Source organism: Adiantum capillus-veneris, chromosome 6 (assembly GCF_014529385.1).
Source record: "Adiantum capillus-veneris isolate H3 chromosome 6, ASM1452938v2, whole genome shotgun sequence".
NCBI lineage: Eukaryota > Viridiplantae > Streptophyta > Polypodiopsida > Polypodiales > Pteridaceae > Adiantum > Adiantum capillus-veneris.
In genome coordinates, this window is record NC_140936.1 from 87,206,437 (window position 1) to 87,346,495 (window position 140,059).

The 140,059-nt window shown below is 43.4% G+C and overlaps 2 protein-coding genes across 5 annotated transcripts; one reads left to right on the forward strand and one right to left on the reverse strand.

The window, feature by feature from the left end:
* Positions 1-8,011: 8,011 nt before the first annotated feature.
* LOC147455838 (Protein kinase superfamily protein) lies at positions 8,012-87,372 on the forward strand. 4 transcript variants are annotated; one of them, XM_086514491.1, is made up of 15 exons: positions 8,306-8,443; positions 8,533-9,738; positions 9,874-9,934; positions 10,007-10,069; positions 10,150-10,213; positions 10,287-10,380; positions 10,457-10,540; positions 10,618-10,707; positions 10,922-10,946; positions 49,597-50,060; positions 50,177-50,474; positions 50,601-50,662; positions 50,750-50,865; positions 50,978-51,065; positions 86,628-87,372. In XM_086514491.1, the coding sequence occupies exons 2-15, from the start codon at positions 8,554-8,556 to the stop codon at positions 86,847-86,849; spliced, it is 2,916 nt and encodes a 971-aa protein (XP_086370617.1). In that variant the 5' UTR covers positions 8,306-8,443; positions 8,533-8,553; the 3' UTR covers positions 86,850-87,372. The 4 variants fall into 4 exon arrangements, with proteins under 4 accessions (XP_086370615.1, XP_086370614.1, XP_086370617.1 ...); XM_086514492.1 differs by having other exon boundaries at positions 8,308-8,443; positions 8,538-9,738; XM_086514489.1 differs by having other exon boundaries at positions 8,012-9,738; positions 10,928-10,946.
* Positions 87,373-119,614: 32,242 nt separating this feature from the next.
* Positions 119,615-122,677, reverse strand: LOC147455839 (uncharacterized). The gene is made up of 2 exons (XM_086514493.1): positions 122,470-122,677; positions 119,615-122,258 (listed from the first exon to the last, which is right to left on the reverse strand). The coding sequence occupies exons 1-2, from the start codon at positions 122,524-122,526 to the stop codon at positions 120,324-120,326; spliced, it is 1,992 nt and encodes a 663-aa protein (XP_086370619.1). The 5' UTR covers positions 122,527-122,677; the 3' UTR covers positions 119,615-120,323.
* Positions 122,678-140,059: the final 17,382 nt, after the last annotated feature.

A 140,059-nucleotide genomic window follows, 5' to 3' on the forward strand; every position in this document is an offset into this window, starting at 1 on the left:
GCCAATGTGCTCCGACTGTCAATGTAGATAGTGTTGGCACTGTCCTGTCCAACACCCAAATCAGCCATAAGGCGTCTGAGCCATACACACTCAACCGTAGCTGCTATGAAGACTGCCCTATACTCAGCCTCACAACTAGAAGTGGCCATAGTAGGTTGCTTCTTGCTCAACCGTGATATACATGAACTACCGAGCATGAAACAAGAACCACTAGTGGACACTCGTGTGTCAAAACAACCAGCCCAATCAGAGTCCGAAAAAACATGTAAGTCTGGTGACAATGATCCCCCCTCATGTTGCATACATGAATGAGGCAGCCAACAACAGTTTGATAAAGAATGACATCACCAAGATCACCAGCATCATGTAGACTTAACTTCAAACGTGTTTCCATGGGAGTGGCAATATGTTTGTAATCCTCAAGTCCAAACTTACATAGCAATGTCTCTATGTAACTTTTATGACACAAGGCAATGCCACCATCACACTGCTTAAACTATATGCCCAAGTAATGATGCAGCAGCCCCAAATCTTTCATCTTGAGAGCAACATTCAAATCAACCTTAAATTCAGCAATATGTGCCTCATTGGGACGAGTGATCAACAAATCATCCACATAAAGAACAACAATGAGAAGTACATCGCCCTCATGCTTGACATACAACGTGCTTTCTGTTGACTGTTTACGAAAGCCTCGTTTGACCAAATGAGTGTCAGCCTTCTCATACCAAGCATGAGGAGATTCCTTCAACCATACAAAGCTTTGTTACATTTGCACACCTTATCCTCTTATCCTTTCTTGACCAAACCGCGAGGTTGCGTTGCATAAAATTCCTCAAATATCAGGAAAAATAGGACTAGACAGCATACAGTTGAACATGATTTTATGGCTGCTCAAAGAAAGGGTGGTAACAGCAATGCAGCCACTTCTTATGGTGCTTCTGCGAGTGGAAAATCACATGTTCCTAATGCTTCTGTTGGCAGCAATTTGTCTGGAAATTCTGGTGATAAGGGCAAAAAGAAGATGTGTTACCATTATTGTAAAGCTAATGATCACTTGATCAAGCAGTGTCCTAAGTTGAAGGCCAAAGAGGCTAAGAAGAAAGAGGGTGGTTCCACTGCAAATGCTGGTTCCACTACAAATGCAGCCATTGTTGAGTCGTCTGTGAAATGAGATTGTGATGCTGATGTTGATGCAGAATGGGCTTTTAGTGTAGAGTGCACTTACAATCCTGTTGTCCGTGATGCATGCATGTCAGTTGCTATAGATTCACATGTGTGGTATTTCGATAGTGGTGCTACAAAGCACATTACCTCACATCGTGAATTGTTCACCTCTCTCGAGTCTGTCCCTCATGGGAATTCACTCACTTGTGCCAACAATGCCTCTTATCAGATTCAGGGAGTTGGAAAGATTGTGCTTACTACTGCAAATGGTAGTTCTTTCACACTTGTTGATGCACTTTATGTACCTTGGATCAAGAAGAATCTTTTGTCTGTATCTGCACTTGGTAGACTTGGACTTGTAGTCAAATTTGTGGATGACAAATGTACAGTTCATGATCTTAGTTTTGGTGATGAAATTGTTGCATCTGCCCTTTGGTGTCGTGGGTTGCATAAACTCACTTTATATGACAAGTGTGGACAAAATTTTGCAAATGCATATGCAAATTTAAGGGCTGTTTCAGATGCAAAACTGTGAGTTGTACGTTTTGGGCATGTGAATTTTGCCAGTTACTGCGTTTGTAGAAATTTGATATGGTTGCTTCTTTGCCGCCTCTTGAAGCACCTATCAAACATGTTTGTGAAGGTTGTATTTTGGGTGAAATGTAGCATTCTAAGTTTCCAAAGGATGGTTCAGTTAGGGCCACATGCAGGTTACAGCTTGTGCATAGTGATGCTTGATGCACTTTATGTACCTTGGATCAAGAAGAATCTTTTGTCTGTATTTGCACTTGGTAGACTTGGACTTGTAGTCAAATTTGTGGATGACAAATGTACATTTCATGATCTTAGTTTTGGTGATGAAATTGTTGCATCTGGCCTTTTGTGTCGTGGGTTGCATAAGCTCACTTTATATGACAAGTGTGGACAAAATTTTGCAAATGCAGTTGCAGATTTAAGGGCTGTTTCAGATGCAAAACTGTGAGATGCACGTTTTGGGCATGTGAATTTTGCCAGTTACTGCGTTTGTAGAAATTTGATATGGTTGCTTCTTTGCCGCCTCTTGAAGCACCTATCAAACATGTTTGTGAAGGTTGTATTTTGGGTGAAATGTAGCATTCTAAGTTTCCAAAGGATGGTTCAGTTAGGGCCACATGCAGGTTACAGCTTGTGCATAGTGATGCTTGTGGGCCCATGCAAACTCCGTCCTTGGGAAATCACCTTTACTTCGTGACTTTCATTGATGATTACTCCAGGCATGCATGGGTATTTCCGCTTAAAGTGAAGCCCAAGAATTTTATGTGCTTCATACAATTTCTGGCTATGGCTGAAAATGTCTCGAAATGTACTATGGGGCACCCTCCGTTTCGATCGATGGGGGGAGTATATGTCTCATGAATTTAATGCTTTTGTGGCTAATCATGGGATAAAACACCAATGTACAATGCCTTATACACCTTAGCAAAATGGCATTGCTGAGAGGAAAAACAGGTCACTTAAAGAATTGGCATGATGTATGGTCAAAAGTCAAGCTTTGTCGCATTCTTTTTGGCTTGATGCCATCATGTGCGCCACTTATGTACTAAATAGGTGTCCAACGAAACCTTTGTAGTGCATTACTCCATATGAAGCATGGCATGACAGAAAGCCCTCTATTGAGCACATAGTGTTTTTGGTTGTTTGGCATATGCTTTGGTGCTACAAACACAACACATAAAACTCGATGATGATAAGGCTGTCAAATGTATTATTGTTGGCTATAGTACTGAAAGCAAAGGTTACAGGTTGTATCATCCACAAACAAAGCGTATTCTGGTTTCACAGGATGTTGTGTTTGTGGAAGATTCTGTTCAGCCCTTGCTGTCATGTACTGGAGACAATAATGTAAGCTCACATGACATTTATGACACTTTGTTGCCTCTTTTCAACGGTGGAAATACGAATGTAAATTCCAATGAGGCAAATGTACAACCTATGGGGGTTTCTGAAAATGTCACGAATCAGCCTATTACTGATGCAGATGTACATAATGTACTTGATGAGGAAAGGGCTGAAAATGAGCAGGCTGAAATAGCCTTTGCAGTACTGCTTGTAGTGGAAACAGAGGCCGAGATGAGCCCGAATTAGAAATCTAAGTAGACTAAGCTCAGTGAGCTTACCCGAATTTTTTATCGACCTTCGAACACTTGCCAAAGCTCTTTGAAATGGGAGAAAGTGAGTAGACGTGTGCTGGAGCTACTGGCGACTAAGCCCAGGAGGACGAAACCTGCTATGATACCAATTGTTGGAATTCGGGTTGCAAAGAAACACACACAGCTTGGAGAAGACCAAGGAAGCTCAAGGCACACAATTGAGAGTATATTATTTAGTATGCAATGGAAAGATAGATAGCCCTAGAATGAATGGATGTATATATAATGCTTTTAAGTTTTGTCAATGCTTCCTTACCTCAACTTGGCTTCTTAGATTGAACTTAATTAACACTTTGTAAGTTATTTCGTTCTTATTGGAACTAGTTTGGCCGGTGGCCTCTCTCTCTCTCTCTCTCTCTCTCTCTCTCTCACGCTGTGCAGTCGAAAAGCTTAGGGCAGACAACCGGATTCATCTGCTTTTGCCACATGTGGGGGGAGGGGGGGGATCCCTCCCCCTTTTATAAAGGTATAGATACTAGAACATTGGTGAAGTAATCTAAAATGTATCTAGGTTCTATAGCATAGTTCATCTACTCATCAATATACACACAAACTTCAAACTTAGTAATGTGCATAGAGATTTAACACAATGTGCATACACAAAAAGATATCACAAAATGATCAACATAAACGAAAAAAAAGAAGAAGGAATATTTAAGGTCTTCACTACACCATCTCAAATAAGTGCCCAAAACGTTTCTTTCATTTCTTTTCAAAGGAATCAACGAAGATGCTTGTGTAAGGGTTGGATGAAAACTAAACTAAGTGCAAAGGGGAGCAGAAGGGGGGTGTCACATGGGCACTGAGCATGGCATGTCGATCAGATAGAGAGAGGGAAAGAGAGAGATTTTCATTGTGTTGAACACCAAGGCAAAGCAGAAGACACAAATTTTTCTCAAAAATAGAGACCATCTCAAAGTCTTGCGTGGTGACAAATGGAGACCAAGGCAGTGCTAGAAAAAAATCCAAGGCCCAGTGTATTTTAACCGACGGAAATCGTGAAATCCTAGTTAGATTTGAGCTTGTCTTGAAGAAAACCAAAAAAATTTCACAACGGAAAAGCTTCAAAATTTCACTCAAAAATTGGGAAAATTTCAAGTTTGCTCTTGCTTTCTTCAGTTTTGAAATAGGAGCACTAGCCGTGAGTTTGAGGTGCTTCATTGAGTGGCATCTCACAAGATGCTTAAGATGCTTTTATCCCTTCCTTGTAGTGTTCGGGAAAAATGTGTCTCAGCTTAATATCGTGCCGTTTTCAATTTCAAAAATGGCGATTGAGGGCAAAGGGAAAAGGAGAAATTTCGATAGTGCAAAAATCTTTTAAAAACCTGGTTTTCTAGAATTTCCTATTGAAATAATTAAGGAAAGGAAGTTTGCATGTTTGGAGAAATGATTTTTTTCGGACGCTCCTTCCATCTGAGGATGGGAGATTGTGGCACGTGGAGGACAATGAGAAAGAAGAGAAATGGGCGGAGATTTTTTTTGGGCTGCAGCGATAATGCGACAGAGCTGGGCGCGCAGGATTGCCAGATCATGCTTGGGTTCCAGGTCGCGCTCAAGGGGCCGCTTTGCCTCCGCTTGTCACCCTTAGAGTGCTCCGCACGATTCGAGGGGAGGGAGGAAGGGAGGGAGGGAGGGAAAGGGCGAGCGCCCTGGCTGGCGGACTCAGATGCCGGTAGCACAGTGAGAAAAACAGAGGTCGAGAGGTGTTGCAGGGCAAGGCAAGGTAGGGCCAGGGCATTGCAAGCAACACGAGCTACAGGAGGGCAAGAAGTAGAGAGAGAGAGAGAGAGAGAGAGAGAGAGAGAGAGAGAGAGAGAGAGAGAGAGAGAGAGAGAGAGAGAGAGAGAGAGAGGAAGGGGGCTTTGCAGATACACGGAGATGGGGAGATCCCATGGCTGCGCAATGGATAAAGGGAGCGCACGATGTACGCATGAACGATCGCCATGACTGGCAGAAGAAAGAAGAAACTCGTTTTGCATTCGACTCAAAGATTCCACATGGAATCGAATCCAACAAATTAATTAATGAACGTAAGAGTGGACCGAGTAGTGTGGTTGCTTGAATTTGCAAAGGTTCACTACAAGAGTATGATGAGAAGCTTTGGTTTCCTTGATCAATTGAACATTGCTCAAGGGGGTCACTTTTGAAATCATGGCATTGAAGTTTAGCAAGGAAGCGTAAAATTTCACCAAAAAATCTACCATATACCACTTATAGAACAATGGACAAGCAAAAAGGCCTAATACTTAACATAGGACGAACTAATGCCAAGCCAGTGAACGAAGATGAATCCAGTGTTGCAAGAGCAAGAGGCTGAACAAGTGCTAGTTGTTGTCGACAACTTGTAATGAATTCTAGGCAATTCAGAGCATGGTTGGATTTGCTAATTCGTATAATGTTTTTACATACTAATTTTAAAATAGAAAGAGGTTTGTGATAAAGGGATTGTGATGTAAACAAGTAGATTTAGCGATCCAAAGATTGGATGTGCCAAGTATTAGCCTTGTAGGTTGTACACAAATTTTGATTTGGATCAAATTGAATTATCTATCGTGCTATTAAATTATCTGTCAGTGCTACTATCGCGACCCATGGTACAATAATCCTACCTGTTTGCTTTGCCATGAATTTCACAAGCACAAAAAAGTGCAGTCCCCATTTGTAAAATGGCTCGAAAGACTGACTGGAATTCTATATCTACAATTAGGACTTCCTTCCATAGCATTTCTTACCACCGTAAATCGGATTGTAGTATATTCCTCTGTATGATCTCTCTAGACAATCAAATGTCCTTTCACAATACAACACTGTATTGATAATCCCTTAGAGGTGGGGACTTTTTTCAATTGGAACATTTTTAAGAATCTCTCCCTTGAAGTATACATGACTTTTCTCTCTATATATTCGATACTCGTTCAACTCTGAACTTATTAGATGGAATTTTTGTAGATTTCGTTTTATCTACTCCCGGCAAGGGGCTTAGAAAGCAAAACAGCAGACGTAGCCACACAGCAGGATCGGACTGGGACCCCGATAAGCAGTATCTTGGAGATGAAATATGAGCTAACCATTTCGCCACTCCGGGCTTGGTGCCTTCCTGCTGAACAAATAATTATAAGATAAAACCGAATTTTTTGCCGTGTTTCCTCCTCGTGACATGCATCCCCCTCCCTTTTCTTTATCTTACGCCTTCTACGTGTCGGCCTCCTCGCCTCCTCCTTGCCTTGGATATCCGACTCACGAGTGCAACACACCAACGCCATCGCTAATCGTATGAATCCGTTAAGATTCTCCTCTCTATTTTTTTTTTGGAATGTGTACGACATACGCGCTTTGTAAGAAATGAGCACTTGATAATATTCCACAACCTAGAAATTATGAGCACCAAAAAAGGCCAACCAAATCTAAACTAATATAATATAGCGGAAGGGAGAGCCCTTTTACACGTGGCAAAATCTGCGACATGAAAGTTAAACTTCAAAACTGAGAGAAGCCCCTATGCACGTGATAATGAGGGAGAGAGAAAGAGAAGGAGAGACCGTCGAAGGCGACCGACCGTACTAGTTATTATAACTTTGACCAAGTTGCGTAAGGTAGTCAACATGCTTACATGCATGGAGAGCATGAGGGTGCGTGGAAGAATCTTCAAAAACACTAGGCTAAAAAGGGTTGGTGAATTCGTGTTTTTGTAGCATGTTAAACTTGTTTAACGGCAACCATTTTGTCTTGATACATTGAATAAGGTTTTGTGGGTGAAAGACAATTTTTCTACATTTAGCACTTTGCTTACATGATTTGTTTCATGATTTGTTGTCACTTATGGAATCCACTGCCAAGGTCAAAACCTTCCTAAGCCTCTACGAGCGAGTTCACGTTGCTTTGTGGTTGCGTACAAATGTGCAACCGGCAACTACCAACCGCTCAATTCTCAAGAAGGCCAACAAATCTAGAGATTGACTTAAAAAAGCCATTTCCTTCGTTGCGAACTTGAAACTTAAAAGTGCACATCAATCCAAGCTACTCTTTGTCATTTTTCTGTGGTTCACAGCCTCTTCAAACTCCTCACTTAGGAGCCCCATGGCAACCAATTGCGAACCTGGCCTCCACATGAAGTGGCTCTGTTTAAGGCTAGGTTCAGACTGAATTGGCGGAAGAAACAAGGTTTCCTAAATATGCCGCCGTCTAGTGTGAAACGTGCGGAGGAGGAAAAGTGAAAAAGTGAAGGGGGCCGAGAGAGGCCATCAACTCTTCCCGGGGGGGGGAGCGCGAGGGTTTCAGAAGAAAAATGGAGGGCTCGGCGGAAGATTGCCTCAACTCCAACCAATTAAATTTGGCCTTGGAGGAAGAACGCCCCTTTGCTTTTTTCTTCCGCCGCCTAGTCTGAACCCACCCTAACTCTTAACAATCTATATGTACTCTATAACAACAGTCCGAGTACCCTTTACAAGTGTCAACGTCTGCGAGTTGAAGGTTAAATGCCAAAAGTGAGAGAAGCTCACGTGCACGGGATAACGAGAGGGAGCGAAAGAGAGAGAGAGAGGCCGCCTTCGGCAGCCGGCCGAACTCATTGTCAATAATGTTAGTGGGCTAAGTGAGACATACAGCCAATTGGAACTGGCCACGTACTTATCTTGTAGAGCTGGAAAAATGTAATGGATCTAACGGCACAGGTGAACTCCCGCCAAGTTTTTCAATATTGCATCGCCATGTCTAGACAGCTCTTCTGAAGTTCTGATATATCTGCCGAAAGGCTAGCCCGCTAGACAGACCGTGAACATCAAGCATATAACTCATGAATCTCTGAGGCACATTCATGCCGCTGGACCTTTCAGCTGGTTCTAAATTCCACAATTCAGGAAAATTTCCATAGCCAACGCTTAGTACGCAGGGTTTGGCACGATCAGCTGGCTTGCCAAAAATTCAGTTGTACCGCATCATGGCCACGTCCGAGGACAGTCTGATGATCAGCGACAAGGTATGGATACTTGTTGGCATGCTGCTTCGACACGGTCAATCCTGCACACCGGCACAGCTGTCAGATCTTTGCCATATGCTGCGTTTTCCTTCTTCTGAGATTGATTGGCTCTGTAAGCTTCCTCTCTCCCCTCTCTGCCTCAGTGAGAGTGGCCAAGTTACCTTCTCACAATTTGTTTTCCACTTCTTTGATGTCGCGAAGGATAGATATGCAGCGCCTTCTATGAATCTGGCCTCATGGAAGTGCTCATACACGGACTCTGTCTGTACATCAAGAACTATAATGCCGCTCTTGGTCCCTCAGAAGTTGCATCAACCATCTCTGCTGCCGTTTTGTGACACTTCACTGGTAAATCTCTGCAGCGCTTATTCAGAACAGATTCCTGGTAGTGGAGGGGACCAGAAACCTTGCTGGTTATCTAACAGACAATCTTCCAGAAAGCGGCTCCAAAATACAACATTCGATCCTCCCAACAAGAAGCTAAACATGTCCACAATTATCTCCTGCGCACAAGCGACAGGTGCAAAGGAGACAGATCTCTCTTTTCCTGGAAGGCAGCCAATCACATTGTTGGGCTCAAAAGTAGGAGAGGCAGAGGAATCTTGCACATTGAGTATTTCACTAGATGCAGAACAGTTATTTGAAGTTCCTATAAAGCTCAAAGCCATGCAGCAAGCCCTTGCCTTTACTGAGTGTGCTAGCAGCTACTCTCAACAATCATGCACTGCCTCTGTAACTTGCCTTAGGGATTACACGGCAGACATTATTCATGACAAGTCTGTAAGCTTGCCACTTGACAGAGAGGGTGCCACGCTTGATATTGTGAAAAATAACGAGATCAAGCCTCTCAGTTCTGTTAATAGATCTGGGTGCACTGGTAGTCCTGGGAAGCTGGACACTCTTGTTAACAAGTCAGGTGCCCATCATGGTGCTCCAATGCAAAGAGAAGCCCCATCCTCACAGACAATTCATGAGGACGTGCCTGCTGGAGAAGGTAACCTAAAGGTCGAAGAATATCTGCCTTTACATAACACTCATCCTGAGATTGCAGAGAACATTGTAATGTATGTCCAAAACAGTTCAGATAATGCGGTCGAGGCTAACATTGGAGTCTCTAATGTGTCTCCTCATGAGAGTGATGCCATTACCTGCTCAAACAAGCAACATGGACCCACCCTCACGGCAAACCACAAGGGCGATACCGTCAATGATGATATGAATAAAAATATTGGTGTTGTCTGCAAACCGTCGAAACAAAACAAAGGAAAGGTTGTAAAGGATCTGCAGCACAAAAGCTTAAATGTCAAACAAGCAATGAAGGTGCGCAAGTTGAAGAAAGCAAGTGGTACAAAAAAGCCGCCGCCTACTGCTGGCTGCTCAGCAGTCGTAGAAACCTGCTCAAATCAGGTGCTTATCCTTATTCTAACATAATTTTTCTGGATCAAGTCAACTCCTCTTATACTTACAGAAATTGCCTTGGAGGAATGTAGAGATCTAAATTTTATCTTCACAAATACTGTTGCTCTATTTGTCTTCTTCTAGATGGCTGAAGATAAACATCCATCCTTTGATGGCTTTATTGTGGAGGCTGTTGAAGGTTCAGGTTAGCAGGCTAGAAATTGTGGAAAATGTATGAGTTGTTTGTGGCTAGTATTTTCACTGTGCTATCATGCAGGTGGCTATGGGACAGTTTATAAAGCTATGAAAAAAGACGGCGGAAAGCTTGTGGCAATTAAGTGTAAGCATCTCTGTCAATGCTTACTATAGTTGTCCAATTGTGATTGGCTATTTGAGCTATTCCATCTTTGATATATGCAGACCCATTTGAGAGAACCTCATTTAGACACGTGCAAAATGAGATTAGAGTACTACAAAAATATGGGTGAGTTGGTAATTTATCAAATGTGCATGCTACTTTGCTCAAAAGCTTAGTACACAGACGTTCTTGCATGCAGGGGTCACAGCTTTATACCCAAGTGTCTCGAAGTTATTGAAGAATCTGGGAAACAATGTCTTGTTTTAGACTATATCGAACATGAGAAGCCAGAGGTAAAGTAGAAGACCTAAATATAGTCCTTTACACTATGCTGTTGTACTTAGCATTGATGAACTCAAATCTTCGCAGATTTTGAAGAAAGAGATATCCATCTCAGAGCTTCGATTTTATGGATTTTCCCTCTTTAAAGCGCTTGAGTATCTTCATAGCAAGGTGCTATCACTGGGGTCTTATTTTAAACTTGTCAGTTACTTGGAAGTGTTTTTTTGAAACTTTTGAATGATATACAGGGAGTTATTCACAGGGATGTAAAGCCAGGCAACTTTCTCTTCTCAAGAAGTAAAAAATGTGGATGGCTTGTTGATTTTAACCTTGCTATGGTACGTGCTGTCATATTTGCCTTGTCTCAAAATTTTCTCTCTAAATGTTGAGTTTTAAAGACTGTAAATAGGTCCGCGCTTCATAATGTCTAGGAGATCTTTTGAGTAGGCATTGACAATCAACTATGATACATTTGTCAGATTGTTTCGTTTCTTAACCGTTGTGGCTTAGTTAAGGTTATTAATTTGGGTTCGCTTGTGTGGGCTGCTCTAGGTACAGACGAAGCATTCGAACTCGGGTGAGTCTTCATTTGTGATTTTGAATTTCAAGCTTATATGCTAGTACTAAGGAGGAACTCCTGTTGGAGTTTTCACCACAGGTGATGTGCGCATGGGTGACAAGAATACTGTTTATAAGCCCATCATGCATGCTTATTTGATTGCCATTTGGCCCATTGTGCTCAATTGTGTCATGTTGTAAAGGAGCTTGTTGAAGTCTTCCATTTTTTAATGTAAAATTGCTTGTATGTATTCACTTGGTACTTGTTCTTTAAACTTTTATGTGTCTTTACTGATTCTCTCAAGGAATTATATCAAAAGCCTTCTGGAATTTCACGAAGCAACAATATGAGCCTTTGCCTTTCAATCGACTCTCTTCCATGAAAATTTGAGGGTAGTAAGAACATGGATGGTGCTATGACCTTGACGGAAGGTGCTTGTCCACCCTCACATTTTCCATTTTCTTTAGCCCATGCATTTAATGTTTCTTGCTTGGAAGTTTTGAATCTATTGGCAATAAGATGGCCTTCATATAGGCCTTCCAAAATGGAGGGCCATCTAAATTGGAAGGCCCTCTATTTAAAAGTAAAGCAGTCTCATAGGGCAATGGTTAGCAAGTTGGGTGGCTAGCTTTTTATATTGTAGATAAGGAAAAAAAGTGAACTTGTGATTGTTGGTGGAAAGGTATAGCTGACTTGCACTAACAGGGGGCCTGCTAAAATTTAGAGGGTGGTTCTAAGGCCCTTCACAATGGAGGTGCTTAAATGTGTATCATATTTAATCGGATGTGGAAGGTGTATCAGAACGTATTTTTAATTTGGAAGGCCGTATAAAACCACCGATAGGTGTAACCATCTTAGAGATCCAACCGTCTAGAGTCCTATAGTTGTTTACGTTGTTCCTCTTTCATGTGGAGGCATCATGTTGTTCCTTTTATGCGGAGGCATTATCCCGTTAGTGCTCTAATCATCAGGCACACAGTCACACCCCATGCTGAAGTGCCAAGAGTAACCATATCACAAAGTTGGCGAAGATTTTGTGCCTTTTGCTAGTTGCCAATTTTATGATTTCTCCATGTACATCTTGGATGGTAAAGAGAACTCTCCACAGAAGAGAAGTGTATTGTAGAATCTCGCCTTCGTTTAGTTGAGCATAAGAGTTTTCTTACAATGCATACATATGTCTTTGAGAATCAGGCAAAACTCTCAGAACGATGCATGTTTACCTTTAGGATTTTCCAAAATTTGCCATAAGCATGCACTTTCTCTTGAGCTTAAGAAAATTGTATGTTTACGTCCCACAACCTTCGCTTGTACCCAAACTCATGAAGTACTTCGGAGCATTTTTACCTCGGATAATGTTTATTGGTACCTTTATTGAACTATGTATTTTATGGCAACATATTCTTCTATAGTTAACCAAATAAGATTCTTGAAAGCTTCCAATATCACTTCTAATGGTGTGTCATGGTGAAGACCTGTCTGATTGGAACCCATATGTTTAGAGTCTTGTCACCAATCAAGATGAATATATAATGTTACCTTGTCAAAACCCATGCTGGTTTTTGAAACTAGCATATGTCAACCACACTATATAAACTATCCATCCTACATCCATCAATGCCTTTCCATATTGATATCAATAAGTAAGTTTGCTGTTTGTATTAGATTGCAAGAATGCACACAAAGCTTACAGAGACGAGGAGGAAGTTGAAGGCTATAACACAATAACCAACATTACTTAGGAAACAATACAAAAAGAGATACCATAAAATTTTGGGCGCATATCTAAGCAAGGGCAAAAAACCTTCTAATAGTGTAAAAGGTGTTGTGGCAATTCAAAGTGTGATCACACATATCATACCAAAACATGGTAACAAACCCTCCTTGGGAGTGATGAGGTGAAGATGAGGTGAAGCTTGACACTCATGTATAGAGAAGTGCCACGCCTTGTGAATGTGATCTATTCTCAAGGAGAGTATGCCCAAAGCTATGCGAAAAGCTATTTGTTCACAAGACAAAACCTTTGTGAAAAGATATGCAGGTTTTTTGTTGACTCTTGGTCATGCTCAAAAAGCAATAAACTGGAAGGAGTTTGTGATTGACCTGAATTCTGATAAGAAAGCCTGTGGAGCCTCGGAATAGGATCCACATCGGAATAAGAGGATCAATGGTGGTTCTAGGTTAGTGTGTACAATTAGCTGGTGCGCGATATAGTGTTGTGCTTCAAGACTAAGAAAAAATGAAACATAGGCTTGGTTCACATCGTCTGGCAGAAGATCAGCCAATTCTCTGCGAGCCAATCAAAATCGCTCTCGCTTGTTGCCTTGTTCACATAAGGCGGTGGAAGGCGCTGACTGAGCTGCCACGTCGAGGAAGAATTACCCTTTTTCTCTTCCACCCTGCCCTCTTTTTCTTTTGACCCCCCCCCCGTGAGCACTTCCACCTTGATGCCTTTCTTCTCTAGCCAATGGAGCCGCGCTATGCAAGCAAAGGGACCCAAGGCAGCTATCGTCTTGTGTGAACGCTAGGCGGCCGGCAGAGCTGAGCATATCCGTGTTCCGCCTAGAAGTGGTGGAAAGAGCTGCCACGTCGAGGAAGAATTACCCTTTTTCTCTTCCACCTTGCCCTCTTCTTCTTTCGACACCCCCCCCCCCCCCCCCCCCCGGAGCACTTCCACCTTGATGCCTTTCTTCTCTAGCCAATGTAGCCGCACTATGCAAGCAAAGGGACCCAGGGCAGCTACCGTCTTGTGTGAACGCTAGGCGGCGGCAGAGCTGAGCATATCCGTGTTCCGCCCGGAAGTGGTGGAAAGGTGCGGCACTTCCACCTCTCCAATCTGAACCCACCCATAGAGTATGCCATGAAGCACTTAAGAGACAAGAGACAGAAATCAATGAGTGAGACCACGAAGACAATATTGTATTAGATTTTGCGACTACAAATGTCCACCGTCTTAGCATACAAGTGTTCTCTCTACATCTTATTTATGCAAGTACTAAAAGTAGACCTTCGCCCTCGGCCCCTTGTAATGAAGGGTTCCCACCTTATTGTTGTTCCACCGCATGGAGATATGGCTTACAAATTCCAATTACCAGAGACAAGTGGCATACATCCAATATTTCATGTTAGCGGATTCAAAAAGAAGTTGCGTCAATCTAATAATCTTATTCAAGATAATCAGATAGTGGAACTCATAAATACTCAATCTCTTTTGTATGAGCCAGAGAAAGTACTAGACAGCGGAGAAAAAAGGACTTGAGATACAATTAAAGAGTGTTTAGGTAATTGGAAAGATTGTGCTGAAGAGAGTTCAACATGGGAGTAAGCATTATTTAGAAAAGGTTCCCCAACTATAGGATTACTCCTTCCAATGAAATATTTGAGGATGAAAATTCTTCTTACAGGGAAGGGAATGTGACGCATCCTATAGTTGGGACACGCACATCCAACACTTGGAGCAAAGGGGTTATGGCTCGTGGGTGAACCGCCTCTTAGAGATTAAGATTAAGGGGGGGAGGGGGGGTGTAACAGGTGTTGAACTGTCGGGAAAAACCCCCATGCAATGGCGGCTCCCGAACAAGGCCATGAGAGAGGGCGTGGTGGTGCTCCATGTGTGTGCGTGTGCGCTTGTGCTAGCTTAAGGGCTTCCCTATACCCTGTTGCGAGTTTGTTCTTTCTTGCCATAGCACTATACCTAATATGTCTAGGCCCAAATCTATGGCCTCACTTTGTTCCATGATGCTGAGCTTTCGCTTGTTGATCCATCTTGGGGTGGATATAGCAATTTCGTGCATTTTCGTGTCTATGCGGATCCTGGCCATCTGGACACATCAATGAATAGTGGCAATCCATTCTTGAAGCAAAGGCTTTAAAATGAGCTGGACACTTTCTATCAGCTATTCCATGTTGGTAGTTAGAGTTAGTCAGATCAATCAAGATCTAAGATCAGACAAGATGAACCGAAAGACAAGACTGAAACTGGAAACAATGCTAAACATTGGAACTTGAAATGGAAATGGACACTGAAACTGGGAACTAAAACTAGGATTGTATATGTAGGTAAGAACAAGTACAATGTTGAGACTTAGTGTGTATATTGGATTACAAGAGCATACAACTCCAAGATGTAAGATACAAGGGATTAGGATTAGGAATGCACTCAATCTAGAATCAAAAGTCCAATCAAAAGTCTACCAAAAGTTCCTCAAAAATGATGTAGTGGCCCTTATTTATAGGCTTCCAACTGGGCTCTGACTGCTTGCGCATTGTATCAATAACTGTGGTAATTGTCCTGTTAGGTGCAGCGGAATGAATGTTTGCGCTTTGCTCAAGATGAGTGCTCCGAACTGTGCTCAAGGTTCCTTTTGTTCTTATGGAAGGTAGAGCCTTCCGTTCTTAATGAGAGAATGCTATGATCACAAACAAAGTGAATGGACACTGTGCGTGCAAGTGTCTGAGACTGAGAGATGAGAGATACGACACCAGAGACGTTGTAAAACCCTCCTCCGAAGGCCCCACTCTCGTCGGCGAGAGTGGTCTACTATTGATTGCACAATCTGGTACAAATGGTATGCATGAGACTGATGCAAGTCTAGGCTATGTCGGCGATGACGACGGTGATGACGGGGTCGACCTAAGGGTTGAAATCTGCAAATCTTCTATCTGCCGAATTCTGACTCTATGTCGATGACGATGTCGATGGCAATGATGCGACGATGACGCGCTGAAAACGCAGATGCTGAAATCTGCGTTTCCCGGGCTGAAACTGTAAACCTTGCGGAAATTGACCGTGCGGCGAGGAACTGCTGTGGGAAGGTGAGATCTGCGAGGTTCGGGACTTGATTTGCAGGTACTAACTGCTGAAAACTGAAAACGCTGATGTTCCTTGACTTTCCGTCGCGGTGAAGGTGCAAAACGCCGGGGTTGATCTGCAACCAAAAACGCTAGGGGCTAAAATTGGTTTTTCTGTCGCTGTGGTTCTGCAAATGCAAAAACTCTAGGCTGATCTGCTGTGGTGTCACGTGACACATCCCAACCCTATGTGTCCGTGGACAAGCTACACCACAACAGGGTTCGGTTAGTCCGATCAAGTTAGATTAGCAGTGATCTGGCGTTTTTGTGAGTCTATTCGTAGACCATGCATGCCCAGTCACTTAGCATAGATGCATATCCTCCGGTTGCACATAGCATGATTATCGGAATTCCCATCAGAATCCATTAGCATCAGTTAGGGGAATTTTTTAGTGCATTTAGTCTATTTTCCTATTTATTGGTTATTTTCACTTATTATTTATAAGTGACTTTCCTACAAAAGTAGGTAGGGCAATTTTGCTAAGTTAATATATAAGCAAATCAAAGTTCACACTTTCTGGCAGAAGAGGCAGCAGGAGCTTCTGCTCAACAGGCAACTTCTCAACAGTACCACCCAGCACCCCCAACGTTTTGGATCCCCATCCTCGCCGGGCAAGTTCCCATCCTCAGCGTTTTCTCAGCATCAGCCATCGCCATCAAGTCCAACCCTTTCTAGCGTTTGTTCCCCCTTCAGATAGCCCCCAAAGCCCAGCGTATTTGGGATTGCAAAGCATCAGCAGAATCAGCGTTTTGACATCAGCAATTTCAGCCAAGCTAGCGTTTTTTGCTGGTGTTTTTGCATTGCTGCAGCGTTTTGACTTTCAGCCCCAACCTGCCGCAGATACACAACATTTTCAGCCTTTAGCAAGGTAGCAGATACATCCCAGATTGGTTGCAGAAGTTCCCCCATCTTTAGCCCAAGAAAACGCAGCCAAAACAGTCATTTTCAGCCATCGAAACAGTCCCGAAATTCAGCGATTAGAAGATCTCAGATTTCAGCCATCAAGTCGTCGTCGTCACCACCGTCGTCGTCATCGGCATAGTCCCATTGCATCAGTCCATTGCATACGCATCGTACACCTTTGTGCAATCAAAGTAGACCACTCTCGTCGACGAGAGTGGGGCCTTCGGAGGAGGGTTTTACAACCTCTCGGGTGTCGTATCTCTTCTCTCTCCTTCTCTCAATCTCATTCACTTGCACGCACAATATCCACTCACTTTGTTCGTGATCATAGCACTCTCCATAAGACGGAAAGCTCTCTCTTTCCCTAAGAACTAAAAGGAACCTTGAGCAATAAAGATCACTAATCTTGAGAAAATACAACATTCATTCCGTTGCACCTTACATGTGGTCTTCGGCAGGGATCTGCAAGAGCAAAACGTTGGCTGATGTGCCGTGGGCTTGTCCAAAAACGCTAGCCAAGCTGTTGTGAAGCAAAAACACTAGAAGTCCTTGGGTTCTGCTGAGAAGTTTCCTGTTGAGCAAGGTGCTCCTGCTGCCTCTTTTGCCATTTAGTGCTAACTTTGGTTTGCTTATATATTTTCTTAGCAAAATTGCCCTACCTACTTTTGTTGGAAAGTCACTTAAATTTATAAGTGAAAAATGCCAAAAATAGGTAAAATAGGCTAAATGCACTGGAAAATTCCCTTAATGGAATCTAATGGATTCTGGTGGGAATACTGATGATCATGTTGTGTGCAACCAGAGGATATGCATCTACACTAAGTGATTGGGCATGCACGGTCTACGAAGACTCACGAAAGTGCCAGATCACTTCTAAATCTAGACTGACTGGACTGATTGAACCTTGATCATGCTGTAGCTTGTCCACGGACACATAGGGCTGGATGTGTCACGTGACATGTTCGTAGTTATTGTCTCCGAAAGCTTCCAATCTAGCCGCCTGCTAAGGGTCATTCCTGCCATCTATATCTACATCTTTCACCTTTTCTTGAATTTTGGTATAGACCAAAATTTATAGAAAAGTCTAAGCATTCATCCTTTATTAGTCCATCTGACCCGCTTCTTGCCTGGTGTCTTCTTCTTTGGAGGTTTGTGCAGAACTTTGAATGGTTTTGAGGCGCTTGGACCAGTGTTCTCCTTCTAAATAAGTCAATACAGGGCCTTTTGCTCTAACCGATCCTTTCTAACTGTCTTCATCTCGAACTCATATGAAGTCGGTGCATTCCATGTTTTTGTGTTAGGGTCATAGGGTGTTCTTTTTGTCAAAGGTCGCAGCGGAAGATGCAATGTAGACAAGAATTGGCTCGTGATCCGGTGGGTACCTCGACTCCGATCTAGAACAATTGCAATGCGAAAGACATGAACAAGGCACACCTGTGGAGATAGAACAAGGGTGGTCAGGCATAGAACTGACATGCCCAATGGATAGACTCGAGGCACACACAATTGCGACTACTATTGACATTGCCAATTGCTCTTACATATGAGAACATTGACTTGACCATCACCCCAAGAAGCTTTGGGAAGAGAGCAATGTGCAACTCCTCCTGGTTGGAAGGCGAAACTGAATGGAGGGAGAGAGATGGGCCTAAAGGCAACGGTCAACCATCAAAGCATGGCGGCCCTCTAGGGGATGTGGGATCTCTCCTCTCCAAGCCCTCCTGGTGTTGCCCTGAGGAAAAATGCTAGGGGTGGCAACTGTCTGCTTACCACCACAAGGCGTACAAAAGGCTGCCGATGATAAAGCTCTACAACACCTCCAAGGCTACCCAAAAAGCTGATGGGTGTGGTGCAAAAAAGCGTTGGTATGGCTGCTTTCCTTGCCATCTGATGGCCTCCTTTGCATGCCCTCAAGAACACCCAAGAGAGGGCGTCCCCCCCAAGTACTGGTGTGTACACTGACTGGAAGTAGTCCCCCCTTTGCATATACAGGGAAGATACTTGCCTGCCCGACCCAGCCCTATGGCTCCACGACCTTGGAAAAGGGGGAAAATAGGGGATGGGTACCAGATGCATGGGGGAAAAATAGGGGGAGCTTGGGATAAAATATCCAAGGCCTCTAGGAGCCTATGTGACCATGGAACAGAGCCAAAAACTCGAGCTAAACATGCCTAGACACGACCCGACATGAGAAAACAACCTCACATTGGCTGGGCACAATCACAAAACAAACCTCACTCCCTAATCTGCTCCTGAGAGATATCGGAGCTACCACCAAACAAGAAAATGAACTCTAACTCCCCCTCTCAAATCCTGGACGAAAAACGAGTCCAGACTCAAAGGAGCTGGAGTGATCAGTCTGCAAGTGTAAAGAGAGGGTTTTGTGGACGAGGATATTTGCTACAGAATTTTGGAATTTTGAGGTTGAATAGTACCTGGCAAGTATACCATCCAATCGCTACCCCCGAAAGAGACGTTCGGGGAGTATAATGCTGTCCTTTGTAAGTAAATCCAGCTCTATCAAGAATCTCCTCAAGCCAACCGACTCACAAGTCGCACAACCAACATTTGCAGAAGGTACTGTTGTTGACTGCTCCAAGGGTATGCATCAAAACTGAGAGTAAATGCATAAAAGACTGGTATCCAAATCATTTCCCAACTTTGAAGTACTCCAATCTACACCTCCGGTCATATACCACATGTCAGAAACTCCAAGCTGCTACGGAAGTCCAAGGAAAGGGACAACCAAGGCTACTAAGGAACTACATGTCCGATGACGAAGAACCAAAGAATTGCATCAACTATCATATAGAATGATGAACTGCAAACTGTATCTGAAGTAACTTCATCGGAATTGAGAGTGAGACTAGAATTGATCTGTCTTGAACAACACCTGAGAGAATGTCACCCCACTCTCAAAGTGAATCGAGAACAAACATCCAGCAGAAAGAAAACACACATCAATACTGAGATTGCAGCTAACACGGCAATATCAAGAGAAGATCTTGCTCCCAAGCTCTGCAAGAGAAGAACAAGGTGGTGTAGAAAGCCGCCAGATAGACTGTCAATCTTGTTATACATGGAACCACAAGAACTGTAAGGAAGTAGTTTGGGCAAACCGACTCCCAAGCTTGCTCCATATCCCCCTCTGAAGGGAAGAATACCCGAACCATGGATAACTGTCATAACTTTCCAACAGTCTCTACTCGTGTAACTCTATCACCAACGGTAGGTGAATCCTAAAGAAAAATATAATATACTTGTGGAACCTGGAACCAAAATTTGTGAGAACCAAGAAGATTGTCTGCCCATAATGAATGCTCAAGCTAGCTGAAACTGGTTCCTAGTCCGAGAAGGGCCACTATCCACGTGTACGAAAGAACATGCCTGTCTAAGCATAAGGGAAGTAGGTGTGTCCTATATGGTACAGTCTCCAGGGATCAAGCTGGAAGACGAGGCATAGGAACCATTGCTCGGATGCAGTGGGAAGAGCAACAATCACACCACAAATCTGAAAGACAAGGCTACCACTGAAATGGCTAAGGAAAACATCCTCTAAGATAATAACTGCTCTGTGGGCTAAAGCACACCATCCAAAACTGCAAGAAATGGGTAAGGAAACCAAGGACTGGAAGACACCGTGCATGGTACTCCGTTGAATGGAGCATTGGTAGTCAACTGAAGATAATAACTTGGAAGCCTCCTTTGAAAGAGAAGTATCCTCAAAAGTACGCTCGGAGGTAATAACTTTCTCATCCCATGTTGGAACAGAGCAAACATTGTCATTGAAAGCAACTAAAGCTGAGAACTCTCCCAAAAGATAGAAAGTCTCCCTCCGCTCAGTCTTGGGAAAAGAGAATGAGTACCACCAAAAAGAAGTCTGAGACAACCTGGAGTAAAACTGCTTCCTTTGTAAGTGAGTAGCAAGACCTGAATCTCATGGACTCGAGACTCAAAGAGAATCACACCATCGGTAAACTCGGATTGCTAAGAATAGGAAGACTTGAGAGGTCGTCACCTGAGGATCATGTTTGCCAAAGAAGCCGTCGGGGTCCAACAAGAACCTAGCTACTCAGTCAAACTCCTTGAGATCAAACCAAATGTCCGCCACATCTCTTAATGTGCCAAGATTAAACTTGTAGGTACAACGAATACAATATGTCAAACTGCATACAGACTCGGAAGAGCACATATACTCCCACTGTTGTAACTTGCTTCCTTAAAATCTTCATCAAAACTGTCCTTTGTACTTGTGTTGAAGAGGACATACCCACAACTGAATTGTGCAATCAATATCCAATACACAACGTAACTCTAATACTCAAAGGAGAGTAAAGGAACCGGCTCGGGGAACAAGCTCGTGAGGAACACTGGGGCTGATTTGTATCATGCTAGAAAGCTGGGCAAAACACTGCAAGGGAAAAGAGCTTGCTATACTAGCCAGCCATGGCCAAATCTGCACACTTGAAGAAGGGTTGCCCCCAAAGTTGGAGTTATCCAAAGGGATGTATGGAAGAAGCATCCAAATGTTGCTGACTGTGGGAGTAGGAACTGGATGTCCCCACTAATTGTCGACACTGCCTACAAACATTTCATCCAAGGGATCTCGACAAATCTGCTTTCGATCATCAAGAAAACTGCCCATAGAACCTGTCCCGGAACTGGTGTTGACAAACTCACAAGTGGTTGTAAGTTCTCACAATTGGTACTAACAAGCTCACAAAAGGGCAAGAAAGTGACCAATAGGGCCACATTACCACCAGGGAAAGGAGAGAACATGGAGAAAGGAAGGATTCACACTCCAACAAAACCTCCTCGAACTGTTGTCATTGTTGGCTAAGGGTCTGGCACCACATGCTCCACCTCATCCAAGAAAGTTGGATGATCAAACAAGAAGTGGTTTTGGAGACAAAAGTATTCCCCTTTGCCGTTCAGAGCCAACTCCAACACATGCACTGGAACATGCACTTGAGCTGTTGTATACCGGATGAGCTAGAGTCAATTGAAGCCGGAACTGGAACTTCCATCCTTAGATTAAAAATGAAAAATCATGAATCATCCTCTGCTTCAAGGTGGGAAGAAACCCCCCTCTCATCCTCAATCCGCAATTTGGTACAAAAGTGCAACTGAATCATCAACATGCTACTCATCGGATAGGTAGCTCTGTTGACAATTCCAAGAAAGATGTGCAGTTGCAAAAGGCACAACAAATGTGCCAATCCATCTCCTCGAAGAAAAGATAGCCATAGAAACCTCCTCCAGAAGTGAGGAAGAAGATCCTACTGCTGTCCACACACTTCTCTGTGAACAAGAAGGTGGAAATGAATAGATCCCCCTCTGGCGCTAACAACCACATACTTGCTTCCCTTGCGGGAAGGCACGGTAACATGACTCCATCTGGGAGGAAACCAAGGCACCTCTAGCATTGCTACACATCTTGAAACCTCCATCGGGTTCTCCTCGATGAAGAGAGGTCGAGGTAAGCAAGGGTAAAGGCAGGGAAGTCGGAGACGAGGATCCAAGGCCTCCACATACCGAAATCTGCCCCAAACTTGGAGAAAACCAAGAAAAAAAAGCAAGCTTCTTCTCTCTCAATCAATGTCCAAAACCGCACCGGAGCAGCCACATCCGAGCACTCAGGTGGTCGTATCACCATAGGGCTCCGATACCTTGTCAAAGGTGGCAACGGAAGATGCAATGAAGACAAGAATTGACTCATGATCCGGTGGGTACCTTGACTTCGATCTAGAACACTTGCAATGCCAAACACATGAACAAGGCACACTTGTGGGGAAGAGAGATCACTGAGGTAGAAAGAGACAAGACATCCGAGAGAGAGAGAGAGAGAGAGAGAGAGAGAGAGAGAGAGAGAGAGAGAGAGAGAGAGAGAGAGATGAAATGAAATGTTATATTAACGTCTTCAAAAGGCCAAAGTGACCTATGAGACCAGAAAGTTACAATGCGGTGTATCTGATACAAAGTTGGATTAACAAAATAAATTAATAAATAAATAGAGAGAGAGAGAGAGAGAGAGAGAGAGAGAGAGAGAGAGAGAGAGAGAGAGAGAGAGAAATGAAATGAAATGTTATATTAACGTCTTCAAAAGGCCAAAGTGACCTATGAGCCCAGGAAGTTACAATGCGGTGTATCTGATATCAAGTCAGATTAACAAAATAAATTAAACTAGACTAGGGATAACAAGATATAAATACTGCGGAATCCTAAACTAAGCGGATAGGTGTGAAAGGCGAGAGGCGTGAAATGTGTGAACTGAGCTATACAATGTGTAGACAATTTGGGAGGGAAGTAGAGATCTATCTGCATAGAGATCCATCTTCATCTGCACTTTGGATGACGAAAAAGTATGGCTCGAATCCTTTGCTGTAGCCTCCTTCGAAACTGTGTAGCTCCTCTTCTCCATCGGGGTCGTCTAGATCTCCCTAGCTCAAATGCACGGTCTATGAGAATGCCAGTAGTGCGGGTAGACCTCTCCACTGTTGGTTGCTCCTCTGTTTGTTCTTCTGGGTGTTCAGTATCTAGTGTAAAGAAATCTGTGATCTGTCTCTAGGGTTGTCTCTCTTCAGCTCTCCTCAGTAAAGTTTCTCTATGCCTGTGTAGCTCAAGTAGATAAAGCCCAAGACATCTTTGATCCTCATAACTCATGACCCTAGATAGTGGCCCGAAATCTTCTCTGAATATACAATGAAAACGGCCTCGTATCTCATAGTACACTGTGCAATGACATATGTAATGTACCTCTGTCTCTGGCTCTAGAAGGCATAAGCGGCATATCCTGCTATCTGCTGTTGTCCCTCTGAATCTGCCAGTCTCAATCTCGAGCTGATGTGAGGACGTGCGTATCTGGCCAATGGCACATCGGACACCATGAGAAAGATCCCTGTCCATATAACTAGGTCGAATCACAAACCCATCCCCTGTGAGGTGGAGAAAATGCTCTCTATAGAAAGCCGTCTTTGTGCCCAACTCCTGTATCGGCTCTATCCATGTCCTCCTCGTGTCCAACTGAATCAGATCCTGACGAATGAGTCTATTAATCTCTACCCGCGTCAAAGACCTCAAGGGTGCCTGTAGAGAGTATTGAAAAGGAGGCAACCTGTCCATGGTGAAACCATGTGTCTGAAACCATGATGCCATCTGTGCATACCAGCATTAAGAGCTAATTGTCTGGAGGACTCTAGAGCCACCCTGGCATATCTATCTTGGGTAGTATCCCACAAACTGTGTACAAAAGAAACTGATCTAGTAAGTGCCTCAATCACCATAGGGGGAGCAACTAATTCCGCTCGAATGATATCATGTGGTACGGAAGCCTTGGCTCTAATCAGCCGAGAGATCATAGATACCAGGGGCTTCTCCATACGCCTCCAACCCTCCTGGCCTACAAAAGGTCCCCAAACCTGCACCCCATATAACATAGTAGAGGCAACCAGAGTATCAAAGAGCCATAACTTTGTCCTAGGTTCCTGGAACTGAACCTGCGAACACATCCTCTCCATTCCTCCCAGAGCTGCACCAGCTCTGGTTAGTCTAGTCTCTGCCGCTCTTCTCAAGGAAAATCTCGGCCCAGTAAAGACTACCCCTAGGTAAGTGTATGCATCTGTATACTCCACAATCTCCTGACCATATTTGAAAGTAGGTACTGATCTTCTGACCCATTGCGGTGTGGTGTTAAACACCATAACCTTGGTTTTACCTAGGTTTACACACAATCCACTATCCTTTGCAAAACTGCGAAGTGCATCCAACTGTCGTTGCATACCTTTTGGTGAGTTGGATATCAGCACAATATCATCAGCATATAGCAACAATGGGATCCACGTCCCTGCCAGTTGTGCACCTCTGTCACCCTCTCTGTCGATGTAATCAGACACCTCATCAACATACATACCAAATAGAGTAGGAGACAATGGGCAGCCCTGTTTTACTCCAATAGTAGAGTGAACTAGTACAGATACCCCTTCCGGAGTGCGTACATGTCCCATCACTGATCTGTACAAAGCCATAATCCCCCAAATCACCTCTATGGGCACCCCCATCTCCTGTAATCTGCGCATCAATCGAGCTCTTGGTACCATGTCAAATGCTTTACGAAAATCCACAAAGCTACAGTAGATCCGTCTCCCATGTGCTCTGCCCTCAGAGAGAGAGGAAAGGCTCTCCATGCTGATAACAATCTACTCATACAAGTGATCAAGGGTGGTCTGGCATAGAACTGACATGCCAAGTGGATAGACCCGAGGCACACACAACTACGACTGCTATTGACTACCAACTGCTCGTGCACACGAGACCTCTGACTCGACCATCACACCGGCCATCACCCCAAGAAGCTCTGAGAAGAGAGCAATGTGCAACTCCTCCTGGTTGGAAGGCAAAACTGAATGGAGGAAGAGAGACGGGCCTCAAGGCAATGGTCAACTATCAAAGCATGGCTTCCCTCTAGGGGATGTGGGATCTCTCCTCTCCAAGCCCTCTTGGTACTGCCCCGAGGAAAAACGCTAGGGGTGGCAACCATCTGTTGACCACCAGGTATGGCTGCTTCCTTGCCATCGGATGGCCTCCTCTGCATGCCCTCAAGGGCACCCAAGAAAGGGTGCTCCCTTGGGGCTGGTGGTCTGTACACAAATTGGAGCTAGTCCCCCTTTGCATATACAGGCAGACACTAGCATACCCGACCCAGCCCTATGGCTCCACAACCTTGGAAAGGGGGGGGAAATAGGGGATGAATACCAGATGCATGGGAAAAGAATAGGGGGAGCTTGGGATAAAATATCCTAGGCCTCCGGGAGCCTATGTGACCATGGAACAAAGCCAAAACTTGAGTCAAACATGGCTAGATACGACCCAACATGAGAAAACAACCTCACACTGGCCAGGCGTAGCCACAAAGCAACCTTCACTCCTTTTTGGAGATACTGGAGCTACCACCGAACAGGAAAATGAACTCAAACACTTTTATCCTTGGTGAACCGGGCTTTGGCCAGCTTGTGACAATAGGATGCAGTGTGAATCCATCCCTGAGGTAGTGGCTGTTTGCATTTTACTCTGGCTTAAAACAATATTTCAGCCATCTCTTTGGATTGAGGTTCAGAGGATGCTTTGTTAGCTAGTTCCTTCTGAAGGATCTTGGAGGCTTCCACTATAAGCTGCAATATTTGATTTGTGATCTTTATCAACCTATGGATCTGCACTCTCCATTGGCCCATTTTCAGTTAAGAATTCTGAAGTCCTTTGATCAGGTCATCTAACTGATCTTTCGTCAGTGCTTCAGCGACCGTTTGATTCCAGGCTCTCCACTTAGTACTAGCGACCTCATACCAGTCACGGAGCTCATCCACTATTTTGATGTAGCTTTGTTGGTCTGCTTGTTCAGGATATTTGGGGTAAAGAGCTGGGAAAAATCTTGGGAAGCTGTGCGTCCTTAGCTGGAATGGCGTACACCAGCACCGAGGAATCTGGAATAAACTCCAGAAAGTTCAAGACCGTCTGGTTCTCCTGTTGCATCATCTTCCTTGTAATGGGGACCAGATGAAATAAACTATTCAGGTTCATATCTTGCTCCCTTAAGAGTTATATGTGTCTTTGGTCCTTTGCTGTTGGTTGTATTATTCTCAAGGAGGGCCTTGATCCTTTGATCTAATACTCCTCTGGCACTTTGCATTTGAATAAGTATCTCTTTAATTTGAATCTTGATATCCTTCATACATTGATAAGTGGGTTTGGTGCCGAGCAACATCTCTTAGTGTAATCTCAAGGACTTCATGTCATCAGTAGCAAAGTTGTTCATAGCAGGGTTAACCGCCACATCATCAGTGGTTATGCACCACTCTGGGACTCTTTCCAGCACTTGTATACGACTTGGATGTGGAGGTAATTTACAGACTTGTTGATTGTGGTAGCTCCTTGCCTTCCAATCCAGTACCATCCTCCTGGCTCCCACATACAACATTTGAAATCTCTCCAGATCAGAATAGACAGTCTCATCATGTAAAAATTCCTGAATCTGGACTGCTTTCTGCTTTCTCTCGCTCTTGTTGAGTGTTAGCAGTTCAGTGGAGTGCGTGCGATCACACTCAGAGTCAGAGTCAAGGATCATATGCTTATTCTTGACGTTTATCTGAGAACTCCTTGCCGTGTGATGTCCAGCCTGTTGCTGGTTAGATGGTGGATTCTGCTGCTACAGCTGGCGGTTGGCTTCCAGTGTTGCCCTTTTTGGCATGATCTGAACTTTGCCCTCCAGTGGATACCAAGCCTCCGACAGTTGAGCCTCGTGATGGGGTATTATCATCATCATCTCTTCCCTGGTGATGCTGCCTGCTGCTTCATATCCTTCTGCTCATCATCTTTATCATAATCCTCATCTTCATTTTTTTGATTATTCAAGTACTCAAAAAGTGCCTCGTTGACCAGTGCAATAGTATACTCCTTGGCCTTATCCTGCAGATCTGACTGGATGGATTCGATGATTGTTTCTAGATTATTTAGATTCAGAGTCCGCATCTACTATCTGGACTAGAGAATGGTAGATATAATTTTCGATAATGACCGTTTTCATGAGGTGATGCTTCTGATGAAGGGCCTTATAGTCATCCCTCTTTGCATTAAGCATGGTCTTGAAATGTTCAGCTGCCTGTTGAGCAATGTTCTTTCTTCTTGCATCACATAATTTTTAGCATTCAACTTATCTATTTTCTTTTGGAGAGTTGCTACCTCCCGATTATGTTTATGCTGCTCAATATGTAAACTCAAAATTTGCTTAGTCCATTCAGCTCTTTCCTTTCTGAGTGCTTCTATTTCAATTTTGGTGTGCTGTAGTTCTTCTTTTAGAGTGTCTAGCTCTGTGCTGGAAACTGAGGCTTGGGCCTTCATCATTTGCCCAATGGAGTTGACAATGGTGTTCGAGCCAGATTGAATTGCTGTTGCACACCCTTATGTGATGGTCTCGGGGTCGGTTTGATCAGTCTCATGTATCTCATTGGAAAAGCGTAAGGCAATAAAGCTCGATATTGTTTTCTCATTATCAGCTGTCCCTTCAGCTGTTGCCTCTGGAGGCATTGGAGTCTGTCCAATTTGATTATGGGCAGTTGTGCCTAAGCTGTGTCTGGAGCTTGCTCTGTAGCACTGTCCGATGCCTGATTTTTGCCATCGTCTTGTTTGGCACTGGTCTGAGTTTGATTAAACGTAGTTGTCTGAGATTTTTCAGCTGTCTCTTTAGGCGCGACAAATGCACTGGGTTGTCCTTTCCCAGGAGTAGCAGATATACTCGCTTGTTTCTTGTTTGTTCCTGGAATTGCTTCAACAGATCTGAGGTTTTGGGTTTCTTACTTGATGAGCCAGGTTCTGCATGAGGCGATGGGCATTTGATCCCCCCCTTGTACTGCTCCTTTTCCCTTGCCTTCCATTGGTGGTTCCGTGTCTTTCATTTCTCCACCGTTTCCTTTACCGGTCTCCTCTGTTTCAGTATCTTCAGAAGATGATAAAGTAATCTTAGCTGTTTTATCCTGCGTTGCTTTGTCCCAAGCTAACTTGCATTCGTCCTTCCATAGGCACACACCTTCGAAGTATACCATCAATGCCTAATGTGTACAAGGCTCTTTCAATCATGTAAGCTTCAGACTTTTTATGATTAGTGCTTTTTTCTTGTTCTGGGCCTGGTCTTCTGGAAATCTCTCTATGTGAAGGAAATTGTAGACATCTTGCCAGTCTGGATCTTGTCCATCATCAACCATATTATGGAGAAGTTTAGCATCTATTGGTTCATCTTGTAGTGATGCTTCAGAATGACCTTGTGTGCTTTTGGAAAGGAAATCAGCACCACATTGTGTTTTGCTTGGTTTGTGGAAGATTTTGAATTCAAACTCCATCAGAAATGTCATCCATCTAATGAGCCTTCCTTGAATGATCACTTTGTTAATTAAAAAGAGCAGTGCCTTGTGGTCTACATAGAAATGAAATAACGATCCCAGTAGATAATGCATGAACTTTGTAGCACTAAATACCATTCCCAATGCTTTTCTCTTAGTGGTTGAGTAACCTTGTTCAATGAGGCCAAAGTTGCGATTGGCGAAGTAGATTGAGTGGTCTGTCTTCCTCCATCAAGCTGAGTCAGTATAGTCTCCATCTCCATTCCAGACGCATTAACTTGCACATGAAAAATCACCTCCCAATTCTGTTGGCGAAGTATTGGTTTCTTGTTGGTCGTATTCTTTAATCACTGAAAGCTTTGCTCACATTGTACCACCCGGCCTCACCTCCTCGAGGTGACCTCGCGCACTCCTAGCCTCGCGGGCTAACCACTGGCACTCTGCCAGTGGGGGTCGATAACTGCAAATGAGGCCTTGGCCTCCCTTTTATAATAACGGCCGGCCACATTGGCCGTGTTCACACTACGTCCGCCCGGACATTGGACGCCCATCCCGACGGCATCTAGGCTAGATCCCCTCTCCTGTGAGCGGGACATAACATACTTCCCCCCTTAAGAGCCATTGATGTCCTCATCAATGAAGTGGGGATACTGAGCCTTCAGAGCTCTAATTGGTTCCCAAGTAGCAAACCTTTCAGATTGACCCTTCCATTTAATTAAGTACTCGCCATAAGCCTTTTGGCGTGAATGACGGGTACGATGATCTAAAACTTCTTCTGGTTCTCGAGGAATATACTCAGTTTGCATATCTTGCCATACATTTTGCTCGATAGGCACAACAACGTCGGCTTCGCCCAATTTCACTTTCAGGCGGTTGACATGAAACATTGGATGTACACTAACATCCGAAGGAAGAGCCAGTTTGTAGGCAACTTGGCCAATTTTCTTTGTGATCAAGAATGGACCACAATATCTAGCTGAAAGCTTATAATGCTTTCTTGTTCGCATAGTCTTGGAATCCTTGGGTATCTTCAGATAGACCCATTGTCCCACATCTAGATTCCTTGGAGATCTCTTTTGATCAGCTTAAGTAGTGACTCGGTCACGAGCCGTTCTTATACTATCCTTAGCCAATTCAAGCATTTCTTGCATGTCATACAAGAAATCACGAGCTTGGCGTTCCTTGACTTTCTTCAAGCCAATAGCAATCGGGGATTTAGGCTCGAATCCATACATCAGCATGAATGGGCTAAATCCAGTAGCAGAATGCTTGCTACTATTATAGGCAAACTCTAATTGTGGAAGATACCCTTCCCAGTCAGACTGTGTATGAGAGACATAGGCTCTCAACATGTCCTCTAACGTCTGATTCATCCTCTCAGTTTGTCCGTCGGACTCAGGATGGCCAGAAGACGACACTCAACTTCGTCTGAAGGTGAGCAAAGACATCTCGCCAAAATCGGCCAGTGAACTTAGTATCTCGATCACTAGGAGACCATACAGCTTATAAAGCTGATCGACAAATAAAACCGCCAACTCATGGCTTTTTACTGTCGACTTCGTTGGTATAAACTTCGGCATTTTTGTGAGTCTATCGACCACAACCCAAATAGCGTCATTGTCCCGACTAGTATTTGGCAAACCAACGATGAAGTCCATGGAAATACTCTCCCACTTGGCATCTGGGATTTCCAATGGATGTAGCAGGCCAACTTTCCTAAGGCGCTCTGTCTTATTGACCTGACACTGAGCGCATCTCTTCACATAGCTCTCTATGTAAGAGCGCATTCTTGGCCAATAGAAATATCGCTTGACCAAAGCTAAAGTTCTCTGGATGCATGGGTGCCCAGCGCTAGGAACATCGTGGCATTCGCACAAAATCCTTTGTCGAATCTCATTGATTTCAGGCACGCAGACTTTACCATTTCTGAACAATAGTCCACCTCTAATGGAATATTGCCGTTGTCTCGTCTCTCCAGTACGACTCACTTGGGTCTCCGGACCACCCAAGCCTGTATGCGAGTCATGCCCCGCTTCGACCTCATTCCATATCTTGCCAAAATGGCCATCGGAACGACATAGCCCTCGGAGAGAGAGATAGAAATCTGTCGAGATTTCAGCCATAGGCAAGGCATTGACCTCAAGAATCCTGCTGAGCGCATCGGCAACTCGATTGCTGATCCTTTTCTATAACGGATCTCAAAGTCAAACTCTTGCATAAGCTCAACCCATCTAGCCTTCTGGCCTCTGAGATCACCCTGATCACAGATATAGCGCAAGGAGTGATGATCTTCTGTCCTTGCAACAAACGTAGAGCCATACAAGTAGTGCCGCCATTTCCTCAAGGCGTGGACTACGACGTAAAGCTCCTTTTTATACGTTGGATAACGCATCTCAGCGTCAGAAAGTTTCTTACTTTCAAACGCAACAGGACGTCCATCTAGGTATAATGCCACACCAATAGCATAATCACTAGCATCCGTTTCAACCAGAAACTGTTTGCTAGGATCCACAATGTGTAAGATTGGCGCAGTAGTCACCAAGTGCCTTAGTGTCCGAACGCTCTCGTCGAGACACTCATTCCAAACAACAGGGGGATTACCTTTACGATGAGGACCCGAAGTCTTTGGCCCTTTCACCCCTCCTTTTAATAGTTGCGTAAGCGGAGCAACAACTTTAGAGTAATCCTTGATAAACTTGCGAAAGAATCCAGTAAAGCCTAAAAAGGACTTTACTTGGCGTACATTCTTCAGAATGGGCCAATTTCGCACTTTATCCAACTTTTTAGGGTCAACGTGAATTTCATCGCGAGTAATGATGTGACCCAGGTACAGAAGCTCTTTCCTAAAGAATTCACACTTAGAAGCCTTAGCGTAAAGCTTCTCAGTTCTCAGTACTTCGAGAACAGTGCGTATATGCGCTAGGTGCTCAGACAAACTTCGGTTGTAGATCAAGATATCATCGAGAAATACAACAACGAAGTTGCCTAAAAATGGTCTCAACAGATCATTCATCATCTGCTGAATCGTAGCTGGAGCATTGGTCAAACCAAAAGTCAAGACCAAAAACTTGTAGTGACCATAACGCGTATGGAAACCTGTCTTAGGAATATCTTCCAGTTTGATCCATATCTGATGATAGCCTGATCGTAGGTCTATCTTCGTAAAATATAACGCTCCGTGGAGCCGATCTATCAGACCGTCCATGCGTGGGAGCGGATATTTGTTCTTAACAGTGAGCTTATTCAACCCTTTGTAATTGATGCAGAAGCGTATAGTGTTATCCTTCTTTCGAGAAAGTAACATTGGCGCTTCCCACGGAGATTTACTTGGCCGAACAAAACCCCTGTCGAGATAATCTTTCAGCTGTCGTCAAATCTCGTCCTCCTCGGTTTTACTAAACCGATAAGGTTGCTTTGAGAAGGGTTGGCTACCAGCCACCAACTCAATGCCATGATCTACTCCTCTCAAAGGCGGCAAGCCAGGAGGTAGATCATCAGGAAAAACATCCTTGAACTTAGTCATGATTTCTCGGATAAGATTGGATTCGTCGGAATCCCCAAGTTTAACAGAAGAACATGAAACATTTTTACGAAATTCAATGACAGAAGTACCAAGCACTAATGAATCAAACCAAGCAGATGGTACACATTGATAAAAGTCAACATCAAAAGACTTTATTTCTGTATACATTTCCAAAGCAGTAAGAACTCGTATTGCAAAACCATCATTTACAGACTTCTGATTACAAAGCGACACAGATACATGAGGCATGTCCTGCTTAACAAAAACAAGAGAGTGATGTACATAGTCTATATACAATGAGTCGTGTTTATCATAAAACCATGGAATTCCTAAAATAACATCTGCTCTGTCCAGGTGCATGATGTGGAAATCTAGGTTCTTTTTGTAATCAGCTAGCTCAAGCGACAAGTTTGGAACCATCCCTTTCCATATATCCGTATCCTCGCCACGAGCCATCTTCACGCGATATTCATGGTCATTGTCCCGTGTCCGCAGGCTCCGTTTCTGCACCAATTTTGCATCCACAAAATTGTGTGAGCTGCCATTATCAAGGAGTACGGTCACGTCGTGACCATTGATCTTCCCGGGAAACCGGAGAAGATCGTGCTTACCAAACACTTTGGTGCTAAAAGTACAATTAGTGCATGAACTGTGCGCTAAATGATGGATTTCAACTTGAATGACATCAGAGTTACCTGAGATCTCGTGAATCTGCATCGAAGGACGGCCTTGTGGTTTCTTCGTCTTCTTCTTGGGGCAATCCTTGATTTGGTGACCTGTCCGGCCACATCCGAAGCAAGCTCCCTTCTTTACTGCATCAACAACTGAAGCATTTTTGGCTTTCTTCTTCTCCTGAGAAGATCTCGGCGGTGATTTGAACTTATGCTGGAATCGGGGTCGCTTCCTCAAAGCACCCTCACCGGATTGATGGTCTGCTGTTCTTTTCTTCTCATAATTGGCTCCATTTATAAAATGGAACGTCCTTGCCTTTGCCACTGCATCCTCGACGTCAATCAGGGCTTTGTTCTTGATTAAGGCCCAACGGTAAACCTCATGTAATCCCAGCAAGTACATGTGCACAGCGTATGTAGAATCTACCTTGCAGTAGGTGAGCGCCTCTGTGAAAGTTGTCGTATACTTATCAAAAGACAGAGTTTTCATCGAAAGACTGCAGTTTGGCATAAGCTTTCAAAGGGTCCATGTTGGCGAAATCCCTCTTGAATTTCACACAAAAATAAGCCCACGTCGTAGGCTTTTCTGTTATGTCGTGCCACCAGGTAAGCGCCTTACTGCGCAAATAGAGAGGAATCGTCTAAATCCTCCATTCATCATGCTCCCCATGGAGATCAAAATACGTGGTCCATTGATGCAACCAGTTATTTATAGCCAATTCCATACATTCTTTCTCCTCCCTTGTGAAATTTGTAGTTTTGTATGGAATTGTGGCGGTTGGACCACCCTATGAACGCCCAAAAGCAGCAATCTGCATCCGCAATTGCTGGAGATGGGTTTCGCTCTCAAAAATATGCGCAGTCGTCGATTGAGCCATATTTTCGAGGGTAGAAAGTCGGGAATTTAGCCCTTGCACGACTCCTTCGAGAGAGGCCAAGCGAATGTTCGTCTGAACATTTGCGTTTTCCAGAGCGGTAACATGTTGGTCGAAACTCTGGAAAGTACTTGTAATCCATGTGTAGAGAGCATGCGTGAATGGAATTTGAACATTACTTGGTGCGTCGTCACGCTGCACATCCGAGCTGGAGGAATCCATGGCAAAGTGCGTGAAAAACGTGAAGTTTCACGCGAAACTGGGCCTTTTTTGCACTTTTCGGTCGCGAAAAGTTGAACTCCAAAGAACGCTACGCGGCGGGGTACACGTCCGGAGGCAAGCAGGTGATGGCGGGAGCGCGGGAGTGCGAGTGGTTGGGAGAGGGAAGGCTCGGGAGAAAAGTAGAGAGCTTGAAAAATGAATTCTCTGCAAAAGAAACTCACTCTTTGTAGGTGAGTTAATAACTACAGGTTTCATACGTGTTTTTTTTTAAAATAATCTCAAAGTGTCCAGGCCACTTAAAATAATTAAAGTGGTCACTTATCAAAAGGGGGCAGCGTTAAAAAAAATCAACGCAACCAGAGAGTACTCAGCGAGCGCACGGCAATCCGCCTCTAGACGCGTGGAGAAAGAGGAGAAATAACGCCAGACATGTGCCTGCTCGTGGATTACACACGAAGGGTCCATGTTGGACTTCCACGCTGGAGATCACAATGACTCTCTCTCCTTGTTTTCGATCCACTCTCTCTCTTCCTACAGCGCAAGAGGTCAGGAGCTTTTCTCTCTTCTCTCTACTGCATACTGCTCCCCCCCCCCCCCCCCTCTCTCTCTCTCTCTCTCTCTCTCTTTTTCTTTCTGTGTGAACTTAGTCACTACACAGAGAGGAGTAGAGAAGGAGTTCAGTAGGAGCTGTAGTAAAGCATGCTGAATTTAACGCTCAACGAGCAGATTAAACAACAATAAAGTGATTTTCATCGAAAATCACCCAAAAAGAATCAACTAGTTAACAAGTACATTCTCAAAATCAGTAAAATTAATGAAAAGCCTCCGATTTTGGGCACTTCCCCTTGCTAATTTACTGATTTTTATAAAAAATCAGTAACCAAACGTCAATTTTCACATGCATACCTGCTTATAAGAAGGAAAAGAATTAGTTTAACAACCATTTCATCAAAAATTGCATGAAACAATGATTATCTGACTCTAAACAGCCCGTAGGTGTGCACACAGTCCTTCGTGCAGCCAAGCCGGCTCTGATACCATGAAACAAACGCGGAGAGTGGATCTCCCGGCTATATGGACCGCCTACAGACACGCGTCGGACAAACCACCCGACCATAGCCACCATTCGGCAGCTCTCCCGTACTGGGGCAAGCATCCGAGGACGTAGGCGTGCACCTGTAAGACCGAGCGTCCTATACCACCCGGCCTCACCTCCTCGAGGTGACCTCGCGTACTCCTAGCCTCGTGGGCTAACCACTGGCACTCTGCTAGTGGGGGTCGATAACTGCAAATGAGGCCTTGGCCTCCCTTTTATAATAACGGCCGGCCACACTGGCCGTGTTCACAGTATGTTCGCCCGGACACTGGACGCCCATCCCAACGGCGTCTAGGCTAGATCCCCTCTCCTGTGAGCGGGACATAACACAGACCATTTAAATACTGATTTGAAGAGATTCCGATAGGTCCTCTCTTCTTTGCATCTCTCGAAGTCCATCTCAAGAAATAATATGCATTTCTTTCGTGGAGAAAATAGTAACGCCATCACTAAATATGGCAAAAAACTTATGAAGGAACTTACTAAAAATTTCCATCATGCATCTTTGAAAGGTCTTTAGAGCATTACACAATCCAAATGGCATATCCAGATACATAAATGCTCCCCATTCAATGATGAATGTAGTTTTGGCCCGATCTTCAGGTGCTATCTTGAGTTGATTGTAGCTACTGTATCCATCCATAAAACTGTACATTTCGTGGCTTGCAATCTCATCTATCATCATATCTGTAAAGGATAGTGGAAAAGGGTCCTTAATTGCCCGAGCTTTTTGTAGTCCAGACATACTCTTAATTTCCTATTCTTTTTAGGAACTACCACTATTGAAAACAACCAGTCATTGCTTGCCACTTCTGTAATGAACTTTGCCTTGAGAAGATTATCTATCTCCTCCTTGACTTTTTTTGCATAATTGGGGTTCATCTTGTACCTCTGTAATTTGATTGGTATGGCATCTAGCTTTAGTGGTATCCTATGTTGTCACACTTTTGGATCTACTCCTTTCAGGTCACTATGTTCCCAGGTAATACGTCTTTGTATTTTTGAAACAATGTCTTCGCTTTTCTTTGATCTTTGGCTTTAGATGCTTATTGATTTTAATCATCCGAGGGTTTTCTTTTAAGGTGAGATTGAACTCTTCAACTTCTTGATCATCTTGGAGTAACCAATTTTGGGCCTTCTTGTCACCAGCGTGTGACTACTATCTATCCTTTTTGTTGATTTCTTTCTTATTATCTATTTACTTTCACTTTTTGGAAACACCCCTCGGGAAATCTAACTGCCCTGCATTGCATAGCTAGTGTGGAACTGTCCAGAGGGAGTCCAGGCCTGAGGGCAAGAGAGCACTAAGGTTGGACAAGGACTATGGTTAGCCAAGTGGGGTCATTGACTAGCCAAAGTGGAATCCTTTGCTACAGAGGCTACATTTCAGTTTTGGATGTGGCCGCAGTGTACAAAGAGGGTCGGATGACCTAGAAAGATACAATGGCAGCATCTCCTAAAATTTAGGGAACTGCTATTTTGGGACCTGAAAATGTCTTCGCGTCATTACGTGCAGTTTGACATGGGGATCATTTTGTTACTCTGTGGCCAAGTCAACAGAGGCTGCAGGTGAGATATTTTTAGACCCGAGGGTCTAAAGCGGGAAAATGCACAAATGAGTGACACTTGGCACTCTGAGGCCAGTTTACTACTTATAGAGAAGGCAAAAACGTGATTTATAGCTGGGAGGCTCATTTTGCAAGTCTCTGTCACAGGTTAAGAGCTATGGAGTGCTTGCTTTCCCTCTTATGCACAGTGCGGTGCCAGGAGTGATGCCCTGCACGCTACGCACTGCCCTCTCTCTCCCCTTTGGCAGTATGTTATGCCCCTCTAGTGGGCTCTTCATTTGACCAATGTACAGTTGTGTGGGTTCATGCGCGATTGCCGAGGCAAGAGCCTCTTGCACAGGTACTGGATTAGCTAGCGGCTAATCCCCCCGCAGGTACAGGTGAATTCGGAGAGGTTTCACGCCAGAAATCTCGTCCGATTCAAAGGGCAAGTAGCCCTACAGGTGCGGGAGCTCGAGGACTTGCTAGGGATGCGACCGGCACGCGGAACGGAGCCCGAAACAGTGAATTACAGCCTGCTGTGTATTTTTGCAGGTTTAGGGTTTTGGCCCTAAACGGACCCTAATACCCCCAGGAGGTTCGGGGACGCAAGGGGACCGCTGTACAGGCGATCTGGAGCATTTTCAGGGCTGAAAACAGAGAATTCAGCGTGCTGCAGATTCTCGCCAGGTTTTGCAAAGTGCCCGTATGCGTCGGGAAAGTCAGTCAATGCGTGGGAATACTGACCGTGAAGGGTTCTAGTACAGTTATGCTGCCGAAATCGGGCTGGAACAGAGGAAATTCAGCCGAGTTTGTGCGGGGCAGCTTGTAGGAACCACAGCGTTTATTCCCTCTTTTGAACAATAAAGAAATACCGAAAGGGGCGCCTAAGTTAGGGGCCAATATGGTGTCTGTCTACTCATACAGGTGCAATCTAGCAGCCTGTATCCCTCTCCCCTTTGTTGTGTCTTGAAAGTACAGGTAAAATAGACGACTAATAATGGGTGAAAGCTAAATCAAGGTTTAAAGTAAAGTCTACCGCCCTTTTTGGATTGAACAGGCCGGTTTCATGGTTCCATCGACGGGATTAAATCACTTTTTCCCATAGAAGTGAGCCTTGGGCAGTTTTGGGCTTGAAGACACAGGGGATCATAGACGAGACACAGGGAATTGTAATTATGGCTGACAGACCAGATGATGTGACTGAAGAGGTTTCCTCTTCACAGGGTCAACAGACACATGAAGTGGGTGAGTCCTCAAGACCACCACAGACTGATGATGATATATTCAGGACCCAGTTGGCTACTGCTGTGGCTATGTTCACACAAGTAATGCAGAACCCAAGGTTTTTAGCCTTTCTGCAACCTCCTGTTCCGTCTCAGCAAGTTGGGTCACTGGATCATATTCAAAAGCCTGTTAAGGCTCGAGCACAGGTGATTCATACCGCACAGTCAATGGAAACACCTGTACACTTGACGGAGAACATGCAGTCTCCACAACGTATGCCTAAGGTGCAAGAACAGGTGGCTGAGATGCCAGTTTTTCAAGCTGTACCAATTCAGCCCGCCACCTTTCAGCAGCCTATAGCTGGTTCTAATGGGCAGGGAAGCAACCTACAGGCTATGCAACAGGTCTTCCCACCACCTTCAGTACACCCTGGCTATTTTGGAGGTGGATCGGTATTTCAGAGCATGGCTGGTCATGCACCTGGAAATCAGTTTTATACGCCAGGAACAGTGTTTGCGGGTGCTCAAACGATGATGCCTAACCCCATGTACAGTGTCATGGGTATGCAATCAGGGTTTCAAAGCACTCAGGGACAATTTGGGATGCCACAAGCAAATTTTGGCATGGCTGGAATTACAAATCAGCAGCCAAATATGGCATTTCCAGGTCAAGTTAATAGCGGCCAAGGAACACAGATGAACCTTAATAGTGTTCCCATGTTTCAGTCACTTCCATATGACAATTTAACGCCGCTGGAGAGGCCAACTCCGTACAAAGAAGGTGGCAAAGGAGTGTCATTCACGACCTTTACAGGGTTTGATGACAGGAAGAAGGCTCTTTCATTCCTCCAGCAGTTTGATAAGGCCTATGCAGGGGGAAACTTTACAGAGGCTTCAAAGGTCCGCAAGGCAGCCACTTTCTTGACAGGGAATGCGGGACAATGGTGGACAACTTTATTGCTTCAAGGGCAAGCTCCGTCCACATGGATTTACTTCAAGCAGATTTTTGCAGCAGCATGGTTATCTGATGATTTCGAAGCAGATGTCATGACAGAATGGCACCAGCTAAATGCTGCCACTTGCAGAAATCTGGATGATTATAATCGGAAGTTTTGGAAAGCTCTACTTCCAGTAACTTCCTATAGGTTTGTGCCATTGACAGAACAGATAGAAAAATACTGTTGTGGCCTACCCAAAGGATTGAGAAAATACTGCACGAAGACCAAAGTCACTACTTTGACGCAGCTCATCGAGGTAGCAAACACTGGCAATGGTTTGCTCAAGGGAGAAGATTGTGAATTTAACACTGGCGTCAAGGCAGGATCAGGCAAGAAAAATTCAGCCAAGAAGCACGTTCCCAATGAGGCTCCTAAAGGGACTCAGGAGTCGGCCAACGCAGGGAAAGACAAAGCTACGGCTGAATCAGAAAAAGGACCAGCAAAGAAATGGAAAAGACGTTTTCCTCGCAAGTCAGAAGAGCAAAAGAAGGTCCTGAGGACAGAGAACAAATGCTTTATATGTGAGCAGCCTGGCCACATTGCTTACAACTGTCCTACAAAGAAAAGGCCAGCTGATTCTGAAGACAAGGAAGACAAGAAAGGAAAGAAGCCCATGGCTGGTCTAGTGCCAGATATGGTGGGCGACAAGCCAAATTCAGATGCAAGTGAGCTTTGCAGAGCATGGGGAAAGGTTAGGGATCAAACAGTGCTTATCTTCTTTGATCCAGGTGCCAAAGCCAACTTTATTTCCCCAGAATTGGCTTCAAAGTTGGGAATCAGACCTGAAGAGATGGGGTATACAGCAGAGGCAGGTTTGGCATGTCCTGGCCATACAGAGGCTGTGACACCCATCATTGGAAAGTTGCGTCTACATATCCAGTCCTATGTAGATGCTGAAGAATTTTACATCATGCCACTGGACGGATGTGATGCGTTGTTAGGTATTCCTTGGTTGTTTCGTGTACAGGGAATCATGGATGCCTACAACAAAAAGATCACTGTACAGAGCAGGGGAAAGACTCACATTCTGGATGTAAAGCTTAAAGGGGAGTCTATTCCTACTGTATCAGCTTCTGCTATTACTTCTGTAATGAAAAAGCATCTTTCTGCGTACTTGGTTTTTGCACGTGAAGTGTCAGATTGTGATGAATCAAATTTATCTGTGCTAGATAAAGAAAGGTCAATGTTTTTACAACAGTATAGTGACTGTTTTTCCGATTCATTACCGTCTCAATTACCGCCAGAGAGACCCGAGGACCATGCGATAGATTTGGTGCCAGGCTGTAGCCCACCAAATAAGCCTCCGTACAGGGTTAGTGCGGCTCAGCAGAAAGAGATAATGGGCCAAGTACAGGAGCTGTTAGAAAAAGGGGCTGATTCAGCCCAGTTCATCTCCATTCTGTTCTCCAGTGTTGTTGGTGCAGAAAAAGGATGGCTCATGGCGTATGTGCATCGACTACCGTGCACTGAACAAGAATACCATCAAGAATAGGTTCCCTATACCTAGAATTGATGATATTATGGACAAATTAGAAGGAGCAGCTATGTTTAGCAGGATAGATCTAAAGAGTGGGTATCATCAGATCCGCATTAGATCAGAGGATGTGCACAAGACTGCTTTTAGAACAACGTTTGGCCTTTACGAATTTTTAGTGATGCCCTTTGGTCTCACAAATGCTCCTGCTACGTTCAATAGGATGATGGACAGAATTTTCCGTCCACACCAGCAGTTTGTTGGTACATTCTTTGATGACATGATAGTCTACTCAAAGAATGAAGAGGAGCATAGGCATCACTTGGCCATTGTGTTCAAAGAGCTACGCAGTCATAGGTTGCTCATCAATGCAAAGAAAAGTGAGTTTTTTCTGGAAGAGATTCACTTTCTGGGACACATTGTCTCAAAGGATGGTGTCAGAATGGATCCTGCAAAAGTTGAAGCGATCAAGTCATGGCCAAATTTGAAGACGGTGCATGATGTCCGAAGCTTCTTGGGACTATGCTCCTATTACAGAAGGTTTATCCGAAATTTCGCTGAGATTGCTTCACCTTTACATGCTCTTCAAAAGAAGGCAGTCACCTTTAGATGGACACAAAAAGAGATTTCAGCTTTTAATCTCTTAAAGGAAAAGATGACTTCGGATCCAGTCATTGTGTTGCCAGATCTTAGGAAGTCATTTGTGGTCCAATGTGATGCCTGCGGTAGTAGCATTGGTGCTGTGCTAATGCAAGATGGCAGGGTAGTAGCCTATGAGAGCAGAATTTTGCAAGGGCCAGAGATGACCATGCAGGTCTATGAGAAAGAGTTACTGGCTGTGATTCATGCGCTCTTAAGTTGGAAACACTACCTGCTAGGTGCAGACTTTGTTGTCCAAACGGACCATCAGACCTTGCGATACTTCTTGACACAGACAAAGTTATCTGAGAAGCATATGCGATGGGCAAATATCTTGTCCATGTTCCATTTTCAGATTGTGCATGTGGAAGGCAAGAAGAACGTTGTGGCTGATGCCTTGTCTAGGAAGCCACAAATTTCAGCTGTGTCAATTCCTTATCATCATGAACTTGATGATATGAGAGAACAGTATGCAAATGATGAAGATTTTGCAAGGGTCTTCGAGCAACTAATGGATGGACAACGTCATGAACACTATCTTCTTAAAGACGGGTTCATGATGATGCATGGCAGATTGTGTGTCACAAAGCCATTGCGACACAAAGTTATGGAAGAGAGTCATGTCCCACCGTATGCAGGGCATCGTGGTATCGATGCTACAGTTAAAGCGGTAGAGACATTCTTCTATTGGCCTACATTGAGAAGGGATGTGGATGCCTTTGTGCGAGAATGCCTAATATGCCAAAAGGTCAAGTTTGACAGGCAAAAGGCACCAGGGTTATTGCAACCACTACCTATTCCAGATAAACCATGGGAAAGTATTGCTATGGATTTTATCTTTGATCTTCCGAGAACGCAGACAGGAAATGATGGTATTTGGACCATTATTTGCAGATTCAGCAAACAGGCTCATTTTATTCCTGTCAGGAAGAAGATAAAGCCAGATCAGATGGCACGCTTGTTTATGAGCAATATTTTCAAGTATCATGGCATGCCACAGTCGATTATTAGCGACCGTGATCCACGCATGACTAGTTTGTTCTGGAGAGGCTTGTTTGAGAATATGGGTACCACGCTCAAATTCTCTTCGTCATTTCATCCTCAAACAGATGGGCAGTCAGAAGAGGCAAATTCTACTGTCCTAGATCTGCTGAAGTGCTATGTGTCAGAGCATAAAGGAAGGTGGGAGCAGTATTTGCCATTGGTGGAGTATGCATACAATAATACAGTGCATTCATCAACTGGCAAGGCACCCTTTGAGATAGTTGAAGGTGGCAAGAAAGTTCCTCCCATACTGCATACAAAGGACAAGATATTTGAAGCAGATAAGTATGTTCAAGACATGGATGAAATGTACAAGAAGGTCAAAGTGGCCTTAGAAAGGACTCAGGCAAAGCAAAAGAAAGCAGCTGATCGTCACCGTCGTGAAGTGGTATATTCACTTGGTGATTGGGTGCTTTTACGCTTTGAAAAGGCAAGGTTAAAGAAGATGAAGGGCAAGGAAAGAGTGTTTCCAAAGCTCAGCATGCGTTACTATGGGCCTTTTCAAGTGTGCGACATAATCAGTGATGTTGCATATAGGCTGAAATTGCCTGACAGTTGGAAGATTCACAATGCGTTTCATGTGAGTCTTCTCAGACCCTATGTGGGTGATGTGCCAGAAGATATACCAGCTGAAGATCAGCCGGAAGTCGAGGAACTTGACGAAATCTTGGTCCCTGAACAGATTTTGGCACACAAAGAAAGGAAAGTGAAAGGCAAGGTTGCTAGGCGTTACTTGGTAAAGTTCAGAAACTATCCACCAATGGATGCTAAGTGGATGGAAGAAGGTGAACTTGCAGAGTCACCAACTGTGTTATCACTTTACCTGGAAGCCTTCCATTTGCAACCTACCTTGACCCCTTGAGTTTCAAAGCTACATGGATTGTCAGTGTGACAATGGCTTCTGAAACAAATGATGTACATGGTATTTAAAGTGAGCTCAAATCAAATACCTGTTACATGAATGTTAGAGCTGTACAGATTGTCAGTTTGGCAATTGCTCTTATGGAATGTCCAAAAGTTTGGTTAGTGCTATAGAAGTGAGTATTTCTTGTCAGTTTGTCAAGGATACAATGATTGCTTCTATTCAGGAGTACATGTGTAACTGCATTCTTAAACTGTCGGTTTGGGTATGCTCGAAAGTGTTACGGGATCCAACGTGTACTATAAGACAGTGGCAAAATGTGCAGCTACCATTTTGTCATTGGAAAGTTAGTGACTCAAAGCAATGGCAGAGTGCGAAGCTACCACTATGTCATTGGGACAGGGTTCACACGCAGGCAATACATGAGTCGACGAGGTGTTGAATACACCAGGGTTGACAATGAGCATGTATGTGTCGTATATGTGTCGACATGTGTTGAATACATCAGTGTTGACAGTAAGCATGGACGACATAGATGCAAACGAGGACGTTTGAGATTTCAAGAGGGGGGTATGTCACCAGCGTGTGACTACTATCTATCCTTTTTGTTGATTTCTTTCTTATTATCTATTTACTTTCACTTTTTGGAAACACCCCTCGGGAAATCTAACTGCCCTGCATTGCATAGCTAGTGTGGAACTGTCCAGAGGGAGTCCAGGCCTGAGGGCAAGAGAGCACTAAGGTTGGACAAGGACTATGGTTAGCCAAGTGGGGTCATTGACTAGCCAAAGTGGAATCCTTTGCTACAGAGGCTACATTTCAGTTTTGGATGTGGCCGCAGTGTACAAAGAGGGTCGGATGACCTAGAAAGATACAATGGCAGCATCTCCTAAAATTTAGGGAACTGCTATTTTGGGACCTGAAAATGTCTTCGCGTCATTACGTGCAGTTTGACATGGGGATCATTTTGTTACTCTGTGGCCAAGTCAACAGAGGCTGCAGGTGAGATATTTTTAGACCCGAGGGTCTAAAGCGGGAAAATGCACAAATGAGTGACACTTGGCACTCTGAGGCCAGTTTACTACTTATAGAGAAGGCAAAAACGTGATTTATAGCTGGGAGGCTCATTTTGCAAGTCTCTGTCACAGGTTAAGAGCTATGGAGTGCTTGCTTTCCCTCTTATGCACAGTGCGGTGCCAGGAGTGATGCCCTGCACGCTACGCACTGCCCTCTCTCTCCCCTTTGGCAGTATGTTATGCCCCTCTAGTGGGCTCTTCATTTGACCAATGTACAGTTGTGTGGGTTCATGCGCGATTGCCGAGGCAAGAGCCTCTTGCACAGGTACTGGATTAGCTAGCGGCTAATCCCCCCGCAGGTACAGGTGAATTCGGAGAGGTTTCACGCCAGAAATCTCGTCCGATTCAAAGGGCAAGTAGCCCTACAGGTGCGGGAGCTCGAGGACTTGCTAGGGATGCGACCGGCACGCGGAACGGAGCCCGAAACAGTGAATTACAGCCTGCTGTGTATTTTTGCAGGTTTAGGGTTTTGGCCCTAAACGGACCCTAATACCCCCAGGAGGTTCGGGGACGCAAGGGGACCGCTGTACAGGCGATCTGGAGCATTTTCAGGGCTGAAAACAGAGAATTCAGCGTGCTGCAGATTCTCGCCAGGTTTTGCAAAGTGCCCGTATGCGTCGGGAAAGTCAGTCAATGCGTGGGAATACTGACCGTGAAGGGTTCTAGTACAGTTATGCTGCCGAAATCGGGCTGGAACAGAGGAAATTCAGCCGAGTTTGTGCGGGGCAGCTTGTAGGAACCACAGCGTTTATTCCCTCTTTTGAACAATAAAGAAATACCGAAAGGGGCGCCTAAGTTAGGGGCCAATATGGTGTCTGTCTACTCATACAGGTGCAATCTAGCAGCCTGTATCCCTCTCCCCTTTGTTGTGTCTTGAAAGTACAGGTAAAATAGACGACTAATAATGGGTGAAAGCTAAATCAAGGTTTAAAGTAAAGTCTACCGCCCTTTTTGGATTGAACAGGCCGGTTTCACTTCTCCCTATCGTTTGGCCATAGATTCAACTTCTTTCTCAGTCCGATACCAGCAACAATATCATTGAAGGGATTATCTAATTCCAGTGCACCATTCTGAATCTCTGCTTCTTTGATTGCTGGGTTCCCTATCATCAAAATTTACTTGATTGTCATTCCCTATTGGTTTGAAATCCATTTTGTCTGGTGCTTGTAGTTTTGGTGTCCGATCATCCAATTGAAGTGACCTCTCCTCAAGTCTATCTCTGTCTCTTCAACGGTTGAGAATTTGGATATGCGATAGAAGGCAAAGTTGAACCTCTCAACAAGCTCTACGCATTGACACGAATAAATCTTATATCCAACAACTTTGGAAAATGAGGGTTTTTGCAAAAAATTTCAGTAAGTGTGGAATTAATGTTTTTGGAAGCTCTTGTTATCTGTGTGCACATAACTACTAGGAGCGAGATGCATGCATATGTAAGCATTTGGAAGCATGGAGTCGAGCATCGACTCTTTTGCAACCAGATGAACCATTTGCTTGAAATTCTACCTGTTTTGCAAGTGAAATCAAGGATGACATGGCAAGGAATTTGCATTTGAAAGCAACTGGGAGCAACAGCAGCTTAGGAACGAATCTGTCGATTCAAGATAAGAATGATAATTTTTTTTTTGAAATTTGAATGATGATGCATGAGGAATGACGAATGACGAATGACGAATGATGAAATAAGATTCTAGTACATCAAGATTCCCATATGAATGAGATGATTGGATATTGTGGTGAGCGCATCAAGAGTTCTTGTGGGATGAGATGGCCACACAGAGACTTCTGGATGGATGAGATGACTAGACTGAATGATTGAAACACTATGTCACAAACGGGAGCGCATAACAATATAAAATACATTCGAATAAATAAAATTTATCACTTAATATTGAAGCCAGAGGATATAGAGAGAAATAGATAGATAGAGAGAGATAAAGTGAGAAGATCGACACAGGACTGGGGACTAGAAGATGGGCTGGTCCCCCCCCGTAATAGTATCTTTATTACTGAGGAGAAGTCTATACAAGCACTTGAACCGAATGTATTACCACATTCGTTCTAGAATAAGACTTGATGGTTCCCGGAAGCCTCGGCTTTCGAATCCTAGGGTAAAACCCTATTCTAAGGAACTTCCGTTCCTTAGTCCAAATCCTTGAGAACCAAGGTTCTCGCCTCTGGATCTCACCTTCCAGACTCAGGGCATGACATCCCTGCAACTCTCTTTTAGAACTCTATTTCCAGAGTCCTCTTTCCGCAAAACAACTCTGCTTTCCCGGACACGAGGTCCTTACTTGGGAATCCCAACTTCCGGATCGCAACTTGAGAGACTACCTCTCTCCGACCCGTGGATCTACTTCCCAAACTCGGGTACGAAACCCCTGGGCTGATCTGGCTCTAGTTCCTCAGAGCGCTTTTCTCATGCAGAGGCTCATACCTTCCTCTGCTCCTACTCCCTGACTAAGAGGAAGTACACATGCAAACAAATACTCAGAGTTCATAACATGAAAATCATTACCTTCAAAGTCTCGACGCTCGAAACGCAACTCCGTTCTCGAAAAGCAATTCCCCGGAAGAGATCTCTCCATAGAAAATCCTCTCTTCCAATCCTACACACAAAGAGGTGTGTTCTTGGGTTCCTTCTCGTAAATCAGCCCTGTCTATGACGTTTATGGGCTGAAAACAGAGAAAAACAGTAACTTGTCGCGATGGAAACATGCTTCGTAGGCACTTCTTCGCGAGGGAACTCGCGCACTGGGTCTTGGCGACATCTGGTACACTCGGGGTAGCCATGGGCATCACCGGAAATCTGTAGCAGCATCTCCTCCTTGCAAAGATTGGTCCTCCCCTTTGAGTAAGGGCATGTGATGCTTTTATATCTCCTAGCCACGGGCACGAATAGCTGCTCATGTAGAGATCGCGACCGTTTTTTTTTTTCCCGTTGCTCTGCCAAAAAAAAAGAGAGAGAAAACGCTGGCTGATCTGTTGCCTTATTTATCTGATGGCTGCCCATTTATTAAGTGGGCGGTCGGTCGGTCACCTTTAAAAATGGTATGGATCTGTCCAAAAACTCAATAAAACCTTATAAGTTAAAAACAATGCTTTCACAACACTTCCCAAGCGTCCCTGGATGCAATCACATGCACAGTTAAAATGCAGACATAGACTTTCTCGCGAGAAAGCATCTGCTTTCCCGAAAAGGCAATCCTGCTTTCTCAAAAAGCATCTGTTTTTCCTCAAAGTTTCCGCTGAACCCATCTTCCTCTCGACTATGGATATTCCCTTTCTGATGCACCTGTCACCCACCCTGTGACGCATCAGGAATACCCATCACCTAGTCCTTTCCTACCGAACTTACGGTACAATCTCCTTCACGATGCTCTATGTCACCCATCCTATGACGCATCAGAGATGTCCGTTCCCGGATGGTCGGATACTTCTTTCCGATGCTCCCTCTCACCCATCCGATGTGACGCATCAGAAGTATCCGTTCCTGGTGGCCTTACAGATATTCCTGTTCTCAGTGTTCCCGTCATTACTTTAAATGACGCACTAGGAATACTCTGTACTCGGATGTCTCCAGTGAGAAAAGCCCTCTCACTTAAAATTCCAATAATTCATTTCTAAATGAATTATTTTTTCTTGGTGTTCCAAGCGAGAAAACCCTTTCACTTATAAATCCAATAACTCATTTAGAATTATTTTTTTGTAAGATAAAGCCAATTTAGCAACACACTGTGTTCAATATGAACTAAGTGTGATTTGTGAACTGCATGTTCGATAAATGAAGAAACTTTAGAAATAGGAATTTCCGAAGATGACTCTAATTTATGTATGACATTAATGTTTTCTGGAAGATCCTGCTATTTGTGAACAGATAACAGGTGAAATTGATGACGACGATAAAATGAGAGTAATGATAGCTCCAGATTGAACCCAATTACGATTCGAGATAAGAATCATGATGAATGATTAAATGGAAGTGTCGTGAGCGCATCAAGAGTTCCTGAGGGATGAGGTGGCCACACAGTGAAAAGATGGCTAGAATCGAATGATTGAAACACTCTGTTCAGTATGAACTCAGTGTTTGATAGCGACCCCCCCCCTGTTGCCCCTACCCACCCTCACCCTAGCCAGCTAGCACTCGCCCCAACCTACTTGCAGCCTCAACCCTACCTACCCTCTTCTTGCCCTACCCTACTCACTTACTATGTTGTGCACAAGATTGATCTTTAGATTACAGTTTATGGTTGTCGTCTTGGTTGACATGATTTGGAGAGTTTGGCTCAGCATTTATTGTAGATATGGAGTTCCTTTTAGTTATCTTGGTCTACATAGCAGTTTTCCAATGTTTCTCTCCAAGATGCTGAGTGGTTTTGTGGAAGGCAACTTGTAACAGGGTTACAACGTCACTTACACTGGACATGCAGTTACAGTTGGTCTTGGGTTCACATTGGGTGGACTCTCGCTTGGGCAGTGCCACGTGGTAGACACACGAGTGGTGGTCTAGTGGACAGTGGACACCGTGGCCAGTTCACCGCCATCATAGTTCGGAGATAGACATAGCTGGATTGTCAGGGATATTTGTTAGCTGTGTATATATGCTTAGTTGGTTCTAGTCGTGGTATGCATCATGCTTTGAACTTTCTATGAGTCTAGAGTCTTGTGTCTTGTGTCTAGCACTGCACATCTGCACTCCCCCTGCATAACAGAGCCTCGACACCCCCATTGTACCTGTGAGTCCTGGGCTTGGAGCTGAGTGTGCTGCCAGCCAGAGTCTATACTCGTTCCATGAGTTAGTCAAGTTCCAATGAGTTCTGAGTCTGCTATTGTGTCTTTTGAGTTTGCTTTGATCCATTGCTCCATAGTGTTTTCATTCTGTTAGAGCGAGGTTTCATGCATATTGCACTGAGGAGCACCCACAATAAAGATATCGGCACACTTTTCCTACTACACTTGGTAAATTTTGGAAATGCTTTGTGTTGGAAGATTCCCAAGAAAGCTATGATCTGGTCTTTTTTCCTTTGGCAGCTCCTGATGTAGCTAAGGAGTAGTGCTCTCTAGATGGAAGTGACTAGTAGTGTACCAATTTGATGCTCACTTGAGCTTTGTAGCTCATAGAGGAAGTACTTTAAAACATGCCCGTACATTTGAAAGTAATCAGAATTTACACACCCTTTTCTTAGCTTTGGAAAGTTAAATTGCAAATCGCAAGTTAATGTTGTCAGGAGCTTCTGGTGCATAGTTGAAGTGCTTCAAGAAGCTCTATTTATGCCCCATGATGTGGGTCTTTTCTCTTTTTTAGGCTACTGTGAAGGTACAAGAAAGGGGTATGCTTTTCTCTTTTTAAGGCTATTGCAAAGGTTCTCTGTGCGAGCGACAATATATACCATTTGAAGAGGCTTTGGTTTTTTCCTTTGTTTTTGGTATTCAGCATACAGCTTCACTCTCAATATCAAGTGGGACATTTATGATCAGAATCTGGAAACTCTGTGCATATGCCTTTTTGGCAGGTTCTTATGATCTAGGCTCAGGATTCTGCAGTAAATTTCTTGTATGTCGTTTGTCTCACCCTGCAGTTTAATGCAAGGGAGTGTTTGTCAACCACTTTAACCTCGTAGGTGTTTGCTTTAGTGAAACAGAATTCTAAAATTGATTTAAGGATCCCGTATGACCCATTGTGCTGTGTAGAAACTGCATTACTTATGGGTTTTGCCAGTATAAGGCTTTATAGAGATGCTTTGGACTAAGAATTCGCTTGTGTCAAACTTGAAGGTAAATACCGGAAACAAGCTGAGGGAAGGCTTTTGGACAAACTACAGAAAGATTGTCAAAGCCATCAAAGGACTGAAGCTACTCCCATTACTGCACACAAAAATTCATCTCCTCATCACCACTCATTGTCACTCAATCAGACGAATAAAGCTAAGATGAAGGTTGTTGATGCTATTCATCAAGAGAGGACAGCCACTCCATCTGGAACTCCGACAGGAGATCTGAGAGTGTGTAGTCTGGGAACTACAAGTCCAAATTTGGCTCAATCACGCAAGCATGCCGACTGTACATCACAGCATGATTGGTGCAAATTACAGAAGACTGAGTCTGGTCTAGATATTTCTGCACAAAATTTTGCGAGGCTCCCTGCTGGCAGATTGTCTCCTTCAAATGTGAAGGTTCCTGCCTTGAAAGAAACGGTGACAGTCACAAAAAAATCTAGGCCAAATTCTACTACACATAGGGTATGCCTCTTTCTATCCAATTAGGAACTTTGAGCAGCCCAATTTTCATGTTTCAAATCTTCTCTAATTGACAGCGAAACAAGATATGAAGGTTGTAGGTAACTTTTTGTTGGCAGTCTCCTCTGAAAGAACAAGGCAGGGTTCTGTACAATGGTGATATACTAAAAGGGGAGCAAGTGCTTCCAAGGTATGGAAGACGTGAACTTTGGGAGCTTGTACAAAAGTCACAGCACAGTGCGCAGCCGCCTGTTGCAGCAATACCCAGTTCTCACAAAAAGAGAGTTGCTGCTCCTCAAAAGAGAAGGCATCAAAGGTCCCTCTTAGACCAAAGTCTTCCTCAAAGCAGTGCCTTCCCTGTGTCAAAGATGACGTTCAGTAAGACGGCTACCACTGGCCATCTTCTCAAAGCTAGAGGTAAATATGTTGTGCTGTCATAAATTGAAGGACATTCACCATCTTACTTTTGTGCGAGTCTCAGTTTAAAGCAAGAGCTTTTGTTGGACCCAAAAAGCACTGAATAGCTAGCCTTTACTTTTGCAGGAATGCAAAAACTGAGGAAAGAAGGACCCTGTGTTGGTACAAAAGGATACCGAGCTCCAGAGGTCTTAGACTGCATCTTTATTTTGAAATTTAAATTTTATCTGCCACCTTCCTATTTGTTTGCCCACAGCTTTGCGTGTGCTTCCCAGGTTCTTCTGAAGTCTCTTTTTCAGACCGAGAAAATTGATATTTGGTCTGCTGGAGTTAGCTTGTTCCAGCTTATTCTTGGAAAATCACCATTTTCGTGCTCAAGCAGTCTTGATCAGTAAGGAACAATGCTGAAATCTGTACTCATCAGGGATAGGATTGTTAGTGCTGTATGCTCTTTTGTTCACTCAATGTTAGTGACATGGAGATGTTGGTTCTCCTTTTGTCAGGTCACTGCTGGATATAGCACAGTATTGTGGTGCTGATACAATTTGTACTCTAGCTAAGGCACACAATCGAGAGTCTAGCCTTTCAAAGGTATTGAATGCTAACACTTACCGTGTTTCATCCTTGTTCATAGGAGCCTATCTAAATGGAAACAGGAAGATTTTTTTCTTCAGTGCTTTCAATCAACTTAAATATTACTGCCACATCCTTTATTTTGCATTTGTTGTTCTAATTGAGAGGCTCAGGTTCTTTAATCCCCTCCCTCCCCCCCCCCCCCCCCCCCCCCCCCCCCAACCCGCGCGCCCCCGCCCCCCAACCCGGGTGTGTGTGATTTGCTGGCGGGGGGTAATGGAATCTTGCTCTATGTTGCTAGATGGCCAACTTTCTCTTGCTCCATGCTACTAAATGGCCAACTTTCTCTTTCTCCATGCTGCAAGATGGCCAGCTTTCTCGCAAATGTCTTCATGCTTGGTCGTCCGATTTTTCAAATGTCTGCAATCCTAATCTTCCTTATCTTTCCATCATCACAAATATCTGCAACTTGAGGTGGCCAGCAAGATAGGTAGTATAGGATAGCAAGAGGCTTCCTGGTTGATAAAAGAGAGACGAGAACTTCTCAGTGCATTATCCACCATAGCACAAACATAGAGAAGTCTGAAGGTCAAAACTACATAGAGAGCTTAGGAACTATATTGACGTCTCAAAGAGGCGAACATAGCCTTTTGGTGTTGGCCTCTTTGAGACCAAACTACACATACAATGAAAATGCGTTTCCTTGACAAGAGCCCTGCGAGTGAGGAGTGTTGGAGTAAGAGCTTAGATTGCTCTTCTATGAAAACCCCCTCCAAGAAAACTATCTAGGTGTCCAAGGCTCGTTTGGTAGCCAAAGGCTTTTCTCAGCGACCAGGAGCAGCCAAAGGATTATGACGAGACCTATGCAGTGACCGCACATATGGCTACCATTCGGACAGTTTTTGCTCTTGCAGCCCATGGTGGATTGCCCTACATCAGATTGATATCAAATCAGCCTTTTTCTACCGTGATTTGGAGGAGTTATATGTAGAGTAAGTAGCAACCTCCCAATTTCTTAGTTGGGTGACAAGGTTTACAGGTTGCGGAAGGCTCTCTATAGCCTGAAGCAAGCTCCTAGTTTGTGGTATCAGAAAATGCTTCTTCATTCGATACACCTTTCATTGTTCTACTACAGACCCTAACTTATACATTTTCAAAGAGAGAGGATTGGCAACACTTGTTATCCTCTATGTGGATGATCTTGTTATCACATGTAGCCATGTCAAGCATACCCATGAAACTATGAAGACCTTGGCCATGGAGTTTGCGATGACAGATCTTGTCTTAATTCATTATTTCCTTAACACTTGAGATTTAGCAGACAAAGGGAGCTATTTCCTCTGTCAGCAGAGCTATGTCCAAGAAGTGTTGGAGGCTTTTGGCATGACCAACTTTAAGTCCATCACTTTTAATATGGATCTCAATCAGAAATTGTCCTTGTATGAACCCTTTGATGTAGCTAATGGTAGAAAATATCAGCTCTTTTATTTGGTTGCTGAACACCAGTTTTGATCTTAGTTTCCTGATGCCTTCAATTAGAAGCTCATGCAATCACACCTTCAGCAAGCTCTTTGGATCTTGTGGTATTTGGAACAATCACAGCTGTTGGGCATTTGGTGTGCAGTTGGAGGTACAGACTCCACGATAACAGGGAGTGATTCAGATTGGGGTGGAGATCCAGATTCACGATGATGGACTAGATTTTACACCTTTTCATTTGGTTCAAGAGTGATTTCATGGGTCTGTAAGCTGAAGCCCATTGTTCCATTGTCTTCCACGTAGACCGCATATTGTGCTTGTGCTGCTTGTAATGCTACATGTGAGTCTATTTAGCTTCAGAGAGCCCTTTCCCCCACTTATTCCAGTTGGTGGTCGAGTTTCTAGGCTGGGTATGTCTATAGGGACCCCTCTACCCCCTCTCGTATTATGTTGTGTTATGAGATGCTGATTGCCAACATTTTGGGTTCTACCACTCTCCTAGCCTTCTCTCTCTCTTAGAGAATAGAGCGGCAAGGGAAAAGGGTAAGATTGCTTTTTACCGAGATGGCAGAGTGGTGATATTGGAGCCACGCCCCACATGACGATGTGAGGCCTATGGGACCACACTCAAAGTTGCTACCTGGAACTGTAATGGATCTATGCGTCTTGATGTGGGTGCTTTTGAGGAGAGTTTTACCGGGAGAGATATCATCTTCTACTCTGAGACACATCAGGCCTCTGGGCAATCTATGCCTCACATTAGTGGTTACAGATGGGAGACAGTTTGTAGACAGGAGACACGTTTAGAGCACAGAGGGCGGGGCTCAAGAGGAGTGGCAGTGTTATTCAGGGAGGAGTTGCAGTCATTGATACATATAGCTGGTAGGGATGCGGAAGATAGGTACATGTGGGTGAGATTGAGAGCAGAGACTGACAGATATCTTTACATTGCCATTTGCTACTTTCCCCCGAGTACGTCAGTATATGCACCACCCCGAGGACAATTCCCCTTCTCTATTTTGGATGATGACATATGGGAATTCAATAGAGATGGCGACATTATCATTCAAGGGGACTTCAATGCTAGGATTGCCCATCATCAGACGGTATTTTATGATACTTCAAGGGAGATGCTGAGAGAGCTCGATATTGCAGAGACATGCCTATCTAGAATATCACAGGATGGGGAACATACTGAGTATGGACGGCACTTGATAGACATGGGGACTGCACATGGATTGGCCATCTTGAATGGCCTACAGAGATTTCCCGTTGCGGGAGGCTTCACATGCTTTCCACACAGACATGGAGCCAGCACGGTAGATTATGTCATGGCACAATCGAGCCTCATATCTAGTATACAGGATCTCATAGTTGGGCCTAGACCTGTTGGGGTGGCAGTGGATCATGCTATTGTGTCGCTGACCATCTCTTTCCAATTCAATGTAGCACACATTCCACGGGTAGCAGCCCCTACTCGCTACACCTTCATGCAGGAGACGTATTCTATATACATAGACGGGATTTACAGGCGCCTATCCACTGATAAGCCGGGGCGACCTCTGGAGGAGCTTACTACTATGCTGACACAGACATTACACGATGCTGCAGTAGAGGCATACCCACACACACAGCCTGAGCAGAGACGTCGGTTCTGGGAGCATGCCTCAGAACAACTCGTATGATGAGGAATGTCGTTTGACTAGAGCTAGACTTCAGAGGGAAGTGCTTTCGGGGGACATCACTCACAGAAAGTCGCAGATTGACTTCCGACGCCTAGTACGGCGGAAGAAGAGGGCATTTTTGGCTCGACTAGAGCAAGATCTATACCAGCTATTCTTGAGTCAGGACTCACGTGAGGCATGGCGGCTCTTTCATGAGCAGCCCCCCCCGCCCTCCCCCCCCCCCGCCATTACTTCTACAGAGACTTGGGTCCAGTACGCATCATCTTTGTACACAGTTTCTGGACAGCAGCCCCTTTTCGACCCCCCCGATCCATGCACACACACATGTGCTTTTTTCACCGCTGAGATGGTGAAGAAGGCCATTCACAGGAAGAGGACTGGGAGAGCATATGATCATGATGGCTTAGAGGATGAGCATTTCATACTCGCCAGAGATCTATTAGCAGAGCTTCTAGTAGTTATGTTTAACCGTGCCATGTGTGAGGGCTTGCCTAATACCTGGAGCCTATCTACGATCGTACCTATCTTCAAGTCAGGAGACCCTATGGAGCCTAGGAATTATCGCACTATCATGATAGGACACACATTGGCACGGTTGTACGCATCCATTCTTGAGCAGCAGTTGAGTAGATAGGTAGAGAGGGAGGCAAGGTTGTTCTCGTCCGTCGGACGGAACGAGGCGTACGGTGGCGTCTCGTCCAGTCAAGGCGTCTGTTGCGTCCAGTGGTTTTTTAGTACGTTTGACCAGTTTTTAGTCCGTTGACTGTGCTTTTTTTTGGGAGGTTTTTGGGTTACCTTTTGGCATAGGATCCCTCCCACCTATCCCCCTCCCCCCACCTCCCACATGCCATGAGCCTCGTCTCTCTCTCTCTCTCTCTCTCACACACACACACACATTGCTTTGGATTCCATTAGACTCCTCTCTCTCTTCCTCTCCCTCTCCCTCTCTCTCATTGCTTTGGTCCTTCACCTTGGATTCCATTAGGCTCCTCTCTCTCTCTCTCATCCATCCTGTCATCTAACTCTCTCTTGTTCAAGGGCAAGTATCTACACTCTAAATCTATATATGGATGCCCTCTTTCTGTTCTTCTCCATTATGTTCCAACTCAAGGCTTAAGCTCATGAGTCATTCTCAAGCTCTCTCATGAGTCATGAGAGATTGCTCAATGGCTCAATGAATCCAGGATAAGCCCAGCTTCACCCTTAAAGGAAAGTGCAAGGTATAGACCCATGGTAGTCACCCACAAGACAATATAACCATCAGCTCCATCATGCATAGTATTGACTAAATACCACGACATCCCCACTGTGATAATCAATTGTCTAATTGTCCCAAGTGTAAAATCTAGGGTTAAGAATTACATGTTTTTATTTTTGAAAGTACGTAACCATGTCGTACGACATAAAATTTTCTAGTTCGATGAGTACCGTACGTCTTCGTACGTGGACAAAACGTACGTGACCGTACGAGACCACCCTGGAGGGAGGGCATGCATGTTGTTGGGCAGCCTTGCTTCACTCCAATAGTGGAGTGAACCGGTGTAGATAGACCCTCTGAGGTGCGTACATGCCCTACTACTGATCTGTACAACACCATGATTCCCCAAATGAGCTCTATGCATACTCCCATCTCCTGTATCTACGTATCAATCTAGCTCTAGATACTGTGTCAAATGCTTTGCGGAAGTCCACAAAGCTACAATAGATCCGTCTCCCATGGAATCTGCCCTCCTCGATGATGGGCCTAAGTGTCAAGATATGGTCAAGAGTAGAAAAACCTCTACTGAACCCTGTCTGCCCAACAGCACGCATGCCCTCATAGGTCACTTTGGCCTTTTGAAGACGTTAATATAACATTTCTTTTCATTTCATTTCTCCTACTCTATTTGGTATGTATGTGGATGAGGTTTCTGACTACATCGAGAGAGATGGTGATAGAAGTGCACCGTTGGCAGGGACATGGATTCCGCTATTGTTATATGTTGATGATATTGTGTTGATCTCCGACTCCTTGGAGGGGATGCAACGTCACTTGGATGCTTTGCATAGGTTTGCCTATGAAAGTGGCTTGTCTGTCAACCTTGGTAAAACCAAGGTCATGGTATTTAATACCACCCCACAGTGGATCAGGAGGTCATCACCCGCATTCACATATGGCCAGGAGATAGTGGAATATACAGATGCTTACACTTACCTTGGAGTGGTTTTTAGTGGACCAGCATTTTCTTTGAGGAGAGCAGCAGAGACTAGATTGACCAGAGCCCATTCGGCATTGGGGAGATTGGAGAGGATGTGTTCACATGTTCAGTTTCAGGAGCCTCGGAGAAAGCTCTGGCTCTTTGACACTCTGGTGGCTTCTGTATTGCTCTATGGAGCTGAGATATGGGGGCCTTCATTGGATCATCACGAGAGAACAGGTCGCACTGATGGATGGGGGGACATGGAGAAGCCTCTAGTCTCTATGATCTCGCGACTCATTAGAGACAAGGCTTCAGTACCACGTGCCATTATCCGAGCAGAGCTAGCTACCCCCCCACTAGTAGTTGAGGCGCTCACGAGATCTGTTTCCTTCATACACCGCTTGTGGGAACTTCCCAGAGACATATATAACCGGATCGTACAATGTAGAGGGCGGTACTATTTTAATTACCTGTTAACTTTACACAGAGCACTGAGAAGGGAAGAGAACAGAGTTGCGTCCAACGACTAGAATGTCACTGCGCACACGAGACCGACACCCTGTAGGCCCTAAAGACTGGCGCCCCTTTCGGTATTTCTTTATTCAAATTAAGGTAGACGATCCGACCACTTAGCACAAGCTTTCACAAAGCTGTCCAAACCTGGCGAGGGCTGAAAACGCAGGTTTTCGACCGGATTTCGACAGCATAATGGCGCAAAAACCCCTGTAGGTCAAAAACACCTGTCTAGGACGGATTCCCTCAATATCTGGAAGCTTTCTGGTGAGCTGTCACAGAAATTCAGCGGACTGTAATTCTCTGTTTTTCACTGCCGGGAGCCCAAAAGCCTGTACATGCATCCCAAGGCTCTCACGAGGCTCCCCTGATGTTCCCTTGTAGTTTAGGTGCGAAATCCTAAACCTGCAAAAAAACACAGCAGGCTGTAATTCCCTGTTTCGGATCGTTTTTAGCGGAGCGAACACGCCTATGTGTGTCCCAAGGGCTCCCGCACGCAATGGGACAATTCCCTTGTGAATTGGACGAGTTTTCACGCGAGAAAACTCTCCAAACTCGCAATCTTTCGTGATGGAACTGTCCGTACCTGTGGGGGATTAGCAATTAGCTAATCCGGTTCCTGTTCAGAAGGCTCTTGCCTTGGCAAACGCGCATAAACCCCTAGAAATGTACATAGGTCAAATGAGAAGCCCACTAGTGGGGCATAACATACTGTACGTAGGGGAGAAAGAGAGCAGTATGTAGCATGCGGGGCATCACTCCCGTCACCATACTGTGCATAGAGGGCAAGGTAAGCATTCCATAGCTTCTGTACCTGCTACAATCCACCTGAGGCTGAAAATGGCACCCCCTTTGTTGATATGCAGCTCGTTTTTGCCTCCCAGAGTGGCAGAATCGCTCACAGGCTGACACGTCGCCCAGTTTCCGAGTTTGGGCTTTCCCTGCTAAAAATATATGTACTGGTGCGTTAGTTGACTTGGCAGCAGAGCAATAAAATGTTCCCCTTGTCATTCCAGAGCTAATGACGCGAACACATTTTCCGGTCAAAAATAGCAGTTCCCTAAATTTTAGGAGATGCTTCCATGGCATCCCTATCGGTCTCCTGACCATCATTGAAGACTACCATTTGACCAACATCTACAATGTGGGTTAATTTACTGGCCCCTTTCAACTTATAAAGTTGCAGTGACTTGACAAGTGGCCCAAATTCCAGTTTGGCCCACACGAGCTTCCATACTCATCAGAATTCAGTGCTAACTGGCCCGGGCAGTCCCTGTCTGACCGACCTAGATCCTCGATGTGAGAAACCCATTTGGCTGCAGCCGTTTCACACTGGCCATGCAATGTCCACTTGCACCTTTTGAAGGGTTTTGGGACAAACAAGTAAAAATAAAATAAATATATCTAATACTTATTTACGGAAGGCAACAAGAAAAACACACCTCTTGGTGACACACCCCACCCTTGAAATACTGCAAGCGACCTCGCTTGCATGCCAATAATACATGCAGATATCTCCTGATATCACATATATTCTATGATGGGAATCCAAGATATACATGCTTCCAGAAATGTAGCGTTGGACGATTAAACAATCCCACCAACCTGGCTACGACACATATATCAAGCATAGAAGTCTTCTAGTGTACTGTTGAGCACAAACTTCTCTAGCTAAATTCTGTATGGAAAGAGTAGATACAATTGCTTAACTACTCTCTTGAGCATCATGAACCATGCTCTTGCCTTGCTCCAAAAAGGTTGCATCAAGTCATTGTGGGTTCCATTTGAAAGGCTTCAAGATACAATTGCAATAGCTGAGGTGAATCAAGCAATTTAGACTCTTCCATCCATTTGGCATCTAATGATGGATAGTTCTTGAACTTCACCAAATAGCGTCTTGCAACTTTTCCTCTAACCTTTCTTTCTTTATGTGCCAATATCTGTTCAGGAACAAGGATTTCATCCAATTCTTCCACTTCGCGTTGTTCCTCATCAAGCATATTCTCTGGCACATCACCAACAAAGGGCCTTAGAAGGCTGACATGAAAAGCATTATGTATTTTCCAGCCTTTTGGTAGCTTTAACTTGTAAGCTACATCGCTGATCTTTTCTGAAATCTGAAAAGGACCATAATATCGCATACTGAGCTTAGGAAACAAGCGTTCCTTGCCTTTCCTTTTCCTTAACCTGGCCTTTTCAAAGCGCAAAAGTACCCAATCACCAAGTGAAAATACAAGTTCACGACGGTGACGATCAGCAGCTTTCTTTTGCTTAGCCTGAGTCTTCTCAAGAGCAATCTTTATCTTCCTGTATGTTTCATCCATATCTTGCACATACTTGTCTGCCTCAAATATCTTGTCCTTAGTTTTCAAAATGGGCGGGACTTTCTTTCCTCCTTCTACTATCTCAAATGGTGCCTTACCTGTTGACGTATGCACAGTGTTATTGTAAGCATATTCAACCAATGGGAGATGGTGTTCCCAAGTTGCCTTGTGCTCTGAGACATAACATTTGAGCAAGTCCAAGACAGTAGAATTTGCCTCTTCTGATTGTCCATCAGTTTGCGGATGAAACGAAGAAGAGAACTTGAGCGTAGTGCCCATGTTCTCAAACAATGCCTTCCAGAAAAGAGTCGTCATACGTGGATCCCTGTCACTGACAATTGACTGAGGCATCCCATGATATTTAAAGATATTGCTCATGAATATCTTGACCATGTGTTTTGGCTTTATCTTCTTCCTAACAGGAATGAAATGGGCCTGCTTACTGAACTTACAAATGTTAGTCCAAATCCCATCATTTCTTATTTGCGTCCTTTGAAGATCAAAGATAAAGTCCATTGCTATACTTTCCCACGGCCTATCAAGGATCGGCAATGGCTGCAACAATCCCGATTGCTTTTGTCTGTCAAATTTGACTTTTTGGCATACTAAGCATGATCTTACAAATGTGTCAACATCTTGACGCAAAGCTGGCCAATAGAAGAATGCCTCAACCCCTTTCACTGTCGCATCAATTCCACAATGCCCAGCATAAGGTGGAGCATGACTTTCCATCAAAATCTTTGGCCATAACTACTTAGTAACGCATAACTTTCCATGCATCATGAGAAAGTCATTCTTAAGCATATAGTGCTCATGATGTTGCCCATCAACAAGCTGGTCATAGATCCTTGCAAAATCTGAATCTTCAGCATATTGTGTCTTCATTTCGTCTAGTTCACAATGGTACGGAATTGACACTGCTGAAATTTGGGGCTTTCGTGACAACGCATCAGCCACCACGTTCTTTTTTCCTTGCACATTCACAATCTGAAAATGGAACATTGACAAGATGTTTGCCCATCGCATGTGCTTCTCAGACAACTTCGTCTGTGTAAGAAAATATCGCAAGGTTTGATGATCCGTTTGGACAACAAAATCAGCCCCTAGCAAATAGTGTTTCCAACTAGTGAGAGCATGAATTACTGCGAGTAATTCTTTCTCATAGACTTGCAAGTTCCTTTCAGTCTTCAAAAGAATTCTTCTCTCATATACGACTACTCGGCCATTCTGCATCAGAACTGCACCAAGACTATGGCCACACGCATCACATTGAACCACAAAAGGTTTAGAAAGATCTGGTAAAATAATTACCGGATCTGAAGTCAGCTTCTCTCTCAAGTGTTTGAACGCTAAAATTTCCTTGGCTGTCCACTTGAAAGTAACTCCTTTTCCTTGTAGTGCATGGAGTGGAGAAGCAATCTCAGCAAAATTTCGGATGAACCTCCTGTAATAGGAACATAAGCCTAGAAAGCTTCGAATGTCATGTACGGACTTCAAGTCTGGCCATGACCTAATTGCTTCCACTTTAGCGGGATCCATGCGTACCCCATCCTTTGAAACAATGTGCCCAAGGAAGTGAATTTCTTGCAAAAAGAACTCACTTTTCTTCGCATTGATAAGTAGCCTATTCTTGCGTAGCTCATTGAAAAATGCGGTCAAGTGATCCCTATGCTCCTCTTCAGACTTTGAGTAGAAAATCATGTCATCAAAGAAGGTACCCACGAAGTTTCTATGTGGTCTAAAAGTTCTGTCCATCATTCTATTAAATGTGGCAGGAGCATTTGTGAGACCAAATGGCATGACAAGAAACTCATAGAGACCAAATGTTGTCCTGAACGCAGTCTTATGGACATCTTCTGGTCTAATGCGTATCTGATGATACCCGCTCTTTAGGTCTATTCTTGTAAACAATGACGCTCCCTCAAGCCGATCAAGAATGTCATCTATCTTCGGTATGGGGAACCTGTTCTTAATAGTATTCTTATTCAAGGCGCGATAGTCAATGCACATGCGCCATGAACCATCCTTCTTCCGCACTAAGAGTACAGGCAAACAAAAAGGGGATGAACTGGGCTGAATCAGCCCCTTCTCTAAAAGCTCGTTGACCTGACCCATAATCTCTTTCTGCTGGGCTGCACTAACCTTGTATGGTGGTCTATTCGTTGGACTAGAACCTCGCACAAGATCTATAGTATGATCCTCAGGTCTCTCAGGAGGTAACTCCCCTGGCAAAGAGTCCGAAAAACAATCAGACTGTGCTCTGCATAACCTGGCTTCATGTGGTTGAAGCAGCCATCTGCTGCACAGCGGATGGAAGCACCTACCCTGAAGTGAACTCCGGACGCCTAGTAACACAACCATGGCGGTGTGCACTAGCAACACTGTCACAACAAGGAACACTCTGGCTTTGCATGTGTGGCATCTGGACCTGAGACCCCTATTGAGTAAAGTACTTGAACTGGGGCTGTGGGTAGTGTCCCATGAACTGCTGAGAGGGCTGAGAGGGACCTGCTGGATTCTGGACCTGTATCCTTGGCCCAGTCCATCCATATCCCACAGGAGCCTGGGTAGGCCTGTTACCATACATAAGCATTTCTTGAAATCCTTGCACCTGTGCTTTTAGGTCATCAATAATCCTTGATTTTATCTTCAATGCTTGCTGTAGTGCAAAAATCGTTGCGTCTCGATCTGCGATGGCACTCTCGCCTGCAGAGATCCCTCCATAGCTGCGTATGTGGCGGAGTGACGCTGGTGCGTTGCAGCTAGCTGCTCTGCGCCTAGCTCGATGGTGGCAATAGCAGCTCTGGAGTCCTGAAGTAACTTCTCTGAAAGCTGAAACAGAGAAGTGGAGTCGGTCATACCTGAAGATCCCTCAGATGCATGTGATGCTGGAGAACGCACATGTGGCACAGCAGGCGAGCTAGAAGTAGGTATAGTTGGTGGAGTAGGTGCCTCTGAGATTGTTGTTGTAGGTGGAGAGAGAGATATGTTGACCGGTGTATGAGTGAAGATGGGAGAAGAAGGAAGAGGATCCTGTATGGGTGAAGTGACCATCCTGTCTTGAGGAGCGGCAGTAGACACTGGCGTCGGCACAACAGAACCAGGGGTAGAAGTAGATGTGTGACGCTGAAAATGTACCCTAGTCTGCTGGCTTTCAGAAACTGGCAAGGAGAGTAGAGACTTCATTGTATCCTTCACCACATTCGCCTTGATCTTCTTTTTCTTGGTGTTATTGGGTCAACCTGCATGCTCACGGATTTCCTTTTCCCTTTCGAGTTTTCTGCTCCTCATCCACTTCATTTGGGTTAATAGGTATGTTTATGACCCATGCCAAGAGAGGTGCCGCAAAACATTTAAAACTTAACTGCACAGACTGCACTTGGGCCCGAAATCTTTTAGTCCTAGTCTGCAAAGAGCTGAAGAGAATCTGGTGGAATCCACAAGGGATAGTGTGGATTAAACAGTAGAGCCCGTCATAGTGGGAGAAGGTAGTGACAAGATTAGTTTTTTCCTTGTCTTCTTTGGCATCTCGAGCCAGAAAGTAATACGTGAAGATTGCGAGAAGGCGTCTGTTTTGCTCATAATCCGGGTGATCCGAACTCAGTAGCTCTTGACATGCTTGAATTGTCGCATCCTTGGCCAACAAAGAGAAAGTGCGAGTAGTAGGCTTCACAGCTGGAAAGTTGGTCATACCCATGGCATGGCCAAGCCTTGTAGCTGTTAGCTTGTGGCCTCGGACCTTTGGAAAGTCTTTCAACAGTTGATGTATCATCTCTGCTGGAACTGTATCAGGTAAATCTGCATCAGCCAATGCTGTGAGACCCAGAGTCTGTAGCTGAGTAGTCGAAAGCACCTCACTGAGAGATGGTCGAGGTTGCTGCATATAAAAATTTAATGAAAATGCTGTACGATTTTTCGAAGAAGCAGGCCTCTTGATTTCATGAGTGATGATTGGTTGCTTTCCTTTCTTCTGAGCCACTTTTGAATGTTCCTCCTGATCACTGGAAGCACTTGACTCGGAATTTACATCTGAATCATCAGATGCTGTTGAGTCTGCTTTGTAGCTCTCATCACTTGGGTCACTGGAGGTAAAGTCATCTATGCCATGGCTGTTGCTTGCAGATACTTCCTCTGCTTCGCTCTCTGATTCTGCAACCAGAGCTTTCCTCTTCTTCAACTCTACCTTTCTCTTGCTACTTCCTTCTGGTTGTTTCTCCTGTTTCTTGCTACCTCCTGCCATGGTGAGGTCCTGGTGGATGACAAATCAGTGAGCAGATCAGTAGAGCAGGTGATGGAAAAGCACCACGGATCAGTCAGATGCAGACCAAGGCGGAGTATAGAAACTCTAGGACGAAAAACGCTAGTAGTTCTGATGGTAGGGACCTGCACAGGTAGGGGGCGAGGATTCTAGAAAAGCTAGTGTAGGGACGATTTGGGATTTGGCACGATTGGGGATTGGGCTAGGCAGATTGGTTAGGGCCTAGGTGCATTGGGTAAGGGCGGATCAATGGGGTAGGGGCGAGTTTAGGGTATAGGGGCGATTGGGTAGGTAGGGGTGAATAAGTGAGTCTGCGAATTTTCTTGGGTTGGGGCGTTTCCAATAGGGTTGGGGCGAATTGACAACATGGCTCGGGCGAATTGAGAGGAACTGGGTAGGGGCGAATTTGAATTGGGTAGGGGCGAATTGACAACAGGGCTGGGGCGAATTGAGATGAACTGGGTAGGGGCGAATTGAATTGGATAGGGGCGAATTGACAACAGGGCTGGGGCGAATTGAGAGGAACTGGGTAGGGGCGAATTGAATTGGGTAGGGGCGAATTTTACAAGGGTGGGCTGAGGCGAGGGGTCGATAGGGGGGTGGGGCGAGGGCGAGGGCTGGAGAGGGGGACGAGGGCGAGGGAAATTAGTGGTGAATGGTGAGGGGGCAGCCACATCGACAAAAATCAGTTATGAGATGAGGCTTATTGAAAATGTAAGGAACATGGTGGGAAGCAAACGGTATGAAGATGCCTTTTTGCTGTAAGAAGTGCCAATTCATCTAAAGAAGAGCTCGATGTGGATATCTACGAGGCATTGTTAGGTGATATAAAACTTGAGACATGGCAAAAAGACGCATTCAAGCATGTTGAGGATGGGAACTCTGTAGGAGGAGAGAATGTGGGACAGGTTAAGAGATGACAAGGGGCTTAGTAAGCAAGAACAGTGCGGGGGAAAAGTAAGAACAAGGCCTAGATAGAGAGCCAGATATAAATGCTGTCAAAGATAGTGAATAACGATTTAGGCCTTATCTTTTCGGCTATGGGGTTTCATTAACCAGAACGGGCTCCAATTGACAGGAGGAAACATCAGTGCTGAATCAATTTGAGGAGTCTTTTACAAGAGATAGTCACAGAAGGCAAAGAGAGATTTGATGGTGAGAGAGTGCTTGTAAAAATTAGAGACGGAAAAGAGAGATGCAGTTGAGTTGGTTTAATCGTCTAACAATATCCAATAATCAAAAGATCTATTCGATGAGACTTTCGGAAATTACAGAGGGGGAGCAGAGACAGAGACAGAACAACAGTAACTGATGCATGCATTGAAACAAGGGGGTTTTGAAAGATAAGAGCTGCCATGAGGAAGATTTGAGAAGAGGGGAAAATGGTAAGCCAGGGAGAAAGACCGAACTGAGGAGGGAATAATGATATGGTGTTGGGATAGCTATCATCAGTAGATGTGTATATAATTAGGGCGAGTGATAGCACTTAATCCTTGATCCGTTTACCAGTGGCAAGGGAACGCCTTCTAGAGTGACTAACTGGACTGCCCCCGCCCCCTGTGGTAAAATCTCTTCCACCACGAAGGGCCCTTGCCAAGCTGGAACCAGCTTCTTTGCTTTTTTCAAATATTTTGCCTGATAGAGTAGCACCAGTGTGCCTTGCGTTATTTTCGGCTTTCTGAGGTGGCGATCATGCCACGCTTTGCGACGAAGTTGCTTCGCTTGCAGAGCATGTGAAGCTAAACGGCGGCTTTCATCCAATAAGGTGAGACGGGATATAGAAGCAGATTCCATGCCTCAACTTGCACGCAGATTGCCCACCCTAGGGGATCCAGAGTTGAACTCAAATGGAGCTATGGCTTCCAATCCGAAAGCGAGTTGAAAAGGCGTGTGATTCGTTGTTGGTTTGAGAGATGTGCGGTATGCCCAAAAAGTGCCGTGCACAGCTTGAGCCCACGATGCTGGATGGAGATGACATGCTTTCCGCAGGAGGGCGATCAGAACCTTGTTGGTGCTCTCGGCCTGCCCATTGGCTCTAGGGTAATAAGAGCACGACTTGCGATGAAAAATCTTATAATTGGCCAACAAAGTTGAGATCATGTCATTGACAAAATGACTGCCCCTATCACTGGTGATCTCTAAGGGACATCCAAATTTGCATAAAATATTTTCATATAAAAATTTGGCTACTGTATTGCCAGTACAATCTGCTGTCGCTAGTACCTCTGCCCACTTTGTTGCATAGTCTGTAGCCACTAGCAGATATTTGCGATCACTTGGTTGAGCCGGGGGATATATTGGACCCACGAAGTCCAAGCCCCATCTCTCAAAAGGTAGCCACGCCATCGAGACCTGTAGAGCACAGTTGGATTGCTTACTTGGCTTCGGCCCAGAGCGCTGGCACACATCACAAACCTTAGAATATGCTATTGCATCCTTAAAAATGTAGGGCCACCATAGACCACTTTGTAGAATCTTCTGGCAAGTGATGTGACCAAGGTAATGGCCACCAGTGGGACCATTGTGGGCATCCTCCAGAATATGCTCCACGTCATGAGGCGAGACACAACGCTTCAGAACACCATCTGGTCCCGATTTGTAGAGCTGGCCCCCAATCAGAGTGAAAGGCATGGACTTCAACAACAATCTCCTCTTCTGCAGTGGAGATGCCTTCTCTGGGTACAGCGTAGTTCATAGAAAATGTAAGACCTCGCCGTACCATTCCGGTGTTGTATCGATTTTAAAAAGACTGCTATCTGGAAAGTCATCCGCAATCCCGGTAGCTTCTTCGCTTGTGTGAATGCGAGAGACGTGGTCAGCCATTACATGATGCTTACCATGACGAAGTACCACTTCAAAATCAAACTCTTGGAATAGGAGCAACCATCGCCATACTCGACCTGCGATCTGAGGCTTATTAAGCAGATAGCGCAAGGCATGGTGATCAGTAATAATTGTGAAGTGGACCCCTATCAAATAGTGACGAAATTTTTGTAGAGCATACACTATAGCCAAACCTTCCCTCTCTGTGGTGCTATAGTTGCGCTCTGCTTTGGTGAGCAGGCGACTTGCATAATGTACAGGGCAGTCCAAGTTGAACTCTTTGCTAGGCTGAGTCAACACAACACCCACAGCCAACAGACTGGCATCTGTATCCACATGAAAAGGTAAGGCCCAATCCGGGGCAACTAGAATAGGTGCTTCAGTGAGGCGTTTTTTTAGGTATGCAAATGCTTCAGCCTCACGTGTTGACCACTAGAAGGGAACAACAACACTGGTGAGCCGGGTCAATGGTTGAGCCACCTGTGCATACATGCGTATAAACCTGCGATGATAGCCGGTGTGGCCCACAAAGCTCTGAACACCTTTGGGATTTATGGGAGGAGGTAACTTCAAGATGGCCACTATCTTCTCTGGGTCAGGTGCTAAACCTTGAGCAGACACCACATGACCCAACAGTGTGCCCTCGATGACCAAAAAATGACACTTGTTCGGATTGAGCTGCCTCTCTGCACCTGAGGAAGACTGCAGAGAGCTGAGCAAGATGCTCCTTAGATTTTTTACTGGGGTCGAACATTGAGCACCCGAGAAGGTGGAAAAGTCGTCCATGAATATGCGAAGGTGATCAGTAAGCAGAGGACAAAAGATGAGATATACTATGCGATTGAAAGAAGGTGGTGCATTTTTAAGCCCAAAAGACATTCTAGTGTAGATGAAAATACCCGAGGGAGTCACAAAAGCTGTTTTGACTTGGTTGTCAAGATGTAATCCTAAATGATTGTAGCCGCTGAACCCGTCCATAAAACTATACAGTACATGGCGAGCGACATCTTCGAGGACTCTCTCAGTGAAAGGGGTCGGAAATCCATCCGGGATTGTGACCTTATTTAAAGCCCGGTAGTCGACGCAAACTCGAATTTTGTTGGACTGCTTCTTTGGGGCAATAACCATAGGGGACAACCATTCTGAGTGCTCTACTGGTACAATAATACCTGCTTCTTGCATTTTTTCCAACTCGATTTTGACTGCTTCTGCATACTTGGGATTCAGTTTGTAAGCCCGTCCTCTGACCGGCTTAGCCTCCTCAACCAGAGGAATTGTGTGGACTCCTAGCTCTGCTGGGATTCCTTCCAAATCGTGGTAAGACCAGGCAAACACATCCTTGAAAGAGCGCATGAAAGAGATAACCAGGTCGAGTAGAGCGGGGTGATCCCATAACCAAGCGGCTAACAAGATGGGATGATGGTTGTCAGGGCCGCCTAGGTTGACCTCTCTGACTGGGTTAGGTGGTGTAGTGGGCGAGGTTGCGTCAGGGAGAGAAGACCGTGCCGCCTCTGTGAGCTTCTGGACATTATGAGCTGGCGTCTGATCAATGTTGAAATCAACATACTCTTCTTGCCACCATCCTGATGGAAGCTCTGCGAATGGTAAATCCTCAGATACCTCAAAGTGCTCCGGCATGGGTGGAGAGTCAGATGGAGTAGAGGCTAAGGAAGGAGCTGGGGTGTTGGCCAACTCTTGCAAGGGAGATTTTCCCCCCCTTCTATGGTGTGTTATAGGCTCACCCAGGCCGACGGTTTCCATCAAGGGACCCTCTGAAGGATGGTGACCAGAGACCGGTCCACTTGGTTCTGGCGCACTTGGCTGACTGGGATTATTGGCTTCAGGTGTAGCTTCAGGTGTAGGATCAGGGGAAGAGGGTGAATCTATTGGCAAAGGTTGAAGAGAGACTACATAGCATGGCATCGAAGAGGTAGCTTCTAACCACTGCAGTAAGTCTTCATCGGACCCATCAGGAGGGACCGGCTGCTCCAAGTCAGGGTTGGACTCTACTGACAAAGAGCTATGCTGAACGACCGGATCCATACCTCCTTCGAGACGAATTTGTTGCATTGGAGAGCCAGGAGTATGTATCCACATGGCGTCGTTTCCCCAGTCGTGAAGTGCTTTCGTATGTCGCAACCATGGCCTACCAATCAGCAAGGGATAACCTCCCTCTACCTGGGAAAGATTAACTACCACAAAATCCAAGTTAAAAGTGAAATCTTGTACCTTCAGAGGCACCTTGTCTACTATGCCCACTGGGTAGACTGTTCTCTGATCGGCCAATGTAACAGTGAAAGGAGCAGGTCGGGTAGGCTGTAGACCTAAGGCCATCATAGTGAATTTGGGCATCAAATTGAATCCAGATCCACCATCAACGATGACGCCGGATAGCTAGTGCCCAAGAATAGATACAGTGAGACGAGGACTTTTATAATCGGTGAGGGGAACAGTTGGATAGGAAATCAAATAAGACTCTGAGGGCTGTACAGGGAGGTGCCCGCCACTAGGCCCAACCCCCGGGTACAGAGACTGAATGATTGAAGATGGCTTCTGCTGTGGGCTTGGCGCCTTCGAACTGGGCTCCCTTTGGGACCTTAATCTGTTCCAAGTCGGCCATTGCTTCCAAGAAGGCTCCATCAATGTCAGATAATAGGGAAGTTGGTTTGCTCTGAGCAATTTTGAAGGACTCGTCCTTTGGGTCAGGTAGACAAGATTGAGGAAGTGGGGACTGGCGAGGTGGACCTGTGGGCCGACTGAGACCAAGAGCTGCTCTTTGTGCCCGAGTAAGGACAACAGCAAGCTCCTTGTTGTTAATTGGACTATTTTCTTATTTTTAATGATTAATTTCTTTTTTAGGATATTTTAATGTGTACACTAAGAATTGTTAAAAGATTGTAGCTACAGGAAATGCCATCAAGAACGGACAACTCTGATGTGTCATTTGATGGGTGATGGTAAACATCGCGAAGGAGTTTTCGTAAGTTCGGTGGAAAGGGCCGGGTTATGGGTGCCCCTGATGCGTCACATGATGGGTGACGGGTGCATCAGAAAGGGGGCATTCCGTAGGTTAAGGAGGAAATCCGAACTGAGAAAGAAAATAAGCGTAAGAACGCAAGCACAAGAATAAAGATGGGTTCAATGAAGCTTTTTACGAAAAGCAGGAACAATCGCGGGAAGGCAAACACTTTCCCGCGAGGAATCTATGTTTGCATTGCATGCGTGCATGTGGTTGCATCCAAGGACGCTTGGGAATTGTTGTTAAATGCATTGGTTTTAACTTATAAGGTTTTATTGAGTTTTTGGGCAGGTTCAGACGAATTTTAAAATATGCCGGCCACCCACTTAATAAGTGGGCAGCCACTTAGTAGATAAAGCAACAAAACCAGCGAGCGAATTCTCTCTCCCTATTTCGGGTAGAACAGCATAAAAAAAAAAGAAAAAAAAAACCGGCCGCGATCTCTACGCGAGAAGTTATTCGTGCCGTGGCCAGGGAGCTATAAAAGCACCACATGCCCTCACTCACGGGAGGTACCAACATCAACAAGAGAAGACTCTGCCGCAAGAGATCGCGAGACTACGAAGCACGGAAGCTGCTTTTCCCGCGCAAGAGCGACAGGTATCTATTGTGGATTCGCCATACGAATTGTTTTCCCGTGTTTGTGTGGTTTGTTTTGAAGGAATCTCCCGTCTTACGGGAAGGCCCTTCACGGGAAGTACGACTTCACGCCTAAGTCCCTTACGGGAAAGTACGGCTTCGCGCCTAAGTCCTTTACGGGAAGGAACGGCCTTGTGCCCAAGCCCTTTACGGGAAAGCACGACCTTCGGGTCTAAGATTACAGAACGGAGGGGTTTCCTCGGGTTCTCGTGCTTGTATACGAATTCTCCCTGAATAAAAGAATACTCTTAACGGAGGGGGGACCAGCCCATCTTTTGGTCCCCAATACTGTGTCGATCTTCTCCCTTCTCTCACATTTGCAAAGTATTTTAATTTTCAGATTTTCAAGTGCTCGTGTACGCTCCCGTTTTGTGACAGTGGTATCAGAGCTCGGATTCCTCTCTTTCTCAGCAAAGAAGGACGATTCCGGGAAGAACGGGAAGAACCATGTCGAGCCAAGGGAGAAGCGTTGAAGAGGAGCTTCAACAAGTGCAAGCTCAGCTTGCGGAGTTGCAACAAATTTTACTGTTGCCAGACCTCCAAAAGCTTTTGAACGGAATGAAGAAAACGAATGAAACTGATGCAGTCAAGCATCCAGACAGCACTGTTGGCTAGAGACTACATGAGGCAAGAGAAGAAGAACGTGCCGAGGTGCACAAAGGATCTTTCGATCGTAATGAACGGCCTACTCCAAGGAAAGGCCAGGAAAAAGCGCTCTCTTTGCTAGACGAGAGCAAGGACATCTCTATCTCATCTCCATCTTACTGTCCTGATTATACTTCTACTTCTCGATCATCTCGTCAGAAGGAGGAAGCCGCTACTACTACTACTCTTCATCAACCTAAAGATAAGCCTCGATTCAAGAAGCATGGTCGCAAGTCTCAACATCGCATGAGAGTCTTCAAATCGGGCGGCAAGGACATCAAGTTCGAAACCTACAATGGATGGAGAGACATCTCCAAAGCATTGTCCTTCATCAGACAGTTTGAAGTCGCCTTTACCAATGGGCACTTCATAGAAAGATCCAAATTACGCCATGTGGGGATGCACCTCAAGGAAACGGCAAGTAATTGGTGGCTAGCCAAGATTCTGGAAGGTTCTCAGGCCAGAACTTGGGAGAGCTTCAAATCTGAATTTTATGAACAATTTCTTCCACCTGACTTCGAGCAGGACATACGGAAGGAATGGGACTGGCTTGCCCAGAAGGAACATGAAAGAGTAACGACTTATGTGGACAAGTATTGGTCGGTTCTTCTAAAGGTCACTCCCTTCATGAAGATTGCCGACGAAGGAAAGAAAAGAAAATTCGAAGCGGGTCTCTAACCGCAGCTTCGAAAGAGTATGAAGGTGTATCCGCACGATACTCTTCAAAGGATGATGGAGTCAGCAATAATTGCTGAGGATTTGCACTCAACTGGGACGCCCAGAAAGATGGAGCATAGCAATTACCGTGCAAGACAAAGAGGGGTCTACGATGACCAAGGGGGCCAAGGAAGAAAAACGTCCTCCATCTAGAGACGATGATCATTCTAAGAAGCCAGAGGGCACTGGCAAGCAAACTAAGTATCTTTCTCCTACTCAACTCCAAACTTTCAGAGAGAAAGGAAGATGCTTCTACTGTGGCGAGAAAGGACACATGAAACCGGACTGCACGCTAAAGCAGCAATGGCAAGAACAAGCCTGTACGAGGCAAGAGAAAGCAAGGAAGGAACCCACACCACCAAGCTCGAACTCAATTCCAGATGTTCAAGGAAACACTCATGATGAACTCCCTCCGGTATGCTCGGAAGATCACTGCATAGATGTCATACCGGGTAGCTCGCCCCCCAATCAAACCCCTTATCGGGTGAGTCTTGCTCAGCAAGAGGAAATTTTGAAGCAAGTGAACGAGCTTCTAGAGAAAGGGTTAGTACGGCCAAGTGCTTCACCCTACTGCTCTCCAGTTCTACTGGTGCAGAAGAAAGATGGCACGTTTCGAATGTGCATAGACTATAGGTCTTTAAACAAGATCACAATCAAGAATCGCTTTCCGATCCCTCGGATTGATGATATACTTGATAAGTTGCAGGGTGCAAGTGTCTTTAGTCGCATAGACTTAGAGAGTGGGTATCATCAGATACGGATCGCCCCTGAGGATGTCCATAAGACTGCTTTCCGCACAACCTTTGGACTATATGAATTTTTGGTAATGCCTTTCGGCTTGACCAATGCTCCTGCGACATTCAATCGCATGATGGACCGCATTTTCAGCCCGTATCAAGCTTTTACGGGAGTATTCTTTGACGACATACTCATCTTCTCTAAGTCAGAAGAGGAACATCGGAAGCACTTAGACTTAGTGTTTCAAGAATTGCGAAAGCATGAGTTGCATGTGAATGCAAAGAAGAGCGAGTTCTTTCTCTCAGAGATACACTATCTCGGCCATATAGTCTCTCACAATCAAGTGAGTATGGATCCTGCCAATATCCGAGTGGTAGAAGATTGGCCTATTCCCACTACGGTACGTGATGTACGTAGCTTTCTGGGATTATGTTCATATTATCGAAGGTTTGTCCGAGGATTTGCTCATGTAGCAGGACCACTTCATGATTTGACAAAGAAGAAGATTCCTTTCAGATGGTGATCGAGACAACAAGGAGCTTTTGATCGGCTCAAGTACTTGCTAAGCCATGGACCTATTTTGATAGTGCCTGACTTAAGGAAACCATTTGAGGTTCATTGCGATGCTTCAGGCGATTGCATCGGAGCAGTGTTAAACCAAGAAGGCCATGCAGTGGCCTACGAAAGCAGACGGCTTAAGGATGCAGAGTTGCATGCATCAATCTACGAAAAGGAACTCACGGCTGTGATTCACGCCTTATCCAACTGGAAGCACTATCTTCTAGGAGCGGATTTTGTGATCAAGACTGATCACCAGAGTTTGCGGTATTTTCTTACGCAACGGAAACTATCTGAGAAGCAGATGAGGTGGGCAAACTTTTTGTCTATGTTTCACTTCCAGATCCTTCACACGGCTGGGAGTAAGAATGTGGTCACAGACGCATTGTCTAGGCGGCCAAGGGTGAACGCTATCACTTCGGTGTATCACCAAGAATTGGAAGCACTACTGGATTTGTATCCGAATGATCCAGACTTCTCCACCATTTGGGAAAAGCTACATCGTGGAGAGAATGAGTTTCCCTATTCCATTCGGGACGGTTATCTCTACCACCATCAGGCCATATGTGTAGCGGAACCATTAAGAAAGAAGATCATGGATGAAGCACACGCTTCGCCTTATGCGGGTCATCGGGGTATTCTCTCTACGACCTTAGCAATGTAAAGATATTTTTTTTGGCCTAGCCTTAAAGCAGACATTGATAAGTATGTGAGGGAATGCTTGGTTTGCCAAAAAGTGAAGTATGATCGGCATAAGACGCCTGGGTTGCTGCAACCTTTGCCAATGCCTAATGAATCTTAGGAAAGTATTGCCATGGACTTCATCATGGACCTCCCTAGAACTCAAACTGGAAATGACGCGATCTGGACCATTGTGGACAGGTTTAGCAAGCAAGCACACTTTATATCAGTGGCTAGGGTCTTCTTGGCACAGATCTTTAAGCATCATGGAATGCCTAAGTCAATTGTGAGTGATCGAGATCCTAGCATGACAGGAAATTTTTGGCGTGCCTTGATGGATAATCTTGGTACAAAGCTGAATTTTTCATCTGCCTACCATCCTCAAACGGACACTCAAAGTGAGATAGCCAATTCCACAGTATTGGATATGTTAAAAGCTTATGTGTTAGACCGGCAATCTGACTGGGAGAAATATTTGCCTCTTGTCGAGTATGCGTATAACAATACCATACACTCATCGACGGGGAAAGCACCTTATGAGATTCTTTACGGTAAGCCTTTGCTTCCACCCATCCTTTTAACTAAGGATAAGATTTTTGCAGCAGATGAATTTGTTCGAGATTTGGACACCACCTACGGGCAAGTTAGGAGAACTATTCTACGCTCTCAGGAAAAGCATAAGAAAGCTGCAGACAAGCACAAAAGGAATCTAGACTTAACAATCGGACAGTTAGTCTTACTCAAGTTTGAGAAGGCAAGACTTAAGAAACAAGCGTCTCATAAGGGGAAAGTGGTAAAACTTTCTACCCGTTATTATGGGCTGTTTAAGATCACTGAGCGAGTGAATGATGTCGCTTTCCGATTAGAGCTACCGCCTAATTGGAAGATCCATAATGCTTTCCATGTCAGTTTACTCCGGCCGTATGTGGGACCGCCTCCAAGCCAGCGTAGTGCTGAGGAACCTCCTGAGGTTGAGGAAACAAAAGAAATATTCCAACCAGAGCAGATAGTAAGTCATCAGGAGCGGTCTCTCAAATCCGGAAAGATAACACGGAAGTATTTGGTTAAGTTTAAGAACTATTCGAATCTAGATGCTCAGTGGATGACGCAGGAGGAATAAGCAGCTTATCCCGAGATACTGGGGGTATATGTCCAAGCACTACAGTTGAGGTCAACTGTTTAGAAGCCGGAGGGATGTTGCTTATTGGACTATTTTCTTATTTTTAATGATCAATTTCTTTTTTAGGATATTTTAATGTGTACACTAAGAACTGTTAAAAGATTGTAGCTACAGGAAATGCCATCAGGAACGGACAACTCTCATGTGTCATTTGATGGGTGACGGTAAACATCGCGAAGGAGTTTCCGAAAGTTCGGTGGAAAGGGTTGGGTTACGGGTGCCCTTGATGCGTCACATGATGGGTGACGGGTGCATCAAAAAGGGGGCATTCCGTAGGCTAAGATGGAATCCGAACTGAGTAAGAAAATACGCGTAAGAACGCAAGCACAAGAATAAAGATGGGTTCAATGAAGCTTTTTACGAAAAGCAGGAACAATCGCGGGAAGGCAGATGCTTTCCCACGAGGAATCTATGTTTGCATTGCATTCGTGCATGTGGTTGCATCCAGGGACGCCTGGGAAGTGTTGTTAAATGCATTGTTTTAACTTATAAGGTTTTATTGAGTTTTTGGGCAGGTTCATACCAATTTTAAAATATGCCGGCCGCCCACTTAATAAGTGGGCAGCCACTTAGAAGATAAAGCAACAAAACCAGCCAGCGAATTCTCTCTTCCTATTTCGGGTAGAATAGCGCAAAAAAAAAAAAGAAAAAAAAACCCGGCCGTGATCTCTACGCGAGCAGTTATTCGTGCCGTGGCCAGGGAGCTATAAAAGCACCACATGCCCTCACTCACGGGAGGTACCAACATCAGCAAGAGAAGACTCTGCCGCAAGAGATCGCGAGACTACGAAGCACGGAAGCCGCTTTTCCCGCGCAAGAGCGACAGGTATCTATTGTGGATTCGCCATACGAATTGTTGTCGCGTGTTTCTGTGGTTTGTTTTGCAGGAATCTCCCGTCTTACGGGAAGGCCCTTTACGAGAAGTACGGCTTCATGCCTAAGTCCCTTACGGGAAAGTACGGCTTCGTGCCTAAGTCCCTTACGGGAAGGAACGGCCTTGTGCCCAAGCCCTTTACGGGAAAGCACGACCTTCGGGTCTAAGATTACAGAACGGAGGGGTTTCCTCGGGTTCTCCTGTTTGTATACGAATTCTCTCTGAATAAAAGAATACTCTTAATGGGGGGGGACCAGCCCATCTTCTGGTCCCGAATACTGTGTCGATCTTCTCCGTTCTCTCACATTTGCAAAGTATTTTAATTTTCAGATTTTCAAGTGCTCGTGTACGCTTCCGTTTTGTGACACTCCTCCACTTGCAGTGGCTTAACCACGTGAGTAGCAGGTGATGGTTGAGGCACGGTGTTCACAGTAATCAAGTTTATCTTCGGGAAGGTGAAATCTGGCTGGTTCTGAGTCGAGCCTGAAGACGGGGATGCCCTTTGTGTAGGACAATCCTTACTGTAGTGATCCTTCGAATCAGGGCAATGACGACAAGGAGGGGACCCCTCAGGTAAAGGACACTTGCTCTGACAATGCCCATATTCTCCGCATCTGTAGCAGAGTATGGGCCGATTGGAAGGACGAAACGGGGGACGAGGTGGTTGCTGCATGGAGTTGGAGGCTGAAGTGTAGAAGCTCTGAGGGGTTGAGGTGGCATTAGCATTATAAAAACTTTGAGTCGGAAAAGTACATGACATACCTTGGACAACAGGGGTATTGAGCAAAGGTGGCATGTAATTGGGATGGCCGTAGTGGGAAACCATGTTGGATGCTTGTGCTAACCCCTGTTGGAGAGGAGGACCAAGACTTTGCTGTATTTTGTGCAATCCCTTTATATAGTAGCAATCCTTATCTTCATGACCCGATTTTTGGCAGAAGTGGCAATAAGAGCGAGGGGGACAGTTCTGTGGAGGGTGTGCTGGAGAGCGGCATGAACTACACCATACCATAGCCTTAGTCTCGTGCTGAGACCTGAGCTCTTCTAACTCTCTTTTAAGTTGATCATAAGTCTCTTGATGTGGAGGCTTCTCCTGTCTGAGAGAGAAGGATCTCTCTTCTTGAAGGGCCCGCTGTAACTTTAGGGCTTCCAATTCCCTTCGTAAAGAAGTCAAGGGGTGTGATGGACTGTCCACGAGTACAGAGGCAGTATCTAACTGAGGAGAGTCAGTGAACTGCCTTCTTGCTCCCTCTATTCTAGTAGCAGTAGCAACAAAGTCCTCCAGACTGGCTTCAAGACGAAGACTTTCTCTGAGCTTTTGTTGAGAAGTCTTAGGCAGAGCCTTCTCTACCCACTTCTTCACCATGAATTCCCCTGGTTGCTGTGGCAGCTTGGCGACCAGGGACTTTGTTCTGGTCATGAGCTTTGCAAATGTCTCCTTGGGCTGGAGCAACAGGTTGGCCAACTCATCTAGAATCTTCTCTTGATAATCCTCTGGTGGGAAAGCTTCACAGAACTGTTGTCTTAACATAGTCCAAGTAGTAAAGTGGTTTTCAGCAAACTGACTGTACCATTTATCTGCAAGAGCATCCAAGGTGGACGGAAAGAGCACCAGGTATGCGTCTTCTCTGTTGAGGCCATGACCTCTGCAAAGAGAGACAAACCTCCGAGCATGGTCGTCTGCATCTTCTGTGGAGAGACCTTTAAAGGTAGGGAACTTGATGTTCACCTTTGCCAGAACACTTGTGAGCTCTTCCATGGCCTCTTGCTCCTGAGTCTGTTGCTCACTAGCTTGCTGCAACAAAATGGGGGAGAGCCTTACCGGAGAAGGTGACCTGGAGGAAGTAGAACCGGTCGAAGGAATGGAGCTAGCTGTATGAGTGGGTATGGGTGATGGGGTTAATATGCTTCTACTGGGCACCAAGGGTTGACGCCGTCTGTGGTAGTACTTGAGAGGACTTAGTAGTGCACTTTGACGCTCCAATGACAAGGAATGTGTCATGCAGTAACCGCCAACCCCACCAAGCTTTGGGCAAGAAGACCTTCACTTGGGCAAGACAACCTTCACTTGGCTGAACATTGGTCTAGACTCTACTAGACCAGGGCGAGTGACTAGACCATATGGCCTGGACCAGGACGAGGAAGGACTAGACCAAGGACGAGAAGGACTAGACCAGGATGAGGACTGGGTGGACTAGGGTGAGAGAGGACCAGACCAGCAAGGCGAGAGACTAGACCAGCTAGATTTAGCTGTCACGGATGAAACTCGACCAGACCAACAGGCTGTACAGGCGAAGCGAAGAAACGAGCTACTCAACAGAGTGAGACTTCAGTTGAGGTCCCACCGTGATCGCCAAAATGAGAGCACCTGTAGCGCGGATAATGTGTCGTGCTCTCTACAGTGTGGGTGCCCCTCAATGCAATGTGCGTGACAATCTCACTCAAACAAATGGAAACTCACTCAAACAGAATGAAACACAGAAACAATGGATAACAACAGAACAACAAAGACACAGCAGTGGACCAGAACATGTGGACTCGACTACCTCAAAGAACCATGTACAGACTCTGGCGTGGCAGCACACTCAGCTCCAGCCCAGGACTCACAGGTACAAAATGCGGGTGTCGAGGCTCAGATGTGCAGGGATGGTGAAGCAGTGCTCTGTGTAAGACTCGCTACCAAGACGACTATGTACCAGATGATGATAATGACCGAACGGCTACTACTCATAGATACAATCATAAAGAGCCACCAACGGCTCATAAATGTCAGCCTGCTAAGTGTGACCTGGCCACATGTCCACTAGGCCACCATCCGTATCCTTGCCACTTGTCACTGCCCAGAGTGTCCGTCCAGTGTGAACAGACCAGACCAACTGTACTAACTGTAACTCTGTACTGTGAAAGTGACACTGTAGCCTGCTACAAGTACTCATTGGATGGACCCTCTTTGACTCTTACATAGTCCGAGATCACCAGGCTCATCCAGCAGGACCTGACTCAACTAGACACTAAGAGGACATGGGTACAGCCAGCACAGGAGCTGGGCACGAAGATGGCTTTCTACAGAGAGCATCTTTCCTAGCTTACGGCGGACGGTTTGGTGACGAGGCCCAGATACATGGACACCCTCTTGTCTCATGGGATATGGTGTGTCATTGGCCAGATACGCACATCCTCACACCAGCTGCAGATCGAGACTTGGAGATACAGCGGAGTGCTAGCAGAGGCCAGGGCATGCATCCTGTGTGACATGGAGCCTGAGACAAAGTTACACTACACATGCCACTGCCCCGTCTACTACGAGATACGAGGCTGCTTCCACTGCTTGTTCAGAGAGGGCTTTGGACCAATCTCCAGATACGAGGATCAGAGATGCCTGGGTTTGTTCCTGCTCGAGTTGCGCAGACACAGAGAGAGCCTGATGAGAGGAGAGGCTAGCCAGTCTCAGAGACACATCACAGACTTCTTTAGAGTAGACACTGGACACCTAGAAGAGCTACTACCACAGAAGATCTTGTCGCCTCACACCAGAGGCACATTGATCGATCGAGCGACTGAGTTGGGGAGATCCAGACGTCCACGAGTGCAGAGGACTACACAGCATCGACGGAGGCCACATCAAAGGATTCGGATCACTTTGGCTCGACATGCACGACGCCCGGTCAGACTACTGTCCATGGAGGAGATTGATGAGATCGGCTAGCGATCGATGCTGGATTTCTTATGACTTGTGATTTAGCTATCCCAGCTAGCTGCTTAGTTCACACCTACCAGTTTAGGATCCCATAGTACTTTATTTTATCATTTTGTCATTTCATTTTGTTACTCTAACTTTGTATCAGATTCACCACATTGTAACGCTTTGGTCTCATAGGTCATTTTGGCCTTTTGAAGATGTTAATATAACATTTCATTTCATTTCATCTGTGTGTGTTTGTGTGGGTGTGCGTGCTGATTTTTGACTCTGTAGAGGGGATGCAGTGCAATTTGGATGCTCAACATACATTTGCTCGTGACAGTGGATTGTCTATCAACTTGGGGAAAGCCAAGGTTATGGTGCTCAACACCACATCATAGTGGGTTAGGAGGTCGGCACCCACAATTACGTATGGCTAGGAGATTGTGGGGTACCTAGATGCATATACTTATCTTGGGGTAGTCTTCGGTGGATCGGTGTTTTCACTAAGGAGAGCATCAGAGACTAGATTGACGAGAGCATATGCAACTTTGGGAGGACTGGAGAGGATGTGTTCGTAGATTCAGTTTCAGGAACCGCGAACAAAGCTCTGGCTTTTTGACACTCTAGTGACTCCAGCTATGCTCTATGGAGTTCAGGTATGGGTACCCTCAGTAGACCACCATGGGAGATCTGGCAACACAGATAGATGGAGATGTATGGAGACGCCTCTGGTCTCTATGATCGCTCGGATGATTCGGGCTATAAGGCTTCAGTGCCACATGAGATTATCCGAGCTGAGCTAGCTGCCCTCCCCCTCGTGGTGGAGGCATTGACTAGATTTGTATCATTTATGCACGGTCTATGGGATCTCCCCAGGGACAGATACGCTCGGCTTGTCCTGGAGTCATCTCGACAACTAGCTCTACAAGGCGATACAACATGTTGGTATGGACAGATGACAACATGGTTTCAGTCGCATGGTTTCAACATGGATAGATTGCCTCCATTTTTATACTCCTTGGATGCACCCTCCCTGTCTGAGGACATCAGGGGAAAGATAGTCTTAGAGACAAATCACAAATTGCTTTAGACCAGCCAGGGGAGAGCCAGAGGAGCAGTCATTACAATAGATCTCAGAGCCCACCCATACTAGAAGTATGCTGCTTGACCGAGCCATTGAGCTAGGCAGATCTAGACGCCCACGACCTCGGGGGGTCTCCCACCACCGATGAAGGTTGCAACAGAAGATATAGATCACTCTAGCTCGACGTGCAAGACGCCCAACCAGGGTATTGACCATGGAGGAGGTTGATGAGATCCGACAGCGACCGATGAGAGATTTCATCTGACCCCCCCCCCCCCCCCCCCCCCCCATCTCGTCTCAATCCCGAATCAACTTTAGATTTATTTCCTTTGTGCTTAGTGTTTTAGTGTAGAGGTTCAGGAGGAGTAGCATTGCTATTTAGAAAGGAGTTACAGCCACTACTACATATTGTTCGGAGAGATGATCATGCTAGATACATGTGGGTGAGGCTGAGAGCTGACATAGGCCGATTTCTATACATTGCCATATATTACTTCCCCCCCCCCCCCCCCCCCCCCCCCCCCCCCCCCCCCCCAATACGTCAGTATATGCTGCATCCAGAGGACATTAGCCTTTCTCTATACTAGATGATGATATATGGGAGTTTTCTAGGGATGGTGATATCATCCTCCTAGGGGACTTCAATCTCCGAACGGGCAACTCTCAGGCAGTCTTCTACGACACTCTAGATGAGATGCTTAGAGATCTAAATGTGGGTGAGTTGGGGCTTGACAGATGCTCACATGACAGAGAGCAGAGTATGGGAGATACCTCACGAAGAAGATGACTACACATGGGTTAGCCATACTTAATGGCTTACAACGATTTCCTGGAGCAGCCGGTTTCACGTGCTTTCCACACAGACACGGGGCCAGTACAGTGGACTATGTTATGGCACATCCGAGCTTTATTCATTGTATTCAAGATTTCATAGTGAGAGCGAGATCGGTGGGCGTAGCAGTGGATCATGCACTTTTGACATTGTTTGTTTCATTTCAGTATAGTACAACCCAGACATCAGGAGGCAAGTCACATACCCGTTATACATTTACACTATAGATCTCATGTGCATAGACGGTTATACACATGAGATCTATAACCGTCTATGCACAAGTGGTCTTGGCCTCTCAGTGGAGGAGTGCACCACTTTACTGACTGAGACATTGCGTGGTGCAGCATCAGAGGCATACCCACACACTCAGCCGGGTCGGAGGCGATATGCTGGGAGCATGCCCCAAAATAGTTGGTATGATGAGGAGTGCAGAGAGATGAGAGCCCAACTCTAGAGGGGTCTTTTAGGAGTCATCACTTACAAACAATCTCGGATTGCTTCTCGGCAAGAGGCATGGCGATTCTTTCATAAGCACTCCCCTCCCCCAGTGATTACTTCTCTTGATGTGTAGGGGCCAGTATGCCTCATCGTTATATACGGTTCCTGGACATGAACCCCTTCCAGATCCTATAGAGCCATGCCCATCTACCAACACCTTCTTTACCACTGAGATGGTAAAGAAAGCCATGGATAGGATGAGGACCAACGGGGCATATGATCATGATGGTCTAGTAGCAGAGCACTTTACACATGCTAGAGATATGCTGGTAGAGGTTCTTGCAGTGTTGTTCAATCGTACCATGTGTGAGGGGTTATCTGAGACTTGGAGGTTGTCTACTATTGTGCCCATCTTCAAAGTAGGTGATCCTATAGAGCGTGGGAATTACCGCACTATTATGGTTGGGCACACATTGGCACGGTTGTATGCATACATTCTTGAGCAGCAATTGAGTAATTGGGCAGAGGCAGAGGGTGAGGGTGTACGAGCAAAGGGCTAGGCCGGTTTCAAGAGGGGTTTCTCCACTCTTGATCATATCTGACACTTAGAGCCATCATTGAGGAGGGCAGGTCACATGGGAGACGGATTTATTGTAGCTTTGTGGATTTCTGCAAAGCATTTGACATGGTACTGAGAGCTCGATTGATGCGTAGATTGCAGGAGAGGGGGTGCCCATAGTGTTGATTTGGGGGATTATGGCTCTATACAGATCAATGATGGAACATGTACGCACTCTGGAGGGGATATCTGATTTAGTTCACCCCACCATTGGGCTGAAACAGGGTTGCCCATTCTCTCCTACTCTATTTGGTATATATGTTGACGAGGTGTCTGATTACATTGACAGAGAGGGTCATAGAGGTGCCCAGTTGGCAGGGACGTGGATCCCATTGTTGTTATATGTTGATGATATTGTGTTGATCTCTGACTCACCAGAGGGTGTGCAGCGACAGTTGGATGCATTACACAGTTTTGAAGAGGATAGTGGATTGTCTGTAAACCTTGGTAAAACCAAGGTTATAGTGTTTAACACCACACCACAGTGGATCAGAAGATCAGCAACGACTTTCACTTATGGTCAAGAGATTGTAGAGTATACAGATGCATACACTTACCTTGGGGTTGTCTTCAGTGGGCCGAGGTTTTCTTTGGGGAGAGCAGCAAAGACTAGATTGACTAGGGAGGCTTGGAGAGGATGTGTTCGCAGGTTCAGGAACCTCGGACAAAGTTATGGCTCTTTGATACTTTAGAAGCCTCAGCTATGTTGTATGGGGTGCAGATATGGGGACCTTCTGTAGAGCCAGGATGGTTGGAGACGTATGGAGAGGCCCTTGGTATCTATGATCTCTTGATTGATTAGAGCCGAGGCCTCCGTACCCCACGCTATCATTCGAGCAGAACTAGCTGCCCCTCCTATGGAGATTGAGGCGCTTACCAGATCAGTCTCCTTTGTGCTCATCTTGTGGGATACTCCTAGAGACAGATATGCTAGACTTGCCCTTGAGTCTTCCAGACAGTTAGCTCTTCAGGGGGACACCTCATGCTGGTATGCACAGATGACATCATGGTTTCAGACGCATGGCTTCACCATGGACAGGCTGCCCCCTTTCCAGTACTCTCTTTGGGCACCCTCGATGTCTCTTACAGGGGTGGAGTTTACGAGACTCATTCGTCAGGACCTGATCTAGCTAGATACCAGGAGGACATGGATAGAGCTGCCATAGGAGTTGGGCACGAAGATGGCTTTCTACAGAGAGCATCTTCTCCACCTCATAGGACATGGGTTTGTGATTCGACCCAGCTACATGGACACACATATGTCTCACGCTTTGCGATCTGCCATTGGTCAAATACACACATCCTCACATCAGTTGGAGATTGAGACTGGTAGATTCAGAGGGATACCAACAGACAACAGGATATGCCGCTTATGCCAGCTAGAGCCAGAGATAGAGCTACATTATATATGTCATTGCACAGTATACTATGAGATACAGGGCCGTTTCCATTGCTTATTCAGAGAGGGTTTCGGTCCTTTCTCTAGGGTCATGAGTTATGAGGAATAGAGATGTCTTGGGCTATATCTACTTGAGTTACACAAATATAGAGACATTTTACTGGGGAGAGATAGAGAGAGACAGTTCCAGAGACAGATTACAAATTTCTTTTCACAAGATATGGGACAGCCAGAGGAGCAACCATCAGTGCAGAGCTCGGCCCACACTCATTCGAGCACTAGCGGCATTGTCATTGACCGAGCGTTGGAGCTACGGAGATCCAGACGGCCACGATTGAGGAGAGGGGCTACACAACATCGACGGAGTCTATAACAGAGGATTCGAGCCATACTCTCTCGACATCTAGAGTGTAGACGAGGATGGATTCTAGTAGCAGTATTTTTGCTCTATTTCTTTTGTACCCATACATGGTATAAGATTCATCATTTTGTAACAGATTGGTCTCATAGGTCATTTTGGCCTTTTGAAGACTTTAATATAACATTTCATTTCATTTCCCTCTCTCTTCAGTGACCGATGCCATACTTTCTCGGACAGCGTCCGATGTCGGGCATCCTCGGGCATGGATGATGATGATGATGATTTTCAGTCTAACGATTTTAATCTTTTAGTTTTAGTCTTTCACTTTAATTTATTTTATTTTTGTACCTAGACATTGGATTAGATCCACAAGAATTGTATCAGTTTGGTCTCATAGGTCATTTTGGCCTTTTGAAGACGTTTAATATAACATTTCATTTCATTTCATTTCTCTCTCTCTCTCTCTCTCTCTCTCTCTCTCTCTCTCTCTCTCTCTCTCTCTACCCAAGTGTGGTAGATTGGTTATGCCATTTCCCTCTTGAATAACAGGTCTCGAGTTCAACTCCTCGTCGGCTAGATCTTTAAGGTCTCTTGGGATAGTTTCCTGTGACGTTAGAACTCTCTTCTTCTTCTTCTTCTTCTCTCTCTCTCTCTCTCTCTCTCTCTCTCTCTCTCTCTCTAATTATAGCTTTTTCTACTGTCTTGAGTCATGGCTACACTGGTTTGGGGCTCTTTTTACTGCAGGATTTCTTCACAAGTATCTCTCAGGAGACTTTGAGTGACACCACAAGATACCTCAACAGAGTGTCGTACTTGATCTAGCAGTCCAGCTTGGTGGCCATCTTAGACAGCTGAGGCCTTAGAGCTCTCTGCATAGGCAATGCATGCACATGAAGATTATCACTCGAGACCATGCGGGACCTTTAGGCTATTCATTATGGAGGAGATTGATGCTATGTTGCAGTGACATATCGAGTCATGAACTACACTGATAACAGACGTTTGGGCTCTTTTTACCTCTAACTTTCTTCACGAGTATCTCTCAAGAGACTTCTTAGCGACACAACAAGACACCTCCTTAACAAAGTGCAGTACTTGATCTAGCAGTCCAGCTTGGTGGCCATCTTAGACATCTGAGGCCTTAGAGATCTATGCATAGGCGACGCATACACATGAAGAGTATCACTCAAGACCGTGCGAGACGTTCAGGCTATTGATTATGGAGGAGGTTGATGCTATGTTGCAGCGACCTATGCGAGTACTCATGGGATGACTCACTTCCTTTTCTTCGATCATTGTGTCCTTATTTTTGCATCCCCATTATTGCGATTTGTATCACTGAGGTTGTATCCTAGCTACCCATCAGCTTCAGCACACTTGGTATAAGCAGACTTTCTTTAGGCTGTAGGATTTTTCCTTACTATGTTTCTCCTAGACAATTGTATCACATCTGATGTCTTATAGGTCATTTTGGCCTTTTGCAGACATTAATATAACATCCCCCCCCCCCCCCCCCCCCCCCCCCCCGCCCCCCCGGGACGGCCCGCCTGTGCACTTGCATTTTTGGTTGTGCAGGTTGCAAGCTACTATAGGCTCTTCATTTGCGGTCTCTGCTCCTAGAGGGGCATCCATACAAGACAGAGGGCTGTCTGCAGTTTGGGGCAGATTCCTAGGAGATCCATTGCGAGATGTGCAAGAGGAGGCTGTCTACGCATCAGTTGGTGCTCTGTTCGCGCTCCAGCTGACTTTTTGGCTGCCCTTTGACATGTAGTTGGTGATGCGGATGTCCTTTGGGTACAGAAGCACAAGCTTTCCTTGGCACATACAAGCTGTGGCAAATTACTTCATGGTGCATCTTTTAAGTATTGGGACTGTACAGTTAGTGCTATGCATTGGAGTGGGGGCTTTTGCCAGATTGCTGGGGAGGGTGGATCTGTTTTACATGGGCCTATGGGCACAGAGGTTCCATCACGATCTGTCCTTGAAAAGTCTTTTTTTGTTGAGCGTGAGCTTTATTGTACTCATGTCAAAAGCTCTCCACCTTGGATTGTGATGTGTCAAGCCATGTAGGCAAAGCGATGTGGAAAGAGTCTAGGCAGCCTATGAGGTGGATAGGTAGTAAGCATATTGCAGTCTGCTGACGATACGATAACCCAATTGCTCGAAAAGCAGATGTGGGCCAAAGTCTATTGGAAAGGCTAAATCCGAATGCAAATTGGCTCTGGCATTCTTCAATTTTTGCTGACCAAACCCGCACAGCCCTCTTTCTCGTTAACTCCCATAGTATCACCATCATAAAGAGAGCTTCCAGCAGTAATATCTTCGGTGTGGGACGAAAATGAACTCGGTATGACCTGTGTATTTCTGACAAAGCAGTAGAAGTGATCCAATTTTCATGCAGGACAGCCGATCAAACTCTCATGCAGATAAGTGACAGGAGGACGAACTACTTAGATTTGAATACAAACATAGTTTGTATAGTAGTTGTACAACCATCTTGTATGATACAATTCATATAGTCTCTTTAAAACATCAAACCCTGCTTCTTTGAATGCTTTTAAGGATTACTGTTTCAAGGCTCAGCTGAGCCGACATTGCCATGAAAATAGCCTCTCACTTCTCAATTATCAAATTCTATCAAAACGGTCTAGTAGTCTTAGAACATGCTATCTAGCCAGTGTTATAAATACACACGTTGTCTTTGAAGTGTCAAAAAACTCTATTTCTATAGCCCATTTTTTTAAATCTGTCAAGAATAATGATATTTGGGAACACTACTATAAGCTGTGAAAGGTGATGGAATATTTGATTGCCTGAGAGAGAGAGTGCTAATATTTGCTGCTGGCACGCAGGAATTGGAGGCATTGAAGGTGGAGCCTACATCATTGTCTCTATGGTGTGAAAAGAATACAAAGAGACAGAATGGTCTTCCACTGGTGCCTCTTTGTGTCTTTGATCTCCTTGAGAAATGCCTGCAAATAGATCCCAAAAACAGAATAAGTGCCAAGGAGGCCCTCCAACATGAATTTTTTGACTCTTGTCGTGATTCTGTGCAAACATTCAGCATGACTTGAGCTGAAGAGAATCGCTCTCTTGAAAGCTCGCGTTTGTACCATTAGTAGTGTACAATATGGGACACAGCATTTTTGAACCATTTTGCCTGACTATAATATCCATTGTTTACTTGACAAGAGGTGCCAAATCTGGATATTTCCCATACTACATTGTCCCAGCTTACTTCTGCTGCTTGATCAGGTGGGGCAAGGTTTTTTTCAGCCCTTTTACTAGAGTTTGGAGCATACTTTAGTTTGGAGCATAAGTCATAATCAAGGAGTCTTGCAGAAAGTGGAGAGAGGACCGAACACCTGTTTAGGGTCTAGTTTTGGCAAATGCATTGATCAATTGTCACTTCGTGATACCCCCAAATTCATGCACCCCACCCCAATATTGACCATAGGTTTAGCTATGAAGAAACAAGCCACTTCTTGGAGAGGACTACAATGCATTTTCCCAACTTGCAAAAGGAAATTGCCATGAAAAGGAACACAAATAACAATTGCCCAATCTTTTGTCACGTACAGTAATACTCTTGATGTAGTATGTTCTCTTAGCCAATAGCTTGTACATTTTGCACAATTGAATGAGCATTTGCACACTTTTGATGGGAAGCTAGCTTAATCAATCTTTTATTGCTCTTATATCTTTCTGATAGTCTCCAACCTAAAAATCTTTCATATGATAGAAAGGCTAACGTCTTTATTATCTTCCATAATACCCCATTGAATGTATGATGAAAGTGGTTCGTACAATGAGTTCTTTGGAATTGCAGACGGCAATTTGTTGCCTGTACCATCCTCGATTGTTCATCGCCTCAGCATGTTTTAAGACCCCTCTAAAGACCTTTTATTGATGTAACTAGGTGATGCGGCATGGATTAACATCTTTGCCATCGTTATAAAAGATTCTGTTGATCCTTAGTTCTCCCTTTCTCAATACTATTATTACAATTGTTATTACCGTGAGTACATTCAACATCTATTATTTAAACAAAGGAGGCGTACCTCATATGCATTATCAATCTCATCCTCATCTTCCCATTCCTTGTCATTATCCATAATTGATTGGCTTATGTATCTAGAGCCATTGCTTTTTGATGGAGTCAATGTGTGTGCACGGGTTTTTTTTGGGGGGGGGGGGGGGGGGGGGGGGGGGTGGGTTTGGGTGTAGCGTTGTTTATTATCTCAACAATATAGTGTAGAGTTTTTTATGACATTGGATAACAATTGTTTTAATGCTAGTCAAGTGAGAAGATTGAGTGCCAAACATAATAGCTTTTAGGACCAACAAACTCTCACTCAAATCCAATGTGCTTTGAAGCAAATTATGGATGTATGTTCAAGGTATGTAGAGTTTGGATCTCTATCGAATGGCCAATAAGCATTTGAGAGTGCAAACTTATTGAAGGGTAGACTTTTGGTTGATCAACCATGTGGGATGACGTTGTGGATGTGTTTTGGGTCTACTAGTGCTGCTAAACTCCAAGTGTGGGAGTTATGTTCAGGAATGACTTTGGTTTCTGGTCAAGGATTGAAGTTCCCTCATGGTTATGGTTTTGATAGCTGGATGTCACTCTTATGGAATGGTTTTGTTGCTGAAAATTTTACAACCATATTGTATATCAACGTGGTTATGTAGGGTATCACCCAAAGAGGGGTGGAATGTTCACCCACGTGACAATTCATGACTTATGATTTGGATTATGGTTGATGGTTTTGCTTTGCCATGATGAAAGCATGATGGTATGTGCTAGAGAGCCATATATACAATTTATGGCTCATGCTAAGGGTAGAGACCCAACATGATTGATTGTTTTGGAAGAAACTATTTGATGCATATGTTGTTTCATAAAGAGGACTCGTATTTATTCTGATATGCACCTTCATTGGATAACCACCTAGCAACCCGAACTTCACAACAATAAACAAAAGGTTTATGGGGCCCAGCTTCATTATGTTCAAGTAGGAGGGTTTGGCTAAGGTAGGAATTTTCAGATGGACTTACATTGCTGAGTCAAATAGAAAGATTTGTATCAGTTTTGTACGGTTTGGTTCATGTTTGAAGGGTTTGATTCGGCACCTGCTGTGGTCATTAAAGAGGGGTGGTGCCTAAACTTGTTTGGTTTGTTTTGATATCCTACCACCGTTGGTGATGCAGCCTCATTCACAAAGTGGTAACAGGCTCCCAAAAAAGTGAAATTCTCTCTGTCAAGTGTGGGAGCGGGTGGATGGGTGGACCGGTTGATCCCACATAGGGTCTCTGTTCTCTTACAAATCATTTTTGGTTTAAGAGTATAATGTACTCATTTTAATAGTAGAAATCAATGTTTTGGGCATGTTTCATTTTAGTTGGTGCATTGAAAGTTTTCTCTATACTCGCCTATGTCCATTTCGTGCACTCTATTTTGCCCTCCACTACTCTCTCTCTCTCTCTCTCTCTCTCTCTCTCTCTCTCTCTCCCCACGAAATGTATTCACCCTCCACTTGGTCATTTCCGAGTATGCTATGAATCATACACATTTAAGGGTGGCACTACTTGCTAGGTACGTGTGGGTGTAGTCTGGCTCATGGCTTAAACTCCACACTATGTTGGGAGTGATAATTCCTTCCCCTATGCTATTGCTTTCATACTTTGATGTATTATGAATCGCTATATTGATGAAAGTTGTAAATTGTATATTTCTTGTATAGACCCCTAGGGGGGGGGGGGGATCTCTCAAAATGTCTATTCAACAACACTGTTTAATTATGTTTTTCTTAGACTAGACCTCTTGCAACAATTCAAAGACAAGACCATTAAAATGCACATCATTAGCCTTATACTCTATAACAAGTCTCATGTGGAGACAAACCTTGTAAGAATCTGGAAAAGCATTAAGAAATGTCTACACAAGATAATGGTCATTAGTGAACTCATCAATGGCAATTAAAATTTCTTTGAGATCTTGTTGTTTGTGATGAACGAAAGCTCAATCATCACAAGAACAAGCACATCTTTAGAAGGCCCCATATAATATTTTACATAATTTTCCAAACATCCTTTGCAAGGACATATAGTATGATGTATGCCCAAAGTGGGGAGTTATAGAGGAAAAATTGCACTGTTGCCATATACATGTGGTAGTGATGTGTGTGAACACACTTCGAACCGCCAGGGCATTTTTTCCCTCACTAGGAGATTTCCCCCCCTATGCATTCTATATACGCCCATCACTCTAGAGCTATCCTATCTTTCCATTGCACACTAAGTAATACTACTCTTTGTTGCGTGCCTTGAGCTTCCTTCATCTTCTCCAAGCTGTGTGCATTTCCTTGCAACCCTATTTCCAACAATTGGTATCAGATTAGGTTGCGTCTTCTAGGTCTTAGTCACCTGCATTTCCAACAGAGCCTGCTTACTTTATCTGATTTCAATGAGCTTTGGTGAGTTTCAGCAGGTCGACAAACACTTCAGGATAGCTCAAAGAGCTTGGACACTTTCCTTGATGGTATCAAGGATATTAATGGACGAGCAAATTTTTTCTGTAGGCAAGGCCATTTTTGAGAGTTCCCTTGTACATACTGTTCTTGATGCCTTGCCAAATTCTCACCAAAACTTTGCTAGTACTTAGAGACTATTGACCCAAGGAAATCCTGAAGTTGTCAAGTTTAATGCATTATGCACATTTTGTTGCAAGAGTTACTTTTTTAAAAAAAGGGCTAAACAACATGTAGTTGAATAGGCTTTATTCTGCTAAAAGAAAAAGTAACAGCAATGTAGCCACTTCTCATGATTCTTTTGCGAGTGAAAAGGCACCTATTCCTAATGCTTCTGTTGGCATGCTGACAACACTTCGTCTGGAAATTCTAGTGAAAAGGGTAAAAAGAAGATGCATTGCCATTATTGTAAAGCTAATGATCACTTGATCAAGCGTTGTCCAAAATTGAAGGGAAAAGAGGCTAAGAAGAAAGAGGCTAGTTCCACTACAAGTGCAGCTATTGTAGAGTCTCTATGAAAGAAGATTGTGATGCTTATGTAGATGCATGTCTTTTAGTACAGACTGCACTTATGATTCTTTTGTCCATGATGCATGTATGTCAGTTGCTACAGATGCTCATGTGTGGTACTTTGACAATGGTACCACAAAGCACATTACCCCTCATCGTGACTTGTTTACCTCTTTTGAGGATGTCCCTCACGGTAATACAGTCACTTGTGCAAAGAATGCCTCTTATCTGGTCAAGAAAGTTGGAAAGATTGTGTCGACTGCTGCTAATGGCAGCTCTTTCACACTTGTCGATGCACTTTATGTACCTGGGATTATAAAGAACCTTTTGTCTGTATCTGTGCTTGTTAGACTTGGTCTTGTTGTCAAATTTGTGGATGACATATGTAAAGTTCATGATCTCAGGTTTGGTGATGAAATTGTTGTATCTGGCATTTTATGTTGTGGGCTGTATAAGCTCACTTTGTGTGACAAGTGTGGATTTTTTTTTTCAAATGTAGTTGTGGATTTAAAGGCTGTTTCAGATGCAAAACTTTCAACATGCACGTTTTGGGCATCTGAATTTTACCAATTTATTGAGTTTGCTAAAATTTGATATGGTTCCTTCTTTCCCGCCTCTTGACGCACCTATGAAGCATGTTTGTGAAGGTTGTATTTTGGGTAAGATGTAGCGTTCAAAGTTTTCGAAGGATGGTTCAATTAGGGCTACATGAAGGTTGCAACTTGTGCATAGCGATGTTTGTGGGCCCATGCAAACTCCGTCCTTAGCGTGAATTTCATTGATGATTACTCCAGGCATGCATGGGTATATCCGCTTAATGCTACGTCCGAAGTGTTTATGTGCTTCAAGAAATTTTTGGCTATGGCTGAAAATGTCTCTAAATGTGTTATGGACACCCTCCGTTCCAATCAAGGGGGGGAGTATATGTCTCGTGGATTTAATGGATTTCTTGCTAGTCGTGGGTTAAAACACCAATGTATAGTGTTGTATACACCTCACCAAAATGGTGTTGCTGAGAGGAAAAACAGGTCGCTTACGGAGGTGGCACGATGTATGGTGAAGAGTCAAGCTTTGCCACATTCGTTTTGGCTTGAGGCCATCATGTGTGCTACTTATGTACTCAACACTTGTCCTACGAAAGCTTTGCAGTCTATGACTCCTTATGAAGCATGGCATGATCAAAAGCCATCTATTGATCACATGCATGTTTTTGGATGTTTGGCTTACGCTTTGGTGCCACAAACGTAGCGCCAAAAAATGGATGATAAGGCTGACAAATGCATTTTGTTTTGTTATAGTGCTGAAAGCAAAGGTTAAAGATTGTACCATCCACAAACAAGGCGCATCTTGGTTTCAAGGAATGTTGTGTTTGTGGAAGATTTTGTTTAGCCCTTTCTGTCATGTAATAGAGATAGTAATGTAAGATCATAGGCATTTATGAACAGTTTGTTGCCTTTTTTCAGTGGTGGAAATTGAATGTAAATTTGAATGAGGCAAATGTATAGCCTATGGGGGCTTCTAAAAATGTTACAAATTAGCCAATTACTGATGCACATGGACATGATGTACTTGATGTGGAAAGGGGCTGAGAATGAGATGCTAGAGGTATGCCAAAATGAATGGTGCATACTTTTCGTGATAGTAAATTGGATGCACCTTTGTAGTCGTACTAGTTTAGGATTTGGCCATGCATCTTATGCATCAAATTATTATGCTTTGGCTGTTTCTAGCTTATGTGATGTTGATGAGCCTCTGTCTTTCAATGAAGCACAAAATTCAAAAAATTGGATGGCTCGCATGCAATCAGAATATGATGCACTTATAGAAAATGATAAATGGACTTTATGTGATTTCCCTCCTAGAAAAAAGGCCATTGGTACAAAGTGGATTTACAAGTTGAAATGTAAGCCAGATGGTGAGATTGATCGCTATAAGGCTTGACTTGTTGCAAAGGGTTATGCACAACAGAAAGGCATAGATTATGAAGAGACTTTTGCTCCCACTTGTTGTATGACTATGCTGTGTTTTCTATGTGTATTGGCAGCTCATTTTGGATGGGATGTACATCAATCAAATATTCTAACTACGTTCTTGAATGGTGACATATTTGAGGAAGTTTATGTAATGCAGCCTTGTGGTTTTGTCATTAAAGGGCAGGAAGATAAAGTGTGCAACTTTAACAAATCGTTGTATGGATTGAAGCAATCTCCTCGTGCTTGGTATGAGAAAGTTGACACTCATTTGGTTAAATGTGGCTTTTGTAACAGTCCAACAAAAAGCACTTTGTATGTAAAACGTTACAATGTACTTCTCATCGTTGTTTTATATGTGGATGACTTTCTCATCACTGCTCCAAATGAGGCACATATTGTTGAATTTAAGGCTGATTTGAATGCATCTTTCAAGATGAAATATTTGGGTATGTTGCATCATTACTTGGACATACATTATAAGCAGTATGATGGTGGTATTGGCTTGTGTCAGGCAAGTTACATAGAGACATTGCTATGTAAGTTTGGACTTGAGGATTGAAAACCTCTTGCCACTCCTATGGAAACACGTTTGAATGAGTCTTCATGATGTTGGTGATCCTACCGATGTCACTCTTTACCAAACTGCTGTTGGATGCCTTATTTATGTATGCAATACAAGGCCATATATTCAGTTTGTAGTCTCACACTAAGTTGCATTGTACGTTATACGGTGTAAGTATAATACGCTTTAAACGGGCGTATTATATGACACCTATCTTTATTCGGCCATATTATACGATGCCACATTAGAAAAAACACCATATCGTATAATTTCTTAGAATTTCAATCGAAATAATGTTTTGATCGAAATATAGCCCTCTATATACCGTGAAAACGGATTGTTTTCCTAATTCTATTGATCTCTCTTCTCATCTATAGGTGAGCTTTACAACATAAATATATATATAAGAAAACCATTTTAAATTTAGTTATATAATTTTTTAGTAAAAATTTAAAGCTTAGGAAGTTAAATTACTTAAATGTAGTTTTTTAAGGCTTTGGAGTTTTGAGTTTAGTCTTTATCTGCTCTGTGTGAAGTATATCTTACACTGGGAGGTAAATTAAGTAAAGTAGTTAGTGATTACTTGCCTTGTGTAGAGGAAACTCACACTTGGAAGTGATTTAAGATAGTTAAAGTTAGTAGTTATTGCTACGTGTTGAACTATGTTCACACTTAGAAGTAACTTAAGTTAGATAGTTAAAGTTAGGAGTTACTTGTTGTGTGTTGAACTTTGTTCATGCCTGGAACTAACTTATGTTATATTTATCTAATGATTGTCTGTCATGTGTAGAGTAATACTCACACTACAGACAATTTAGGTAGATTAAATGATAATCTCTTGCTTTGTGTAGAGGTATTCTCACACCCATAAGAGATTTAGATAAGTAGTGAATTTTGATTGCTTGCCACGTGTTGAGTTACACTCACACTTGGAGGTAATTTAGGTAGGTTTTTTAAAGACATCTTGCTTTGTGTAGAACCGCACTCACACTTGGAAGTAATTTAGGTAGGTTTTTAAAAGATATCTTGCTTTGTGTAGAACTCACACCTAGAAGTTATTGAGATAGATTAAGCGATTTATTTATCATGATTCGGGTATAGAGTGAAAGCTCACACTTGATTTTTTTTTGTATTTATAAAATAAAGATGTTGAAAATTTATGTTTTTTTGAAACCGTTGATGAATAAAGTAACGTAAATGGTATTGGAGTTCGATTTTAGATGTGTATTTAGTAATTAGTCTTGTTTGAGTTTGCAACTCTTAAGAAGATGGTGAAAGGATATGAGTGGAACTACGTAGATGAATTGGTAAGTGGAAAGTGTTGGAATTAGGGTTGCAGAGAAATGCACACAGCTTGGAGAAGACGAAGGAAGCTCAAGGCACACAATAGAGAGTGTGTTACTTAGTGTGCAATGGAAAGATAGATAGCCCTAGAGTGATGGGCGTATATACAATGCTCGGGGGAAAAAACCTCCTAAAGAGGGAAAAAATGCCCCGATGGTCCTAGTGTGTTCACACACATCACTACCACATGTATATGGTAACAAATCCCCCCTGGAGTGATGCGGTGAACGAGAGCTGGCAAATGAGTAAAGGGAAGTGCTAGGCCCTAAGGACATGATCAATGCACAAAGGGGAGTAAGCTCAAAGCTTTGCGGAAAGCTTCAAGCTTCTCACAAGACAATGCCTTTGTGAAAAGATCTACAAGGTTGTCATGTGTTGGCACATAAGCGAGGCTGATCACTCCTACTGAGAACCATTCCTCACATAGTGGTAATGCACCTCAATGTGCTTTGTACAAGCGTGAAAAAATGGGTTCCTCGCAACTGCCAATGCGCTCTGGCTGTCAGTATAGATAGTGTTGGCAGTGTCCACTCCAACACTCAAATCAGCCATAAGGCATCTGAGCCATATACACTCAACCGTAGCTGTGAAGACTGCCCTCTTGTACTCAGCCTCACAACTCGAAGTGGCCACAGTAGGTTGCTTCTTGCTCAACCATGATATACATGAACTACCAAGCATGAAACAAGAACCACTTCTGGACACTCGTGTGTCAGAACAACCAGCCCAATCTGAGTCCGAAAAAGCATGTAAGTCTGGCAGCAATAATCCCCCCTTGGGATAAAACAAGCCAACATGTAAAGTGCCACTAAGGTAGCGGAAAATCCTCTTGACACCCTGCCAATGCTTAGACCCTGGGCTATGCATAATCTGCTGATCTGTGAGACTGCAAACTGAATATCCGGCCTCATGTTGCATACATAAATGAGGCAGCCAACAATATTTTGATAAAGAGTGACATCAACAGGATCGCCAGCATCATGTAGACTCGACTTCAAACGTGTTTCCATGCAATAGGTTTGCAATCCTCAAGTCCAAACTTACATAGCAATGTCTCTATGTAACTTTTCTGACACAAGGAAATACCACCATACCCAAGTAATGATGCAACAGCCCCAAATATTTCATCTTGAAAGTAGCATTCAAATCAGCCTTAAATTCAGCAATATGTCTCTCATTTGGTCTACTGATCAACAAATTATCGACATAAACAACCACAATGAGAAGTACATCACCCTCATGCTTTACATACAATGTGCTTTCTGTTGGACTGTTACGAAAGCCTCGTTTGACCAAATGAGTGTCAGCTTTCTCATACCAAGCACGAGGAGATTGCTTCAACCCATACAAAGCCTTCTGACATCTGCACACTTTGTCCTCTTGTCCTTTCATGACAAAACCGCGAGGTTGCGTTACATAAACTTCGTCAAATATGTCACCATTCAAGAAACCAGTAAAAATGTCTGATTGATGTACATCCCAACCAAAATGAGCTGCCAATGCACATAGAAAACGCACAGTAGTCATACGACAAGTGGGAGCAAAGGTCTCTTCATAATCTATGCCCTTTTGCTGTGCATAACCCTTTGCAACAGGTCGAGCCTTATGGCGATCACAATCTCACCATTCGGCTTGCATTTCAACTTGTAAACCCACTTCTTACCAATGGCCTTTTTGCCAGGAGGCAAATCGCATAAAGTCCATGCGTCATTTTCTATAAGTGCATCATATTCTGATTGCATGGCAGTCATCCAAATTTTTGAAGTATGTGCTTCATCAAAGGACAGAGGCTCCTCAACATCATGTAAGCTAGACACAACCAAAGCATAACAATCTGATGCATAAGATGCATGGCGAGAGCCTGAACGAGTACGACTAGACAAAGGTGCGTCCAGTTTATTGTCACGCAAAGTGTGCACCAGCCATTTTGGCATACCTCTAGCCTTCTCATTTTTATCCCTTTCCTCATCAAGTACATCATGTACATCTGCATCAGTAATAGGCTGACCTATAACATTTTCAGAAACCCCCACAGGCTGTACATTTGCCTCATTGGAACTTACATTCGTATTCCACCACTGAAGAGAGGCAACAAAGTGTCATAAATGTCCTGTAAGCTTACATTACTATCTCTAGTACATGACAGCAAGGGTTGAACAGAATCTTCCACAAACACTACATCCTGTGAAGCCAAAATACGTTTTGTTTGAGGATGATACAACCTGTAACCTTTGCTTTCAGCACTATAACCAACAAAAATATATTTGATAGCCTTATCATCCAATTTTTTGTGCTTTGTTTGTGGCACCAAAGCATATGCCAAACTGCCAAAAACACGCATGTGCTCAATAGAAGGCTTTCTATCATGCCATGCTTCATATGGAGTAATAGGCTGCAAAGATTTTGTAGGACACCTATTTACATAACTAGCACACATGATGGCCTCAAGCCAAAAAGAATGCGGAAAAGCTTGACTTTTGACCATACATCGTTCCATTTCTATAAGTGACTTGTTTTTCCTCTCAACAACACCATTTTGCTGAGTTGTATAAGGCATTGTACATTGGTGTTTTATCCCAGGATGATCTAGAAATGCATTACATTCATGAGACATATTCTCCCCCCCTTGATTGGAACGGAGGGTGGCCATAGTACATTTCGATACATTTTTAGCCATAGCCAGAAATTGTTTAAAGCACATAAAAACTTCGGACTTCGCTTTAAGCGGAAATACCCATGCATGCCTGGAGTAATCATCAATGAAAGTCACGAAGTACAGGTAATTGGCCAAGGAGGGAGTTTTCATGGGCCCACAAACATCAGTATGCACAAGCTGCAACTTGCATGTGGCCCTAACTAAACCATCCTTTGGAAACTTAGAACACTACATGTTACCCAAAATACAGCCTTCATAAACAAGTTTGACAGGTGCTTCAAGAGGCAGCAAAGAAGCAACCATATTAGATTTTTGCAAACGCAGCAAACTGGCAAAATTCAGATGACCAAATGTGCATGCCAATGTTTTGCATCGAAAAGAGCCCTTGAATCTACAATTGCATTTGCAAAATTTTTTCCACACTTGTCATAAAAAGTGAGCTTATACAGCCCACGGCACAAAAGGCCAGATGCAACAATTTCATCACCAAAACTGAGATCATGAACTGTACATCTGTCATCCACAAATTTGACTACAAGTCCAAGTCTAGCAAGTGAGGATACAGAGAAGAGATTCTTGTTGATCCCAGGTACATAAACTGTATCAACAAGTGTGAAGGAACTGCCATTTTCAGCAGTAAGCACAATCTTTCCAACTCCCTGAACTGGATAAGAGGCATTGTTGGCACAAGTGACTGAATTCCCATGAGGGACAGACTCGAGAGAGGTGAACAATTCACAATGTGAGGTAATGTGCTTTGTAGCACCACTGTTGAAATACCACACATGTGAACTTGCAGCAAATGACAAGCATGCATAATGGATAGTAGGATTGTAAGTGCACTCTGCACTACATGCCCATTCTGCATCAACATGAGCATCACAGTCTCCTTTCATACAAGACTCAACAATGGCTGCATTTGTAGTGGAACCGGCATTTACAGTGGAACCACCCTCTTTCTTAGGCCTTTAACTTAGGACACTGTTTGATCAAGTGATCATTAGCTTTACAATAATGGCAACGCATCTTCTTTTTTCCCTTATCACCAGAATTGCCAAGCGATGTGCTGCCAGCAAAAGCATTGGGAACAGAAGTTTTGCCACTCGTAGTAGAACCATAAGAAGTGGCTGCATTGGTGTTACCAACCTTTCTTTGAGAAGCAATAAAAGCCTGTTCAACTGCACACTGTCTAGTCCTGTTTTTTCTGGGAACTGACTCTTGCAATAACAATGCGCAAAATGCATCGAAGTTGACAACTTCAGGATTTCTAGCAAAAGTTTGGTAGGAATCTGGTAAGGCATCAAGAACAGTAGTCTGCACAAGGGAACTGTCTGAAATGACTTCACCTGCAAAAATAAGTTGCTCATTGATATCCTTGACACTAGCAAGAAAAGTGTCCATATCATCTTCTTCATGCATAACCTTCGACTCCAGCTCTTTACATAGCAAAGCAATTTTAGCCTCATTGCGACTTGCATAAAGACCAGCCAAAATACCCCAAGCATGTTTTGCAGATTTTGCTGAACGGATGTGAGGAACAATGGTGCACTTCACAGACAACGCAATCAATGCATGAGCCTGCGCATCCTTTACATCCCAACGAGCTTCTTCTGCCGTATGCAAAACAAATCTAATAGCAGCAATCCTTGTAGCAAGACCTGCAACATCCTCAACATCGCCTACATCCTCAGAACCAGGACGTACATCAATGCCCTGCACAATATTCGAGACGCCCTTTGACACAAGAACGTGTTGCATCATATAAGCCCACATAGGGTAATTATCCCCATCCAACCTATCCTCAACAGCAAACATCTTGAAGACATTTGTGTTGTTGTCAGCCATGGTAAATGCTGCACGTGATGTGAAAACTGTCCGAAAATAGGAGAAACAGAGCGGGAACAACACGTGCTATATAGCACAAACCGTAAAAGACTGTAAGGCACCTGTTATGCAAAAAATGGCAGTGACAAAAAATTTGCACAAAATGACGAAATAGCATGTGCAGTACTGCCTGTAGTGGAAACGAAGGTCGAAATGAGCCCGAATAAAATATCTGAGCAGACAAAGCTCTACGAGCTGTTGAAATTTTTATCGACCTGCGAATGCTTTCCAAAGCTCAATGAAATCGGAGAAAGTGAGCAGGCGTGTGCTGGAGCAGCTGGGGACTAAGCTCGGGAGGACGTAACGTGCTCTGATACCAATTGTTGGAATTGCGGTTGCAGAGAAACGCACACAGCTTGGAGAAGACGAAGGTAGCTTAAGGCACACAATAGAGAGTGTGTTACTTAGTGTGCAATGGAAAGATAGATAGTCCTAGAGTGATGGGCGTATATACAATGTTTGGGGGAAAAAACCTCCTAAAGAGGGAAAAAATGCCCCGGCGGTCCTAGTGTGTTCACACACATCACTACCACATGTATATGGTAATAGAAAGACTACATCAAAGTTGAGGTGTAAGACCTACGGCCATAATTTTTGCGAAATGCTCACAGGATAAAAGAACACGTGTTCAAAATTCTTGGAAACGTGAAAGCTTGCAAAAACGCCCCAAGAGGTATTAAAGCAAAATTTCCGGAGTGAGCGCTTAGTGAAAAGAGAGTACATCTTGAGGGCAAAAAAAAGGGAGGTCCCAAAATGATGGCTCCATCTATGGCTAGGGACATGGAGATGACACTCGAGAAAGATAAAAACTCTCCCTCGATCCTTGCTCAAGGTCAAGGAGGGTGTCATTCATCCTTTGTTGGAGCTTGCAGCTCTAATCCTACCGCAAGCTCTGTTAACATAAGCCGAAGTAAAGCATGGATTGGAGGAGAACCTACACCAGGTGGTCCTACTTTGCATTAGGCATTTGATAAACAATGGCTGTTTGAACTCCATCTTAAGTGGACGCAAGCATTTGTTGCATGTGGAATTCCTTTTAATGTCAATCAAAATCCTATCTTCAAAGATGCTTAAATGAGCATAGGGAAGAAGGGTTTTGTGATACCTGATTATAAGATGCGTACATAATATTTAAATAAAGTGAAAACTACACCAGAGAATATTTTAAAGCGCACAACTCTTGATTATATGCCACAGTATGGATGCGCAATTGCTCTAGATGGTTGGACAAATTGTCAAAAGAAACCATTGACTAATGTGATGTTGATTTGTCCAAGAGGTTCCATCTTTCTTGAAGCGATCGACAGATCCCTAAAAGAGAAAACTAGTGGATATCTTGCTGGTGTATATGAGCGTTCGATCAGAAGAGCAGGGGGGACCTAAAAATGTGACAGCCATTGTCACAGATAATGAATCTAACTACAAAGCAACTGGAAAGAAATTGAAGCAAAGTATCCAAAGATTACATGGGTTCCATGTGTTGCTCACAGTTTCAATCTGCTCTTAAAGGACTTTGGAAAAGTTCCTTCTATTAAGCAAACTCTTCTAGATGCAAACCACTTGGTGATATTATAAGAGAGAATTCATCTTCTTACGCTTTGTAAACAAAGTCCCCAACAAAAAATTTATGGATTTTTTGTGTGACCCATTTAGCGACAACGTATTATGTTCTCTCTACATTGGAATAGGTTAAAGCAGCCCTTGTTGAAACAGTGGCAGATAGAAGATGGGACATTTCGCTTGATAAATATCCAAAGTATGAACCTGCTGCTTATAAATGCTATCAGCTTGTAAACTCTCCTATTTTTTGGAGAAATATAGACAAAATTGTCACTGTCACATAACCCTTTACTCATATGATACGATTAGTGAACAAAGAAGCCTCTATTTTTGGACGGATGTATTGGTACATGCATGAAGCCTCTCGCAAGTTAAAAGACTATACATCTTATGCAGGAAAAGAGAAATCCATGATGATGTCGTTTGTCAAAAGACGATGGGAGCAACTGCATACTCCTTTACATGGAGCAGGGTTTGTCTTAAATCTTAAGTTCCAAATGCACGAGCAATCTTCAAACAATCAAGTGAACAATGATTTCAAGAAACTGTGTGTCGACCTATTAGGCAATGTGGATGGACATGTGGCATACACTGTTGGAATTAGGGTTGCAGAGAGACACACACAGCTTGGAGAAGACGAAGGAAGCTCAAGGCACACAATTGAGAGTGTATTACTTAGTGTGCAATGGAAAGATAGATAGCCCTAGAGTGATGGGCGTATCTACAATGCACGGGGGAAAAAACCTCCTAAAGAGGGAAAAAACGCCCCGGCGGTCCTAGTGTGTTCACACACATCACTGCCACATGTATATGGTAACAAATCCCCCCTGGAGTGATGCGGTGAACGAGAGCTGGCACATGAGTAAAGGGAAGTACCATGCCCTGAGGACATGATCAGTCCACAAAGGGGAGTAAGCCCAAAGCTTTGCGGAAAGCTTCAAGATTCTCACGAGACAATGGCTTTGTGAAAAGATCTGCAAGGTTGTCCTGTGTTGGCACATAAGCCAAGCTTATCTCTCCTGCTGAGAGCCTCTCCCTGACATAGTGGTAATGCACCTCAATGTGCTTTGTGCGATCATGAAAAACTAGGTTCCTCGAAACTGCCAATGCGCTTTGAATGTTAGTGTAGATAGTGTTGGCAGTGTCCTGTTGTCCAACACCCAAATCAGCCATAAGGCGTCTGAGCCATACACACTCAACCGTAGCTGTGAAGACTACCCTGTACTCAGCCTCACAACTCGAAGTGGCCACAGTAGGTTGCTTCTTGCTCAACCATGATATACATGAACTGCCAAGCATGAAACAAAAACCACTTGTGGACACTCGCGTGTCAAAACAACCAGCCCAATCTGAGTCCGAAAAAGCATGTAAGTCTGGCGGCAATGATCCCCCCTTGGGATAAAACAAGCCAAGATGTAAAGTGCCACTAAGGTAGCGGAAAATCCTCTTGACAGCCTGCCAATGCTTAGACCCTGGGCTATGCATAAATCTGCTGACCTGTGAGACTACAAACTGAATATCCGGCCTCGTGTTGCATACATAAATGAGGCAGCCAACAACAGTTTGGTAAAGAGTGACATCAGCAGGATCACCAGCATCATGTAGACTCAACTTCAAACCTATTTCCATGGGAGTGGCAATAGGTTTGCAATCCTCAAGTCCAAACTTACATAGCAATGTCTCTATGTAACTTTTCTGACACAAGGCAATACTACCATCACACTGCTTAAACTGTATACCCAAATAATGATGCAATAGCCCCAAATCTTTCATCTTGAAAGTAGCATTCAAATCAGCCTTAAATTCAGCAATATATCTCTCATTTGGTCCAGTAATCAGCAAATCATCAACATAAAGAACCACAATGAGAAGTACATCACCCTCACGCTTTACATACAATGTGCTTTCTGTTGGACTATTATGAAAGCCTTGTTTGACCAAATGAGTGTCAGCTTTCTGATACCAAGCACGAGGAGATTGCTTCAACCCATACAAAGCCTTGTTACATTTGCACACTTTGTCCTCTTGTCCTTTTATGACAAAACCGCGAGGCTGCGTTACATAAACTTCCTCAAATATGTCACCATTCAAGAAAGCATTAACAATGTCTGATTGATGTACATCCCAACCAAAATGAGCTGCCAATGCACATAGAAAACGCACAGTAGTCATACGACAAGTGGGAGCAAAAGTGTCTTCATAATCTATGCCTTTTTGCTGTGCATAACCCTTTGCAACAAGTCGAGCCTTATGGCGATCGATCTCACCATCCGGGTTGCGTTTCAATTTGTAAACCCACTTTGTACCAATGGCCTTTTTTCCAAGAGGCAAATCACATAAAGTCCATGTGTCATTTTCTATAAGTGCATCATATTCTGATTGCATGGCAGCCATCAATTTTCTGAATTCTGTGCTTCATCAAAAGAGAGAGGCTCCTCAACATCATGTAAGCTAGACACAGCCAAAGCATAACAATCTGATGCATAAGATGCATGGCGAGAGCCTGAACGAGTACGACTAGACAAAGGTGCATCCAATTTACTGTCACGCAAAGTGTGCACCAGCCATTTTGGCATACCTCTAGCCTGCTCATTTTCATCCCTTTCCTCATCAAGTACATCATGTATATCTGCATCAGTAATAGGCTGATCTAAAACATTTTCAGAAACCCCCATAGGTTGTACATTTGCCTCATTGGAACTTACATTCGTATTTCCACCACTGAAAAGAGGCAACAAAGTGTCATAAATGTCATGTGAGGTTACATTACTGTCTCTAGTACATGACAGCAAGGGCTGAACAGAATCTTCCACAAACACTACATCCCGTGAAACCAGAATACGTTTTGTTTGCGGATGATAGAACTTGTAACCTTTGCTTTCAGCACTATAACCAACAAAAATACATTTGACAGCCTTATCATCCAATTTTCTGCGCTGCACTTGTGGCACCAAAGCATATGCCAAACAGCCAAAAACACGTATGTGCTCAATAGAAGGTTTTCTATTATGCCATGCTTCATATGGAGTAATAGACTGCAAAGATTTCGTAGGACACCTGTTAAGTACATAAGTGGCACTCATAATGGCCTCAAGCCAAAAAGAATGCGGCAAAGCTTGACTTTTGACCATACATCGTGCCATTTCCGTCAGTGACCTGTTTTTCCTCTCAACAACACCATTTTTTTGAGTTGTATAAGGCACTGTACATTGGTGTTTTATCCCACGACTAGCCATAAATGCATTAAATTCATGAGACATATACTCCCCCCCTCGATGGGAACGGAGGGTGCCCATAGTACATTTCGAGACATTTTCAGCCATAGCCAGAAATTGTTTGAAGCACATAAAAACTTCGAACTTCGCTTTAAGCGGAAATACCCATGCATGCCTGGAGTAATCATCAATGAAAGTCACGAAATACAGGTAATTGCCCAAGGACGGAGTTTGCATGGGCCCACAAACATCACTATGCACAAGCTGCAACCTGCATGTGGCCCGAACTGAACCATCCTTTGGAAATTTAGAACGCTGCATCTTACCCAAAATACAGCCTTCACAAACATGTTTGACAGGTGCTTCAAGAGGCGAAAACAAAGCAACCATATCAGATTTCTGCAAACGCAACAAACTAGCAAAATTCAGATGACCAAAACGTGCATGCCAAAGTTTTGCATTTGAAATAGCCCTTGAATCTGCAACAGCATTTGCAGTATTTTGTCCACAGTTCTTATACAAAGTGAGCTTATACAGCCCATGGCACAAAAGGCCAGATGCAACAATTTCATCACCAAAATGGAGATCATGAACTGTACATCTGTCATCCACAAATTTGACTACAAGTCCAAGTCTAGCAAGTGCGGATACAGACAAGAGATTCTTCTTGATCCCAGGTACATAAAGTGCATCAACAAGTGTGAAGCAACTGCCATTAGCAGTAGTGAGCACAATCTTTCCAACTCCCTGAACCGGATAAGAGGCGTTGTTGGCACAAGTGACTGAATCCCCATGAGGGACAGACTCAAGAGAGGTAAACAATTCATGATGTGAGGTAATGTGCTTTGTAGCACCACTGTCAAAATACCACACACGTGAATCTGCAGCAACTGACAAGCATGCATCATGGACATCAGGATTGTAAGTGCACTCTGCGCTAAAAGCCCATTCTGCATCAACATCATCAACACAGTCTCCTTTCACAGAAGACTCAACAATGGCTGCATTTGTAGTGGAACCACCCTCTTTCTTCTTAGCCTCTTTTGCCTTCAACTTAGGACACGACTTGATCAAGTGATCATTGGATTTACAATAATGGCAACGCATCTTCTTTTTGCCCTTATCACCGAATTTCCAGACGAAGTACTGCTAGCAGAAGCATTAGGAACATAATTTTTGTCACTCGCAGCAGAACCATAAGAAGTGGCTGCATTATTGTTACCACCCTTTCTTTGAGAAGCAATAAAAGCCTGTTCAACTGCACGCTGCCTAGTCCTGTTTTTTCTAGAAAGTGACTCTTGCAACAGCAATGTGCATAATGCATCAAACTTGACAACTTCAAGATTTCCTTGGGTCATCAGTCTCCAAGTACTAGCAAAAGTCTAGTAGGAATCTGGTAAGGCATCAAGAACAGTCTGCACAAGGGAACTGTCTGAAATGACTTCACCTGCAGAAATAAGCTGCTCATTGATATCCTTGACACTAGCAAGGAAAGTGTCCATATCATCTTCCTCATGCATAATCTTCGACTCCAGCTGCTTATGCAGCAAAGCAATTTTAGCCTCATTGCGGCTTGCATAAAGAGCTGCTAGAATTCCCAAGCCTGTTTTGCAGATTTTGCTGAACAAATGTGAGGAACAATGGTGCGCTTCACAGACAACGCAATCAATGCAAGAACATGTTGCATCATATAAGCCCACATAGGGTAGTTGTCCCCATCCAACCTGTCCTCAGCAGAAAACATCTTGAACACATCTGTGTTGTTGTTGTCAGCCATGGTAAATGCTGCACCTGATGTGAAAACTACCCGAAAATAGGAGAAACGGAGCGGGAACAACCTGTGCTATATAGCACAAACCGTAGAAGACTTTAAGGCACCTGTTATGCAAAAAACGGCATTGACAGAAATTCTGCACAAAATGACGAAATAGCTTGTGCAGTACTGCCTGTAGTGGAAACGGAGGCCGAAATGAGCCCAAATCAAAATTCTAAGCAGACCAAGCTCTTTGAGTTCTCCCAAAATTTTGTCGACCTGCGAATGCTCGCCAAAGCTCACTGAAATCGGAGAAAGTGAGCAGGCTTGTGCTGGAGCAGCTAGCGACTAAGCCCGGGAGGACATGACCTGCTCTGATACCAATTGTTGGAATTAGGGTTGCAGAGAAACACACACAACTTGGAGAAGACGAAGGAATCTCAAGGCACACAATAGAGAGTGTGTTACTTAGTGTGCAATGGAAAGATAGATAGCCCTAGAGTGATGGGCGTATATACAATGCACGGGGGAAAAAACCTCCTAAAGAGGGAAAAATTGCCCCGGCGGTCCTAGTGTGTTCACACACATCACTACCACATGTATATGGTAACAATTGCCGCCGTTCATTTCACTCTCTATGTAAGCAATCAGTAAATCAATTGTGGCAATCGATGATAGCAAGTAAAAACCTCAAAAGATTATGTAAAAACACCTAATAATCACCTCTAAACAAGCTTTGATCTCCACATAATCATGTCCGTGAGTGCTCAATAGAAAAGTCTCTCTTCCTAATAACGAAAGTGTAGTGGCACTTGCAATGCATAGCCCGCCACTTAGAGACTCAAAAGAGAGAGATCAAGGAGGTGGTCAATGCAGCAATGACTAGTTATGCAATTGAAAAGGAATATTGAATTAGCAATTGTAATGGCTAAGCGAAGTTGCCAATACGATCTAGTATAGGGAGATACATACTTAGGATCTAAGAAGCTAGGAGATGCTGGCCTGATTAAGGCTCTGATACTAGTTGATGGTGCAATTGGATATGGTGGATAAGCCATTGTATAGTTAATGATAGAGACATAATTAAAGTAATTAGAGAAACTAATTACACACTAATTAGTCAATGCAATGGAAGTACAAAATTGACACAAACACTTGATTATTAGAATTATTGATTGTATACAAGACCTCAATTTATAGCCTTGAGCTACACATCTTTGCACACACAATGGGTGACATCATAGGTAATCCAACTAGGATTGTTGAATAGGCTTACCACATATGACACAGACATGGTCTTCACATGGTTTATCACATGGCTTGTTGACACATCATAATCCTGGGTCGAGAGGTTGTCAAGAGATGCAACAAAATCCCACATCCTGACAAATATCCCATCAGTTGGGACATGTCAACCACCTCAATCCCTACCCATAAGATCTCAAGCTTCTTGATAAGTGGAGCTAGATATACATTCATGTTCTTGACCTTGTATGTTTTGGGAACATTTAATGATAATAGGAAATGACCTTGCTCTTTATTCATGGAATGGTAGGGAAGTATTGCATTACCTTTGGAGGGACAACTTATCCTTGTATTTCCTCTCTATACCTATTTGAGCCACATTTGGGACTTTGTCTTGCTCTTTCAAGTATACTAGCTCGTGCGACCCGCCTACGGCGGGTCTCGCTCGCTCTTACCAACAATACAATGGTAAAGCTTTGGGTGGTGCTTAGGCATGCCAACACTATCTACATAAGCCCTAGACATAGAGAGAGAGAGAGAGAGAGAGAGAGAGAGAGAGAGAGAGAGAGAGAGAGAGAGAGAGAGATTTTAAACTATTATCAATATACATAACACATGAGAAAAACTACAAAGACCAAGGTCTACAGTTCAAAGTATCAAATCATGTATTCCTTTCAACTGAGTATCATGCCATAATAGGGTAAGAAGGTCCTAATCAGTGTGACAATATAAGTGAACAGCATTCCAACTTCTCAAACAGCAGCCAAGGAAAGGACACCCTTACCTGCATCCACAGTAAGAAAACAAACTATTTGTTAGTTTTCAAACCGCATAACAGGTAATTGGGGTGACCTAGTTGTCATCCATGTCACCTTGGTACTAACTTAAGAAGAAAACTATGTTGTTTAAATGAAAATGATGTGTAATAATAGCCTTCTTAAAGGCCGTGATTTCTAGAAACAATTCATCAAAGTGTTAGGTTAAATTTTTCAAAATGTACAGTATTCCTTCCAATTCAAAGTTTAATACCAAAATTCAAATGTGAAATAGACCCTAAAAATTTCCTTAATTGACATACATAATCAGCTAAAAGAAGCTCATACTTCCTTAACCCCATCAGTTTCTAGAAGACTTTCTTTAGAAAATTAATTCAATGTATTTATTGAAGTCAGTTCTATGTAAACCTTTCTTTGTTCTGCAGAATAGAAGAGTTTTTTAGTTATATCTTCCTCCAAGTAATTACCACCGAATAGCCAATTGGGTTAAATTCCAAGTCTAGGCCGATAAAGGAGCCCATACAACCCAAATGAAGAGTGAACATAAAAGCAAACGAAATTTAGAGAATATTTCAAGGACAAGCACTAGAAGATATACTTTTTCGATCAATAGTGTGAGCCCATTACCCACCTGTTCTGCAAACACCATTAGAACCAATCACTCCTTATTCCATACCAGATGAACCAATGGAAAGCCCATCAGCTTCCCAACCATATCCAAGTAAATAAAAGGTTTATACAAACTATACAGAGGAGAAGTGGAAAGCAAGTTAATACCAGCAAAAAAGACCAGATATAAGGTCAACCCACACTATATTCTGGGCCGAATACTTTACAATAGTCCTATATACCATACAGAGGATAAGAGAAAGCCCATAGGTTGTTTATACCGACACATAATGATCGGATGTATGGTCACACCCAAAAAAATTAGGGGTCACAACTCGAAGTGGCCACAGTAGGTTGCTTCTTGCTCAACCATGATATACATGAACTGCCAAGCATGAAACAAAAACCACTTGTGGACACTCGCGTGTCAAAACAACCAGCCCAATCTGAGTCCGAAAAAGCATGTAAGTCTGGCGGCAATGATCCCCCCTTGGGATAAAACAAGCCAAGATGTAAAGTGCCACTAAGGTAGCGGAAAATCCTCTTGACAGCCTGCCAATGCTTAGACCCTGGGCTATGCATAAATCTGCTGACCTGTGAGACTACAAACTGAATATCGAGCCTCGTGTTGCAGACATAAATGAGGCAGCCAACAGCAGTTTGGTAAAGAGTGACATCAGCAGGATCGCGAGCATCATGTAGACTCAACTTCAAACCTGTTTCCATGGGAGTGGCAATAGGTTTGCAATCCTCAAGTCCAAACTTACATAGCAATGTCTCTATGTAACTTTTCTGACACAAGGCAATACCACCATCACACTGCTTAAACTGTATACCCAAGTAATGATGCAACAGCCCCAAATCTTTCATCTTGAAAGTAGCATTCAAATCAGCCTTAAATTCAGGAATATGTCTCTCATTTGGTCCAGTGATCAGCAAATCATCAACATAAAGAACCACAATGAGAAGTACCACCTTCACGCTTTACATACAATGTGCTTTCTGTTGGAATGTTATGAAAGCCTCGTTTAACCAAATGAGTGTCAGCTTTCTCATACCAAGCACGAGGAGATTGCTTCAACCCATACAAAGCCTTGTTACATCTGCACACTTTGTCCTCTTGTCCTTTTATGACAAAACCGCGAGGCTGCGTTAGATAAACTTCCTCAAATATGTCACCATTCAAGAAAGCAGTAACAATATCTGATTGATGTACATCCCAACCAAAGTGAGCTGCCAATGCACATAGAAAACGCACAGTAGTCATACGACAAGTGGGAGAAAAAGTTTCTTCATAATCAATGCCCTTTTGCTGTGCATAACCCTTTGCAACAAGTCGAGCCTTATGGCGATCAATCTCACCATTCGGCTTGCGTTTCAACTTGTAAACCCACTTCGTACCAATGGCCTTTTTGCCAAGAGGCAAATCACATAAAGTCCATGTGTCATTTTCTATAAGTGCATCATATTCTGATGGCATGGCAACCATCCAATTTTTTGAATTCTGTGCTTCATCAAAAGACAGAGGCTCCTCAACATCATGTAAGCTAGACACAACCAAAGCACAACAATCTGATGCATAAGATGCATGGCGAGAGCCTGAATGAGTAGGACTAGACAAAGGTGCATCCAATTTACTGTCACGAAAAGTGTGCACCACCCATTTTGGCATACCTCTAGCCTGCTCATTTCAGGCCTTTCCTCATCAAGTACATCATGTACATCTGCATCAGTAATAGGTTGATCTGTAACATTTTCAGAAACCCCCACAGGCTGTACATTTGCCTCATTGGAACTTACATTCGTATTTCCACCACGGAAAAGGGGCAACAAAGTGTCATAAATGTCCTGTGAGCTTACATTACTGTCTCTAGTACATGACAGCAAGGACTGAACAGAATATTCCACAAACACTACATCCCGAGAAACCAGAATACGTTTTGTTTGCGGATGATACAACTTGTATCCTTTGCTTTCAGCACTATAATGAACAAAAATACATTTGACAGCCTTATCATCCAATTTTCTGCGCTGCACTTGTGGCACCAAAGCATATGCCAAACAGCTAAAAACACGCATGTGCTCAATAAAAGGCTTTCTATCAGGCCATGCTTTATATGGAGTAATAGGCTGCAAAGATTTCGTAGGACACCTGTTTACATAAGTGGCACACATGATGGCCTTAAGCCAAAAAGAATGCGGCAAAGCTTGACTTTTGACCATACATCGTGCCATTTTCGTCAGTGACCTGTTTTTCCTCTCAGCAACACCATTTTTTTGAGGTGTATAAGGCACTGTACATTGGTGTTTTATCCCACGACTAGCCATAAATGCATTAAATTCATGAGACATATACTCCCCCCCTCGATGGGAACGGAGGGTGCCCATAGTACATTTCGAGACATTTTCAGCCATAGCCAGAAATTGTTTGAAGCACATAAAAACTTCGAACTTCGCTTTAAGCGGAAATACCCATGCATGCCTGGAGTAATCATCAATGAAAGTCATGAAGTACAGGTAATTGCCCAAGGACGGAGTTTGCATGGGCCCACAAACATCACTATGCACAAGCTGCAACCTGCATGTGGCCCGAACTGAACCATCCTTTGGAAATTTAGAACGCTGCATCTTACCCAAAATACAGCCTTCACAAACATGTTTGACAGGTGCTTCAAGAGGCGAAAACAAAGCAACCATATCAGATTTCTGCAAACGCAACAAACTAGCAAAATTCAGATGACCAAAACGTGCATGCCAAAGTTTTGCATTTGAAATAGCCCTTGAATCTGCAACAACATTTGCAGTATTTTGTCCACAGTTCTTATACAAAGTGAGCTTATACAGCCCATGGCACAAAAGGCCAGATGCAACAATTTCATCACCAAAATGGAGATCATGAACTGTACATCTGTCATCCACAAATTTGACTACAAGTCCAAGTCTAGCAAGTGCGGATACAGACAAGAGATTCTTCTTGATCCCAGGTACATAAAGTGCATCAACAAGTGTGAAGCAACTGCCATTAGCAGCAGTGAGCACAATCTTTCCAACTCCCTGAACCGGATAAGAGGCGTTGTTGGCACAAGTGACTGAATACCCATGAGGGACAGACTCAAGAGAGGTAAACAATTCACGATGTGAGCTAATGTGCTTTGTAGCACCACTGTCGAAATACCACACATGTGAATCTGCAGCAACTAACAAGCATGCATCATGGACAACAGGATTGTAAGTGCACTCTGCGCTAAAAGCCCATTCTGCATCAACATCAGCAACACAGTCTCCTTTGATAGAAGACTCAACAATGGCTGCATTTGTAGTGGAACCAGCATTTGCAGTGGAACCACTCTCTTTCTTCTTAGCCTCTTTGGTCTTCAACTTAGGACACAACTTGATCAAGTGATCATTGGCTTTACAATAATGGCAACGCATCTTCTTTTTGCCCTTATCACCAGAATTTCCAGATGAGTTGCTGCCAGCAAAAGCATTAGGAAGAGAATTTTTTCCATTCGCAGTAGAACCATAAGAAGTGGCTGCATTGCTGTTACCACCCTTTCTTTGAGAAGCAATAAAAGCCTGTTCAACTGCACGGTGTCTAGTCCTGTTTTTTCTGGAAAGTGACTGTTGCAACATCAATGTGCATAATGCATCAAACTTGATAACTTCAGGATTTCCTTGGGTCATAGGTCTCCAAGTACTAGCAAAAGTCTGGTAAGAATCTGGTAAGGCATCAAGAACAGTCTGCACAAGGGAACTGTCTGAAATAACTTCACCTGCAGAAATAAGTTGCTCATTGATATCCTTGACACTAGCAAGGAAAGTGTCCATATCATCTTCCTCATGCATAATCTTTGACTCCAGCTCTTTACATAGCAAAGCAATTTTAGCCTCATTGCGGCTTGCATAAAGAGCTGCTAGAATATCCCAAGCCTGTTTTGCAGATTTTGCTAAACAGATGTGAGGAACAATGGTGCGCTTCATAGACAATGCAATCAATGCACGAGCCTGCGCATCCTTAACATCCCAACGAGCTTGTTGTGCCATAGGCAAAAAAATTCTAACAGCTGTAATCCTTGTAGCAAGACCTGCAACATCCTCAACATCGCCTACATCCTTAGAACCAGGACGTACATCAATGCCCTGCACAATGTTCCAGACACCCTTTGACACAAGAACATGTTGCATCATATAAGCCCACATAGGGTAGTTGTCCCCATCCAACCTGTCCTCAACAGCAAACATCTTGAACACATATGTGTTGTTGTTGTTAGCCATGGTAAATGCTGCACCTGATGTGAAAACTGCCCGAAAATAGGAGAAACGGAGCGGGAACAACTTGTGCTATATAGCACAAACTTGTGCTATATGGCACCTGTTATGCAGAAAACGACAATGATAGAAATTCTGCACAAAATGACAAAAAAGCATGTGCAGTACTACATGTAGTGGAAACGGAGGCCGAAATGAGCCCAAAATATTTGTCGGCCTGCAAACGCTTGCCAAAGCTCAGTAAAATCAGAGAAAGCGAGCAGGCGTGTGTTGGAGCAGTTGGCGACTAAGCGCGGGAGGACGTGACCTGCTCTGATATGAATTGTTGGAATTAGGGTTGCAGAGAGACACACACAGCTTGGAGAAGACGAAGGAAGCTCAAGGCACACAATTGAGAGTGTATTACTTAGTGTGCAATGGAAAGATAGATAGCCCTAGAGTGATGGGCGTATATACAATGCACAGGGAAAAAAACCTCCTAAAGAGGGAAAAAATGCCCCGGCGGTCCTAGTGTGTTCACACACATCACTACCACATGTATATGGTAACATACACACAAAAGACGACATATACTAGCAGAGAAGGAATGTTTGGGGATCCTTGGCATATAGATGCTATCAAGACGATGAGCGCACGAGTTTGGTGGAAGGAGTACGGTGGAGAAAAAGTGACACTTCAACATGTGGCTGTGAGAGTATTGTCTGTTTCTGCCTCAAGCGGTAGCTGTGAAAGAAACTGGTCTTCGTTTGCTTTCGTGCACACTAAAAAACGAAATCAATTAATTCCTAAACCAGTTGTGGACTTGGTGTATGTATTTTATAACATGCGACTTATGCATAAGCCAGCAAAGTTAGCCACATGTGTCATAGAAGAAAGCTTCGGGCACTTTCCAACACACGAAGAAATTGCAAATGAGCTCAACTTCGATGATAAAATGGAATGGAACGTGGAAGATATTGATCCGAAATGTTCAAAATTAATGACATGGTGCTTGTGATTGAGGGGACAGATTAGCTATAAATTTTGTACTATATTCTCAATTAATTTTGTAATGCGAAAGTTGTGTGAAGTTTAGCTTCACAATCTCCCCCCCCCCTCTCTCTCTCTCTCTCTCTCTCTCTCTCTCTCTCTCTCTCTCTCTCATCTTCTTTCTATCATTGTCAGAAAGAGGGAGGGAGAGAGAACAAAACTTACACAATTGCAACAACATCCAACATGTTCATTTGTCCAACAAATAGAGATTTACATATCAAAAAGAGGTTTAATTAGTTACAAATCTTGAGATTTAAGATACAAAAAGAGCTTAGTATTGTTTGGGAGATGTAATTTAAATCATGGGTTGGATCCCCTAAAAGATCAGATACAAAAAATTCTAAATTGCCGAATGAATCACTTGGATCCGCATTGCCTATCTCTTCTACGATAACACACCCATATCTTGCCTTGACCATGCCAAATTTCTTTCTAGCTCTGCTATACAAGCGTGCAACATGGCTGGGGTCTCTCCTTGGCTTGCCAAATCCACACTTGGATTGCGAGTTGCTCAATGATTGCGATTTCTTCGACAAATATGTGTAACCTCTCTTGCTAGGAGGATCTTCTTGATTGGCTTCCCTACTTTGAGCCGCAATACATAACAACAATAGCATTGTTGCACAAAGTGAATTGCCACTTGATTATTATTTGGTGGCCATCTGTACACTTGGATAAATCTTGAAAGGATATTTCTTGCGAGGACAGTGTGTTGCAAATCGAAAACTTTCAAGGGAGTGGAAGCCTTAGCATTTTCGATAACTCAAAATGCGTACAAAGTGATTTGGGCATAGCTGTCTGCATTGCCTGTAATTCAGTGGCTCCCCTTGAAGTTTTGATTCATCTTCTTGGGACGCAGCCAAAGGGCTAAGATCTCCTTGAGCCACCTGAATCTCTTCCTCTTTGTATCTTTATTGTGTCAATGCATGATTAAGCAAAGGATCATTAGGCTATTGTGCATTCTGGTCGGGAGAAATATCTTCCATACCTGAAATGGAAAACAATAAACTTTAATGAGACAAGTCTTAGCACTTAGAAAAGAGAGATGGTTTAGAGAATTTCAACGATCCAATTTGAAATACTTTAAAACCTTAACTTGAAGAACTTTAAAGACGTAACTGCTGAGAATATATACGATTAAAGATCTAGTTTGAAATATCACCACACATTGCATACCATTAATGAAAAAAATTATTGTTACTGGTCTAATCATCAACACGTCTCAAGCCAGATTTGGTTACAACATGATAGCCAATATATTCAAACAAAGGCTTAGATCCCATATTTTAGGCCTATCTAAGGGTTTGAAGAATTTTTCATTGGAAAGATGTTTGTTTACATTTTGTAAAAATTCGTGCTTGAGAACCTCAGAGGGCTCTGGAATACATGCAACCAAGCATCTAAGAATATATGAGAGCCTATATCTATCAGATGCTTTGGTGAAAGGAGGAGGATTGGTGCTAATATTTTGAGGGGCAGTCCATGGATAATTTCGCTCAAATTGAGCTCTAGTTTGAGGGGTGAGATTTGGTAGCTTGGGAAATGTAGCGAAAATGTTCGATGGTATACTTTGTTTCCACTCCGTGATCCCAACATACACTCCTCGCTAACCAACATGTAGTAGAATATTTCTAGTGTGTAGGTCGTGTTTGTGAATGAAATCGTGACTATGCACATATTTCATCGTTTGTAAAAGAGCGTTGTAGATCGGCAAAATGTTGTCTATGAACTATTGTACAATTCTAGATGTGTGCTGGAACTCTTTGATTGCAGGCTTGCTTCCATCATGATGACATGCCTGAATCCAATTATCAAGGTGACCTCCATTCCAAAGATTGAAGATCAACTTGGGCCTTTTGCTATAACGAACAAGAGTACGAGGAAATATCATGCCACTGTGCTGGACAGTAGTAGTTGTTGCTTCCTATAGCACTGTTTGTAAAGTAGGTTTGCTTCCTAAATTGTTCTTGTAGATCTTTCCCGCATAGACATGATCTTTGAAGAGGGGATGGGCCACTGAAACTTGTTTCACATTTTCAAAACATCCTTCACTTAATTGGGGTGCTTGCAAGTGAAAGATAGAATGTTCCCCAAGTAAGTGTAGGACAGGAGGACATGTAGTATCATCCAAGTGTATAGCTAAGGGCTTAGCACTTGAAGGAGGAGGCACATCCTCTTCAATCCTAGGACGTTTTGAAGAGCCTTTGACCTTATCCTTGCTCTTCAATTCTGAATGTAGCTGTGCCACAAGCTGCATTCGCTCTTTGATTCCATGTTTGGCTTTGATTTCTGGATGAACCATACTCTCAAAGCTTCTAGTGACCTGGCCTAGTAATTGCTTTACTGTGTATGCATTACTCCATTAGTGCGCAGAGCTGGGTCAAATGAAACAGGGAACACACTGCACAGTTTTAGCCAACACTGTTCCACAGTTCAATCACGAAATCATCGAACTTTGCCTGCAGTGGATCAAATGCCTGACACAAATGATCATCTGAAGCTCCATAGAGAGACAAAACAAGAGCATCACAAATGATTTTGCGATGCTGACGCGTTAATTTTATCTCTATTGGCATGACTGAAGCCTGAAAATACATGAAGAAAATATAAGTGATGTAAATCTAGAACATATATAAATTTGATATTTATGATTATAAATAGTCCTAAGCAATTTCATGGACAATAATCACAACCAGTAACGAAAGACCTAAACATTTCATGGACAATAATAACAACCTATACAGAAGACCTAAACATATATAATTCCTCTCTGCAGTCTGACGCGATAGTCAACAATAGTCAAAGACGAATAAACGTATAATACCAATCTACCTGGAGTGCGACGTGGAAGTCAGCAACTGTCAGAGACGAAGGATTAATAATACCTAGTCCCTCTCTACAGTGCAACAATCGGTGGTCATCAACAGCTAGAGACGAGAAATTTATTAAATCCATCAACCGATAGTGCGACACGATGGTCAGCAACACTGAAGATTGAAGGATATAAAATATCTATCCCCTCCTTGCAGTATGACACGGTGGTTAGCAACAACCAGAGACGAAGAATCTATTAAAGCCAATCTTCCTGCAGTGCGACGCGATGATCATCAATAACCAAGAACGATGGATTTAAAAACCCTAAACCTCTCCCTACAGTGCGACACGGTGGTCAGCTACAATCAGGGACGAGGAATCTATTAAATCCAATCTTCTTGCGGTGCGACGCGATGGTCAGTAACAATCAACAACGAAGGATTTGACAACCCTAAACCTCTCCCTGTAGTGCGACCTGTGGTCAACAACAGACAGAGACGAGGAATCTATTAAATCCAATCTTCTTGCGGTGCGACGTGATGGTCAGCAGCAGTCAAGAACGAAGGATTTGAAAATCCTAAACTCCTCCCTGTAGTGCGACACGGTGGTTAGCAACAGACAGAGATGAAGAATCTATTCTATTAAAGCTGGTCTTCCAGTAGTGCGACACAATGGTCAACAAAAACTAGGAAGAAAAGATGTAAGATAGCTAATCTCTCCCTATAGTGCGACTCGGTGGTAAGCAACAACCAGAGACGGAAAATCTAGTTGTACAACCTAAGCTACTTCCTGCAGTGCGACATGAAGGTCAACAGTAGTCAAGGTCGAAGCATCTAAAGTCTAACCCCCCTTGCAGTGTGTCACGAGGATCAACACAGCCAAGGACGGGTGTCTAAACCTGCAAACTAACACTGAGGTGTGAGCAAAGCTCCACAACAACAGTGCTAGCAAAAACAACTTGCAAACTAACACTGAGGTGCGAGCAAAGCTCCACAACAACAACGCTAGCCAATAAATTTCACAAAAAGAAAACATAAAAAATAGAAGAAGAAATTACCCGACTCGTGAGGGCACTGTCGCTATCGAAGCAAGCTACTCTGCTCTCTCTCGCTCTCTCTCTCTCTCTCTCTCTCTCTCTCTCTGTATTAGCAAATCGCTGTCGCGACAATTCATTCAAACTATCGCAGCGCCTTTTTTTTATAATGCAAACAGTATTTCGATCGAACTATTGTTTATTCGGAGATACACATATAATACGTATATACAACGTATAATACCAAAATATACGTACAATTTTTGTTATATGTGCATATAAATGCAACTTAGGTCTCACATGTCAGCAGATTTATACAGAGTGCAAGGTCTAAGCATTGGCAGGCTATCGAGCGGATCTTTCGCTACTTGAGTGGCACTTTACATCTTGGGTTGTTTTATCCGAATGGGGGAATCATTGCCACCAGATTTACATGCTTTTTCGCACTTAGATTGGGCTGGTTGTTTTGACACATGAGTGTCCACAAGTGCTTTCTATTTTATGCTCGACAACTCATGCATATCATGGTTGAGCAAGAAGCAACCTATTGTGGCCACTTCCAATTGTGAGGCTAAGTACAAGGCAGTCTTCACAGCTACGATTCAGTGTGTATGGCTCAGACGCCTTAAGGGCTGATTTGGGTGTTGGACAGGACATTGCCAACATCATCTACACTGACAGTCAGAGTGCATTGGCACTTGAGAGGAACCCAGTTTTTCATGCTCGCACAAAGCACACTGAGGTGCATTACCACTAAGTCAGGGAGAGGCTCTCATCAAGAGGGATTGACTGGGCTTATGTGCCACACATGACAACCTCGCATATCTTTTCACAAAGGCATTGTCTCGTGAGAAGTTCAAAGATTTTTGCAAAGCTTTGGGCTTACTCCCCTTTGTGGACTGATCATGTCCTCAGGGCATGCCACTTCCCTCTACTTTATGTGCTAGCTTTTCTTCACCGCATCACTCCCAGGGGGGGTTTGTTACCATATACATGTGGTAGTGATGTGTGTGAACACACTTAGGACCGTCGGGGCATTTTTTGCCTCACTAGGTGGTTTTTCCCCCCGTGCATTGTATATACGTCCATCACTCTAGGGCTATCTCATCGTCCCATTGCACACTAAGTAATACTACTCTCATGTGTGCCTTAAACTTCCTTCGTCTTCTCCAAGCTGTGTGCGTTTCCCTGCAACCCTATTTTCAACAACAAAACCAAGCAGTACACTTTATAGCACAACCCATAGAAGACTACAATTTATTCTTGCTTGACGAAAATCTACTCTATTTAAAAATTTTCTCAAAAGAATGAAATTGCCATCATAGATTTGCCAATATTAGAAATGGAGGTCACCTTATAAATGCTCACCAGAAATCACCTCAATCTAAGAAATTGAGCAAGAAGGGCGTTGATGATGCTATCTAGGTTGGCCAAGCCTACACTAATATCAATTGTTGGAAATACATATGCAGAATGTAGTTGAAGGTCAAGAATATAAAGCAAAAACTCAAGTACACAACACTAGAAGTACTATTACCGGGTGTGCTAATACAAAGAGAAAGCTTGCCCTAGAATGATGGGCACATACACAAACCCTAGAGAAAAAGTTATTAGTGAGGCAAAAAAGCATCCTAGAAGTCCCAAGTGTGCTCACACACATCACTACCATAATTTTGTGGCAATCTCAAAGTTGAAAGAAGTGGCTCAAGGCAAAGCCAAGGATATGTCTTGCAAATTGTGTGGCTTATGGCTTATTAGGAGAATAATACTGGTAATAGCTAGGATCTAAGAAGTTTAAATGTACCAATCTCTCTAGGGCTCTGATAAGTCTTGTTACATAAGGTGAATAGACTTATGAACATTCATGGTGAGAGAGGACGGTTCATTGTATGGCTTGGTGAGATGACTTAGATTGAGCAGCCACGCGCATGCACACACGCGCGCACGGACACACACACACACACACACACACACACAAACATAAATACATATTTCATCAATCCTAGGGGGGGACTCTAGTACTTGGTTCACAAGGTCACCATATGTATTATTCAAAGAGAATACCTTGACATCAAGATAACAAGCTATATTATATATTACATCAAACATGAATTGAGACAAATTAAGCTAGTATTGACTGAACCAGTCAACCATAAGCATTGTTGGTTCCTTTTGTAGGACTTCAAGAGAGAAGTGTGACACAAGTATCTTGTAGGTTTTAGCATGCCAAAATTTCAGTAGCATTAGCAAATCCAAAGGCATGCTTTAAGAAAGCTGAAGAATGGCATAAATGTACAAGTCAAGAAGGGTGTTAATGTACATGGGTCAACTCATCTTGGATCAAAAAGAATGGACAGTGCTGGGTTGAGAACATAGGTGATGCATGCAAACTCGAATGCAGAATCGCATGACATGAAATGTCGTGCGTACATGCAAGCCCCGAGGAATCATACATGCATTCACACATACAAGGGACATGTCTAGAGATGTATGTATGTAAGAGCCTTTGTGCTGCATGTGGCAAGCAATCCATAGTCACACATGTGCATTTGTTGATGTAGTGAGAATATCCTCATCTAGCATGATGATGCACCATGGCACAATATTGTGCTTCCTGTATGTGTTATGCACATGCAAAACTTCTCAGTGAGAAAAGATGGGAGGAATGGTAACCTCACATGCGGCAGAAGATGAGAGAGGGAGTAAAAGCAATACACAAGGAACACTAAATCATGTATATGGGTTTCTTGCTCATCCAAAATGTGTGAGCACTTGGAAGGTCATGGAACAGGCAGAAGTTGGGAATAATGAGCAAGCTGGTCCATCCATTCAGGCGGCCATGTCGTAGACAAGAGGGGCAGATCACCAGAGAGAGCTTGAGAAAGAGCACTAGCAAGGGCGGTTGAGGAGAAGCCTCCAAAAGGCTGGCAAAAATCACATCCATCCTCCTCTTCCTCATCACTCTTAAAAACCTCTCCATCAGATGAGTACTCTGTTGAGCTTTCGACCGCATGCCTTGTACTCACCGGTATGCTTGCACACTCTCTTCCTTTGTAGCCTTTCCCTTTGCTCTCCTCTCTCAAAGTAGCACCTTCCTCATTATCTTCCCCTCTTTCTACGGACATACCCCTCAACTTTGATCCATGTCCACCACTTCTCATGAGCTCCAACTGCCCATCACCCGCATGGTCTGACTCTCCGCATAACTCCATCTCATTTTGCTTCTCTGTTTCCTCTTGGGATATGGAAGACAAAAGCTTTGTGTATGCCTTGTGGATAAGCTGTGAGAGACGAAGCGCCGAGGCCCGAGCTTCCTCCTTCACAGTTGCTAGATCCCTTTGATCATGGACACCCGCAAACTCACGCGTTTCTACAAACTGTGCTGCCTTGTCAGCCCTGTGCTTGAGAGAGATAAGCAGATAGGCTCTCTCTACATCCTCCATGGAGCAGTTTCTGGGCATGTCCAGAATAGTGTGAGCATCAAGAGCACTTCCCGAGCTCAAGCGGTGTCTTGTTGATATTATCTTGCTGTTGATGTACTCCAAACCTCCTGCAAAATCAATGTGGGATATATGTGGCTGCCATATAGTTGAAGTGCATGCCGGCGTCGCCGCACTGCCAAGCTCCGGCAGCATCGATTGATAGCGCAAAGACGCTTCGTAGATGATTTTCAGCTGCTGCAAATCTAGCATGCAATCTGAATAGCATCTCACCATCTCGTAAAGTGATGCGCGAACACTAAGTGCTTGTATGGAGCTATAAGGACTCATTATGAGACATCTGTTGCAATCCGAGATTGCATCGACAACACGCCCTGTAGCTTGATAAGCAATGGCGCGGTGAAGATAGCAATCAGCAGTGAATCCTTGCGGGGTATTACCTTTGCGACCATCGATGATTTTGGAGAAATGCCGAGCTGATTCTGCGTAGAGACCTGCTTCAAGAGCTGCCATTGCAGCAGCTCGCCTTCTGAGAAGGAACTTGACATTGCTCAGCAAATGCACTACTAGCTCAGATTCTGCCAGAGATGCACTTCGCGTAGCGGTACTGCGGATGCTGGCATCCGAGCAGAAGTTGTCTTCGCGCATGCCATTGCTTCTCTTGCGCGAGATGTCTGATGCACTTCTTTTGCCTTTTTGCAAAAGAACCATGGCATCCTCTAGCATGCCCAAGTGGAAACAAGCTTGACCCAGTACTGGGTATCTCCATTGCTGCTGCCTCTCTGCCTTTTTGATGGATAGGTGAGATGAGGAGAGGGACGCAGATAGCGACATCGAAAGCTTGTGACTGAGCTTGGATATCAAGACACAATGCTTGAAAGGGGATAGGAGGAAGATATCATCTTTGCTATTACCTGAGGATTCCGATAGAAGCCGAGCCTTCTCCTTAGAGGAGGTTGAAGTGGGGCTATCGGGCAGACCAGCCGGCATGGCACCCAGGCCGGCAAGTGTATGTTGTGAAGAAAAGGAAGGAGATGACGATGAGGACGGACTTGGAGAGACTGCTTGGACGCTTGGCACATAGTCATGCAGCATGTCTACCACATCTTTGAATCTTTTCAAGTAGAGAAGAACCCGAGCTTTGAGTTCCAAGGCAGTCTCCCAATCTGGACGGAGCTCCAACGCACACTCTAAAGGCGTCAATGCGGCCTCCACCTCGTCCCTCTTTCGCATTGATATGAGCTGCTTTGCCTTGTCCAATTGCCTCTCTGCAGACTACAGTTAAAAAAAGACACCAAACATTAAGAAAAGCTCCAAGAATTATCGATTGCATTGACAATAAAAGTGCCTGCTTGATTTGATCGATGCGCACTTTGGCATCAAAATACATATTGCACAAGCTCATGTGTAGCAATGCAATTGCCTTCTTAGCATTTCCTTTCTTTCTTGTGCTTAGGGAGATGGAGAGAATTTTAGGAACGCATACCTGGAGAGAGCTGAAGCAGCAGGAGAGTCGGAACGCAGCGGTACGAGAGGAAGACATGGTACGATGTAGTCGAGGAGTGGGGGAGAAGTGGGTGTGAGTGTGCAATTGAGGTGAACATCAAAGTGGAGAAGGAGCAATGCAGAGATATTGTGTATGTGTGCACTGATTTGGTGGGGGGGGGGGGAACACGGATATAGAGAGAAAAGGTTGATGAGCATGTAGGGGGGATTCAGGAAAAGGGAGGGGGGCGGGAGGGAAGGCTGGGTTTTGTTTTGGTGTGCAGGGCAGGGCACGGGCGTATACGTAGCAAGAGCAGTAAAAAACTACAGCTAGCTTTTTTTTCCTGGTGACGATGATCAGCATCATGTGCATGTCCATGCTCTCCTCTCTCTCTCTCTCTCTCTCTCTCTCTCTCTCTCCCTCCCTCATATATCATCATCACATGCCATCCTCTGCCCTGCCCCTGCCAGCTGTCTCTGATTACCCCTCATTAACCTCCCCCCTTCTCCCCCCCCCAAATTATACACAAGAAGTTTTGGGCAAATTCTCACAAAATTACCTGAACATCATGAGCTTGTGTGAGGGAGGCTAGGCGCAAGGGACCGCCGGCCCGGTGGTCCCCTGCCCCCAATCGTACCTAGCTAGCTATGCGGTGCCTCTCGAGCCCACCGGCCCAGCGGTCCCCTGTCCCCAATCTTACCTAGCTAGGTGTGCGGTGCATCTCAAGGAGAAGCTCATGATGTTATGCATTGTTTGAAAGACATGGAAAAAAACTCTGTTTTCCTACATGTGAAAAGTTCTAAATCTTCTTGTGAAATGGATAACTAGCATTTTTATTTTTCCTCTAAAAATCCCAAGCCCAAGGGCACTTTGTAGACTCTCAGTCTTGACTTTATTTTCTGCTTAACCAAATAATAATAAAACTGGGCTTGCTGAATAACAGTTTTCTTATTATTACAACCTCATTTTCACCTTGCTTCCAATTGGGCCAAAACACTTTGACATCGGCGCATTCATTTATAGCGTTTTAAAATATATTTGCCACGTAGGCACGTAAGTACAAGTCGGCCTCTGCCATGCCCTATCACATGGTGCCATGTGGTCTCAAGGCGACAACGCCTGTGACTGGTACAGTTGTCACAGCAAATGCTGATATGGGGGTTGCCACGTCGGATCCCAACCATATGATATGGGCCTATGCCTTTGTTGGCTTCTTTTGCTTGCTCCAACCTTAATTTCTGTCACGAGGTTACGGACATATTTTGGTGGGCAGTGAGCACGGTCTTGCTATTTAATACAGAGCGGGTGGACGGCCGCGCCGGCCGACGCCGGACAGATTCAAAAGCCGGCCTATACGTTGAACCTTTGCCAGTAACCTTTAGAGCCCTTACAATTTTTGCAGCTATGGGTCACGCAAGGCTTAGTTATTAGTTATTTGAACAAATAACTAAGCCTGTCAAACACAAAAAGGAGCATTAAATTAAAAATGAATAACTATGCCCACCCTTTGTAACTATGTTGATTTTGGCATAGTTGTGAAGTTCAAGGCTTAGTTGGGAGGATGAACGAATAACTAAACCTCGTGTGACCATGCAAGAGGCTTAGTTATTCATTTAATGCTTTGTCTGGGAATAGTTGGCTTAGTCATCTATAACTCATAACTAAGTCTCACGTGACCATAGCCTTAGCCTTCCAATTTTTGGACTTCCAAAATCCAGACCCACAGACCTAATCGACCCCTCCACAATGACAAGGGATCGATGGCCAAGATTGATTGGGTAGTGTGGGCTGTTGACTATGTAATTCAAAAGTAATCTCGAAAGGTTGATCCCACCATCTCCGACGGCAAGTTGAATTTCTACCCAACCTATTTTTGCGTGCTTCTTGTTTTTTTTTGGAGAAATTAGATTTTAAATATATGTTTTAAAATTTTAAATTGTATTTTTTTCCACCCCTCTCCTCTCTCTTTCTCTTACATTGAAACCACTTTCTCTCACTTGGAGGTTATTAAGGCAAGCACTTTTCAGGCCTCTACTTGTCTTTTTTGAAATTGGCTTCGGTCCGCTGCCGAGCACGTGTGTAATCTTTAAAAAAAAGAAAAAAAAAGAGGGGTGGCATCTAATTGGTTATGCCGCTGCTGAATCTGCTTGATGGTTCTTTTTTATGGATGTGAGACGGCATAAAATATGGCTATGTGTATATATCTTTTTAAAAAAAAAAGTGTTTGTATATGGTTTACTTGGAGATTGATTGAGCAAACTTAAGCTCCTTCTCTAGGCATAGTTATACTGTGACAATTTACTACTTAGGTTTATTTTTTCAATTTTATATATATATATATATATATATATATATATATAACGAGTTGGATTGATTAAGCAAAATAAAGCCCCATCCCTAAGCATGATTTTTTTCTAATACAATTTGGTTTATATTCATGTTCAATTAAATGTAGCAATGACATTGCTAATCTCCTTGGATTAAAGCAATGATTTCTTTGACATAAAAAATACTAATCTGACATAGGTTTTCTAAATGATCTTAGGCTATCTAGGAATGACTATACTTATCTCAACTCAATCCTATATTTTGGATGTTCTAATAGAGTAGCATGTGCCATTGAAATTTCTCTAAAAGGATCACAAGGGAATTCTCTGAAAAAACATTTATGGCACCATTGATTCAAGTATGCAAAGATGGATTGGCATATGTAAACTAGATACATAAACTAAAACCTTTGGGAAAATATGGATTTCAAAATACTTGGATCAGAAGGGGTAGTGGCCTCTTTATCAGAGTCTTAACTATATTAATAAATATTAAAACTCTTAAAATATTGGGTAAATAATAACCTTATCTATATTAAAACTCTTGAAATACGGGGTAAATAATAACCTTATCTATAACCTATAAAAACTCACTTGAATCTTAAAGGAGTGATGACCTTTTTGCAAGTTAAAAATGAATTAAAAAAGGAACAAAAACAGGACGATAAACCTTATACTTAAAACTTAAACAAACAGATTTACTTTGGAAAATTAGCTTAAAGTTAAAAAATGTTGAAAGATGGACATGGATAAAAAATGGTAGGGTCCATTGACACATGTATTACATATTGAAGGATAACATATCTGTTGTCTTGTTTCCATGGATGCAGGTGAGGACTCTATCATTTTGTGGGATTTTTTTTGGCTTAGCTGTTGTCCGTCACTACTTGTCTTTTGTCACATTATAGAACAATTAGTGCAGATTACCCTAAGTATAAAAACACTAGAATGAGACCTCATTCTCATATCTATGTACACAAATAATTCAAAGACTGCGTTTTTTTTGTGCTACTCCTTGTTCCTTGTCTAAAGCAAGTTGTCTTTTGAACTATTATGTTCTTTTGTGTAAATGTAATAATTTAAAACAACAACACACACTAGTCTCTGTCTCTCATGTCAAAGTCATTTACCTATCCCAATGATTGAAAGGACATTCTTTGCTACTTAGATCTAACAAAAAGTGGAGATGTATCAAAATTGATGATCTGCTCTCCTCTATCTTCGATCACAAGAGCAAGTATTTCTACTAGTGGTTGCATAATTATCTTGATGTGTCATGTCTAAACAGTCATGTTCAAAGTGACCATGTACCCACAATTCCAACATAAAACATTTCCATGTTGACTTAAATTGTTACGCTGCATATTTCCATGATTTTTCTAGCTCCCTCCGCTTCAGAAATATCCTCAACCACCTATGTTTTGTTTTTGAAATTATTCTACTATTCTACTATTCTACTTGTTGATTGCCTCTTCCTTGACCACCTCCATGAACTATACTGTATCCTCTTTCTCTGTTGTTAAAGAAGACCTATTTAGACTTATTTTTTATGTGTAGAGAGGACCCTTTCTCAAGTTCCTTCTCTTCCACAATCACCAAGGACATTAGATATGTTACTGTGGGAATGTTCTCACAAAAGTGGATATAGATCTTAAATTGTTTGTATTTTGGACGTAAACCTTGCAAACATACTTATACCTTATCATCATCATTAGCTAGATAGGTTTTCCTTCTACACTGTATTTAGCTCAATCTTCAAATGCAGCTCCTTGCTTTTGTGTTGGCCACATCGAACGATAGCAAGGTGTCCCAAGACTCCTTAGGGGTATCAGCATCTTGTATGTGCCCAATCATCGTGTTCCGCAAACTCATAAAAATCCAATACATGACCTTCAAGCTCCCTGGTTCTAGTCTTTAAAGTCTTTTATTTGCACAGTAGTTGCACATGCTCTGGTAACACTGGTACATTCTCATGCTCTCCATCAGTGTACTCCCAATAACCTTTATCCATTAGGAAATTTTTCATTATGAACTTTCAAGCATGAAAGTTTTTCTTGTCCAAATTCTTGCTTACAATATGGTCAAGTCCATCATTGCTCGATGACATACTTGCAAAACTTTCAAGCATGGAAATGTTTCTTGTCCAAATTCTCGCTTACAATATGGTTAAGTCCATCATTACTCGATGCCATACTTGCAGAACTTTACTACTTTGCACTATCTCTAGAGAGCATGTTGAAAATAGTATGTTATCACTTGTAAGCACAATATGTATGTATGCACTACTTCTATAGTACGAAATAATATCTATGTACAATGCATCCAACATAGAGCTTTTTGCACCACCAAAATATAGATAAGCAAAATGTAGCGTTCGTGCATGTGAATGTGCTATAACTCTGAAACGGGGGTCAAATACATCGGGATTGTCAACTACGAGGAGTTTGCCCAACGTCGTTTGCAAGCACACAACATGTACACACAGACAAGCTTTACGACTACAGATGGTGTGTCACTCACCTCCTGCGCTGCTTCCACTGAGGGAATCTTGCGTGCGCCAAGAGGAAGAAGCCACCGCTTTGCTGACTAGTCCGATAGCCCGCAGTACTCAATCTCGATATATCATCATGGCTATTGACTATGTGACAAAATGGGCTGATGAACCTAAATCTACATGCAAAGCCGACGCAAAGACAACAGCTAAGTTCCTCTTTGAAAACATTATCACACGATTAGGATGTCCCTTTGAGATTGTGAGTGACAATGATACCCATTTTATAAACAAAGTGATAAAAGAATTCACGTCAAAATTCATGATATCTCACCATAAACCTACACCTTATTATCCACAAGCAAATGGCCAAGCTGAGAGTACCAACAAGACTCTAATTTCTATCTTAACTAAGACGGTAGAGGCTCATCGTACAGATTGGGACTTGAAGCCTGTTTTGAAAATCCTACACACTCCTGTCATTTATGACAATGGGACTGTGGTTCAAAGCTTTTTGGTCATGCCTGTTGGCACTATGGAGGGTAACATAAACCTAGGGTGCAAGTGGATGTCTACAACTAAATGTAGTATTGATTAGGGAACTGAGAGTATCATGACACAGAAACCAACTCTCAACCCTACCCCTCAAGCAATAGTCCCTGATTTATCGCCTTCCGAGGAATCACACAACAAAACATTGCAGATCCATAAAAGCATCCGTACATGTAGCACAAACCTCTAAAACTTCAACTTCCATGCCTAAAAAAGAGAATGTGGCACCCATGAATCAGGGTGTTTTGACAAGGGGAACATACAAATGGGTCCCTAAAGCTTTGTTAACGACCACTTTGACGCTCAATCTGGTTCAACATAGAAGCCTCGTAAGAGACACCCCACTTGCCCCAAGAAATGTAAGAAAATATTACGTTGGATTCCTAACCAACTATTAGAATCCCAAAGTTATTATGACAGAAATGATCAAATCTGGGTGCCTAAACGTAAATTGTGTTCTTATTTGTCACCTATAGACCCATGTGAGTCGAATCCTATAACTATGGAGCCGATTAAAGATCGCAAGAAGGGAAAATCTCATATCACGAAATACTACACACTTTTTCGGAGCTAGTTTGGATACCAATTTGTAACTTTTGGGGTTCATTTTGACACTGTTACCTTCCTTATGGCTCATCACAATACTCAAACTCCCTTTATAATACTTAAGCTAAAGGTCACAAGGAATTAAGCCCACGAGAAAGTACTAGCACATTGTACGCAATGCTTCATAATATTGGATTAAGAGCCTAAGTAACCATTGAAAATTAGGAAGGCATCTCCTACAGAGAGTAGATCTCTAACGCTCTACCTTGGTCAAACTAGCTTAGCCAGAAGTCTTGATTAGTAAACCTAGACAAGGGACTATAACATAAAATTATATTGAATCTAATGTCTAATACTAAGCAAATGTGTTGAGCATTTTGCTACCAATCACTATTAAAGCAGACAAACATGGATGGTAGAAAAGACAAGAAGCAACAAAAATGGATAAGAAACACATGTTTTTAGTGTCCATCAGGCTCGATTCCATGAGTGGGCTTGAAAAATATTGCCTGATGTTTGAAAGCCCAGCTACTGCAATACGTTCCTATACACACTAGGAAATACCTCCAGGAGGCACATCAGTGGGAAGAGGCACCAACCCTTATTAAAGAGAATCAAAACAACATAAAGAGTCCTAACCTATCTATTTGCACACCCCTCATAGGGTCAAGGGAACATGATATTGTATAGATGGACTGGCAGCCTAAGTCTAAACCTCTATCCTCATCATTGTCAAGATAAATAAAGTTAGCCTCAGTGAGACTGTGTCCCATCCGTGAAATCATGTAAATATTTCTCATCATCAAATGCACATAGGTTCACTAAAAAGGGGGGTGGATATTCATCTTGCTCAAAAGGATAAGCTTGTGCAATCGAAGAGATGTTCTCTACTGAGTAGCGATCAATCGTGGTCAAACGACGTATCAACCATTCTAATTCCTCAAATTTTTTCTCACTCGCTAGTGTATCTACCAAATCCTATTTAGGGGTAAGCATGGGGTAGATCATGTGAAACACTTGAGAAAAGTAAAGAGGGTACCTCTCACCCAAGGTAGGAGTGGATGACTTTGGTGTACTAGCCATATCTGTACACACAAATAGATTTTGGTTAGTTTATGACTCAACAAATTGTTTAATACTATTTTGTTACCAATCATTCGTTGTGCTTATTCACTGCATATGACTTTTTATTACCCATGTTCTTATGAGAATGCAATTACTGTCCTATTTCTTGTTGATTTTGCAACGTTCGAGTGAAGATCAAGATTGCAGTCAGGTTGAGCATAAGTGCAAATTCTTGTAGTGTTAAACTTCTTGACTGAGGGCACGTCCATGGGCCACTACTCTCATCAAGATGTTTAACTACTACAAGAACCATATGAGTGGATCCATGGAGTTCTTGTTTTTTAGACAGACCTTCCTAAATTTCGAGGATGGAATTTACAGCAGGAAGGGGGGCATGTTAACTTTGCGTGTCATCCTTATTTTTATTCAGTTATGGGTCGGGCTTGTCGGTCTTGTAGTTCTGTAGTCTAGGGATGGTAAAAATCTCTTTGGGGGGAAACCCATTAACTAAAAAGTTGACAATCTTTTCACTCCATTCAGGCACTGTCTCAACTATAAATAGGGAAGCGTCGGGAAATTCATAATCAACTCCAACAAGGGCTTCACCATTGGGTATGCGAGACAAATGATCTAGCATAACATGTTTCTTTCCAGGTCTTACAACAACAATAAAATCTAACTCAAGCAAAATTAACAATCATCATGTAATTCTTCTCGTGGAACATGGCTTGTTTACTAGATACAACAACGCTTGATGATCTACGTAAAACGCAAACTTGGTAGCAAGAAGGTAATATTGAAATTTCTTTATAGCATAAATCATAGCTAAACCTTCTTGCTCTATAGTGGTGTAGTTCATCTCGACATCATTTAATTGGCAATTTGCATAGCTAATAGGGTAGTCTAATTAAGGTTCTCCTTCTTGAGTTAGAACACACCCAATAGAAAAGTTTGATGCATCAATATGCACATGGAAAATTACATTCCACTCAGGCACTTGTAGGATTAGGGCACTTGTCAGGGCCTCTTTGAATAACTCATAAGCATGGTCACACTCCTCGATCCAGTGAAACTCGATAAGAAGCTTGTACAATGGACAAGCTATCTCAACGAAGTTTCCAATAAACCATCAATAATAACCAATATGGCCCATGAATCTTTGAATTTCCTTATAGTTTGTAGGTGGTGGCAAATTGGAAATGGCTTAAATTTTGCTTTCGTATGTGGAACTCCCATTCTTGGAAACGATATGCCCTAAAATCACTCCATGATTAACCTAGAATTGGCATTTGAAAGGGTTCAATGAGATGCAATACAATCTGCACCTTTCAAACAATTTTCATAAACATGATCAAGGCTTTTCCAAGAAGAATAAACACAAAGGTTGTTTAGGAAAGTTTCACAAAACTCCCTTGAATATTCTTTGAACACATTGTTTATTAACCATTGGAATGCAGTAGGGGCACTTGTCAAGCCAAAGGCCATAACACGAAATGCAAACACTCCAATTTTGGTTATAAAAGCAGTTTTAGCTTGGTCCTCTAGTGCAATCGTGATTTGATTATAATAAGAGTATCCATCTAAAAATCTATAAGCTTCCTTTCCTCAACTGCTTCTCCTCTTGCTTGTTGTTCTAGACATGATTTTGAAACACAACCAATCTCTGGTACCATGTTAAGGGATAGAGAAGGAGAGAGCTTGAGCTTTTGCATGCGTGCGCATGCATGCGTGCACGCACACACACACACACACACACACATAAGGGAGAGCACACATGGAGATGGAGGTTGAACCTTCTTCTTCCTCTTCTTCACTAATACAAGTTATAAAGTCTAAAATGCATAAAATAGAAATGCATAATACAACCCGGGGATTTCACTCTATATACAAAATGGGACGCCACTTGCGAGTAGACAACTTTGATAAAACCCCTATATATGACTCATATCAGGGAATATGACCCCCCTTTCTACGCTTATATGACAATCAATGACGAAAACTATCATACCCCTATCTTACATATAAAATTTAGGTCTCACATGAACTAACTGAGTAAACCTAGTCAAAAAGTGTGTAGCATAATGAATGGCAACATACTAAGGAGCCACTTCTGTTGATAACTAGATGTGTATCCTCTATGTCTTAGTTTGACTTTCAAACTATGTGCCCGATCAGCCTGCACTGCGGCTACTTGTCCAATTTTTACCCACCTAAATTATTGAAAAAACATGGTTGTAAAGTTGTGTTAGGTTCTCCGTGTAAATTTGCATGTAGACAAGCTCTTTATATCTTTCATCCCTCAACAACTGAACTATTATCACAAAATAAGAAATTGATACAAAGCAGTGTTAGTTCTTGCATGTATCTTTGTAGCTATTGACTCACAAGTTCAAGGGAAGACTCTTTTGGGTAAACCTAGCTTTAAAACTTGTTTTATGTGGTTTGTCATACTTCCACTTGAAGTATAGAAAAATGGTAGGCAATTCCAAAAAGAGGTCACAAAAAAATCCTCATTAATTATAACTCTAGTTTTATCATCTCAAAACTATTGAAGGCAAATACCATCATCAAATATGCCTTTACCTTTGATTTTCCCCTTGGTTATAGCATCTCTTACCAGCCACCCCAAGGCATCTAAGGCAATAGATGACAAAAGGGGGGACCCAATCTTCCTTCTTATTCTTGAACAAAGGAACACAATTCCCAATTTTCTCTCTCTTCAACACGTGAAAAATTTCTTAAGTAGGCACATCCACACAAGTTCTTCTCCAAATTGAGGGATATTGTGACAGCTCTCAAGCAATGGTGGAGGTATATAAGTAGTGCCAGAGGAAGTTTCAAAGAATATGAAGCTTGGTATAGACATTGGTCCCACTAGGACACATGGAAAAGGGTGGAATCATGTTAACGTGCCATGCTTTTTGTAGTACTTAGCATGTGCCAAAAGACACATCTTTTAAGCATAAGGACAATGATGTATTTCAAGCGGGTGAGCCGCTATCATGAAGTATATAGTGTATAAATATTTTTAAAAAATTGTAATGAAGTGTATTGTGCTTTCAAATGAACTTGCAAATTTATGCTGAGACGTTACTTTGAAGGCATGGTGCAGTCACGATGCATGCAGGGAAGTTGGGCGCAGGGGCCACAAGTAAGAAGGGGTGGGGGGGAGGCAATTGCAAGATGCATGCTAGGCTCACCAGGCTGCCCAAATGGAGAATAGCTCGATACACAAGCTAGCCACCTCCAACAACTCTCTTGACACTCCACCAAGAAGGAAGTCGAGAGCAGAAGCTTTTGCTGCTTCTCCTTCACCCTGCAAAAGGGTGAAGCTGTGTGAATCCCAAGGATCCCCAATGCCAAAGAACATGCATGCAAGCAAGGAGAAGAATGAATCTGATACTCTCTCTCTCTCTCTGTGCCATCGAATGGCACCGACTACCTCTCACATTACACCAGGCCTGTGTGTGTTTTTGTGTGTGTGTGTGTGTGTGTGTGTGTGTGTGTGTGTGTGTGTGTGTGTGTGTGTGGTATGCTGGCTAGCATACTGTGTATGCTAGTTAACATGCGTTAGCATACATGTTGAGTATACTGGGTATGTTAATTAGCATACCCAGTTATGTTAGTCATGATATTGTATGCTAGTTGGCATACTGTGGGAGACTAAAAACATGCTATGTATGCTAGTTAGCATGTCTGTATGCTAGTTAGCACCCCCAGTTATGCTAGTTAGCATTCCAAGTACATGGAATGATTATTAGCATACTAAGCATACAAGCAATCATAATGGTATGCTACCTAACATACTATATATATGCACATATTCATTATGTTAACTACCACACATCCCATGCTTTACCAACATCTTGAGTATGCTAATTGTAGTGTTAACAATCCAGCTTGCATTTTAACTAGAAATTTGGATATGATAATTATCATCTAAAAGGAATACAAGGAATCAATGATGTGGGAAGCGCGCATGACAAGAAGCATGTTAAGAAAAGAATAGAAGACCTGTAATGATGACTTGGATGAGCAGGATAGAATGCATGAAGGGGTAAATGTGACACCGCAACAAGCGAAATTCCCCAAGGATGCTGTAGACAATAAAGAAACGAATGAAGATGATGACTTCATCATGATTACTCATCCCAAACCCAAGCCCACTACAACTGATGAAATAAGTGCAAGAGAAACTACAATTTAATTGCCCTGCATGATATGAATGTTGCCATTGCATTCAAAAAGATACAAAAAATGCTTTCGCCAAGGGCAGACAGCTAAGAAGAGAAAACGATGAAATTGAGAAGCGCCTGACCACTACCTTAAACATCATAGGAAAATTGATGCCGTACTTGAATTTTTTTCATCCCTTGGGATTTGTCAAGTGGTATCTGCCGCCGGACCCAATATGGGTGCCCAAGTTGTTGGATGTCAAGAAGCGTACTCTAGTTCTTAATTTGAATGGCCTACTGGTTCATGTTGTAGAGTCAAATCATGGTGAAGTTTCCCCCGAATATGTAGAGTCAAAGCATGGTGAAGTTCCCCCTGAATATGCAGGGGGAAATGATAAAGTACTATATGCAAGATAGGCGGTATGTATTTTGTTGCAAAGACAGCCACCAATTTTTGGATTGGTGCCTCCAATTTTTCCGTGTGTACATATGGAGCGCTAGCCACCAACATCGTAAAGTAAATGTCATATTATATATAGCATTCAAACTGCAACGGGCAAGGATGACAAGTGTTCTTGCACATGGGTATTGCAGAGGCAAGCCTTGGATGATATGTAATAAGCCTATATTCTTCAAGAACTTTAGTATGTTTTGGAGGGGCTTAACATAGTTCGGATGCAAAAACACTCTGATCATTGATGATAGTAAGTGCAAGTGTGCCAGAATTCTAAAGGAAGTTGACTTATTATTGCTAAGTTAGAGGACCAGACTATTGAACAACGCCAACAATTCTTGGTAGACACTTTAGCTCCCTGGCTATTTTTGGGGCTGTAATTGGAGGATCGTACACATATACACTAGGAAATGGGTTTGAAACTTTCCCAAACTTTTTTTTCTCATGCAATTCTTAGCAAGATAGAATCAGATCTGTGAGAAAGTGATGAGGCCGAGTGGAGGGCAGAGAATCATCGAAGACAAAGGGAGGCATAAAGGCATGAGAGGGAAAGCTATGAGAAGCAGTAGAAACTTGAAGTAGAAAGGAAAATGTACGAACTAAAGGATCGGCAAAGACATGAGCACAAGCACACTGGGTGCTACAAGTACAAGCGCCCTCGGCACCACAAGAATTTTCAAGAGAAGGAAACTCTTTGCATGCTTGTAAAATTATGTACTATGATGGAAAAATGTAATATAGTGATGAGATCGCCTTTTCAATGTTCAAACCTATTCAGACTTTCATTCAGATAGCAAGGATCAAATTTTATACTATTGTATTTTTTGGGGCCATACCTTGTGCATTGTTGGCATACTTTTTGGTCTTGTAAATATAACATCATGGTAGCATATTGAGCACGGCTTTTCACACTCGTAAGCTAGTAACCCTAAGCAATAAGCTAGTTGGCTTACCCAATTTACTCATAGTAGAGATAGTTGTAACAAACATACAATGAAGTTATTTTCTATTGGCTGTGATAAACACCAAAGCCATGTATACACAGTGTGCACAAGAGACATAGAACCAACTTTATGACAAAATTGCATTATTTGCAGCAAGAAGTATATTGAAAATCTAGTGGTTACAAATTAAAAGCTAAAGGGCATGCTATTATAGACTGCTTCATAGATTTCTGGGGTGATCATGTACACATTTTCCTTCTCCTTGGGATGTGCTCCATAGATATTTTGATACATCACACTAGATGTGAAAGTCGGTGGACGATGAGCTACTTGTGGTCTAGCTTGAAGGTGTATGCATCCAATTGCTTGTAATACAACCCTTGCACAATATATGAGCCTCTGTCAATTACATTGCTCGATTCATCGATGTATCCATTCTCCACCTTCTCCTACAATACACTTGACCAGGCAAAAATCCACATCCTCGGCATTTGTGGTTGAAGCATCTAGATCTACATCAAATGTATTGCCAACACATAGAGCTTTTACTCAGAACACATCATGATGACCTTTGTATATGAAGGCATCATAGCCAACAACTTCCTTTGTTAGAACTTCATCAGTTTTGGCTCATAATCCAACACAATCTCATCAACAAAATACGATAATCCCAAGCCTACATATGAGCTTTGTTGATGCAATGATTCCATCTTCTGTGCATGCATACATCGCAAAAGCATGCCAAGTTTCTTATTGCAAGGGAAGTTGGATCCTATGGGTTGTGACCACAAATACCATGGAGAGAGCGAAATTTTGCCACAGTGGCACAATTCCACTTGACTTCCTTGTTCACATCCCCTCTTTAACCTCCATGACAACACAGGTGCATTCCCTTTCTTTTCAAGGATATGATGCAGGTGCTCCTTGCTATAGATTGGCTTGTCAATAAGCAACCACATATGTTGTACACCGCACAATAGCTCCATTAGGTTTTAGCTATTCATGGGTCAAGGTTATTTTCACAACTACTCCTGCACCATCATGCTTGCCCTTGACATGACCTGATCCAAAGAAGAACCAGCTCATCCCAATCCCTGTGAGTCCACCATATCTTGCAACAAAATAGAAAGGCCTGGATCCCTTGAACTGCGAGGCCGCACCATTGGACCACTCCCACTGTTGCTTAGGAGTGACACCCTCTTGTTGTAACCAATCACGGTATAGCATGAAGCAATGTTGCACAAACAATGTGTCATTCACCTTGTCATCCGATATGGAGAAGTGGATTGTTTTGACTACCTCCCCTGCCTTGTGGTATTATGTTATGTGTACAAAAATGGCTATCTAACTAGAGTGCCAATGCATTGAATGAATCTCATTTTGCTCCTTGAAGGTGTAATTCTTGGCAAAATCAACAATTGAGACAACGACATTATTCAAAAACCAAAGTAGAAAATCCTTGAATTGATGTCTTTGCCATCAAGCTACATAGTTATGAGTGATGAAGAGATTCAACTTGGTCTTCAAGAGTTGAAGAAACTCCCAACATTTTATTTCTTTATGCAAAAGTTCTTTTCTTTTTTTAAATGTTTCCATGCTTGTCTTTTGCTTCTACGCATGTAAATACTTTCACAATAATACTCTTACTTGGCTTTGTTGTCTCCAAGCAACATAATTCTAACCACTTGACTCCACATGTCTTAGAATCTCCCATAATTAATAAGGCATTCTCTTCTATGGAAAGCTGCATAAGTTGGTTTGGATAGAGAACAAATTCATTTGTGTGACACCTTTTGAACGTGTGATGTGAAGCCAAGAAACCCTTGCTAATGTTCTCACGTGTTGCACATATACTGCATGCACAATCACAACCTGCATCATGCAGTCCAAAAGCATGAGAGTGCATGTGGTTTAGTGCGTCCTTTAAAAAGAACATCTGCACATGGTATTTGTGACAACATGCATACCTATCCTTCAACCGCCTGCAAAAGAATGGCTTCAACATCTCCAACATTCTCATGCCAACCTTGCAATCTGGATGTTTTTCTTTGAATATATGAAATAGCTCAACCTGCAATATCCATATTTGATCAGTATGTTTACTAGGATAAATGAACCCAAACAAGAATATACAGATTGCTACGTAGGATATTTGACACGTTTATGAAAACAAATCGGACTGTTAAATAGCACATTCAACATCCTAACATGCATGTAACAGGGTGTTTTGAGTACCATATACAATGTTTTCTTTAGCATATAGTTATGCTAACCAGCATACATGGTGTGCTAACTAGTATACAAGGTATTCTAGCGACCATGCTAGGTATTCTAACTAGCATGGACAATGTTCTGATCAGCATACCCAAGATTCTATCTAGCATACTAGCTATGCTAACAAGCATAATCAGTGTGTAGTTTAGCTTATGAGGTATGATAAACTACATAGAATGTGTGCTAAGAATAATAGAAGGTATGCTAACTAGCATGGACTAGCTTTTGACTAGCATAAGCTAAATGCTAACAAGAATAATAGGTCTGCTGATTAGCATAACAATTATGTAGCTGAGCATACACAATATGGTAATTAGCATACCTAGTATGCTAACTAGCATAGAATGTGCTGACGAACATGCCCATTATGCTAGTTAGCATACTAGGAAAGGTAGCTAGCTTAATCATTACGTCAAAAAACATACTCAACATGCTAGTTTGCATACTAGGAATGGTAACTAGCATAAACATTGTGTTAAACAACATATGGCATGTTCAATATGCTGGTGAGCATACTAGGTATGTTAACTGGCATAAAGAGTGTTGATTAGCATACATATTGTGCTAACCAGCATACTCTATATGTTAGGTAGATTACTAGGCATGCTAACTCTAGCATACTCATTATGCTGAGCAGCATACCCAACATACTAGGAATGCTAACTAGCATAAACCTTCAACATGCTAGTGATCATACTAGGTATGCTAACGAGCATAAAGGGTGTTAATTAGCATACTTATTGTGTTACTCGGTATACTCTGTAAGATTACTAGCCATGCTAACTAGCATACTCATTATGATAAACAATACACCCAGCATACTAGGAATGCTAACTAGCATAAACCTTGTGTTAAACAACATACTCATAATGCTAGTGAGTCTACTAGATATATTAACTAGCATAAAGGGTGTTAATTAGCATACATATTGTGTTAAGAAGTATACTATGTATGCTAGGTAGATTACTAAGCATGATAACTAGCATACTCATTATGTTAAACAACATAGCCAACATATTAAAAATGCTAACTAGCATAAATCTTGTGTTAAACAACATACTAGGTATGTTAACTAGTATAACATATTGTGTTAACCAACATACTTTGTATCCTAAGTAGATTACTAGGCATACTAACTAGCATACTCATAATGTTAAATAACATACCCAATATACTAGGAAGGCTAACTAGCATAAACCTTGTGTTAAATAGCATACTTAGCATGCTGTTGAGCATACTAGGTGTGCTAACTAGTATATACTGTGGTATAGCATTCATCTATCTTGTTTTGGCTGACATACTCTATATGATTATTAGCATATTGGGAATGCAAAATACCATACTGAGAATGAAAAATAGTATAAACATTGTGGTAGCTACGATACACAACTGGTTAAACATCACACCCAGTATTGCTTACTAGCGAGTTACTAGCATAGACAATGACGTAACCATCGTACGCAGTATGTTGACCAACATATATAGTGTGTAAAACATACCAAGTATGCTAACTAGCATACTTGGCATGCTACCTATCTTAGTTAGCGTGTTAACAAGCATTATGAGTATTATGTATGATGTGGTTACTAGTATCAGTCTATACATGAGTATGCTATTGATCAGCATATACAAGTTATTATGCACTAGAGATGCAATACATAGAATGCATAAGTTATGACATAAGTATTTGATCGATTACCTGAGGCTTCTCTAGGAGGTGCACAAGGTGTTTTATGTAGCTTCTCCTCCTCACTCTCTTTTGAAAAACATCCTTCTTGTGAGTGAAAGACGAGTCTCCTCCCTCCCAAATATGTAGATCAATTCCTGAATTTCATCTGTGATAGGTCTATGATGATGTTACTTGAGGGACATGTAGCCAATGAAAAAAATTGACCATCGACACCAGGTTTTGCTCGCCATGATTTCTCCTTGAACAAGATGCGACGATCGACTCTTAGGACCCTGGAGGATTTTGCAATAGGCATGTTTCCTTTGAATTCAACATCTCTACAATGCTGCATTCTTAAAAAACAACTCCTCGTTACAACCTGGATGCTTGATGATAGCTAGTGTGTAACGAACATTGGAGACATTTGCGCCCTGTACAGCAGCCTCCTCCACTAAAGACTGCTCGAACAAGCGGATATTGAGCAACAAGATTCTAGATCTCCCACTTTGCTTTTGTACTAAAACCTTTAGGCCTACTCTTGAAAGCTCTCACAATCTCGGAGGAGATGTTTGTTTTCTCCTCATCGTCGATGGCTTGATGTCCTCACTCCACTTTGAGAGAGAGAGAGAGAGAGAGAGAGAGAGAGAGAGAGAGAGAGAGAGAGAGAGAGAGAGAGAGAGAGAGAGAGAGAGAGAGAGAGAGAGAGATTTTATTATCATCCTCAGAGGTCAAATATGACCTATGGGACCAAATTTACATGTGATGTAGTATGTGTGTGGCTGATGAATGATTCTCGATGCTCCAAAATTGTCATGATGAGAGTTGGAATGGAGAGCCCACACTGTGGATGGGAGAGGAAAGTGTGTAGGTCTAAGTCATGGCTAAAAATGTGAGGGAAGCAAGTTCGGATGTGACTAAAAGTTGAGCACTCTAGTAGTATGTGGTACTCTGACTCTTGAACTTGCAATGAGCATAATGTGCACAATTGATTTGACTCTTCATTGCCCCAACACCTTGTCTCGCATCAAAGGGAGTGGGAGCTAAGTTGAATGGCTGCAATAGTGCATATCACAGACAAGGGAATAGGTTCAAG

Coding starts and splice junctions, on each gene's coding strand:
- LOC147455838 (XM_086514488.1), top strand. CDS start 8,293: ATGGCCACGTCCGAGGACAGTCTGATGATCAGCGACAAGGTATGGATA. Junction 9,935..10,006: donor GGAGGCTGTTGAAGGTTCAG/GTTAGCAGGCTA, acceptor GCTATCATGCAG/GTGGCTATGGGACAGTTTAT. Junction 51,066..86,627: donor GAGAGTCTAGCCTTTCAAAG/GTATTGAATGCT, acceptor GCTGGCACGCAG/GAATTGGAGGCATTGAAGGT.
- LOC147455839 (XM_086514493.1), bottom strand. CDS start 122,526: ATGTCTTCCTCTCGTACCGCTGCGTTCCGACTCTCCTGCTGCTTCAGC. Junction 122,259..122,469: donor GCTGCTTCAGCTCTCTCCAG/GTATGCGTTCCT, acceptor TTTTAACTGTAG/TCTGCAGAGAGGCAATTGGA.